The sequence below is a fragment of the Pseudocercospora fijiensis genome (genome assembly GCF_000340215.1).
Source record: "Pseudocercospora fijiensis CIRAD86 unplaced genomic scaffold MYCFIscaffold_2, whole genome shotgun sequence".
Classification (NCBI taxonomy): Eukaryota; Fungi; Ascomycota; class Dothideomycetes; order Mycosphaerellales; family Mycosphaerellaceae; genus Pseudocercospora; species Pseudocercospora fijiensis.
In genome coordinates, this window is record NW_006921533.1 from 4472010 (window position 1) to 4596827 (window position 124818).

At 44.6% G+C, this 124818-nt stretch overlaps 22 protein-coding genes across 22 annotated transcripts; 10 read left to right on the plus strand and 12 right to left on the minus strand.

The window, feature by feature from the left end:
• Window positions 1-23227: 23227 nt before the first annotated feature.
• MYCFIDRAFT_59450 (uncharacterized protein) lies at window positions 23228-25509 on the minus strand. The gene is made up of 3 exons (XM_007924443.1): window positions 25437-25509; window positions 23634-25368; window positions 23228-23579 (listed from the first exon to the last, which is right to left on the minus strand). Exons 1-3 carry the CDS (start codon window positions 25445-25447, stop codon window positions 23397-23399), a joined length of 1929 nt encoding a protein of 642 aa, XP_007922634.1. The 5' UTR covers window positions 25448-25509; the 3' UTR covers window positions 23228-23396.
• Window positions 25502-27075, minus strand: MYCFIDRAFT_210459 (uncharacterized protein). The gene is made up of 2 exons (XM_007925419.1): window positions 25922-27075; window positions 25502-25868 (listed from the first exon to the last, which is right to left on the minus strand). The coding sequence occupies exons 1-2, from the start codon at window positions 27002-27004 to the stop codon at window positions 25818-25820; spliced, it is 1134 nt and encodes a 377-aa protein (XP_007923610.1). The 5' UTR covers window positions 27005-27075; the 3' UTR covers window positions 25502-25817.
• A 24138-nt stretch (window positions 27076-51213) lies between these two features.
• On the plus strand, window positions 51214-51675 carry MYCFIDRAFT_172053 (uncharacterized protein; the record flags this gene model as incomplete). The annotated part of the gene is made up of 4 exons (XM_007925420.1): window positions 51214-51225; window positions 51297-51373; window positions 51429-51440; window positions 51558-51675. 4 exons carry the CDS (start codon window positions 51214-51216, stop codon window positions 51673-51675), a joined length of 219 nt encoding a protein of 72 aa, XP_007923611.1.
• Window positions 51676-51911: 236 nt separating this feature from the next.
• MYCFIDRAFT_39838 (uncharacterized protein) lies at window positions 51912-53196 on the minus strand (the record flags this gene model as incomplete). Its single annotated transcript, XM_007924227.1, has 2 exons — window positions 51912-53040; window positions 53099-53196. The coding sequence occupies 2 exons, from the start codon at window positions 53194-53196 to the stop codon at window positions 51912-51914; spliced, it is 1227 nt and encodes a 408-aa protein (XP_007922418.1).
• Window positions 53197-53400: 204 nt separating this feature from the next.
• On the plus strand, window positions 53401-53951 carry MYCFIDRAFT_82199 (uncharacterized protein; the record flags this gene model as incomplete). The annotated part of the gene is made up of 2 exons (XM_007924651.1): window positions 53401-53619; window positions 53673-53951. The coding sequence occupies 2 exons, from the start codon at window positions 53401-53403 to the stop codon at window positions 53949-53951; spliced, it is 498 nt and encodes a 165-aa protein (XP_007922842.1).
• A 343-nt stretch (window positions 53952-54294) lies between these two features.
• Window positions 54295-55675, minus strand: MYCFIDRAFT_124304 (uncharacterized protein; the record flags this gene model as incomplete). Its single annotated transcript, XM_007925421.1, has 4 exons — window positions 54295-54638; window positions 54711-54758; window positions 54926-55380; window positions 55440-55675. Coding segments are annotated over 4 exons (1083 nt in total), but the record flags the coding sequence as incomplete, so codon positions are not given.
• Window positions 55676-57902: 2227 nt separating this feature from the next.
• Window positions 57903-61278, plus strand: MYCFIDRAFT_59453 (uncharacterized protein). The gene is made up of 4 exons (XM_007924444.1): window positions 57903-58324; window positions 58385-59460; window positions 59543-60572; window positions 60673-61278. The coding sequence occupies exons 1-3, from the start codon at window positions 58092-58094 to the stop codon at window positions 59776-59778; spliced, it is 1545 nt and encodes a 514-aa protein (XP_007922635.1). The 5' UTR covers window positions 57903-58091; the 3' UTR covers window positions 59779-60572; window positions 60673-61278.
• MYCFIDRAFT_101426 (uncharacterized protein) lies at window positions 60238-60952 on the minus strand (the record flags this gene model as incomplete). The annotated part of the gene is made up of 2 exons (XM_007925422.2): window positions 60238-60572; window positions 60673-60952. Coding segments are annotated over 2 exons (615 nt in total), but the record flags the coding sequence as incomplete, so codon positions are not given.
• A 252-nt stretch (window positions 61279-61530) lies between the features above and the next one.
• LKH1 (serine/threonine protein kinase) lies at window positions 61531-64473 on the minus strand. The gene is made up of 4 exons (XM_007925974.1): window positions 63199-64473; window positions 62955-63143; window positions 62284-62898; window positions 61531-62230 (listed from the first exon to the last, which is right to left on the minus strand). The coding sequence occupies exons 1-4, from the start codon at window positions 64213-64215 to the stop codon at window positions 61844-61846; spliced, it is 2208 nt and encodes a 735-aa protein (XP_007924165.1). The 5' UTR covers window positions 64216-64473; the 3' UTR covers window positions 61531-61843.
• Window positions 64474-65658: 1185 nt separating this feature from the next.
• Window positions 65659-67550, minus strand: MYCFIDRAFT_40108 (uncharacterized protein; the record flags this gene model as incomplete). Its single annotated transcript, XM_007924238.1, has 3 exons — window positions 65659-65934; window positions 65977-67158; window positions 67389-67550. The coding sequence occupies 3 exons, from the start codon at window positions 67548-67550 to the stop codon at window positions 65659-65661; spliced, it is 1620 nt and encodes a 539-aa protein (XP_007922429.1).
• Window positions 67551-68834: 1284 nt separating this feature from the next.
• On the plus strand, window positions 68835-70367 carry MYCFIDRAFT_82205 (uncharacterized protein; the record flags this gene model as incomplete). The annotated part of the gene is made up of 1 exon (XM_007924652.1): window positions 68835-70367. One exon carries the CDS (start codon window positions 68835-68837, stop codon window positions 70365-70367), a length of 1533 nt encoding a protein of 510 aa, XP_007922843.1.
• Window positions 70368-70634: 267 nt separating this feature from the next.
• On the minus strand, window positions 70635-72261 carry MYCFIDRAFT_39509 (uncharacterized protein; the record flags this gene model as incomplete). Its single annotated transcript, XM_007924207.1, has 2 exons — window positions 70635-71789; window positions 71848-72261. 2 exons carry the CDS (start codon window positions 72259-72261, stop codon window positions 70635-70637), a joined length of 1569 nt encoding a protein of 522 aa, XP_007922398.1.
• Window positions 72262-88025: 15764 nt separating this feature from the next.
• Window positions 88026-89824, plus strand: MYCFIDRAFT_206767 (uncharacterized protein; the record flags this gene model as incomplete). Its single annotated transcript, XM_007925423.1, has 6 exons — window positions 88026-88091; window positions 88122-88332; window positions 88368-88740; window positions 88773-89124; window positions 89150-89171; window positions 89212-89824. 6 exons carry the CDS (start codon window positions 88026-88028, stop codon window positions 89253-89255), a joined length of 1068 nt encoding a protein of 355 aa, XP_007923614.1. The 3' UTR covers window positions 89256-89824.
• Window positions 89071-89824, minus strand: MYCFIDRAFT_202458 (uncharacterized protein). Its single transcript, XM_007925424.1, has one exon. The coding sequence runs from the start codon at window positions 89723-89725 to the stop codon at window positions 89252-89254; it is 474 nt and encodes a 157-aa protein (XP_007923615.1). The 5' UTR covers window positions 89726-89824; the 3' UTR covers window positions 89071-89251.
• A 129-nt stretch (window positions 89825-89953) lies between these two features.
• MYCFIDRAFT_161895 (uncharacterized protein) lies at window positions 89954-91187 on the minus strand (the record flags this gene model as incomplete). Its single annotated transcript, XM_007925425.1, has 3 exons — window positions 90699-91187; window positions 90547-90651; window positions 89954-90496 (listed from the first exon to the last, which is right to left on the minus strand). Coding segments are annotated over exons 1-3 (813 nt in total), but the record flags the coding sequence as incomplete, so codon positions are not given.
• Window positions 91188-92305: 1118 nt separating this feature from the next.
• On the plus strand, window positions 92306-92779 carry MYCFIDRAFT_23413 (uncharacterized protein; the record flags this gene model as incomplete). Its single annotated transcript, XM_007924135.1, has 1 exon — window positions 92306-92779. A coding segment is annotated over one exon (474 nt), but the record flags the coding sequence as incomplete, so codon positions are not given.
• A 975-nt stretch (window positions 92780-93754) lies between these two features.
• On the plus strand, window positions 93755-94880 carry MYCFIDRAFT_151318 (uncharacterized protein; the record flags this gene model as incomplete). Its single annotated transcript, XM_007925426.1, has 1 exon — window positions 93755-94880. One exon carries the CDS (start codon window positions 93755-93757, stop codon window positions 94754-94756), a length of 1002 nt encoding a protein of 333 aa, XP_007923617.1. The 3' UTR covers window positions 94757-94880.
• A 427-nt stretch (window positions 94881-95307) lies between these two features.
• Window positions 95308-97006, plus strand: MYCFIDRAFT_59463 (uncharacterized protein). The gene is made up of 3 exons (XM_007924445.1): window positions 95308-95863; window positions 95922-96298; window positions 96354-97006. The coding sequence occupies exons 1-3, from the start codon at window positions 95704-95706 to the stop codon at window positions 96738-96740; spliced, it is 924 nt and encodes a 307-aa protein (XP_007922636.1). The 5' UTR covers window positions 95308-95703; the 3' UTR covers window positions 96741-97006.
• MYCFIDRAFT_206770 (uncharacterized protein) lies at window positions 96625-97332 on the minus strand (the record flags this gene model as incomplete). The annotated part of the gene is made up of 5 exons (XM_007925427.1): window positions 96625-96969; window positions 96999-97031; window positions 97060-97182; window positions 97211-97268; window positions 97294-97332. The coding sequence occupies 5 exons, from the start codon at window positions 97330-97332 to the stop codon at window positions 96944-96946; spliced, it is 279 nt and encodes a 92-aa protein (XP_007923618.1). The 3' UTR covers window positions 96625-96943.
• A 25-nt stretch (window positions 97333-97357) lies between these two features.
• Window positions 97358-97840, minus strand: MYCFIDRAFT_132671 (uncharacterized protein; the record flags this gene model as incomplete). The annotated part of the gene is made up of 4 exons (XM_007925428.1): window positions 97358-97411; window positions 97467-97582; window positions 97713-97748; window positions 97804-97840. The coding sequence occupies 4 exons, from the start codon at window positions 97838-97840 to the stop codon at window positions 97358-97360; spliced, it is 243 nt and encodes an 80-aa protein (XP_007923619.1).
• Window positions 97841-98121: 281 nt separating this feature from the next.
• MYCFIDRAFT_88341 (uncharacterized protein) lies at window positions 98122-99542 on the plus strand. The gene is made up of 6 exons (XM_007925429.1): window positions 98122-98183; window positions 98373-98506; window positions 98571-98691; window positions 98755-98879; window positions 98934-99271; window positions 99334-99542. Exons 1-6 carry the CDS (start codon window positions 98128-98130, stop codon window positions 99340-99342), a joined length of 783 nt encoding a protein of 260 aa, XP_007923620.1. The 5' UTR covers window positions 98122-98127; the 3' UTR covers window positions 99343-99542.
• A 1896-nt stretch (window positions 99543-101438) lies between these two features.
• On the plus strand, window positions 101439-103162 carry MYCFIDRAFT_202462 (uncharacterized protein; the record flags this gene model as incomplete). The annotated part of the gene is made up of 2 exons (XM_007925430.1): window positions 101439-101523; window positions 101576-103162. 2 exons carry the CDS (start codon window positions 101439-101441, stop codon window positions 102943-102945), a joined length of 1455 nt encoding a protein of 484 aa, XP_007923621.1. The 3' UTR covers window positions 102946-103162.
• Between the last annotated feature and the right edge of the window lie 21656 nt (window positions 103163-124818).

The following is a 124818-nucleotide window of genomic DNA, read 5'->3' on the forward strand; positions in this document are numbered from 1 at the left end:
CTTTACCTATTTATAAAATAAGAAATAAGATCTTAGCCGCGCGATTAGTAAGTACCTTCTCGTAGTACGCGGTATAAGTATCCTACTAATAAGGGAAACTAAGACCTACCTCTAGATAAGCGCTTTACCGATCCCCTATTTACCGATCTCTTATAACTTAAAGATTTATTTAGAATAATAATCGACGATCCGATAAATAATATATATTCCCTTTACTAATAGCTCTAAATAGTAGCTATATAATATATATACTAAAGTCTTTTATTACGAGTCTACTTATAACTAGGATTAGTAGCCTTATTCTAGAGACTTCTACTCAGACGTATAGCTTCCTATAGGGATCTAGAAGGGCTTACTAGACGGCGTCGGACTATTACTCGACTTAGCCTACTTTTATCTAACTCTTTAGCGCTTTCTAGATATTCTCTTTCTAAAATATAAGGAGTTTTAGATTTTTAAAATATTTATCTCCTAGCTAGGGCCTATATCTAGAGATTTATATCTAGTTAGATAATAGATATATATAGGCTTATCTCCCTAGTATAGATATTATAAAACGGGTTAGTTAAGTAGGTAGATAGTATAGTTAAAAGCGTATAGTATTTAATAAGGTCTATAAAGAAGAGAGAGGAAGGTTAGGGAGTTAGGCTAATAGCCTAACGCTAAGCGCTAAGCCCTATCTAAGGCATTAAGACCCTAGCTTTACTTAGCCGGTTATATGCCTTTTATATACCCTCTAATAGATATCTAGCCGGCGAAGCTAAGCGCTAATAAGGCGTAATATAAGGAGTAATAACGAGGGGTAGACCCCGCAGTAGTTCGGGTTGGTTTGGTTTGGTTTGCTAAGCCGAAACTCTAGTTTAGTTTGGGTTAGTTTGCTAAGCAACTATATAAGTAGCTGGTTCGAACCATATAATTTATCGGTTTTTAAGAAGTGTACGAATGTATACGTAGCTTCAAGCAAGCCCTTTGTAAGACTTAGTAGTGTAGCCGGCAGCGTAGCCGGCATTTTTAGTCCTTAGTACTTATAGAATTTTCGAATCCTACTTAGGCTACGTAGTTGTATAAAGGTACTTATATGACCTTAAATCTATAGACAATCAGCTAAGGGCACTAACCAATTAAAAGCATATATATATATATACAAGGTATTATAGTTTAGTTCGGAAACTGCACTCCTTAGGTATGAATTTCATCCTTTCGTTTATAGTTTAATTCCCTAACTGCTTAGTAGAATGTCTTTATCTAGATCTAGGCAGAACTTATCGATTTCCCTAGAAGTCCTCCTCCTTAAGAAGTTTATGCACTTTCCTACCGAACTATTCGACAATATTAAGTACTAGGATAGCTCCTCCCTCGGTATCGGTATAGTATATAAAAGAGCTATAAGGCAGCTCTATAGAACGTTCTACCAGTTACTCGCTATACTAAGGCCGAATGCTAGTTCGTTCCTTAGAACTCTTAGTTATTTAGGAGATATAAAGGGTAGGGTAGGTAGTAACTTCGTATTATATAAGGAGGTAGAGGCTGCTATAGAAGAGGCCTTTAACCTATAGAAGATAGTGAAAGATATAGAGGCAGCTGCAGGTCTAGGTACCTAGTTAAATTTTCAGTAGGTAGAGTATAAGGATATTTAGAGGGAGTATTAGGTAGAGTTGCGAAGGCAGGTATATAATATGCTCTAGAAAACAGGGATAGTGCCTATAACTATAACTATTAGGCTCTTTAACCTTCCTTATTTTTCCCTGTTTTCTTTTTATAAAAATCTAAACTAATACAAATCAACCGGAATGTCTATCTTCTTTTAGTTCTTTAAAAAACCTAGCAGCGTAGCTAGTAGCGTAGCCGGCAGCGTAGCCGGCAGCGTAGCCGGCCTTTTTACTCCTTAGTACTAACGGGATTTTAGGAGACTTCCATTCCGTACGGCTAATAAAGCATACTATACTATATATATATGCTTAGAGAGTATTTAGAGCGCGGTATGCAGCGCCGTATAACAGCGGCTTATTTCGTATATAGAAAAGCTTATAGATAACACTACGAACATCCTTTCTACTAGAACATCTATCCTACCTAGCACCGTCTCGAATATAGACATTCTAGCCTTTTAGAATCTAATCGAGTGCTTTAAAATCCTTGTCTATAATCGTTATACGCTTCGCGTAGATAGCTATAAGGTTGACCGCTAAAATAGTATTAGTATAGTCCGAAAAGAGGTAGAAGAGAAACATATATTCGAAGATACGAACTAGGTAGGCTTCTATAGCCTCTTAAAGGGCGCCTATCGCGGAGGCTTAGAAGCGAAGGTCCGTTCTATAATCCTAGGCAATTTCGCGAATAAGTCGTTAGAAAGGAGCTTTGCGGATTAGGAGCTAAGAACTCTTCTAATACTACCGAATCTTACGGAGGGCTACGGCTAAAGAAGGATTAGTAAAAAGACAGTAAGAATGCCGGCTACGCTACCGGCTACGCTGCCGGCTACGCTACCGGCTATAAATAGGACTTACTTCCTAGGCGCTATCGACGCTTCGTACGATTACTACTAGCAGTAGAAGCGCTAGTTATCGTCTTACGTAGAGCCTTGCCCGCCGTTGTCTTACGCGGAGCCTTGCTCGCGACGCCCTTTCTAGTACCGGAGCTAGCGGCAGTAGTAGCAGCCCTCTTACGTTAATATACTATACTCGTTCTACTATTTCCGGTCTTGTTATAACCCGTAGAAGCACTAGGTCCCTTCTTACGAGGCGTCGTAACTTAGTTAAGTAGACTCGCTATTATAAAAGTCGTCGAATTAAGGAAAAAAGTACGTTGCGAAGGTATACGAAGGCGCGCGTAAAGCGAGGGTATTACGGAGGTAGTAGATATAGAGCGTAGAGGTATAGGTATCGATACGAAGGTTAAATATAGCGGTAGTATCGCGGTGTCGCTAGGCAATAGAGTAAGCTTCGCGTAAGCCTATATTATAGTAACGTTAGAGTAAGGAAAGAAGGCAGGCACGGCTAAAAAAGGCAGGCACGGCTAAAAAAGGCAGGTACGGGAGACTTTGAAATATAGCCGGCATATATAGCCGGTATAGTAATAGGCGAAAGCCTCCTTTTAATAAATAGCCGGCGTAATAATAGTATCTTACTATAGTATAGATATTCTTTAGTAATGCCTTTACTAGCTATAGTAATCTTATAAGTAACCTAGGCCTATTGCTAGTAAATATAAGAAATATCAGGTAGGCTATACTAAACAAGCTAGTTATTTAGCAGGAAAAGGCCTACTACCGTCTCTATATGCCGGCTACGAGTGCCGGCTATCGCTCTAAATTCAACTCCGCCCTATCTCGGAGGCTAAGATACTAAGCGGAAACCCTATAGCTTATATTTACTCGGTTATCGCGGAGCGCTTACAGGTAAGGTATTAGAAAAGAGTATAAAAAGTACGAGAAGAGTATCCTAGGATATAGGTCGTAAGTAAATAAGAGTAGTACGCCTAGTTATTTATATAGTACGTTACTCTATACGACTAAGAGCCTATATTATCTTATGCTTCGCTTATAAGACCTCGACTCTACTAGTATACTATCGATCTCTTCCTCGGTCGCTAATACGCTGTCTTAATTCTTCTTCGAGTTGCCGGACTTAGTACGTATCTGTAGCTATATAATAGCGCTACGTATTATAGAGAATTTCTCGTTAAAGTTTCTCTCTCGTAGGCTTGCTATCTGCCTCGTAGTATAGAGGATCAAAGTGCTAATACTAAAGAATCTCCTTATAGTTAGGATGCTAGGGCTCCTTAGGACCTTTATATTTTAGGTCTAAATAGAGACGTATTATAAACGTTCTATCGCCCTTTCGCTTACTACCCGCTAGGTCGCGATATGCGAAGAAACTAATCTAAATATAGCTCGTCTCTGTAATAGCCGGGTAAATATAGAGCGCTAGGTTTCTACTTCGTACCTTAGATTTAGGGACGGCGCAGAGATAAAATCAGAAATATAGCCGGTACCTATAGCCGGTAAAAGGATGCGAAAATAGGCCTCCTCCTAGGTTAATCTAACGACTAAATACAATTTCTAACTAATTCGCTATAAACCGACGCCGAATTTTAGCTAGAAGCTATATATCTTTATTTTGAAGAGTAACCCGCTTCGTATAGATAATAAGGAGGTTTAAAAGCTTAAGCTCGGTTACGAGAAATGCCTCCGTAGCTTCCTAAAGAGCACTAATCGCCTTAGCCGTAAATCGTATACTAGATCGAAAATCTAATATAATTTCTCGGACGAGTCGCTAGAAGGGAGTCTTAGGGATTAAAAGCTCGGTCCCTCTTTTGTTTTAGAAAAGCCGGATCTAGCGAAGGGTAATAGTACCTAGTTTAAAGCGCCGCTTCTTTATCGTCGAGTCCTACCTTATTCCCTTTCTTTTAATAGAAAGATAACTTTTCTTCGTAATAGTCTTCGTCCGCCTACTCTTTTTAGCCTTCTCCTATCTACCTATAGCCTTCTTGTTTTTCGGTACTGTTTTCCGAGGAACCCCCTTCCTTCGTATATACTACGGAGAGCCTTACTCTTCCGATATCTCGTTCTCGCTACGGTCTCCCTATGCTTAGCTTGCTTTACCCTTGCCCTTTAGCCTCTAAAGATATTTATCTACGCGTTTAGGCGACGAGGGCATATCGGTAGGACCTAGAAAATTAATAAGCATATAATCGTAAGGAGACATTAATGCTTCTTGCCTTCTAGAATAAATAGTCTTCTATTAAACCGCCTTATTAGGTTATCGTTAGATTCGAATAAAGGATAGTAGCTTAAGGAAGAGGAGGCAGCCGGCTTAGGAAGGCCCGAAGAGCCGAATCCTTAAGGCATGTTTGTCTTTAAGAATATAGGGAAAGGGAAGAAGGAGAGGAAGAGCGAATAGAGAATTAGAAATAGTCCGTAGGTAAGCAGGGTCGGTTGCTATAGCAACTAGTCTATTTGGATCCTAGGAATTCGAAACACATTTCGGATATATACCGGCTATATACGCTGGCTATTAAAGGACGGAAACCAATACTACTACTACTACTTGTAGCAATGGTATAGGCTACCGAGGGTAACATAACCTATAGCAATATAGGCAGCTATGTTTAGCAAGATAGGATAACGAGACTGTCGCTTAGGCTAATAACTAGAGCCCTACAATATAGGCATTATAGAAGTGTAACATAAACAATGTGCTATACGAGGTTAATGCTCTACCTACAATGTAGAAGGAGGCCTCTTATATAGGCTTAAAACTGGCCTATAGGTGTAGGGCCGGTTACTAGCTAATACTATATTACCTTATACGTAAACGCTTCGTCTCCTTAAAGCTACTCTAAGCCTATATACGTTTCCGCTTTTCGACCCGGTATCGCCTTCTACCTCCGCCCTCCTCCTCTTCGTTATCGCTAATTAGGGTTTCGCTTAGACTAAATTTCGTATTCTCTTCGTATTCCTAGGTTTCTTCGATCTTAAGGTTTTCTAATTCCTCGATTAACTCCTTTAGTATAATCTTTAGTAACCTGCCTTAGCGATTCTAGTAGAGGAGATAGTATCGGAATACTATAATAGATTCGAAGGTAGTAGGCGAGTATGTTCGATTAAAGCGGCCCTAGTAACGAGCGATACTAAAAGACCTCTTATAGCCTATACCTACGCTTAGGATAGCGAGGACGTCCCGAGCGACCGACGCTATCGTTAGAAACTTAGGCTCTAACCGCTGCTATATAGCGAGAATATCGTCTCCGAATTCGTCTAGAAGACCGGTAAGATCTAGAGATTATTAGCCCTCTTTCCGAGCCTACGGGTTTATACTTACTCGCGCGCCGATAGAGATCGAACTCTTCTTTATTTACTTTAGTAGTTGCTTCCTCTTCTGCCTCTACTTCCTACCTACGAAACAGGTATAATGTCGGAGCCTTCTAAACCTTCTTTTTCTTTATAGGAGCTATATTTAGACTAGTTTCTTTCCGACGCTTATAGAACATCTTTTCTAGAATAGTCTAGTAATGCTTCGGCTATACCTCGTCCGCCTTCTATTCCGGCCTCTACTAGTATATATCCTTTTCTACCGGGTTAAGCAAGTACGTAACGCTATAGATATCCCCGAACGAGTTAAAGGTAGTACTATAATATTTATGTAACTTAGTATAGGAGGTATCTATAGCTTTCGTTATAGCTACTTTCTAGGGAACGCTCTTCTTAGCTAGCTTAGCTACGGTTTCCTCGAGCTCGTTAAAGAGCTAGTTATAGTACGTAAAGATAAGGTAGATCGTCGGTCCTCGGGTTCTTCTAATCGTAGTAGTAACCTTCGCGTAATGCTTACTAATATCGACGAGATACTCTACTTAGCGCTATTCGGCGGCGGTAAGGCCGAGCTACTTAATACCCTCGGAACTCTAATAGATCTCGAGAGCGGTACGTAAAGTATATCCCCTCGTAACTATATAGAAAGTCGAATCGAACTGGGTCTTAACGTCTTAGGTAAAACGGAGTAGGCGCTAAGGAGGCCGCTTTTGCTATCGCTTATTCTATACGATATTCTAGGCATCGGTTTTAGGGCGCTCGATTAGGTTCTTTTAAATAGCCTCGAATCGGTTATATCTCTATAAGCTCGAGTTCGTATATATTGCTAGACGACGAAGCTAGAGAAAAAGAGTTAGAACTATACTAGGTTGCCGGCTATAGGTACCGGCTACGGACAAAAGTTATACCTTATATAAAATAAGAGCGAGGCTCTCTACCTTATCCCGTCTTATTACTATAATAAGTTTCTCGACTTTCGACTTTGCTTTATCCTTATCTAGGATCTTCTGTTAGTCGTCGTTTAATAGTGTAATTTTAAGCGTCTTAAAGAGGGCTCGGATCGCGATTTGAACTATATAAGCGAAGTAGGGAAACTTCTATAGGGATATAACTAGCAACGACGTCGGCTCCGATTCGTTAGGGCTAGGGCTATTAATAGGCTCCTCTTTATCGTTATTATCGTACGTATTATCGTGCGTATCCGGAATCGTAGCGAGCTTAATATTCGGAAGATTAAGCTAGATTGTAGACCTTATAATCTCCTCTACGCACTCGACCCTATCGATACAATTAGTAATTTCAAAGACATATACGAGTAAATTGTATATATAACGCCTTATACAATGTTCGATTATTACTAGCGTTGTCCGCAGTAATCGAGATCAGTTTCGTTATTACGCTAACCCTATCTATTGCCGTATAGACAAGCTTCGCTATATCCTTACTAGTATAGGAACCTAGAATTTTAGGGAATCCGATTATAAGTTCCTAGAGTTTCTAATCCGAATTAATAAAGTATAGTATAATCGAGAGGAAGGAGGCTCTTATAGTCCGGCTTAACTAGCTATCGATAGCAATAGCTACTCGGCGAGTATTACGGAGGATCTCCCGAATATCGTCTAATGTAGCCTCTTTATTCTTTTCGAACATAATACGCTAGGTTGTCGCGCCGAGAAATAGAGGAGGGTAGTTTATAAGATATAGGTATATCTTCTATATAGACTCCCTTTCGTAGAAGTCTTCCGGAAGACCGTTTATAGCTAGCATTTCGTTTGCTAGTTACTTAAAGTCTTCGGGAGAGAAATCGGTAGCCTTCAATCCTAGAGCTTTCTTAAGCGTAGCCTATAATAATTAGCTAGACCTCTACGGTTAATTTAAGTAGCCGGAATCTATAGCCGGAATCTATAGCCGGTAGCTATAGCCGGCAGCTGTAGCCGGCAGCTATAGCCGGCATTTTAGAAGACGTACCTCTTTCTAGAACGCTATATCTATATTAACTCTCCTCTCTCTTTAAGATTCCCGATACTGTTTAGAATAGAGATAGTTCGTAGGCGATAAGTTCCTATCCCCTAGTTTCGGGTATTTTAAGATTGAACCGTAGAAGTTATAGACAATTACTAGTTAACCTTTAAGTCGAGAAGTCGTATAACGGTGCAATGCCCCCTCTATAAAGAACTTCTAGAATATATCCGTTCGCTCCTTACTACCCTATCGTATCGAGTACTTCCGGAGTTTATACTCCTTCGAACGTAAGTATAAAGGGAACTATATCTTATAGACCTATTAATTAAACTGCTCTATATACTCGGGTTTCTAAAGATACGCCTAGCTAGCCTTTTCGAAGATTTCCGGGTTAATACTCGATGTTCTTATATCTCCGAATAACCTTCTACTTAGACTCCGTAAAGGTAAGGACTAGGTAGTAGTATCCTATAATAAATTCCTACTACTAGGATTCGGAGAGGATGAATCTAGCCCTAATCGTCGTCTAGGACTCGATAGGCTCGAAGGTAAGTATACGACCTCCTTTCGACGTTGTCGCAATCTCGCTCGTATACTAGACTGTTTCGACTATCGTCTCGTTATTACCCTTCCTAGTATAGCGCCTAGTATATATACAATATCGGTCGGTATGTTTTAAGGTTTCGTACGGTAAGGTAAGGACTTAGGAGTAGTAGATGTATACTAGTAGCTATAGGGAAACACCCTTTCTTTTATAGTATCGTATCGTTAGGAATAGCTAGGCAGTAAATAGCTAGCTACCTTTTTTTTTGTTTCCTAGCTACCTAACTACTAGATTTTTTTTCCTAGCTACCCTAGCTAGCCTAACTACTAGAATTTCTTTCCTAGCTACCCTAACTACCTAAATTTTGCCTTCTATACGGCGGCTCTCTCCTACTAACGGAACCGAGCTACTATATCTAACGAATCTAAGCTCGTTTTTAGTCTCAATCTATTCTCTTTCGGTATAAGACACTCGATAAGCAAATGCTTAGGCCGAGTCTAACTACGAAACCCAAGACTAACTAACAGCTCTATTAACTAATCCTAATCCTCGAACTCCTTCCGCTTCTTAGTAAAGACCTTAAAGAGCGCTCGAGCTTCTTCGGGTACCTACGGAGTAGTCGAGATAAAGCCGTATCGCTAAAATAGGTAATCCTTCGGAGGCTTATATAGAGATTTAGAGAATTCCAACGCTAACCTATCCTACTAGTAGCTTAGATTCCGGATACAAGCCCTCTCTACCTTAGTAAAGATTTTATATAGCAGTAGTACTCTGCCTTCGAGAAACGCTTTCTATTTAACTATTAGTATCTGCCGGCTACGAACGCCGGCTATATATACCGAGTATAGAATAATTACCTATACCCCTTCCTCCTATAGTAATACTTCTGCCGTCCCTAGATACCTAGCCCCGATCGTATTAATCGTAAGCTACTTTGCCTTTATAGACGCAAAGGCTTCGCTCTAATACTAATAAAGAAACTTCTACTCTATATCGAGGATATAAAGACGACTAGTCTCGATTCCAATCCTTGCTAGCTTTTCGTAGTAGCTTTAACTATAATTTTCTAGATTAATAGGACTTATACCTTAGCCCTTTACTAGTATCTCGTCTCTTTAACTGTACTCGATCTACTCCTAGCGCTTATCGTCTATAGCGTTAGGCCCTAAGACTGCACCTATTACTAGATCGACGTATAGTATCTCCTCGCTTTTTTTAGTTCCTTTATTCGTAGTATTAAGCTCTATCGCGGTATCCTAAACTCTAGTATTGTTGTTCTCGGCTATCTAAACATCTCCGTTACTATCGGTCGTATCGATAGAGGTAGCGGCTATAGGTCTAAATACTATTAGTTAACGTATTAAAAAAAAATATGCCGGCTATAGCTGCCGGCTACGGCTGCCGGCTATAGCTACTAGCTACGGCCGCTAGCTAGATTGACTTACGCTACTAGAACTTTACGCTCGAAAACTAGCCGTAATTCTTTCCTCCTCTTAGCCTTCTCTTAGGTTGTCTTCTTATTCTAACCTTCACTTTTTTCTATAGGCGCTAGCTATCGATAGAATGCCTTATTCCGCGCCTTTCTTCTCTTATCCTTAGCTCTTTTATCCTTATCTATCTTGTCCTTTCTCTCGCGGTCTCGTACGGAATTCTTCTTCGTAGAGTACTCCTCTTTAGTTTTGCGCTTTTTAGTTAGACGCTTAGGCAAAATAAACTCGCGGTCTTTAGTTCTATCTTCTATTTAGCGCGCGGCGCGCTTCTCTTTTACTATTATAAGGGAAAGGGGCGGGGGCGCAGTATATAGTAGTTATTATCGGTATAGGTATAGAGGAAGAAGTTGAAAGTATAAGAATATCGCGAAGCCCTAATTGTTGCCGCCTACGTAACGTTATATAGGTAAGCTTTCGCAACTACGGCAACTACGCCCCGGCAATAGTAACTACGCCCTAGCAACGGTAACTACGCCCTAGCAACGGCAACTACGCCCTAGCAACGGTAATAAAGCGTAGTAAATACAACCTATTAACTATTATAGCCGGCAATCGTAGCCGGCAGTCGAATAAGAGTATCCTTATAGCAAAACTACGCCCTAGTAACGGCAACTACGCCCTAGTAACGGCAACTACGCCCTAGTAACGGCAACTACGCCCTAGTAACGGCAAAAGAGCGTAGTAAATGTAACAGAGTTACTATTATAGCCGGCAATCGTAGCCGGCAGTCGAATAAGAGTGTCCTTATAGTAAAACTAATACAGTCTTTAGTTTAAACTAGGAATCTATATAGTTCGAAAAAACCAAACCGGAACTAGGGAGCTAGTTCGCCGCTAAGAAACTAAACTATATACGTTTAGTAGTTCGGAAACCGAACTACTGCGGGGTCTAACGAGGGGTTAACTTCTTTAATAAGCTACTAGTATATAAAGGCGTAACGCCTTTCTTACTAGACTATAGTGTTTATTAGTAAGTACTATATATAGCTAAATAAAAAACAGTCTAATTGCTCGAGAGATAAAATTTTACCTATACTATAGCTAGTAGCTATTTTAGTAAATAGCTCGATTTGCTTTAAGTAATTGCGAGCGAAGCTCGCCTTATACTAACAAGGGTACTATAGTAGCCAAAATGTACGAATAGCCACTACGTGACTCCCCGGATTTTAGAAAGCTAAAGCTCTAATTGGCTGCTTTCTATACGAACTAGTAGGACGGAGGAACCTAGCTTCTAGGCATATTACGTGCCTTCCTTTCACGTTACTTCCTTTAAAGCGCGATAATAACAATGCGCTAACACTACCGTTAACACGCACCCAAGGCTAGCACTACGCTACTAGCAGCACGCGCCTAAGGCTAGCATTCCGTCCGTTAAAAGGCTAGTATTGCGCCCGTAAAAAGACTAGTACTAGCACTAGCACTAGCAACGCATCGCAGAATAGCGTCCTATCTAAGACTAGTGCTATACTAACAAAAAGACGGAAGGAACAAGGCTAATAAGAAGGATAATAAGAAGCAATACATACCTGTACCTATAGTAGTAAACAAGACGAGCACCTAAGGCTAAAAAAAAGGACCCGGAGGCTAGAAACAAAAAACTATAGACGGGCAATACCCGGAGTTACTCTTACGGATACGATATAAACCTCGAGCTTTTAACCCTTTAAGACACGTTACGAATTAACTAAGTAAATATGCCTACTAGACTTCGACCTTATATACTTCCGAAGAAGTGCCGCTATAGAAAACTAGGCGGACTAATTTCTTTAGTTAGACAATAGGCAGTCACCTCTACTAGTTTATTAGGCTACTAGCTGCCTTAGAAAATACCATTAAATGGCCTAAATCCCTTAGGTTCCCTACGTAACTTAATAACTAGGCGTAAAGGATTACTATAACTCCTTACCTAGTTGCAGCTAGGCGACGCTTCGTCTTAGTCGATTATTATTAGTTAAAGGTCGTAAATTGCAGTATTATTGTATACCCTTATTGCTACTGCCTAGGTAATAGCTTAGATAGGTATAGCTTAGTTAGAAGGGGAAGGCAGGCTAAAGTAAGGTTTAAATAGCATACTAGTTAAGTGTTTAATCCCCTATCTAGAAGCTACATTATTAATATTAAGTTAGTGTCTATATTGCTACGCACTAGACTATTACCTAGACTAGCACCTAAACTAGTACCTAAATTAGCAAACTCGCCCCCTCCGTAGCCTACCGAGTTTAGTCGATTAAGCGTATTTCTAGCAAAACTACGCTAGCAAAAGTAATTAATACGATAACGACGGATGCCTTAGGCTCCGAGAAAACTATTAGGAGAACAGTATCGCAGCTTTTAGCCGCCTCCCTTCTTCCTCCGAATCTGTAAAGCTATTAGGCTTAATATATCCTTTACTAAACTAGGACCTACGTATCTGCTATACGTTAGACGAAGAGAAGGATATTAAAGTAGAGGGCAGTTTAGTCGAGCCTTAGCGAGTACTTAACACGTCCGGAACGGTTGCGTTAGGAATGGACAAGGGCACTAAAGCGGTAGGTATAGGGGGTTTAGGAGGAGCTTGCGACGACTATTCCTCCCTGCCCTAAGTAGCAACGTAAGCAAGTAATAAGGGTACTAAAGCGGTAGGTACGGGGGGTTTAGGAGAAGCTTGCGACGACTATTCCCCCCTACCCTAAGCAGTAACGTAAGCAAGTAATAAGGGTACTAAAGCGGTAGGCATAGGGGGTTTAGGAGGAGCTTGCGACGACTATTCCCCCCTGCCCTAAGCGGCAACGTAAGCAAGTAATAAGGGTACTAAAGCGGTAGGCACGGGGGGTTTAGAAGGAGCTTGCGACGACTATTCCCCCCTACTCTAAGCAGCAACGTCTATAAAGGGTGCTAACGATAGACTAGGCTTGAATCTAGGTATAGTTGTATACAAACGACGCACTGTCGGTTGCCGAGCGGTATCGTATATATGCAAACGAAATAGTGCTAGTACGAGTCGCCTTCTTTACTAGCATTAGGCACCTAAGGTAGGTGTTTTGCGTTACCTCGCCCCTTCTACTTGCGACGTGTTACTTCGTTTCTTAGACCGACTTCTAACTTCCTCCTTCTATATATATAGTAGCCGCACCTATACCTATACCTATACCTATACCTGCGCCTTAACCCTTCTATATCTAGATCCTCGTCGCTCCTATATAGTAGATTCCGCCTTCTTCGGTCTCTATACGTTACAACATTTAATACTAGATAGCTAATACTAAAGAGAGCGCCGACCCGAGTCCTACAATCTAGTATAATATAGCTAGCGATTAACGTACCGTCCCTATGTCGTATTAGCCCGCTATACCGATAGGCAGTACTACGCCGTAGCCTACGCCTTCTACCTAGCCGCCGTTCCCTCCTAATTAAGAATAGCTACCTACGAAGAAGTGCGATAGATATAGCGAGATTAAGGATATCTATTAATTCCTAAATTAGAAGAAGAAGGGCGGGCTACTAGTAATGCGATACGTAGCTTGTCGGGGGATAATTGTCTCGCAGAATAGGTTTAGCAACTAGGAGATTAGTAGGGGCAGCAAGCGCTCTATACCCGCGGCACTACCTATGTCTACTACTATCGCTCTACGATATCGTACCCTAGCATCTGCTTCTACTACGGCTCTTAGTACGATAGCTCTACCGCCTCCTATACGCCCTTACTATCTATTAAGTTAGCTAAGTCTAGATACCTAAGCTCGTTAGTAAGACTATGCTCGAGCTAGCCGTTAAGCACGCTATAAGGCTTATTAGTCGCGGTATAAAGGCGATATTAATAACTAACTACCGCCTTTATAATAGCCTTCCTTAGGCGCTTAGCTAGCACTTTCGTAAGTTTCTTAGGACTCTTAATAGGAAAGTCCCCCCGTTCCTATCTAGTCCTCGTTACACAACCCTGCTACGCTTTAAGGCACTTAGCCTTTCTTTATCTATATCGAGTGTAGGGAGCCTCGACCGTAAGAAGACTAGAGCGAGGTCTAGGATAACTATTACTTATACTGCGATCTTAGTACTGTAGGCGACGACGTTATTAATAAGAATAAGTAGTGCATTAAGGGCAAGTATAATAGCAACCGCTCTAGCTTTTAGCGCGATCCTTTGCCCGAGCTCCGCGACGCTTGCCTCTAGTACTTTCCCCGATAGTAATAAGGCTTAGTACCTCGTACGCCTCGCGGACCTATAAGAGACGATCGCGATAATATATCTAGCTATACCCCGTCGTCGATATACTAAAGCGACAACCTCTTCTCTTCTAGCTCGAATCCTTAGTCTTAGCTAACGCTAGGCTCTTAGCCGCCTATCCCTCGACGCAATCTTAGACATCGTAGGCATATATAGCAAGACCGGCGCGCTCGTTTCCTTAGCTATTAAGATCTACTATTAGTTAGTACCGAATAACAAGTATTTACGCTAGCTTTAGATCCTACTAACTAGCAAATTCTCTACGACTTCTGCTCCGCTATTAATAGTAATGTCCTAGAGACTTGCGAGCGATACGACGAGACTTGGTTTAGTATAAATATCTAGAAGAATAGAGGCATCTGTAGTCGGTGTGTTAATCGAGATATATAGAGCAAGACACAGCCTAGGGACCTATTCCTCTTCTCGGATAGCAATAATATAGATCCTAGCGCTATTCTAGATAAGTTAGCTAGCTTGTTAACTATAGAAGAGCTTATTATTGCTCGTGTTTATGTCTAAATGTCGGTCTTCTGCGTTCGTAGTTAGCAGTATTAGTACCGAGGCTATATTTGTAATTTCCTAAAGGACGTAGTAACAGTATACACTAAATTGCTACGAATTCCTCGAGAATTGGATCTTGTCGTTCTACGCCTACGCTAGAAGGAAGCTCGTTAGGCAGAACTAGACTAAGAAGATGAAGTAGAAAGTAAATAGTAGGATCGGGAGCGTAAGCGGCGCTAATTTCGCGAGGACTTCCGTATCCGCCGTACTAAGGTTATTAACGCCCTTAAGTAGCTAAAGCGTAACAATAAGTACTATCGCGATATCCTTATCGACTAAGAAGCCTTGTCGTAGCTCCCTAAGGATAACTCGATTAAGAAAGACCTAGAATCTACGGAATACGATAAAGGCGCGCGTCTATCTAATAAGCTACTAGGTTTACCGCAAACTCGTACTTTACATCCCGGACCTAAGCTATACGGTATTATTATCGCTAAGCCTAACGTAGTACCTAGCAAGTTCTTTTACTACTCTAGTTGCGGATTCCCTCGCAGTGTTTAGTAGCGTTTATTCCTTAATGCTAATCTTCCCGACGACATTCGGAAATAGCAAAAATGTGTATAGTGCGCCTATAGCATCGTCGACCTTAATTACTACGCTAAACTTAAGTAGTACGTAGCTAGTAATTATAAGACTACCTAAGACTAATTCTTATATACGATATTAGGCATTCTAGTCGATGTTAACTAGCACAATCTAGGTCTTTTAAACAAGGCGAATTGTCTAGCGCATATTGAGATGCTAGTACTTCCTATTACGCGTGCCGCACCGGTACTAATAGCGCTATCTTTCTAACCTCCTACGCCTGCCTTAGCTCGCTAGGTTAATACTATCGTTACTAGTCTATCGCGGATAGATCGAGGCCCTACCTAGGGTGCTAGTAAGCCGGATAAAGACGAAGATCTCGGTTATAATTATATAGCTATTCTAAATCTATACCCTTAACACCGTGCGCTAGATTAGTTACGTAATCGTCTTCGGCGCCGCCGACCTAGTCGGAACGTCGATAGATCTCCTAACTATACTCTTAGCCCTTAGCAACCGCTACAGCTATTACATATTATACAACTAGACTATAAGAAGATTCCTATTAATAAGCTTAATCGATCTTATCCCTTAATAGCTATAGCTTTTCCTACGCTATTGCCTTAGGGCAAGGGAGATCTAAATTAGGCACGTCCGCGTGCCGTTTCCTTCTAGTAGGCTATTAAGCACTATATAAGATACAAGGATAGTCGTTTCGCATCTCATAAGCGTTAGCTATATTTTGTATTTAATAAAGGTATACGCTACTATATACTAAATGCAGTAGCATTCTTTGCTAACAAGTATTAGAAAGATAGTATAGAGGTTACTATAGAGGCTATCGAAGCCGCCTTATTAGCCGACTAACGCGATCTTAAAGCCTAGCGACTTATTAATAGTGTTGTTCGAGTTAGCGGCTAGATCCGAGGTACCCGACTATACTAGAACGGACGTCGTATTAATCTCGAGATATACGTACGCGCACTAGGCAAGCTAGATCTGTTCTGTACGGTTAGTGCCGCGGATCTATAGTAGGACTCACTTGCTCGAGTAATGCTAGGATATAACTAGTAGAAGAAGCTGCTACTATACTAGCGGGTAAAGATAGCTCGGGAAAACCTCCGGAAGAACCCGCACGTCGCCGACTGCTATATTATACGTCGATTCTACGCCCTACTAGAGAAGGTACTAAAGCCTAAGTTTAATGTAATTGACTTTTAGTACCGATATAAATAGTAAAACCGTAGAAGCTGCTATATCTACTTCTTCCTATAGTATAACCTTCCTAAGCTAGGCGTCGATACGGTAGAGGCTCGTTCTGCTTTCGCTTAGTAGTAGGGGGTATATATTACCGCCTTGAATCCTAAGCTAGGTAGAGACCTTAGACAAGGAGCTACTATTCAATCTAGTACGGATGAGCTTAATAATACCTAGGAAGATCTCGCGGATATTATTAATCGGGTATAGCGATATATTCACAATAATTATTATTAAGCTAAGCGCAAAGATGATCCGGATAGCGATTTACATTGCCGTTTCTATTTCCCGAGAAACTATCGCGAGCAAGCAGAGGTTAACTATAAATATAACAATCGGTATCTCGGCTTTACCGCTACGTGTAACGACTCGTTCTTAAATCACTTCAATCGGCTAATGTCTATTGCTTAGCGGGCCAATTATAACATTACTCCCTACACAACTATCTATGCCGTTATATAGTACATTCTTAAATACTATAGCAAGACAGAAGTAAAGAGCCGGTCTTACGACGATATTATAAAGGGGCTATTGCCCTTAATTAGTTACGAAAAGCCTCTACTCTCGATAGTAGCTAAGTTATTAAACATCTTGATTACTAAGCGTAACTAGCCCGCTTAGGAGGTCGCTTATCTAAACTTGCATCTTCTATTATAGAAGGGAAGCCGTATAGTTGTTACCCTTAATTGCTAAGCACCCTGTAATTAGAGCGCTCCCCTCGATATACTAGTATAGGAAGAGGTCGATCCTAGCGATAGTAATAGCGATAGCGATAGTAGCTCTAAGTATCGAGCTCCTAGTAGGACCGTTATTTAGAAGTACCTTAATCGCTCCGATACTGCGGAAGAAGTAAGCCTGTTCGGCTACCTTACCGAGTAGAATCTATAGCGACGCAACGAGCCTATACGCCTCTAAAACCTAGATAAAGATCGGCGCCTAATTAACTACTTCCCTTAGTATCCTTCCGATCCTAATAAGCCGCGATATAAAGACTACCTCCGAATGAAGATATAGATACATTATCTATTCCGTAAGCTTCTAGAGTGTTCTATCGATACGCTATACTACTTTCTAGATAATGTCGATATCGAATTTACGTCCTAGAATAACGCTATACGACACTATTAATACTATTACCTCGACGAGAACGGGAATTGCTTATATCCTAATAATTACTTATAAGATCTTCTACGAGAAGATAGCGACCTATTTATTAATCCTAAAATTTAGGACCTAGGAGAACTAGCCAACTTCGATGCTTTATACGGACCCTTACTAAACCCTAGTATACGAGATAAAGACCTAAACAATCTCGGTAACCGCGAGGTTAATCGTGCTGCCTATTAGGAGCCTCGAGTCGGCAAGTACCTATCTAAGTACCCTAATATCTACAATACCGTAGAAGATTAGTAGTCTGTACGCAAGCAAGCGTACGGTATTGTTAATCTAGATATAGAGTCTTAGAGTACTATACAGTTCTAGAAGTTGAATCGTTACTAGCGTTAAGGCTTTAATTAGGTAGTCGAGCACTTTAGTTCTATCTTGAACTATCGCGGTAGTACTAGCAAGTATCGGCCTTCGTAACTTCTATTAAATATTAACAGTGTAGGAGGTATAGGCAAGTCGTTCCTTATCGAGATGCTTTGTATACGATTATAGAGTAACGTAAGGACAGCTAACTATCCTACCAATCCGATTATTCGCCTCGCGCCTACTAGCACCGTAGTAACAAATATCGACGGCTAAACGTTGCACTTAGCGTTCAAGTTACTAGTCCGAAAGACATTTACCGAGCTAGTAGGCGCGCGCTTAACGCTACTCGAGAACACTCTCCGGTATATATAGTATATTATTATCGATAAGAAGTCTATAGTTAGCTAGCCTCTTCTATATATGCTCGATTAGCGCCTTCGTTAGTATTACCTCGATCGCAATCTACTATTTAGTAGTATAAACCTTATTATCTTTAGAGACTTCTATTAGCTTACGCTAGTCTTCGAGAAACCGCTATTCTATACTACGCCGCGGACACTAGAAGAAATCTCTAGCTAGTCGATGTACTACTGCTTTACTAAGTCGCTTTCGCTTAAAGCTAATATACGCTAAGAGGGACAGAGTCTAGATTAGATCGCTTTCCGCGAGGCCCTCGAAGCGCTACGTACTAGTAATATATAGATGCCGCACTAGCAGACGTTAACGAAGCGGCATACCTTATATCTAGACGTAATAGTACGTCTTAGGGAGTTTAAGGATACTATTCGAATCTACTTTACTAACGCTAATATCGACGAGCTTAATTATTAACGTTTACGAGATATTAGCAATCTAGTACTCCCGATCTACGCAGACTATAATCGCGCTAAGACAGCTACTATCGATAGTAAGAGTGTCTACAACCTTAACGCTCTATTAAAGGTCTCTATTAGATACAAACTTATGCTATTAACTAACCTCTAGACTAAGTTTAGTTTAGTAAATAGCCGCTAGGGCATTTTGTACGACATTATCTAGCCGGAGTCCGTACGCGATAAGAACCTCCGCTAAGTACTACCTCTCTGCCTTTTTATCGCGTTTAAGGGTCTTAAGGATAAAGCACCTGCGCTATTCGAGGTAGATAGCCGCAAGATTATACTAATCTTCCGTATTCGGCGTAACGTAGATAGCTAAGACGATTAGAGGGAACAGTTTCCGCTAACTGTATCCTATGCTTTAACCGTCTATAAGGCACAAGGTATAACGCTCGACAAGGCTGTTATTAAGCTTAGCCTTAAGGATTTCTTAGCGGGGCTTACCTATATAGCCTTCTCCCGTATAAAGAGCTATATAGGTCTAATAATTGAGGGCGCCTTTAACTTCTAGAGAATCCGTAATCTCGGTAAGACTAGTATCGCGCGTATACGTATTGCGGATAAGTATTAGAGACGGGGGCATTTCTTTCTAGAGCCTCCTATATCTCTAGTACTATCCTCTCGTAGGTTCGACTTTAGCGGGCCTTTATCTTCCTTCTCTAACGGCCTTCTTAATACTCTAGGCTAGCGCATTTACTAGCGACAACTAGACGAGAATATAGACAACGATAATGAGATCTAGAGGGTTCTATCTAAGTTGCTATTACTAGGCGAAGAGCAGCCGCTTCTAGATTTACAGCCTAACGATCCTATACTAGTCGACTAAACACTACCAGATAAGGCAGAAGTAGAGAGTAGAGGCTTCCCTCTAGGTTTAGGATATGTATATCGCCTAATAACTTATCTCGAGCTAGCTCCTCGTTATTAGCGCTATTATCCTAAGCTAGGCGCGAATCCCGCAATCGAGCGTAGTCTCTTTATCCGTTAGATCTAGGAGGCTAAACGTCTATAATAGCAGTTTCTTCGAGATTAAGTTCGCGCTAAACTAGGCCCTATAGGCAAGCGTCCTCGTGCCTAGTCTCTTACCTCGATAGTATTATTGTTATCGCTATCTTTACGAGCCTACTATTAAGTAAGCGTACGGCCTACGGACGAGGAACTAGAGCGTACATTTATAGCCTATGTTCGTATCGAGCTAGGTATAGCTCTTGCTAGTAGGTTTAGTAGCCGGGAAGTTAGGCTAATCGACACTACTCGCCCTTTATAGTTGTCTTACTAGTCTCGCTTCTTAACCGATCCTAATAGCGAGGATATCTTCTAGGAGGTCTACCGTAAGAAGTACCTTAATTACTAACAACTCTAAGCAACTAAGGATCGCATTTAGTAGGTACGAAATCGAGTAGAGTACTAAGACCGGATTCCTCGGCCTAAGATAGTTCGCCTTACTAACCTAGCGTTTAAGTATACTCGTATTATATAAGGTTAGGGTCGGTATACCTTTAACAACCTAGCTCTTATTAGGTTGCCTACGACCGGCGGTAGCCGTTCCCTTGCTTTCTTCGATATAGTTGCTTACGTACCTAAAGATCCTTACGACCCTAATAATCTCGTTCGCGCTTAGTACAACGATAAAGTTATAACGGACCTGCTTAGGCTTTAGTAGCATATATTCGACTACGGCAACTTATAGCTTATTACGCCGAACAACGCATTCGGACTCCTATTCCTATCTAGTACGGACGAGCGACAAGCATACGATATAGTTAATATTGCTCGTAAGATTATTCGAGACTTTAGTTAGCTAACTACGACTATAGCCTAGCCTATTAACCTACATTAGTAGGCATCTGCTACTACTAAAGGTTGCTATTAGTACTAGACGAATATAATAGATATACTCTACGCCCTCCGGAGTCTTAAGTTTACGCCTAATCTTCGGCTAGTCTATATAATCTACTCTTCTAATAGCTATTTAGTTGTAGCTAAGATCGACCCTCGTACTACTATTATACAAACCTAGAACTCTTAGCCTAATGTTCGCGTAGATAGTACTCGTACGATCGGTAGCAACGGCGTCCGACTTATTCTCTCGTTTGCTAAACTTCTATCTATTTATTATAGCGCTTAGGAGGCCGGTTAGCCTCCTAAAGATACCTAGAAGCACGAGGAGGTCGAGGATGCTACGCGGCAGACTAATGCCTCCGCGTATAGTACTATTGCTATCTATAATCTCTATATTCTTATATCCGGCCGCCTTCCTACTCGTATCCTTAGCTCTTAGTCTAAGCTTATAGATTAGGCTAGCGTAACTCGCTCTAGCTATTTAGCTATATTAGCCGCTAACGTAGATTATAAGTACCGCCTAGTACTACCCGCTAACCTCGGTACGCTCCTATCTATACTAGTTTATACTATAGAGGACGTCGCGCGGCGTTATTAGGAGCGGATCGACGAGGAGCGTCGGAAGAAGCAAGTATAGGAGGAGGTAGATATAATCGCTTAGATAGAGGCGATACCTAATAACGAGGAGGCGGAGTCGGAGGCGGAGGTAGAGGTAGAGGTAGAGGCTCGGATCGAGGCAATGCTCTCTTCGGATTTTAATTATAGCGGTAGTAAGGACGTCGAGATATTAGATACTTAGTAGATAGTTTAGAGGTAGTAGAGCTATCTCGAATAAGGTCGAAGTCCGTATAGAGCGATAGCGATATAATAGACTTCGACCTTCGAGACTGCTCTAGTCTGCTCTAGTCTGTCCGTTACGTAATAATAAGCCTATTTAGTATAGTCCGGGTTACGAGTATACTAATTATCGTTAAATATACGATTTCGTTAAAAATGCGATTTCTATACTCTTTGCTATACCTCTTAAGTGTAATTAATACGATAACGATAGCGGCTTCTTATTAGCTAGCTATAAGGCGAAAGCTTCGCTCGCACTTCTAGGTACGCGTAGCCGCCTAGAAGCATATATTTACCTAGACTCTAGGGTATAATAGTAAGGCTCGAGTTTATTAAGATATATACAGGGTATCTGTTCCTAGACTAATACAATTATCCGGCCTAGAAACAATTATCCCCTAGAGACCTCGATTCTGTACGGCCTTGACAACTTTATAAGAAATTCTACACTTCCAGCCGTCCAGATTTGGCTCGGCCCCGAGATTCTTACCACAGAAGCATCACCATCGCCATGCGGAGCTCGTTCGATGACGTACCAAAACCAGGTTGATCTCCGGGATATCGAGCAGGCTGGACTCGCAAGAAGAACGTTCACCGACAAGTGCAAAGTAGGGCTTCACTCCGAGCCCTCGGTCGTGTGCTCTACTTGACTTGAGTCATTTTGCCTGTCGTTTGTTACCTTCATGTAGCCTTGCCCTTGAAAGGCTTTCGCGGCAGAATGCTTGCAGGCCAAGACTGGCGAGCCTGAGCATGAAGACTTTGCCGAGCAACGCGAAGTTTTCGACATTCGAACTTCAATATTGGTGCAGGAAAATGTGTTGTCGTGACCCAGACCGTCGACTTAGCCATACTGGCCCACCGTGAGGAGGCATCAACCTAAGTAAGTCATGATATCAGCAAGAGCGGCCGGCAGGACCACTCCGTGAAGTACACAATTGTACGGAGTCTTCGCATAATTTGATAGATCAAGTGCCGAGCCGAGATGTAGGTCCTGGCTCCTCACGAGCTGAGCGAATTCTTGCATCCATCATTAGGAACGTCGTTGCAAGACATATACATGCACTCAAGACATCCGTTTAATTTCCATGACGACGATTAACCTCATCGAGCACTTTATCATGTATAATTTCCTAACAGCAATGACACTGCGCAGAGTTCCTTCGCTCCAAGTCTCGTTGGAGAACAATCATTCTACCATTAGACAAACAGGAAGATTGAGCAGACTTCACTGCAACTCCTGAAATATCATCGTCAAGCTCGACTCTGTCTTGATAATCACAAAAGCTTCCTCCAAAGACACAGAAGCAGAGCATGATACCAGGAAAAAGGCCATCTAGCTCAGGTCTCTACGGTCATTGAAAACGCTCGAGGATTTAGCCTCACAGCAGAACTCGGAATCATCACAACGAATAAGGCGGTAGCATTTAAGATAGGACGGCAAGCAGTAAAGAGATCGCCATCAGAGGCTTTCAGGCCACAGCTCGAGGAATTGATCATTATGCATATCTTCTTGCTTGTGACCTGTGCCAGATTATCATCGAACGCTGCGCATGATTGATCGAGAAATTTCATCCCACGAAATACGAATCAGGAAGGAGAGTGAAGCTAAAAGCAGGAGATACACTGGATCAAAAGAAGCACAGATGCGTCCAGAAGGGAGCATGAATTCGCTTTGCTGCGCCATCTCAGGCCATACCTTGGTTCAGATGATGGCGTCTCGGGCACAGTGTGGATCTGGCCGTTGTGTGGTGGCATAGCATTATGGGTATAGGCATACCCTATATTGACGTGCAGTGTTGATAGGAATGATTTGAATCCTTCAACTGAGAGCCGTTCTGACGGTAGATAATGGAGAGCAAAGTATGGATATGGAGCGATCTTGCTTCCGTGAGAATGCAAATGCACTTCGGTTGCTCCAACAGGTATCTCAAACTTTTCCTGTCCGCTGACGAACGCCGATCTGATTACATGCTCCTCAATGCAATACATATTTCGAGATGGTCTTCAGCCTGCCATCGCCTAGCTGCCATTGACCTGGTTCTCCAGACCCGCAACAATCTTACTTGATGCATCAGGAGCACTTTCTGGCGCTCCATCCAACGCGCGTTGCTCCTGTTTGAGGTCAGGCCCAACCTCAAGGTGCTCCGTGTTCGATCGTTTGGGCTTGAATGTGACTGGCGTGCCGGGTCTCGATGCGAGGAACTGGACGATATTGTTAGCCGCTTCGCGCCGTAGTTCAGGTAACAGTGAGCTTACCGAAGATGCTGCACCCAGTAATGCTATCAAAGAGCTTTGCACCACGTCCTCATGAATTCCGACGCCCCAGACTTTCTGCGCAGCACCGGCGGCTGTACACTCTATGTAGGTTGCAGCCTGGGTGTCGACTCGCTTTCCAATCTGGCGCTCGATGGCATGCTCCTTGTAATCTACGACGTCCAGGTCAATACCCAGACCTTTCAAGGCATTGGCCAAAGCAGAGAGAGCACCGTTTCCGACACCCTGCACTCTGTGCTCGTGTCCATCGATCTCGATCACACCCATGAATTTCCTGCGGAGGTTGCGATTCGAGGCGGTCTTGCCCTTCTCAGGTGGAGCAGGAGAAGATGAACGATCTGTCGTGATATCGTAATCTACCAAGCCAAAGCGTGGATTTCTGTTGAGATGGTACGCTTCCGCAAACAGATCTTTAATCTCGTTCGCCAAAAGCTCGCGTCCAAGCATGTCTGTCTCTCGCTGAACGATCTTGGAAAAAGCGACCTGTAGACCGCGAGGCAAATCGAGCTCAAGTGTTCGCTTGATGATCCAGGCAACGCCGCCTTTCCCGGATTGGCTGTTGACTCGAATGACAGCCTCATAAGTTCTACCGATATCCTGTGGGTCCAGCGGGAGGTAAGGCATGACCCACGGGTCTTCATGACCAGCTTTTTGTTTGTCTCTAAGGTTGAAGCCCTTCTTGATAGCATCTTGATGCGAGCCGGAGAAAGCGCATGTGACCAGAGACCCACCGTATGGCGCACGCTGATGTACCGGTATCTTATTGCTCTTCTCCACAATGTCGATCACGCTATTGATGTCGGAGAAATCGATTCCAGGATGAATGCCCTGAGTGTATAGGTTCAAAGCCAAAGTCACAAGGTCGACATTTCCTGTTCGCTCGCCGTTGCCGAAGAGAGTGCCTTCAACTCTGTCTGCGCCAGCCATCTGTGCCAATTCTGCGGCAGCAACCGCGCAACCTCTGTCGTTGTGCGGGTGCAGAGATATGGCGACTTTTTCACGCTCGGAGATGTGGGTGTGGAAGTATTCGATTTGGTCGGCGTACACGTTCGGTGTGCTCATTTCGACTGTTGCAGGCAGATTGAAAATGATTGGATTTTCCTTCGAGGGCTCCCACGCCGCCTTGACAGCCTCGCAGATCTGGATCACGTATTCTGGATCAGAATCAGAGAAAGTCTCTGGCGAGAACTCATATGCCCATTCCGTGCCTGCAGTGCTCGGATCGTCCTTTGTAATAGATCGAGCATACTTAGTGCACTCCACAGCCAGCTCAATTTGCTGCTCATTGTTCATGCCAAACACGATCTGCTGGAAGCATGGGCTTGTGGCCACGTAAAGGTGCAGAATGGCCTTCTTTGCGCCCTTCAGACTGTCGATAGTCCGCCTGATCAACTCCTTTCGACACGGCGACAGAACCTGCAGCCACACATCATCGTCCACTGCGCCTGGGGTTGTCACGAGTTTCCGTGTAAAGTCGTAGTCTGTATCTCCCGACGAGGGATATGAGATCTCAATCTCCTTGTAGCCAAGCTTCTGCAGCATCTGAAAATATCGCCACTTCTGCTCGCCGTCCATCGGGTCAACCAGCGACTGGTTGCCATCGCGCAAATCTGTTGCCAGCCATCGCGGCACCTTGTCGAGGGTCTTGGTAGGCCATTGTCGGTTCTCGAGCTTCAATGGCTTGAATCGACGGTATTTCTTGGAAGGATCTTTCAGCCTAGACGTAGACATCTTTGGTCAGTACCTTGGTGGGGTGTGGGCATTGGAGCGCAGGTGTTCACGAACATGCCCTTCATTTTCCTGTTCTACAAGCACAAGGCGGCAGACAGTGGTAGTTCTAAGGGTTGGGATAGGGAAGAAGTTCACAGCGCCGTGTCTCGCTTTGTGCGGCGCAAGAGTCAACAGGCGCCGTATGAGTCGAATAAATTAATAAAATGGAGGGGTCTTACTACCGGCATAGACCCATGCCGGCGGACACTGTGGAGAAGCCCGCATTTCGGCTGCATGAGCCGCCACCAATGGTTCTGTACCTGAGAGATCCACCAGCTCTCACCACGCAGCACTCTGCCCTGCCGTCTATAATACTACGCCCTATGTCTAGACAGACGCTCGCTGAATGAACAATATATGACAGCAGCCCTCTCAGGAAATCTAGTCAACACCACACTATAGCTTCGAGCCTGGCGCGTTCTGCTCCTGCTTGAGCCTCACCACACCCTGTAAATGGTTAGCATAGATGCACATTTACACCAACACATCTTCCTGCTTACCTCTTGTACGCACGATGCCACCAGCCTGCCGTCTTTCGAGAATATTCTCTGCAAGACGAAGCCTCGTCCATCGCCCGCCCACGGAGTCTCTGCTTCTGCGCATAGCCAGTCGTCTGCGCGGAATCCCCTCGGATTATGGAAATATATGCTGTGGTCCAGAGAGACCATCATGCCCACCTCCGGTCTCTTTTCTTTCAAGCCAACTATTTTCCCATCCTTGATCTCCAAACTCTGGAGCTGATTGATCATGTCATCATCCATGCCTTCCACTCTCTTCAACGTCTCCAGATCCATCTTCTTCAGTCGCTCAAATATATCTTGCGTAATCAGTCCCTTCCCGCTATTGTCCTCGCCGTTCTTGATCTTTTCGTTACTCTTCAGCGCACTCGTGTATCGCCAAAGCTTGTGAACTCGAGCCACAGTTCCAATGAAGTACGAATCTGACATGTACGCCAGAGCACTTAAATGCGCCTGTGTCCCTCCTTCCTCGCTGATCTTCCCTCGACATTTGATCCATTGCCTTGTTCTCTTAAGATGTGGGTACGGTGAGTCATTATTGCTGATGTCCACTCTCTGTGTTACGAAAGGACTCTTTGCGCCTCTGAAATGATCGATCGGCTCAATGTCCATAGGTGGCGGAATGTCTGGCATGTCGGCCTGATGCTGCACAGTCTGCTTTCCTCCAGAGCCCTCCCTCATGAAGGATAAGGTGGTTGTGAAAATTGGCTGCCCGCGCTGTCGCGCCTGGACTGTTCTCGTTGCGAAACTCCGTCCTTCGCGCACATGCTCAACGTGATATATGATTGGAATCTCGCTGTTGCCGTTTAATACGAAGTAGCAGTGCATGCTATGCACCAAGAAGTTCTCGGGAACGGTCTTCTGAGCCGCTGCCAGGCATTGTGCGATTACAGCTCCACCGTAAATGCCGCGAGCTCCCGGGGGATGCCATAGTGGTCTAGTGTTGGTAAACATGTTGGCTTCGATGTCATTGAGATGTGTGAGTTCGAGTACGTCTTCGATAGGCGCCTTGTCTTCCGATGGAGGTGGTGGTTTAATCAACGTGGGATGCGTTCGCGAGGTCATGGTCAATTTCAGCGTTGAGAGGTAAGTGACGCGAGTCTCTAAGATTGCGAAAGAGTACGAAAGAGTAATGTAGCCTAGGTTTACATTAAATGCAATCCACACGCGTCTGCATGATCTTGTCTGCAGTTCATCCCATGTGAGCTCAGCCCGGGCCCCAAGATTGTAATAAGCCGAGGTTCGCGAAGAACCGCTTTACCGCTCGCTTTATTCTACCGCATCTTCTTCGGAATCGGATGCACAGTAGACAATTTGTGCTGATGTCCTACGGCCGAGAAAGGTCCTTCTCCTCAAGTCTGATTACCGTCATTGGCATGCTCGATACTATTGATGTCTTGGAGAGGCTTGCATGGAGCATGGCTATTCTACTTCAATAAGCAAACCGAGCCCCAGCCATCCGCCCAGACTGTGTTTCAGCAAAAGTCGCGATTTCTTGGCGGCCAAAACTTTTCGAGAACGGTAACCCGACGCTACGTAAGTTTTAAGAAATCTCAATCAAGCCCTGTATAGCTATTCTCTCTAAGAGCCTATTTGGTAACTAGGGCTTATGTAGCTCGAAGAGCCACACGAGAAGCCTAAGGCGACGAGTAGCTAAAGTCTTATCTAGACGCCTATAGTAGGCCTAATCTAAAACGCGTATAGTAAGTTATATCTAAAACGCTAATACTAAAAAGTAATATTAATCCGGAACGCATTATAGATATTAGAAAGCACTATTTAGAAACGCTTATAGCGAGCACTATTAGGAACGCTTATAGCAAGATAGTCTTAAATATCTATAGTAACTACTTCCGGAATATGCCTATAGTAATTACTATCCGGAATACCTATAGCGAGTACTATTCGAAATATCTATAGTAAGTAGTTCTTTCCGAGTTAGAACGCTTATAGTAAGTACTACCTATAAGGCGTATAGTAAGTACTACCTATAAGGCGGATACTAAGTCTAATCTAAAACGCCTATAGTAATTTTAATCTAAAACACTTATAGGGATTCTTATTTAGAACGCTTATAATACTAAGTACTATTCGGAACGCGTATAGTAAGTCTAATCCGGAGCGCTAACAGTTAGTACTACTGTCTATAACGCCTATACTAAGTTTTATTTAGAACGCGCTATATAGTAATTCTAATCCGAAACGCTTATACTAAGTCTTATCCGGAACGCGTATAGTAAGTACTATCCGGAACGCGTATAGTAGGTCTAATTCGGAACGGTAATAGTAAGTACTATTACGAACGCTTATAGTAAGTAGTACTTTCTAAAATACCTATAGTAAGTACTATTTAGAATACTTATAGCAAGTTATATCCGAAACGCTTATAGTAAATACTACTAAAAACGCCTATAGCGAGTAGTAATATTCGAAACGCCTATAGCGGTAACTATCTAAGATATCTATAGCGAGTAGTACTATCCGGAACGCGTAGAACAAGCCTTATTTTAAACGCTTAGTATAGTTAGTTCTATATAAACCGGAACGCGTATAGCAAGTCTAATCCGAAACGCTTATAGGTATTCGAACTGCTTATAGCGAGCGCTAAGTACCCTATATAACGCCTACTACGAGTACCTTATAAAACGCCTATAGCGAGTACTCTATAGAATACCTATAGCGAGTAGTACTATCCGGAACGCGTAGGATAAGCCTTATTTTAAACGCTTAGTATAGTTAGTCCTATATAGGCCGGAACGCGTATAGCAAGTCTAATTTAAAACGCTTATAGAAAGTCTTATCCGGAATATATATAGTAAGTCTAAGTCTAATCCGAAACTAAATACTTATATTAGGTACTACCCGGAAGGCCTAAAGCGAGTAGTACTATCCGGAACGCTTATAGCAAATACTATCTAAAACGCCTATAGCTAAATAGTATTCGAACTATTTATAGCAAGTACCCTATATAACGCCTACTACGAGTGCCCTAAAAAACGCCTATAGCGAGCCGGAATGCGCCTATAGTAATTGCTATCCGGAATACCTATAGCGAGTACTATTCGAAATGTCTGTAGTAAGCAGTTCTTTCCGAGTCGGAACACTTATAGCAAGTACTGCCTACAAGGCGTATAGTAAGTCTAATTCAAAACGCTTATAGCAACTTTAATCGAAAACAACTATAGGAATTCTAATTTGGAACGCTTATAATACTAAGTACTATTCGGAACGCGTATAGTAAGTCTAATCCGGAGCGCTAACAGTTAGCACCACTATCTATAACGCCTATACTAAGTTTTATTTAGAACGCGCTATATAGTAACTCTAATACGGATCGCCTATACTAAGTCTTATCCGGAACGCGTATAGTAAGTACTATCCGAAACGCGTATAGTAAGTCTAAAATAGAACGCTAATAGTAAGTACTACTAAGAACGCCTATAGCAAGTAGTACTTTCTAAAATACCTATAGTAAGTACTATTTAGAATACTTATAGCAAGTTATATCTAAAACGCCTATAGTAAATGCTACTAAAAACGCTTATAGCGAGTAGTATTATTCGAAACGCTTATAGCGGTAACTATCCGAGATATCTATAGCGAGTAGCACTATCCGGAACGCCTATAGCAAATACTATCTAAAACGCCTATAGGCTATAGTAAATAGCATTAGAACTACTTTTAGCGGACACCCTATATAACGCCTACTACGAGTACCTTATAAAACGCCTATAGCGAGCACTCTATAGAACACCTATAGCGAGTAGTACTATACGGAACGCGTAGGAGTCGGTAGGACAAGCCTTATTTTAAACGCTTAGTATAGTTAGTCCTATATAAACCGGAACGCGTATACTAAGTCTAATCTAAAACGCTTATAGAAAGTCTTATCCGGAATATATAAATTAAGTCTAAGTCTAATCCGAAACTAAATACTTATATTAAGCACTATCCGGAAGGCCTATAGGCTAAGACTATAGCGAGCAGCACTATCCGGAACGCTTATAGTAAGTACTATCTAAAACGCCTATAGTTAAACAGCATTCGAACTATCTATAGCGAGTACCCTATATAACGCCTACTCTAAGTACCCTATAGAACGCCTATAGCGAGTACTCTATAGAACATCTATAGCGAGCAGTACTATCCGGAACGCGTAGAATAAGCTAACTGTTACTAACAACGCCTATAGTAAGGCTAACTTAGAGCACTTATAATAGTAAGTACTATTTGGAACGCGTATAGTAAGTCTAATCCAGAGCGCTAACAGTTAGCACTACTATCTAAAACGCCTATACTAAGTTCTATTTAGAACGCGCTATATAGCAATTCTAATCCGAAACGCTTATACTAAGTCTTATCCGGAACGCGTAGAGTAAGTACTATCCGGAACGTATATAGCAAGTCTAATTCGGAACGCTAATAGTAAGTACTACTAAGAACGCTTAAAGCAAGTAGTACTATCTAAAATACCTATAGCAAGTGCTATTTAGAATACCTATAGTAAGTCTAATCCAAAACGCCCGAAACGCCTATAGCAAATACTGCTAAAAACGCTTATAGCGAGTAGTAATATTCGAAACGCTTATAGCGATAATTATCCGAGATATCTTTAGCGAGTAGTACTTTCCGGAACGCTTATAGTAGATACTATCTAAAACGCCTATAGTTACTAAATAGTATTCGAACTACTTATAGCGAGTACCTTATATAACGCCTACTGCGAGTACCTTATAAAGCGCCTATAGCGAGTACTCTATAGAATATCTATAGCGAGTAGTACTATCCGAAACGCGTAGGCTAAGCCTTTCGAGTATACCGCCTCGAGCAAATACCGCCGGATTAGGTATAAACGACCGATATAGCATCGGAAATAATACTATCGTAGCCTTACGATATATACTACGACTCCTACAATCTCCGAACCGCTTACGAACTATATACTACGACTCCTATAATCTCCGAACCGCTCGTAAACTAAGAAATTTTAAAGTTCCTCGGCTATAGCTAAGTAGAGTCGGCTTTTAGCTTATTTTAAGCCGTAGTAAGCCTAAAGGGGCCGTAAGTACCCTATAAAACGCCTATAGCGAGTACTCTATAGAATACCTATAGCGAGTAGTACTATCCGGAACGCGTAGGACAAGCTAACTACTATCTATAACGCCTATAGAAAGTCTAATTTAGAACGTTTATAATAGTAACTTAGTAAGTACTATTCGGAACGCGTATAGCAAGTCTAATCCGGAGCGCTAATAGTTAGTACTACTATCTATAACGCTTATACTAAGTTCTATTTAGAACGCGCTATATAGCAATTCTAATCCGAAACGCCTATACTAAGTCTTATCCGAAACGCGTAGAGTAGATACTATCCGGAACGCGTATAGTAAGTCTAATTCGGAACGCTAATAGCAGGTACTACTAAGAACGCCTATAGCAAGCAGGACTATCTAAAATACCTATAGTAAGTGCTATTTAGAATACCTATAGCAAGTTATATCCGAAACACCTATAGAAAATACTACTAAAGACGCCTATAGCGAGTACTCTATAGAATACCTATAGCGAGTAGTACTATATAGAACGCGTAGGACAAGCCTTATTTTAAACGCTTAGTATAGTTGGTCCGATATAAACCGGAAGGCGTATACTATACGCAAGTCTAATCCGAAACGCTTATAGAAAGTCTTATCCGGAATGTATAAAGTAAGACTAAGTCTAATCCGAAACTAAATACTTATACTAAGCACTATCCGGAAGGCCTATAGCGAGTAGTACTATCCGGAACGCTTATAGCAAATACTATCTAAAACGCCTATAGTTAAATAGCATTCGAACTATTTATAGCGAATACCCTATAGGGCCTATATAACGCCTACTACGAGTACTCTATAGAATATCTATAGCGAGTAGTACTATCCGGAACGCGTAGGATAAGCTAACTATCATCTATAACGCCTATAATAGGTCTAATTTAGAACGCTTACAATACTAAGTACTATTAAGAAGGCGTATAGTAAGTCTAATCCGGAGCGCTACCTGTTAGTACTACTATCTATAACGCCTATACTAAGTTTTATTTAGAACGCGCTATATAGTAATTCTAATCCGAAACGCTTATACTAAGTCTTATCCGGAACGCGTAGAGTAAGTACTATCCGGAACGCGTATAGTAGGTCTAATTTAGAACGGTAATAGTAAGTACTATTACGAACGCTTATAGTAAGTAGTACTTTCTAAAATACCTATAGTAAGTACTATTTATAATACTTAGAGCAAGTTATATCCGAAACGCTTATAGTAAATACTACTAAAAACGCCTATAGCGAGTAGTAATACTCGAAACGCCTATAGCGGTAACTATCTAAGATATCTATAGCGAGTAGTACTATCCGGAACGCGTAGGACAAGCCTTATTTTAAACGCTTAGTATAGTTCGTCCTATATAAACCGGAACGCGTATAGCAAGTCTAATAATCTAATCCGAAACGCCTACAGAAAGTCTTATCCGGAATATATAAAGTAAGTCTAAGTCCAATCTAAGACTAAGTACTTATACTAAGTACTACCCGGAAGGCCTATAGCGAGTAGTACTATCCGGAACGCTTATAGCAAATACTATCTAAAACGCCTATAGCAAACAGCATTCGAACTACTTAGAGCGAGTAGCCTATATAGCACCTACTACGAGTACCTTATAAAACGCCTATAGCGAGCACTCTATATAATACGGTATATCTATAGCAGTAGTACTATCCGGAACGCGCAGGACAGGCCTCATTTTAAACGCTTAGTATAGTTAGTTCTATATAAACCGGTACGCGTATAGCAAGTCTAATCCGAAACGCTTATAGAAAGTCTTATCTGAAATATATAGAGCAAGTCTAACTATCTAAGTCTAATCCGAAACTAAATACTTATATTAAGTACTATCCGGAAGGCTTATAGCGAGTAGTACTATCCGGATTGCGTATAGTAAGTCCAATCCGGAGCGCTAATAGCAAGTACTATTAAGAACGCTTATAGCAAGTAGTACTATTAAATTACCTATAGTAAGTACTATTTAGAATACTTATAGCAAGTTATATCCGAAACGCTTATAGTAAATACTACTAAACCCGATTATAGCGAGTAGTAATATTCGAAACGCTTATAGCGGCAACCGTCTAAGATATCTATAGCGAGTAGTACTATCCGGAATGCCTATAGCAAATACTATCTAAAACGCCTATAGTTTAATAGTATTCGAACTATTTATAGCGAGTACCCTATATAACGCCTACTACGAGTACCTTATAAAACGCCTATAGCGAGTACTCTATAGGATACCTATAGCGAGTAGTACTATCCGGAACGCGTAGGATAAGCCTTATTTTAAACGCTTAGTATATTTAGGCCTATATAAACCGGAACGCGTATAGCGGGTCTAATCTAAAATACCTATAGAAAGTCCTATCCGGAATATATAGAGTAAGTCTAAGTCTAATCCGAAACCAAATGCCTATATTAAGTACTACCCGGAAGGCCTATAGCGAGTAGTACTATAATACTGTCCGGAACGCTTATAGCAAACACTATCTGGAACGCCTATAGGCTGGCTATAGCTAAATAGTATTCGAACTATTTATAGCGAGTACCTTATATAACGCCTACTACGAGTACCCTACAAAACGCCTATAGCGAGTACTCTATAGAATATCTATAGCGAGTAGCACTATCCGGAACGCGTAGGATAAGCTAACTATTATCTATAACGCCTATAAAAAGTCTAATTTAGAACGCCTATAATACTAAGTACTATTTAGAATACGAAGGTCTATTTAAAACGCGCTATATAGCAATTCTAATCCGAAATGCCTATACTAAGTCTTATCCGAAACGCGTAGAGTAAGACTATCCGGAACGCTAATAGTAAGTACTACTAAGAACGCTTATAGCAAGTAGGACTATCTAAAGTACCTATAGCAAGTGCTATTTAGAATACGTATAGCAAGTCTAATCCGAAACGCCTATAGCAAATACTACTAAAAGCGCTTATAGCGAGTAGTAATATTCGAAACGCTTGTAGCGGTAACTATATCATCCGAGATATCTATAGCAAGTAGTACTATCCGGAACGCTTATAGCAAACACTATCTAAAACGCCTATAGCAAACAGTATTTTAACTACCTATAGCGAGTACCCTATATAACGCCTGCTACGAGTACCTTAGAGAACGCCTATAGCGAGCACTCTATAGAATACCTATAGCAAGTAGTACTGTCCGGAACGCGTAGGACAAGCCTTATTTTAAACGCTTAGTATAGTTAGTCCGATATAAACCGGAACGCGTATAGCAAGTCTAATCCGAAGTGCTGCTAAGAACGCTTATAGCAAGTAGTACGATCTAAAATACCTATAGTAAGTACTGTTTAGAATACTAATAGCAAGTTATATCGGAAGCGCTTATAGTAAATACTACTAAAAACGCTTATAGCGAGTAGTAACATTCGAAACGCTTATAGCGGTAACTATTTAAGATATCTATAGCGAGCAGTACTATCCGGATCGCCTATAGTAAAGACTATCTAAAACGCCTAAAGCTAAACAGTATTCGAACTACCTATAGCGAGTACCCTATATAACGCCTACTACGAGTACTCTATAAATATAGGAATTTCAATTTAGAACACTTATAATCCTAAGTACTATTTGGAACGTATATAGTAAGTCTAATCCGGAGCGCTAACAGTTAGTACTACTATCTATAGCGCCTATACTAAGTTTTATTTAAAACGCGCTATATAGTAATTCTAATCCGGAACGCTTCTACTAAGTCTAATCCGGAACGCGTAGCGTAAGCACTATCCGGAACGTATATAGCAAGTCTAATTCGCAACGCTAATAGCAAGTACTATTAAAATTTAAGTACGCTTATAGCAAGCGGTACTACCTAAAGTGCCTATAGTAAGTACTATTTAGAATACTTATAGCAAGAAGTACTATATTATATCCGAAACGCTTATAGTAAACACTATTTCAAACGCCTATAGGAAATAGTATTCGAACTACCTATAGTAAGTACCCTATATAACGCCTACTACGAGTATCCTATAGGGCGCCTATAGCGAGTGCTCTATAGAATATCTATAGCGAGCAGTACTATCCGGAACGCGTAGGACAAGCCTTATTTTACACGCTTAGTACAGTATAAACCGGAAGGCGTATAGCAAGTCTAATCCGAAACGCTTATAGAACGTCTTATCCGGAATATATAAAGTAAGTCTAAGTCTAATCCGAAACTAAATACTTATACGAAGCACTATCCGGAAGGCCTATAGCGAGTAGTACTATCCGGAACGCTTATAGCAAATACTATCTAAAACGCCTATAGTTAAATAGCATTCGAACTATCTATAGCGAGTACCCTATATAACGCCTATAGCGAGTACTCTATAGAATATCTATAGCGAGTAGTACTATCCGGAACGCGTAGGATAAGCTAACTATTATCTATAACGCCTATAATAGGTCTAATTCAGAACGCTTATAATACTAAGTACTATTTGGAACGCGTATAGTAAGTCTAATAACTCTAATCCGGAGCGCTAACAGTTAGTACTACTGTCTATAACGCCTATACTAAGTTTTATTTAGAACGCACTATATAGCAATTATAATCCGAAACGCTTATACTAAGTCTTATCCGGAACGCGTAGAGGAAGTCTATCCGGAACGCAAATAGCAAGTACTATTAGGAACGCTTATAGTAAGTAGGACTATCTAAAATACCTATAGTAAGTCCTATTTAGAATACTTATAGCAAGTCTAATCCGAAACGCTTATAGTAAATACTACTAAAAACGCTTATAGCGAGTAGCAATATTCGAAACGCTTATAGCGGTAACTGTCCGAGATAGCTATAGCGAGTAGTCCTATCCGAAACGCTTATAGCAAATACTATCTAAAACGCCTATAGTTAAATAGGATTCGAACTATTTATAGCGAGTACCTTATCTAACGCCTACTATAAGTACCCTATAAAACGCCTATAGCGAGTAGTACTATCCGGAACGCGTAGGATAAGCCTTTCGAGCCTACCGCTCCGAGCAAATACCGCCGGATTAGGCGCGAACGATACCGCCTCGAGCAAAAAACGCCGCCGGATTAGGCGTAAACGACGGAGACGGCCTCGGAAACACTGCTATCGCGGCGCCGGAGCGTTATAGTCGATCCTGCGACTCCTACGCCCTCCGGACCGCGCGAGAATCGAGAAATTTTAAAGTTCCTCGCCGCCGACTAATTAGAGTCGGCTTTTCGGTCGTTTTAAGCCGCACTAAGCCTAAAAGGGCCCTAACTTTTGTTAAGTTGTTATATTATAGACTTCTAAGCGGGTTGGCTTAACACAATCGATAGTATATAGATCTACTATAATACGTTAGATACGCCTATAATATTAGTAGTAGATACCTTATAGTATGCTTTGACTTCGGTTAACTTAGTATATCATATTTCGTCGTGTGTGTTATTTAGTAGATGCGATAAATCGTAAAGCTACTCGAAGGTGGATTACGGCTATTTCGGAAGGTAGGCTAAGCCCTACTCCGCTGCTTTCTACGAAGGGCGATTTTGTTAATAGCCTACAACTATAGTAACATAGCATAACAATGCGACGGTATACAAGTATTCGGACAATAGCGCCTCGAAAGTATGCATTAAGACCTCTTATTCTATCTAGAAATCACAAAATTCTATCTAGTAGAACGCGAGCAGCACTATTACTAAGACTATAGCTTTACAACCCCTCCTAGGCAGCTAGGACGATAACGCGTTGCTCGAGTCGCAGCAGTCTTAAGCCTTCGTAGACTCTTAAGCAGACGATCCCTTACTAAACGATACTTAATCCGCTTTAGACAACACTTAGTCCGTCTTCTAAGAGACTTAAGATACGAATAAGGCTACTACTTAGGCAGGTAGCAGGTTAAAGGATAGAAAGAAGCGAGAAGTATGCTAGACAGACGAGATAAAGGACATCCTTATAAATAGCTATAGGGACGAGGTTATTACTAACAACTACGTAGACCTTAACCTTAAGGATAAAGCGAAGACTCGCATTACGGACAAGCTAACTATTGCCAATAGCAACGAGCCTGTAGCTTAGTCTTACTGCAATACTCGACTTAGCTAGTATCGTAGTCTATTTGCTTAGTATTAGCTGCTTACAAGCCCTTCCTTCTAAGGCTCTGGATTTAGTATTAATCTAGTTACTAAGGCCATTACTGCACCGACAGAAGTATAGAATAACTATCTTACTAGAAAGGCTACTAAGCATGCTAGCAAGCTAAGATACGGCCTACCTAACTACCTAGAGATCTGCAAGGTTATCTTTGCTAGCAAGACTGCTACTAGTGTTTACGCACGCCGTAGACCGCTAACAACTAGTCCAATTGCTACACTAACACCTGCTGTAAATACAGCGCCCTTAGCTCTAATAGAGCCGGCTTAAGAGGGTAGCTCGGACAAAGACAATCTCCTTCTAACTACTGTCGACTCTTCTGCTATACTAGACGGTATACTAACTCCCGGCTCGAAGCGTAAAGGACAGCCAATTACGCCTGTAATACCTACAAAAGTTAGCCGCTAGCAGGGAGCTAGACTACTCGTAGATAGCTTTAAGGAAGCAATAATAGCTATTAAAGAGAGGGACTACTTCCGAGAGTCTCTAGTCCTTATAGCTGTTAAGGACATAACCTATAACAACGACATTCTACGCGCTATATAGCGCAAGCTAAAGGGCTCGGACCTTAACGCTATCCTCTTTGTTACAAGGGACAAGGCATACCGCCGCAAAGAGCTAGCGGAAGTAGCCGACGATATAGGTAAATGCACAGAGGGCATAGAGATTGCCGCCGGTAGTAGATCTATCGACTAATTAGCGGCTAGATTTGAGCCACTTTTGTCGTAGAGATTCGAGGTAGCTTCGAGCTAACCTGCTACTATTACTGCTTAACAACTACAACCCCGATTATTACTAAATTCGTATCGCTCCTTAGATATATATATATTACACTCCACTTCAAATTTGACATCGTTTAGTCTATTATGTGTCGAGTTCTACAGCTATATAGGTCTTTAGTAATCGTCGTCGTTCTCCGCTTACCTAGCTACCTCTTAACTATTACAACCCCGCTATTCGCCTCCGAGTAGGCTATTACAAGCTAGCATTTCGACTTCACCCTTTACCTGCCCCTATACTACAACTACAATACCGGAACTATACATTACCGGTACGGCGATTATAGAGCTAATTACTACGAACAACCGCATCTAGAAGTTATATTAATCGGACAAGAATTAAGCTTACTAGGTCGATAGAGAAGGAATATAAGAATGTTAGGAAATAGCGACTTATACAGCTTAGAAACAACTACTTCTACGCGGCATTCTATATTAATAGACTTAAACCGGCGGCTCTTGTCTACGCCGCACTAACTCTTCCTTATATTGCTTCTAATTAAAGGACGATATTATGTCCCTCTTCTATACTATAGCCTTGCTCTCCTTATTATAGTTAATCCTGTCCGGATTGCCTTAGTTATAAGCCCTCTTAGTAGTAGCACGGCGTTAACTCGCAAACCGACGCTCCTTGTCTTTAAATAGCGAGTCTAATAGATTATAGCACCTAATGAAGTTGTATAGGCAAACCAGCGCATATATAAGATTAACCTGCGTCTCAATACTATATAGTAGACCGCTTTCGAGTCTATAGATAGCCTACCGTACCTTGAATACGCTAAACGTCCGCTCGACGACGTTGCGAAGGCTCGAATGCCGGAGGTTAAACAGTTCCTTCGTATTAACTAGACGTTAGTTACCTTGTTGCTATTCCTTTAGATAGTAACGAGTAGAAGGATAAGGCACTATCGAGATACGGCTACTTAGATAGCTAGCATCGGCAAGGAAGTACCTGTCTTCTAGCAGTAAAGAGCTAAAGCCGTTTTTCTCGCGCATATATAATAATACGCCTAAGTCGTTTGTAGAGCCCTCCTATCTAGCGAGAACATACGTAAACCGCATATTAAAGTCTATAACTGCTAGTACGTTCTGCGAGATGCGGCCCTTCCGGTTACGCTAAGGTATCTGCTTAGCAACTAGTACACGCATATTTATATAAGTGCTATCTATAGCTACCTCCTCTTAGGCGCTCCGAGTGTTGTAGATTCTTCTACGTAATTCTGTATCCTTAGGCATCGACACTAACCACATTAGGTATAGAGAAAGCTATAGCGGAGCGCCTAAAGTCAAACCGTTCCTCCTCTATATAAGTCCCCGAATACGAAAGTAGTTACAAATCTATATAGCCTAACAACTACGCAAAATAGTAAAAAGTTGTTAGTAGTATAGTTATGCGTTATAAAATAATCTCTTAGATTGTCTATATAAAGTAGTCGCGAAAACGTTAATTAAGAGATTAATTTTTAGTCTTCTAAGACGACTTGCCCGAATACTCCGTTTGTATCTACCTACTATGTGTTACTTACCTACAAACAGTATATGCAACGCTAAGCGAAGCACGTACGGCCCGTCGCATTAACTACCTCTCCAATCTCCGCGCTTTAGAATGCCTCAAAACTACCGCCCTTGTCTTAATATTACTATCTAGGGCTAACAAGGCACCGTCTACCTTTAATACTAACGCGCTATTGTATCGACCTCTCTAGTACTTACGCGTATACGCATATATATCTAGCCGCCTCGCGTATATTTAAAGGTCGATCCTACTGTCGCCGCCGCCGCCGCCGCCGCCGCCGCCGCATCTACTACCGATAATAATGCTACTAAAATTAGGTAGTAGCGAGAAGTAGCGCCGCGCCTAGGTAAAGAAAGATAAGGCAGCTAAGACCGGATCTTAGAAGAAGAAGAAAGGCGACTAGCCTATCGGACCTAAACTACTAGGTCGTACTACTATTAGTCGAGAGTCGCTAGACTTTAGCTATCTACTACTAGTCGAGTAGCTAGCTAGAAAGAGTAACTATAAAGCCTAGTTCTAGTAGCGCTGCGATAAGATCTTTAATACTAATACATTACTCGAGCAAGTATAGCAGTTAGTCTACGATGCGATGCGTACCCTAGAAGCTATTAACGTACATCGCGACATTATTACCTAAGGACTACGAAAGATTCTCGATAAGATGCATCTAGGTAAGGGCTTTATACTAAAGGAATCCTAGATCTATAGTGTCTAGGCTCTCGTATTTGCCTGCTCTAATGTGATAATAGTAGCTAAGACTAGCGAAGGCAAGAGTTTGCCTTTTTAGGCCTTTAGCCTATTAACAGGCATAGTAGTTATTGAAATTACTCTATTAAATCGTCTTAGTAAGGAGCATATAGAGGATGTGCGCGAGACTGCCCGACAAGCCAACTATCTGATTAATGTAGTTAATATTACCGTAGAGAATAAGAGTATAGATCGTAACCTATTTTAGAAGATTATAGATAGCAAGGTCCACTATATTATCCTTAGTCTAGAAACTGCAGCTAGCGAGGATTTCCGAGCTATTATTCGAGACCTAAAGGCCCGGGCTCGGATTGGTTTAGTTGTAATCGACGAGATGTACCTAGTAGCGAAGTAGAAGGAGTTTCGTAAGGAATATGCCTAGATCTTCTCGCTGCGGAAGCTGCTACGTACCGATACGGTATAGTTAGGCTATTCTGCTACTAGTAAGTAGATCGAGCTAAGCTAAACTGAACCGAGCTAACTATCGCTAGTATCTAAGGAAACAGAGGACTTTATAGCTAAGAACGGTAGCTTCCGACCTCTTAGAAATAAACCGTATAAGACCAAGGTTCTCCGTAGTAGTATTAATCGACTAGATACTATATACATCTTGCGGACTATCGACAAAGACTAGCTTAGAGGGTATAACTACCTATACTTCGCAATCGATAGAGCCTTCGATCTAGAAAGCAAGGAAGCTATACCTTAAGGCATTAAGAAGGCTCTGCTATTTATTAATAGTCGGAAGTCTGTATAAGAGCTAGCTAGTGTTATTCTAATATAGCTAGTTGCTATAATATCTACCTATAGCGATCCAAAAAAGCGATATATATAGAGCAATGCTAGTGTAAATGTTTATACTACCGTCTCGTTCTATACTAGTAGCGTAGCTAAGCGCGACTAGACTCGTCGATACAAGCAATATAGTCGTACTATAGAGGGCCCCGATAGCCTATCGAACATTCGCATTATAATCGCTACGACTGCGTTTAGTATCGGTCTAAACATCCTAGATATCGAGATTGTCGCCTAGATTAAGTATCCGATAACTCGAGACATTAAAGATTTAATATAGCGACTTAGTTGTGTTAGTCGTACCCTTCTATAGTAGGGCAAGCGGAGTATAGCCTTAGTCTTCTTGCTATACCTAATTAATAACAGCAAGAAGCAGCCTCGTCCTAATTCTTATTATTTAGCGATAAGAGTCCGAAGATTATACTAGCATCGCTATACGCTAGGCCGTTCCTTAAGCCTATCGCAGTTACAAATTCCCGGAGAGGATGCTAAGGGAGACTACGGCGATACGAGTGCTACTAGCGATATAGATGCAGATACAGATACAGATGCTAGTACAGATCCGAAGTATTAGACTAAGGCAGAGATAGCTGCCCGCGAGAAGATTCTAAAGATCTAGATGCATTTCTAGAACGATCGATATCGAGACTATAGTATCTGCCCTCGTAAGGTAATCCTCTAGTACCTTAGCGAGGATAAGGTAATGTATCTATAAGACCTACTACCGAGCGAGCACTGCTATAATGCCTATAACTCTGCCCTCGATCTCCTTTACAATAGTAGGCTACCGGCAGAAGCTATAGGTCTAATCTTCCGTAAGCTAGGAAATAGGATACGTCCGGCTATTGCCTTCTAGAAGCTATAGGCCTAGTTGTCTTCTAAGAATAACAAGTACCTAGAATAGACTTATCGCTATATGTTCGACCTGCCGTTAAAGACTATACTAGAAGACCGTAGGCTGTAGAGTATCTGTAATGTGTTTACTACTGCGAGCTAGCTCGAGCAATAGGAGGATATTATCGTTAATTAGCGGCTATTTAAGTAGAAGTCGGTCGATTTTATCGACTAGTTTAAAGCTTAGGATATCGACTAGCGCCTATTTGCGTTATACGAGCTAATTAATAAGATTAAGCGAATCGGTATAAGTGTCTTTGCTAAGTGGAAGGCTAGTCTTAATGCGAAAGCTAAGAAGCGCGTAGATAAGCAACGCGTAGTAGAGGAAGAGAAGAAAGCTACTACTACTACTACTACTGCTAGACTCGCTTCTAGTTCTTAATCTACGGCCGGCCGACCCGTATTGCTAAATACTTCGACAGTGTCTCTAGTATAGCGCCTTACCGTATAGAACGCTACGCGAAATGCCGTCTAGGCCGGTATTATAGAGTCCTCTCGTAGCGAGGCAGCTAGGATAGGTCTTCGTACGAATTAGATCGAGAGAGCGACTACCGCTACTACTACTTCTAGTCCTAGTACTAGCCCTAGGCTACCTAGTCGGATAGTTACGCTTAATATAGTGCTTCTAGGCAATCTAGCCTCTACCTTTCTATCCGCTTCGGCTGTTGCTATAGGTACTACTATCGCTCGTAGTCCGGATAATCCGCGTAATAAGCGTCCTACCTCTATAAGCCTAGTAACAAGCTAGGTACCTCGATATAGAGCGCGCCGGATTAATTAAGTTGAATCGGAGCGAGCTAAGAGAGCCGAGCAGTTATTAAGTATAGTTACTCGCACTACTAAGGAGAGAGGTAGCCGTAAGCTACGTAGGAACCGTACGCTATTAGAAGCTAGTCTCCGTCTTATAGGCTAGTTACTAGGTAGCTCGCCGATAGGATTACTAAGCCGTCGCCGCTAACCCTGCCTAGTTTAGCTGCTTCTGCGAGAGCTAGCGCTAGAATTAGCGCTAGAATTAGCGCTAGAATTGGCACTAGAAATAGCGCTAGAAATGGCACTAGAAATGGCGCTAGAAATAGCGCTAGAAATGGCGCTAGAAATAGTACTAGAATTGGCGGTAAATTGGCGCTAGAAATAGCAGTAGAATAGCGCTAGAAATAGTAGTAGAATAGCGCTAGAAATAGCAGTAGAATAGCGCTAGAAATAGCAGTAGAATAGGCAGTAGAAATGGCGCTAGAAATAGCATTAATAACATCCGTTATAGCTACCCTTCTATTATGTCCTTATAAGCTCGCTAAGTCCTTGTCCTATCCCCGGAAAAGTGAGCCGTAATACTACGCTCGATCGCGTTGCTTCTGCGAGTGTAGGCCTAGTTAAGCTACTTCTACGAGAGTAGGCCTAGTTTAGCTACTTCTGCGAGAGCAGGCGTGTAATGCCTAGTTTAGCTGCTTCTACGAGAGCTAGCCTAGTTTAGCTACTTCTGCGAGAGCAGGCGTATAATGCCTAGTTAAGCTGCTCCTACGAGAGCCGGCGTGTAATATAGGATGCCTAGTTGAGTTGCTTCTGCGAGTGCTAGTTAAGCTGCTTCTACGAGAGCTAGCCTAGTTTAGCTGCTCCTACGAGAGCCGGCGTATAATATAGGATGCCTAGTTGAGTTGCTTCTGCGAGTGCTAGTTTAGCTGCTTCTGCGAGAGCAGGCGTGTAATACCTAGTTTAGCTACTTCTGCGAGAGCCGGCGTATAATATAGGATGCCTAGTTAAGTTGCTTCTACGAGAGCTAGCGCTAGAATTGGCGCTAGAATTGGTATTTAATAAGGTCCTTCCTTACTACCCTTCTATTATGTCCTTATAAGCTCGCTAAGCAGGCTCTTTTATTATGTCCTTATAGGCTCGCTAAATAGGTTCTTCTATTATATCCTTATAGGCTCGCTAAGCAGGCTCTTCTATTATGTCCTTATAGGCTCGCTAAGTAGGCTTTTCTATCGTAATCTTTACGATAAGGGTTTGTAGATAGTCGTAGGTATAGATAGTCGTAGGTATCGATAGTATATAAGAGCTAGGCGAGAAGCGTAAATTCGAGGAAGCGACAAGGATACCGAGTCCCGCTAAGACCCCGGATTTAGTATAGCAGAGCGCTTGATTAGTAGGATTAAACGTTATAGCTGCTTCCTTCCGCGTATTTACAATACCGACTTTACGACTTTTATAATAGTATTACTAATATAGCGAGATACGTCGATTTAGCGCGTTTCTAGCAAATGGCGCTAACAAAAGTGTCTAATACGATAACGACGGCCGCCTTAGGTACTAATACTAGCGAGAAGTTACTAGCGAGACTAGCGAGACTAGCGAGACTAGCGAGACTAGCGAGACTAGCGAGACTAGCACTATACTTATTGCACCGCAGCTATTAGCACTACAATATATACGGCAAGGATAGATACGTAGGGCGATAATATACATCGAGCGCTCGTAAAAGCACCCTTCGAGAAGCTACGATAGCCCTCTTACGTTAACGCCCTCTATTGCTTAGACTCTCCCTAGAACGATTATTCCGATAACTAGTTACTATACAAGGTAGAGAAAACGAATAGTAGCGTCCGGGGATCTAATTAACTAGCGGTACTAAGCGGCTATAGAAGCATACACTCCGAAGCATACTAGTATTATACATAGCCTATATACTACGCGTAATACGCAACAATTAACGCATTCTATTACTAACTATAGTACGCGAGGTATGTAGGAAGGGACTTATTAAGCGAAACAATAATAGCTCATTCGCTAAAGCGACACTTATTAGTACCTAGACAATAATAGAGTGTAACCGCGCCCTTAGTATTAGAGACACCGCGAAAAAAAAAGGTTGTCGAGCGCGTTATAGTCGTATAGCAATGTTAATACGCTTACTAGAAGAGGAGGCGCACTATAGTCGGATAATAGTCTTAATACGCTTTCGATCGGTTCGGTTCGGTACGTACTGCAGTCGAATAGCAGTCTTAATACGCAAAGGGCTACAGTCGTGTAGTAGTGCTGCAGTCGTATAGCAGTAAAGACTAAGACTAAGCGCCTTCGGGCTTAATAAGTATACTAGAGGCCCTTACGCAACGACTAAGGTTATTATAACTAACAGTCCTAACGAAGGCGTTACGCCGACTTAACTAGATGCGCGTATGTTATCCTATAAAGAATCCGAATGTAGGAAGCCTATAGCCGCTACTTAAGGTATACCTTACTAAAGAGTTTTTACCGAGTTAGACCTATAGCAATACTACGAACCTATTAACCTACTTAGTAGGAGAGTCGCTATCGAGCCGCTACTTAAGGTGTACCTTACTAAAGAGTTTTTACCGAGTTAGACCGTTAGCCGCATTATAGGTATACCTTACTAAAGAGTTTTTACCTCCGCTAATCTACCCGAGACCCGCAGTTTGTTGCACTAAGACAAGACTGCGATCTAATAATAACTATGCTCTTTCGGTTAAATGCGCAGTCGGCGCCCGCTAAAGCTATAGTATACCTACTCGCTAGGAGAGTCGCCTTCGCAACGTCTTACGTCGGCAAAGCCTATCGGAGACTAAACCTCGAAGAGAAAGGACTAAACAAACTCTACCTATCGAGGAACCTTAACTATTAGATAAGCGGCTCTATCGGTAGCAAGCCGTAGAACTAGTAAGGAATAGTGTTAATCGCTATAGAGCTACCTATATGCGACAAAGAGGTATCGATACTATTGCATACGCCGACAGCTAGTATATTGCTAGGGGTGTTAGTATATTAGTGTATATAGAAGAAGAAGAAGTTAAACTAGGAAGCGTAGGTCTATATTGGCGCTTCGTAGGTAAGGTTTGCCTCTACTAATAGGATTGCGCTATTCAGCTATAATAGCAAGGCAATAATAACGGCTATACATTATCGCACTTTTAACGCAACGTAATAGCCGCCGACTGCTGCTAGTTAAATGCCTAAGGCTAGAATTGCTAGCGACTAGAGGCATAGGCAAGGACTTCGTATTAGGCTATAGCTAGTTTAAAAAGCTCTTCGGCACGACGATAGAATGTGCTCTGCGCTCGTTAGCCGACGCAGCTCTCTAGTCTACCGCTACTACTTCGCCGCTAACCCCCTAGTCTACGGAGCTATTAGCTATCAAACTATTATTATACGCCTAGCTAAACCCTTCGTAGCTAGCTATTAAGCTATTATCGTACGCCTGGCCTAGCTAGCTATTAAGCTATTATCGTACGCCTAGCCTAGCTAGCTATTAAGCCATTATCGTACGCCTAGCCTAACTAGCTATTAAGCAATTATCGTACGCCTAGCCTAGCTAGCTATTAAGCAATCATCGTACGCCTAGCCTAGCTAGCTATTAAGCAATTATCGTACGCCTAGCCTAGCTAGCTATTAAGCAATTATCGTACGCCTAGCCTAGCTAGCTATTAAGCAATTATCGTACGCCTAGCCTAGCTAGCTATTAAGCTATTATCGTACGCCTAGCCTAGCTAGCTATTAAGCAATTATCTTACGCCTAGCCTAGCTAGCTATTAAGCTATCATCGTACGCCTAGCACTAGAAGATAAAGCACTAGAAGATAAAGCTATAGTAGCACTAGAAGCTAACAGCCTATATTAATTGGCATAGTAAGGAACGGTAGCTAAGCGATAGATACAGCAGGTTGGATTTCTATATACTAAATGTGTTACCCTCTTAGTTAAGCTCGTTAAGATAGGTAGTTGGTAGCGCCTCGTCTCCCTGCTCGTCTTCCTGCTCGTCTCCTAGCTATCTATTACGCCGATCGACCGCATTAGCCTATATAGAGTCGCTAGTATTAACAGTAGAGTCTTCGATAGCACTAAGATTACCGGTAGCTATACGACTAGCAATAGCAGTAGCCTCTATCTCCTCGTCTATCGATACGGTACTACGACCCTAATAATACTACGCATTGCCCTCGTTAAAGTCGGCTACCTTTTCTAAGATCTGCATGCCTCCGAGCTGCTAGATGTTATTAGAGACGTTGCTACTAGGGTTTCCGTATAGCTTTGTATATCTATTAGAGTATAGCTTCTCGGCTCTACTAAATACGTCGATAGAGGTGTCCTTATAGGTATAGTAGCTACTTAGCTTGATCCTAGTTATATTGGTTATTATAGTGCGTAAGACTCTAGATAGCTCCCAGTTTAATGCTACCTTCTTAAATGTGGCCTGTATATTATAGGTCGAATTGGCGTGTCGGTTAATGTCCTTAGAGTACTCGTAATTATAGAGCTTAAGACACTTATTAGCTGCGACAGCATGTCCCTTGTTACCGTTTATAGAGATCACACTTAATATTAGGATTGCCTTTTGTACTACTAGATTAGCACTAGGACCGAGCAGCTAGCGTAGGTAGGTTATTAGGCGGCTATAATTGCCCTAACGAGTACTAAAGAATAATAGGATTAGGAAGTCGACTAATCTACGAAGATAGCTAATATCTATATTACGGATAGACTTGCGCAACGTAAGGAATTGCTCAATCTCCTTTAGCATTCGAGACATTATCGTAAACTGCGGATCTGTTCTAGGTTAGCCGCGCTAGGCAGACGGAGACAACGTATCGTTATATATCTTATCGATAAGATAGATATACTAATCGCGAGTAAGTCGAGAGATAGCGGCCTCTACTATTTCTATGCGATTATCCTAGCTAGCGATAATGACTCGGCCTTTATCGATAAGCTACTAAATAACGAGACCGACAATGCGAGATCGGAAGCTCGTTTTTAATAGCTACTAAACCTCGAAGAACTTAGCCTTATCCTTACTAATCTTATTGTCTCTATACTAAAAGGCAGCATTAGCCTTTAACGTCTAGGATACTAGCAATAGCTCCCTATCTCTGTTATTGTCCTAATAGGTCCGCAGCAATATAAGGCCGCAGTTTATTATAGTATAGAACTAGGCAGGAGAGAACAAGAGATTGTCTCGCTTGTCGTACGCATCGTCGCTCTTAACACTCTTATTACGGACAGAAAGGCCGCGTAGAATAGTTATCTAGTCGCTATTACAGATAATCAGCGGTCTATTAGGTCCGTTTTTGAAGTCCTTATCTCGATCTAGGTTTGGCCAGGATCGCCAGGACAGCGAGGAATGCGTAAGTGACGCGCTTTCGGGTAATGCAGTGCATGTTTCATCTCCAGGTAAATGCGTGCGTGAGTTGCTTGAGGTTGTCTGCCAGCGTCTTTAGACGACTAACGGCATTACTATCGTTATCGTCGTTACTAGCCTCTACCGCCTCCTTCTTAAACATAGCTTTAACGGCTTTCGGGAAAGTGTATACGATAGCCTTATCGATATAGAACAAGGCAGTCTTCTTGCTAATCTCCGTAATCTTAATAGTCTTAGGCCCGCCGTTAGCAGTCTCGCTGTTAGTAGTCGGATCGGCTAGGTTCCTTAGGATCTATATATAGGCTTTATCCTCGTATATATTCTTAAAGATATCGTCTAGATCTAGAGGCTTATCGTAGTGGATTATGCCCTTCTTTAACCCGCCCTCTAGAATGTACTTGTTCTCTATAAGGTACGATGTTATAATACTAAGTATCTTGTTAGTTTCACTACTCCGCTAGACTATATAGGTCTATATACGATTGAAATTATCGATAGTCTTGCTGCTCTGCTTCTTCGGGTCGTTAGCTAACTCGCTAATCTTCTATATCTGGATTTCTGCATTCTTACCTATTAGGATCTATATAGTGCGGTACGAGGGGACAAGGCTAAGGCTATTTAGGCACTCGAGAACTCTCCGGCTTGCTCTATTACTAACGAGAAAGATGCTAAGGGCCTTCGGGAAGAAAGAGGCATTAATATAAGCTATTAAGAAAAGGATTTGCGATATAATTATCGTAGTACGCTTCCGGATAACATTGTACCTGTCCTAGAAGGTTTCCTAGTACTAGGCGGTGTTCTTTCGGACATTAGGGAGAAGGTCCTAGCTAAGAAGCTAATACTATGTCGGGGCATACTAATAAATAATACTGTCTATATCGGTAAGGTCGAATTCGGCATAGCTAAATTCTAGATAGTAGGTACTAAAGAGATCCTTACCGATAAGGGTCTTAAGCTCTGCACGTACAATACGAGCGCTAAATAGGCGTTCTTCTAGGAAGGCATCGAGGAGAGACTTAAGGTTTCTATTATACCGCTTAGATCGCCTCGTTAAGACGCGTAGTTAATCCTAGGTTACGTCCTACTAGGCCTTCTTACCTAGCTTGCCAACTAGGAACTTTATAAGGTACGGTATAGTAATCTTATGCTTATTTATAAGCTCCTTAATCTCTTTGTAGTGCTTATCGCGGTTCCTCTTCCCGCGAGCGGCCGCTATAAGGCGCTCTTCTTCGGTAAGAGGCTAGTCTGCCTCTTTACTATCTTCTTCGCTAGCTTTATTACTATCTTTATTACTATCTTCTTCGTTACTATCGCGAAGCTCGAGATCTTCCTCGTCGTCGGACATCTCTTTATCCTCCTCGCTAAGGTCTTTATCTGCGGATGCCTTATCCTAGAAGTTACTAATCTTATCTATCCCGGCTAGTCTAACTAATTGATCTAGAGGGTTAGAGAGAATGCCGCCGCTGCTTAGATAGATTAGTAGATCGGTCTGTGCGCCTATAAGAACAGTCTGTTCCTTAGGTCCTCTAGGCAAAGTAGCATCGTCGTCTAGGCCGGTTATATTCTTATTATAGTTATAGGCGACAGCACTACCGACTAGGTTATTATTAGATAGTAGAACCGAGGTTAAGGAGGATAGATCGTCGCTCGATATATTAGTAGCGGTAGCAGCTATAGTAGCAGCGGTAGTAGCAGCGGTGCTAGCAGCTATAGTAGCAGCGGTGCTAGTAGCTATAGTAGCAGCTATAGTAGCAGCTATGCTAGCAGCTATAGTAGCAGCGGTCTCTTAGCTATAGTAGTAGCGGTAGTAGTAGCGGTCTCCTAGCTATAGTAGTAGTACTAGCAGCGACTTTTAGGTGTTTTAACCTTAGCTTTAGAGTCGCGTCTGCTATATAGCAGCAACTTAATAACTATACCTCGGATAGACTTATGCTATATATAAAAGGTGTTTAGAAATAGTCTACGAAGGACCTCGAAGTATCGAGTCGGCTATAGGAAGGTTGTCGATTGCCCTTAAAGGTTATAGAGCGGTTAGTAGGCGTCGGACGGAATTTTCGCCTACCTAAACAATAATTACCGGCGTTAGGAGAAGGACCTCTAAGTATTAGCTAGGCGATGCGGTATATTATATATTAAGGTGTTTCTAGCAGTGTAGCTAGCCGCCTAGTAATCCGGATAGCTATAGTCGAGTCGGCTTAGCAGAATGGCGAAAACTTAACGCGCTAACGTCGTATAGACTTGTTTAGTAGGTAGAATAAAGCGCAATTAGTAGGGCTACAATCTCCGCTATTTAGATTGTTATATTTGCGTAGTCGCGAAAAAGTAGTACGTCGTAGGCTAGTTTAGCACGGCTTGTTCTTAGGCTTATAGGCGAAGAATTATTAGGTGTGTTTGTAATTAGCTAGTCGGAAAGTTCGGAAGCTAGCCCTAATTACTAATCTATTACGTACACTCGGTCGCAGTTTGATTCTTTATACCTACAAGCCTAATAGGAGGTAGATCTATAGCGCTAACACAGTCCTTAAAAGCGGCATATTTTAGCTCTCTTAATCGCTTAGGTACGTTATTGTAATCCGGCTCTTTTATATACTCTAGATATAGTAGTAGAACACAGCGAAGAACCTCGTAGAAGGACTAGCTTATTGTCTAGGTCGAGCGCTTCTATAGAGCGTGTGTCTCGTCGTATGTGGCTCTATAGCTATAGATATATAGGAAGTGTATTAACCTCTCGGCGGCGGTAAGATAACGCGTTAAACGAAGGCTATTCTCGAGCTTAATAAGGTGCCAAAGAAGCTTATTAAACGTCTCGATATTAACTCGATAGAGCTTGTATAACTCCTTGTCGTTGCTTAGCAATTCGGCGGTATAGCGAGTTCCTTCGTAAGTCTAATAAATAAAGGCATTGCGGTCTCCTTCGAAATCTAGATATTGTTTACTATAGTATTTAAGAGTCTGTAACAATGTAGCTAGAATAGCAAGAACGCGGTCTTCTAATAGTCTAGTAGACCGTGAAAGGACGTCTATAGCGACAGCGATAATATAGTAGTTAAATTCTACGAAGAACGCGACAACTATACCTCCGAGGCCTCCGTAATAGCTAAAACTACCGATAACGTACTAATACCGACGATGGGCTATGCTCAAGTAGGTACTGCTAGTACGGAAACACTAGTATTCCGCCTAATGTCGAAGGTGGTGGCATTACACTAGATATAGTAAAGAATTTGATGCCGGATTGCCTATTCCGGCAATCCACCAGCCTCGAGGCAGTATTCTCAGTATTGCGACGACGACAACATCATCACATGTATCACGACTATTCAGAAGATGGTATTCATATTTGGTAACCGCGACACGATATTATAATACAATGTGGCTGTTTGGTAACCGCAATATAGTGTTGTGATACAGTATCAAGCGATTACCAAATAGGCTCTAAACAACGCCTCGAAGGCTCGAAGGGTACTTCCTATCTATTTTAAAGGCAAGGAGCCGCTGTACGGGCGTTCGATGCTTGCCCTCCGAAGCGTCGCCCGCACTCGAGGCGGGCCTTCGTCTGTCTCCCTTCAGACGCTCCTTCCTCACATTGGCGAGGCTACGCTCCAGCAGAGCTCAGAGGGTCGGAATGGAGACAGGCCTTCGTAAAGGCAGATCCGAAGGATGAACCTGAGCGCCCTTCGAATAGCCAACTATACTATACTCAGGGGTTAATTAGAGATCGGTTTATGCTAGGGCTCTGGCGAGTAGCTGGGGCTCGGTTTAAGTAGCCAGGTGAAAGTCGGTGTCGGCTCTGGATTCTGCACGATCCTGCATTGATGCTGTAGGGTGCCGCTGAGAAAACGAATTTCCGAAGTTCGGGGATGCCGCGACTCGATCTGCTTTCACGTCTTTCTAGCTATCCAAAGCACAGGGCGATATACGTTCTGCAGCATGCTCGCAGGATCCTGAATGTAGCCTGTTGCTGGCGCGGTCTGCTGCTCAAGCATTTCGAAGCCCAGGCTCGACACAAGAGCAACAACTTCCTCATTCGACAGCTCAAACGATCCTGGCTCCCCAATACCTTGATTACCGTTTGTTTGCGAGTCAGAATGAGTTCGATTGCTGCCCTCACGTTCGCCCGGTAATGGTGCGGACTCAAAATGCCATAGTAATGGTCCAAGATTGATCCAAATACCCTTCGTCTTCAAGCAGGCTTTGATGGTCTCAATGTAGCTAATCACATTGGGAGCTGTGTCCAGAAAGAAGCAGGTGGTCACGGCATCGAAATGCTGTGTATATTCCGGCTTTTGATACACAACGCAAAAATCGCCCGAGGTCATGCTCATGCGCTCACTATGGTGCACCTCTGCTTGTGACTCTACCTGGGCTTGCTCGAGGACCAACGCTGGAACGATGTCAGGAATAGCAACACCCTGCAGCTGTGCGGAACGTGTGTGATGATTGCTGAAACTTAGTGCCCAGGGATATAGTGTATGCTGGCCCACTTTCCTGACTGAGTTTAAAATGTAATTAGACGCTATGAGTTGGTGGTAGGAGATCTCGTTGCCTTCCACCGTGTAACCAGCTGCACAGAGGTCGAAGACTAGTCTGCCCAGTCCAGCGCCTGGAACCAATATGCGCACAGCGGGACGCTTCTCTGTTGCACATGGAAAGCACTGCGAAAGTGCCCCCATGATAGGCGAGAAAGCAGCATGTCTTTCGGGTAGGCCCTCAGCAGACCAATCTCTGTAGAGTTGTCGAATAGTTGATCGAGCCTTGTCAAGATCGCTAGGCTTGGAGTGCGTTTTCCATGTGTCATCGGCCATTTCGAGACCAAATGATGGAAGAGCAAAGCCCAGTATGGCGTCGGCAATTGTGGCATTTGAGGCGATGGCTTGATCTATTCTATCGAAAACCTTAGGCAGACAGAAAGGTGGCGACGACAAAAGCTCGACTTGAGACGCAGGCAGAGCATAAAAGGACTGACGTCGAAGATGTGTGATGTTGTAATGTGCTGCGCGACGATATTGTCTGAAGAACAGTATCAGACACAAGGCACGTCTGTGGTCATCCTTACAGCGAGACGCACCTGTAGGAGTCTAGGGCAGCGAACACAGCCTGCCTCTCCTGGGGTTCAGCAAGTGGGTCAAACTCATTGTCTTGAAGCTCTCTATCTTCAGCAGCCATCGGAGAGGAATGTGTGGAATCAGTGGAGGAACGGAAGGAGAGGCCGACGTCGACTCGACATGGAAGGCGGCGCAAGCGCCACTTCCTTCCGGGCCTGTTTTGACTTTTGACTTTACTTTGAACACGACAACACAGCAAGCGCTATCATCTATCGCAGACTCCTTGCGTCTAAATCAACGTCACGCTCGACTTCATCTTGCCCGCATGGCCGGCGGTGCAAGTGGTGCGCCCGCCATGAATGGCACGAACAGCGACAACAAGATCGTTGAGCTCGCGATTGATTTGCCGCGCAGCCCCGGAATGCGGGTAAACATCCACTTGACGGTACTGGCAGCCTCGATCGTGCTCTTCTTGACCACTACGAGCGCTGAGCTGGGTTCTGCTCCATCAGCAATGGGCAGCTTTGTCTATGCAATGCCTGATGTGAGCAGATTCACAACGTCTATAATTTACCCGTGAACTAACTTGTGTGACAGCGATACAATCCTGCTCAACCGATGAGCACCACGCTCTATAGTGCTCCCGCGTCTTTGGATTTCACCGTGCGCATGGCAAAAGTGCTTGTTCGCAAGCTGAACAGGCCTTGCTACGTAGGCAACAGTGTCAATCTATCTGGAGCAGCTGGAGGAGGTTCAGTGGAAGAGGAAATGGAGGCTTTTCGCTACACAGTCGACACTGTGGTGAATCAGGTCTCTGCCCAACACTCATGGCAGTATTCGTGCAATCAGGTCATCGGAAACGGTAGGACAGTATGATCTTCGGCAATTAAGTATGAGCTGTATCCGCAGCCACGAGAAATCCGAAGACCACCGAGGCCCTTGATATCCAAGGCAGCAGATTTGGAGTTGGTTGGGACACGTCCTCGAAGCCACTGTCTGCTCCAGCGGAAGTGTCCAAAGGAAGCATTCTTCATTGCGAGAAACCCGCTGGAAAGCCTCCTGTTGTGTGACGGCCGAGACCGCCTCGCAAAGTCTCTGGGACTTTGAGCTCACTTCCGACACCAAGCCCTAGCGATGCTTCCAGTTGATGTCAATCTCTGGCTGGCACTGTTAATTTGGCTAGGCTCTTTGGTACTATGGCTCTTTGAAGTCACTTAAACTGCAGCTCAGCAAATAGTGGGACATGATCACTTGGTCCACGGTCTGCCGGCGTCTCATGCATATCCGCTTCGCTCAGATTTGATTCCAGCCCTCGTGAGAGTAATATCATATCCACTCTATCAGCACTGGCCCTGAAATCCTTGGAGCGCGGATAAAAGGTGTATCCTTTTTTGGTGGGATGAAGGTGACGAAAGCTGTCGATCATTTGCAGACTCGCATCTGATTGACAACCATCGGCTGATGTTCCTTCAACCTCAGACTTGCTCAAGAATCTATCTTCGAAGTCGGCACGATTCACACAGTGCTGTAACGGGAAAGTTCTTAGATTTGGGTGTCCGTCTACTAAAGTTCAATCATATGATCATCAGCAAGATGCCTCAGAGAAGGATGGAGTTTGCCATCAAGCATGCTTACAACTTGATCGAGCGACGTTCATATCGCCAGCGATGACAACCTTGAATCCTGCGCACGAATCAGCGTCTTCTTTGTTGCTGTATCCTAGCCCTTCGAAGGCTGCGGGAGCGAAGAATGATCAAGAGAGGGCTCATTGGCTGCGTAGACCATATGAGTCATTGCAGTCTCCCTGATCTGGTTGCAAGCATCGTGTATCCGGGAGCCAGTGGACTTACCTTTACCCTCGAGTGCTCGGACCTCACGCTGCAGCATCTCGTGCACCCTCAGCTTGCGATCGTGCCTCGTGCCAACTACCGCACCGGTCTCAGACTTGTAGGATCCATCGGTTCCGTTCACCAGATAACAATTGAGGATTGCCAGTCTCGGTACGGCATCATTGGCTTTGGTCTCACACACCAAAAATCGACCTTCTGCATCCCAGTCTACCTGTCGGACTTTTTCCACATAACGCTGCACAAAGTCTTGTCGGATCAAGCTGCAAACGCCATAAAGCTTTCGCCCAAAACCTCGCGCATTGTTTTTGTCCGACGGCAAATTGAAATAGGCCTTGTAAGATACGGCTCCGGTGCCCTCATCCGGCGCTGGCATGACGGCGCGCTGGACTCTTCTCTGGGTTGCTACATCGTCTGGGTTGATCTTCACTTCTTGGAGGAGCAGCATGGTGGGCCACCTGCGATATGCACATGCGATCAGCATTCTCAATGCCAGCAAGCTCTTACACTTACCTACCCGTACTTGTGCAGAACATCTCGCAAAGATGCTGAGGTGCTTGGCCGATCAGCAGGGAAGTTACCAGCCGTGCTTCGCGTAGCGTCGAAGAAGGCAGCAATCGTGGGCTGCAGAAATGGTGTGATGCCATTGACGTTCCAGGAGTAGATGGCTATGCGGGCTACGTTGGGTGCTGCAGCGCTTGCTCGATCCTCCTTCACCTCCTTACGTCTTCGCTTGGATGGTGGCGGAGATATGCTCATTTTCCGTGGCGGAGACGTGGATCGTAAATTACGTTTCTGCACGGAACAGCTGGAGACAACGCTCAGATGCAATTGACTATTCCTCGGATGAAGCTGTCGCCGGGCAGAGCTGGATCCGTGTGGGTCCAGTCAATGAAATATCCGAGACACGGGTAAAAGTGAATGCATTCCAAATTGCTCGGCTTGCCGACACACGGATTCGAGCAACGCCGATGATGCCGTACGGCCCGGCTGGCAAATGGCGCGGACAAGGAATGCACGAAGCGAGATGTCTGGAGCAATGGATCACTCTTCGATTTCATCAATGTGCGGCGCACATGCCGCAAGCCCTACCTCGTGCGACCGAGCGGAGCGCTTTCCGTGTTCGAAAGCCGAGCCCGACACCTACAAATGCACCCATCGTCATTGCTCGATGCTTCACAAGCCCACCTACTGGCCGTACGCGTTGGTTGCCAAGATGCCGGCTGGAGTCTTCAACCAAGATTCCCACACCACAGATACGACTCCAGGTACCATTGCGCAAAGGTTCCAAGCCCGCCCCTCTTTTCATTCCTGGTGACGCTATGGAGCCATGGTGACCAAGCGGGATCTCTTCGTTTGTTTCGTTTTACTGCTAATCGGAGCGGCCCACCGATGAAGCAATCCTGGTCGCCTGAGGCTGCCTTGCTAAGGAGGAAGAGTTGGGTTGCATCCATGCTGTACCACTTTGAAATGTTCCGTCAGTGGGTCTCGAAAAGGGTGTGAGGCTCGCAAAATATCATCGCGACGGATACTCAAGGACGTGCCGCATCAGAGCACACCGGTCAGGCAATGGCCACGTATTTTGGTTGGCTTGCTTGAGAGGATTGCACTGATCCTGGCAACCTCAGCATGGTCTACGAACGACGTGAAGTATTGATTGTGCCATCGATCAGCGGCCTGCTACCTCAAATGGGCCTGCATGTCAGTGATCGGCACATAGGACTGGAATCTACCTACGGGAGCACCGAACCGTGCAATGGACCGCACGTCAGCTGCCTGCTACTTCCCACGCACCTATCGATTGCCAGTACACGAAATGATCGCTATCATCCCGGCATCAACGCGCGAGTGCTTTGGGCAAATTCGCGAAGCCGTTGATGTGAGGCCTGCCACTAGAATCAGCTTGTAAGACTTGATATCTGTCTGCGACCGTGTCGTATTTTTCGAAATGGGAATGTTGATCCGCGCCGCACGCATCGAATCGACGACCCCGTTACGTGCACACATTCCAAATACGCTGAATGCACGTCAACAGTACAGTATTGGCAGACCGATCATTGACCGGCGCAAACCACACGGGAACGCGAGGCTCTCAATATCTTGTCGACGTATGATCGGCCGAGTGTTGATCTGAAAGCGAGCCGGCTGACAGCTTCCTCAAACCACGAATGTGGAGCACTGCACGAAGCGACACCTTTCGCGTAACAACATCCGAAGAGCTGGTTGGCCAAGACGACCCTGGAGAGAAGTCCGCTGCCCAGCCCGAACGTGGCTCAGCTTCGCCCATATTGCGCGCAGGTGATCTGGAACAGATCGACATTGTCTATGCAGCAGTGAAACTACACGAGGGTGCTTCCACAGCTTCTTCTACCTGTCATTCGACGGATTTGTTGCTAACACGCCCGCTGATGAAGCAGCGATTTTGCCGTCCAACAGGAAGTCATCCCCAACTCACTATACGGCGCCCCCAGATCCGACTCCGCACTCTGTACCTACGAGCGGCCATCTGTATCCAAGTCATCCATACTGAAAACCTGTGTCCACTCGACGATCGTGTCTTATCCTCCGAGGGGAAGGGCACCAAGAACCAGCGTAGATGCTGCCAGCCGAAGCCATCCGGTCGCCGGCCTGTACTACAACACTCACCGCCTCAAATGGTCCACCGGCAGCATTCACTTGTTCAGATGATCGCACATGGGCCTCAGATAGGGCTGTGAAGAGTCAGTCACATGTGCGCAGACATGGGTGTCCAGTGCAGTACGGTGCCTTTCTTCTCCACGGCTTCGGCGTTCGGGCCGTGTTCTTCACAACCCGATCAAAGACTTTCCGTAGTTAAAAGTTTAATACCCATTAGCTTCGAGCCATACCAAGCTTTGCTGCTCGCCGCCTGATGACCCATGAATGGGGCAATCGGGGGCATAATAAGACCTACAAACGAAACGCCCGGTGGCGGTTCTCTATGATCTCCCACTTTGGCATGCACATCCAAAGAGCCAACCAGTCATTCCCGGCGCCTTCCTTTGTCGTTTCAGGCCTGAAGTACTTTGCCTATATCTGTTCCCTGTCGCTCTCTCCCCTTAACACTCCTCAATGATGGTTATTCATCGGTCCTTTCCACTTTCACATTTCAGTACCTGAACAGCTTCCATTTCGATATTGACATTTCACCATGTCTCCTTCCGTCCTGAACGACGGTAATGTCGTCGACCAAGAAATCGACACGACCACAAACGGCATCGACGTCAAGGCCAGCAAATCCGCCGTTTTGCATCGATCGTTGCACCACGATCCGCTCCAAGTCGTCGGCGCTCAGGGTCACTATCTCTTCCTCAGCAACGGACAAGAAATCTTCGATGCGACTGGGGGTGCAGCTGTGGCCTGTCTCGGGCACGGTGACGTTCGGTATGCTTTACCAAATTATCGTAACCGAACAAGCTCCTAACCCATGTTCCTTGATCCCAGCGTCCAGGATGCTCTCATCAAGCAGATGCAAGAAGTATCATACTGCCACTCGCTTTTCTACGCGACTCGACCCGCAGAAGAACTGGCCAAGCTCCTTGTCGATAGCACCGATGGCGAAATGGCCCGAGCATTCTTCATCAGTTCTGGAAGTGAAGCCATGGAAGCAGCACTAAAGATGGCTCGGCAATACCATCTCGAGAAACCTTGTCCCGAGCCGACGCGAGCTCACTTCATCTCCCGACACCAGAGTTACCATGGAACCACGCTCGGCGCTCTGGCCGCTGGGGGTCACGTTGCGCGAAGGGCCATCTTTGAACCGATCTTGAGTGTCAACACTAGCCAGGTGAGCCCTTGCTATGCGTACAGGGGCGTCTCGTCTTGGACCAGCAATGGTCCGAACGACACGGATGCTGCATTCGTCAAGCGGCTAGAGGCGGAGCTCGATGCTGAATTCCAGCGCATTGGTCCCAAGAATGTAGCTGCCTTCATTGCTGAACCGGTCGTTGGAGCGGCACTTGGATGCGTTCCTCCTGTTCCCGGCTACTTCAAGACTATACGAAGAGTATGCGACAAGTATGGCGCGCTACTCATTTTCGACGAAGTCATGTCAGGCACTGGACGCTGCGGACCCGAAGCATCCGAACGATTCCCAAAGCCACTTCACGCATGGCAAGACCCGCTCATTGGCGTAGTGCCAGACATCATGACAATGGGAAAAAGCTTAGGAGGCGGGTACATGCCCATAGCTGCGATGATGGCCTCTAGAGACGTTGTCGGAGCTCTACAAGAAGGCACTGGATCTTTCAGCCACGGACAGACATACCAAGGCCATCCACTGGCTTGCAAAGCAGCGTTGACAGTGCAGAAAATTATCCAGAAAGACGATTTGGTCGCGAATGTGCGACGGCAGGGCGCTTTGCTCGGTCGTCTCTTAAGAGAAAGGCTTGCATCAAACCCTCTGGTGGGTGACATACGTGGCAAGGGCTTGTTCTGGGGAATCGAATTCGTCAGAAACAAGGCCAGCAAAGAGCCGTTCGATCCCTCGACCGGCGTCGCGATGGGAATCCACGAGCTAGGTCAGTCCGGTTTGCAGATGCACCCCACGCTCGCACCACTCAACAATAGATGCCCTTGCAAAAACTGACTGCGATCTGATAGGCATGCAAAAGCCGTACAATATTAGCCTGTATCCAGGCACGGGAAGCGCCGACGGCCGCCGGGGCGATCATATAATCGTGGCGCCGGCGTACAACATTACTGCAGAAGAGGTGCGGTTCGTCATCGATACGGTAGTAGCCGTCATCAACAGGTACTTCAAGCACCACCACTCGAGCGATTGGATTGGAAGCAAAGTGGGCGACCGAGAAACGGGTTTGCGTAAGCCGAGACGGTGAAAGCTTTTTCCCTGATGGGCTAGCGCGGCCTTCACCAGCTGCCATTCCTTCATGATTGCATTGCTGCATCGGCAACGGCGCTACGACTTTAGCTGAAGAATCTCGGCATTGTAGACGATTTTCATTCCATTCAAATTCTCGTTGGCCTGGGGTTGACGTCCCGAAAAAGCCGTCACGTGCTGCACTGTAGGTAGAAGAAGACTTCCATACTTATGCAAGCACATGCAAAGTGTATGCTGAGCTAGTCCGCGCGTTCGTTCTGCAGCCGGCCCCTTTCGTAGGTCACTTGAAGATAATGTGCCGGCTCCTGAGCAACGTGGCAAGTGCGATCGCGCTCCGGTGGTCAGATCGCGGGCGGCTAAATGCGGTGAATGAGCTCTTGTGGCAGTCAGGTGTGGCTTGGCGCTGCTGATATGCTGCTGTAGCTATACCACCCGCTTGGAAGGTTCCCTGCCGCGATCATTTCTTTTTCTTGTCTTTGACTTTCTTCTGCGGCTGTGCACCAGAGTCATTTCCCACACCCATTCCGGCCATACCAGCGGCCATGCCGGGAGGAAGCTGTCCGCCCATTTCTGCCATCATATCTTTTAAAAAGTTATCTGATACTCCGCCTCCCGTCAGCGCGGGAGAATGCAGAGGGAGGATCGTGCCGATCTTAGATCCCCTCGGGATTGCAGGAGGAGGGATCTTCTCTTTCGGCATCGGTATTCCTTGGATCTGCAAGCGTTTGGGAGTGTCTTCGGTAGTGGGGTGGGATTTGAGATAGTCTGCAATCAGCTTGTAGAGGTGTCGCTCTAAGAGCACATGATCAGTCCCGCCTTCCTTCGGCACTTATATCCAGTGCTAGAGTCTGTTGCATATGCAGAACATGCAACCCTTTCATAGTTCACTTACTGTTTGATACCTTGGAAGTGGAGGGCTTGCCGTCTCTCTTCAGCAGCGCTTTCACTCGCCCAGGATTCGCCCAGTCCTTGGGATGAGTTTTGGTTGGCTCGAGTACGATGCGAAGGTCCACACCATATGTGCTGGCAATGTAAGCCAGGGCGTCCGCTATCTCCCTCGCAAGCGGGTTCGGTACTGCGTCGTCTTTGCCGACACGGCGACCCTCCTCCCGCGACCTAGTGCTGTCGAAGTAGACTGGATAGATGCATTGGTAGTTCTTGCTGCGCTCTTGCTGTTCGCGCAGCAGCCTCTCGCGTTCCTTGTCGCTCATTTGCGGCATATTCGAGATACGCGGACCGCTCGAAGCCTGTGCCTGTCCTGGCCCTCGATCTTGCCCTTGTAGCAGCGTCTGCATTGCTTCTGGACTCATGTCCGCTAGCGCATCGCTCGCGGATGGCTGGCCGAGGGACATGCCTTGCGGTCGAGCGAAATCGAAAGCGTCCAGGTCCATCTCCTCAGGATCGTCGGCGATCTCGTCATCATCCACCTCCTCGATGCGAGGGTTGGCCATTGTGGTTGCAAATATGGCGTGGCAGAGGTGTTACGATTGCGACGGAGATAGTGTGGGTAGTTGAGATGGACAAGTAGTTGCGAACAGGATCTATGTATCATGAAGCTTGGGTTTTGGAGATGAAGTATAGAACTATGGCTGGGGCAGCTTTGCCGAGATTCTGAGTCCGGGCTGTGCGACACTGACTCGACAGCTCTCCAGCACATTCAGTAGCACTACAGACACACTCCAAAGCCATATAGGCCCTATTCTCTGCGTCGTGATTTCGCATGTCATCCAACGCATGCAGCAACGAAGTTGACAAAAGTCTCCTCGGAATTTCCATGTGCTATGCAAAACAGCCATTGCTCAGCCTTCGCTGTGAGAACGATGAGGTAGCTTCTAAGATGCCACAACCAGATCAAATGATTTGCTAACGCCTCACCTATGCCACTTGCCGCCTAGCATGCAATGCTTTCGCCTCATGTCTGTCTAAAGACAGACGTCAATTCAGAATAGGCTCAAAGCAAAGGATTTAGACCATTCCGGTCGTTCCAAGATGTCAACCCTCCACAAATGCCATCATCCCATCATTCAATCCAAGCTGCCTTACTGCATGCAGCGTCATATGTACTATCGAGAACGTCCTCCGCTGACTTCGCTCAGCCGATCTCGTTCGATACGGATTCGTGTCGCTTCCGTGCCATCATCCTCCACTAGTTCGTCGAACCAAGGGTGCTTCAAAGCCTCGCGAGCCGTGATACGCTTCTTCGGATCATACACGAAGATTCGCCTAAGCAGGTCCAAGAAGAGGCGATTGAAGTTGGTTGTCTGTGGGATGATCTCCTCAAGCCGTCTCATACCACGCACAAATTTCCTAGACTGGCGGGGCGTGTCCGGCATGGGGTACTGTAGATGTCCATTCTTGAAGAATCTCGCAGCCGAGTTGCGGTCGTTGCGCTTGGACAGTCGGTTCACTTCACGAATGAGATGGCGATCGATGCTATTTCCCGTGACAGCCTGGCCAATACGTCAGCATATTCCACACGTCCCACGAGCGGATGTAGACCTACCTCCATCATGCCCAGATGCTCGCAGCAGTCGTGGGTCTGGAACAGTGCATCGCCAGTCCAACACTCGACCAAAATGCATCCAAGCGACCACAGATCTATCGGGTGTGACCATCCGATCCCAAGTATGATTTCTGGAGCTCGGTAATGTCTGGTGCTGACCACCGAGCTATGATATTCATCATCAAACGTCGCACTTCCGAAGTCGATCAGGTTGATCTGTGGACTGAGTAGCACTCTTCGGAACTTGGCGGATCGCTGTGTCAGTGTGCTTGACGATGGGATGTTGCGGTTATATGTGAAGGTCTGATAAGTGTGGTTGAGTAGCAGGATGTTCTCCGGCTTCAGATCCGTGTGAATCAGGTTGAGATCATGCAGAAATGCAATGGACCCAAGAAGCTGTCGAGCAAATGCTTGAATGTGAGAGCCAGGGAAGGGCACAAAGCCGCCGCTTTTGAGAAAGTCGAAGACGGACAGACCAAGAAGTGGTGTGACGATGCAGATATGGCCTCTCCAGTCGAAGCAGTCTCGAAGTTGAATGCAACGGTTTCGATTGTGCTCGTCTGCAGCTCGCAGAGTTTGGAGAACCCGAAGCTCGATGCGACTAGCATCACGATACTGCGAATAATGGTGGTGAGCAAGTGCCATTCTGGACGGGTAGCTTCCAAACTCACCTTTGGGACAGCACGGATGATCTTTACCGCGACCTCTTTCCGCGACCGAATGTCGACTGCCCGGACGACCTTGCCGAATGTGCCTTGGCCAAGAAGTGAAATTAGATTGTATCGCTCGCCGAGTCGGCTGTTCTCGTGCACGATGTAGTGGCCGTCTTCATCGTCAACTTTCTCTTTGAACTTCTCACGCTGGAACACATGTTAGTCCAATCCATGCGCCTCCCATCTGTGGACACGATCTTACTTCGTGGATCGCCGGTACTACCACATCCTTCTGCTTCTTGAGATGTCGCGGAGGTGTCTGATATTCGCCATATTCGGCGAGATAGCCCCTAGGCGCCCCTGGGCGAGTAACCTCTTGTTTTTTGCGCTCCGAGTCGGTCGTCCTTGACTTAGTCTCTCGTTTCCGCTTCTGACCAGTCTGCGCAGTGGGCATGCTTGCGCCACTACTTGCTTGTGAACCCAGCGAAGTGGGCGCTGTTGTCGCTTGTAAGCTTTCTGTGGATGTGCCATTTGTATGTGAGTAGGGCGTGTTGGTCGTGCTGTACTGCGGGACGTCTCCACTCCCGCCGTTCACTCTTCGCCTCTTGTCGGCATGCTGAGATGTCGATGAGCCGTTCGTCTGCGGCGGCGCGCGATGGACCGTAGCAGAAGGGGCTGGGCTGTCGTCGTCATGAATTTCAATAATTTCGGCTGGAGGTTTGCCGCCAAAGAAAGCAACCCAGTCTACCGGCGGCTTTGCCCGTCGCTTTCTACCTCGCTCGGCAGAGCCTGATCGATATTGGGTGCTGTTGCTGTTGCTGTATGCAGCATTGGCTTGAGAGGGCATCTCGGCACCTGCAGCAGCCGATGCACGTGACGTCGAAGGAGCGTGCTGCGGTGGAAGCGGTGGAAGCGGTGGAGGCAGAGTCCTATGGTATTGCGTTGACTGGCTCTCCGTCCGCCTGAGCTCGTCGTAACTGACGTGTTGGGTTGTGCCGTTGCTGTGAGCGAACTCTGCTCCCCCTCGTGACTGGCCCTGTGGGTGAGAATATGCCGCAGCGCTGATGCCGCTTTCAGCGCGAGGTGGAGGTGGTAATTGGCGATTGGAAAGGTTGCTCGAGGGTCTGGTGGGAATATTCTGGTGATAGCCTCCGCTGACGTTGCTGGAGGGCCTCGGTGGGGGGAGGTAGCGGTCCTGAGGTGAGGGCAAATACCGCTGGCGGTGGTCCAGATGCTGGTGCGGTGGCAGCGTCTGCGTGAGCGTCTGCGGCGTGGACATGACGGTTCTGAAGGCTTAAGTGCTCATTGGAGGTGAGTTTGGAGCTGTACAGCTGAGGAAAAGGTGAGAACACACAGTGGAGCTTTTCTCCTGCCGGTGATGTCGTCGCCAGTTATCGCGCACAGGTTTCGATGCCAATCACACGTCCGCAGCAAAGCGATCCGCTCAGGCGATCTGCTGGGCAAATGTCTGCATTTCTGTTGCAATGCTGGCTGTAGCGTTGCTCTCGAGTGATGTCGGCGTCGGTGTCGGTGGGAGGGGAGAATGGAGCGGCGAGTGTGCGTTCAGAGTCGTGGGTGGAGTGGATGCAGATGACCTTGACTACTACGGCAAATCCCATGCTTGATTTTGAATCAACAGTACACAACACCGCCCCACTGAATAATAGAATCTTTCCTTCCGTCGACCATAACCTTCAACACATGCTCTGTTCACTTCAATACGAAAATCTTTATATTCTCACGTGCCATCCGTGGCAATGGCAGATATCTGAGTGAAGCCTCGCCTCAAAGCGGAGACACTCGAGGTCCGTCCGTAAGCAGCGCTAGCTCTAGTTCTAGAATACTGTACGTATCGCGGCCCTTCACTTTCTTTGCCGGCGGCAATGTTCGTTTCCTTGAAATGCCTCAAAAACCAGGACTCTCCGGCATGCCATTTCCCCTGGTCTATATCTGATGTCCGTACAAGACACGCTGATGACAAGCAGCGTTTCTGCTATCGAGTTGGCTATGGCGGTGCGCTGAAACCGGCTCAATTTACAGCGGGAATTTGTGTCTGCAGCGCAGAGACATTCTTGCGGCCGCCGAGGGACATTTGCTTCGTTCACACATGTCGCGCGAATATACGAATCCTCCAGGCCCAACGTTCTTCCTGTTGCTGCATTTGATACTGCCTTGGAAGCTCAACGCTGGTACCGATGTCGCGTTTCTCGGGCGACGCCACGGCCGTGCGCTCTCCTGCTGACCAGGAAGTGCTGTGGGAGCTCGTCACCACAAGAGTTCCGGACAGCTGGAGGGTCCTGAAGCTGCACCGAATTGCTCCAGGATGGTGGCAATTGTTACGAAAAAGGCATACAGAGCACGCGCGCGAGAGTTTGTGTCAGGGATCAGCGTGACAGGACCACGCGTGTACGGGAGATTATTGAAGCTCAGGTGACACGTGCAGGAGCAATCTGAATCATCCACGTGCTGTATCATATCATATATCTCCGTGCTGCACGACTTCTCAAGCTCATGGTTTCTCGCATTAATGATAGCTTCTATCCAAGCTTGGATACTGAATCCACGCGCTTGCTGCCCCTGCCCTCCAGCGTCTCTGGTAGTCAACTGGTCCATAGCGATGGTACACAGCATCTCTGAAATGGAGGTGCATGCAAATCTCTTGGTACTCGCGTGTCGGGAAAAGCTGCGATCTAGTCGAATAACCAGGCGTTACCCTGGGTTCCTACCGCCGTTGGGGATCAGCGTGCTTTGTGATCTCTGACCATGCAGCTTCAAATCCTCGCTTGACCTCTTTGTAGCTTACGATGAAGACACTTTGCTCATCGCGACTAATCAATTGGATTTTCTCATCAATACCAGCATCGAGTTTGTTGAGACATGTGATGATATGTCCAAGGTCCAAGACCGGTCTGCCCTCATGATCGACTTGGTGGAAAACAAAGTCGCGGAACAGCTTCAAGTAGTAGCGCTCTCCAGTTTCTGACCAAGCTGCTGAAGGCTGGTTCAAGAGCGCTGGATTCGTTGTCGATCCTGCTACGACGCTAGTGTCTGGTCTTTCCAAGATGACGTTGAGCTTCGTGAGCAGACGGACCAAGCGTCCATTTTCAAGCTCGCCCATTAGATTTGTTGTAACTGCATCTTCGTAATGCAATGCGCTGTCAAAGCATGATACCACCTTGTCGGCAATGTTGGTGAGTAAGGCCTCGACATTGTATTCTGCAGCTTTTGCAGACGGCTGTGTTTGGACATCTTGCGGCAGGGGTGGGGGAGCCACCAGCCATGCAAGGCAGATGCGTAGTCGTTCGCTATAAGATTTGCTGACCAGTTCTAGCGACTTATGCGTGTTCTGGTGTGCAGATGGACTGCGCGCGGCGATGCAGAGGATCAGCCGACCGAGATCCTGCAGATCTTTTCTCTGCGACTCTCGAACAGATTGCTGCTGATCGTACTTGATGATGTCGAACACGCCACATCCATTGAGCCGCACCCGGTTTTTCGATGTCAGAAGTACTTTCGATGCCATGACGCTCTGCGCAGCGAGATTGGCAGAATGGATGGTTTTCAGCGCACTCGCTAGCTGTATAATGTATCCCCACAAGTCATTCTCCGGCACAATCTGGGAACCGGCTCTACCAGCGTTCCTCCCTGGCATCAGATGCTTCTCAGCGAGTGTCTGAGAGTTGGGATGGAAATCGGTGACCACGACCAAAGAACTATCGCCAAACCAGCGTCCTGTGAAAGCGTCATGCACCGTGACCATACTGGAATTGCTCAGCCTCTTCCAGGAAGTTACGGTTCGGATGGATGCCTCACTTGTGAGACGGAAACCTTCTATGCGCCTGAGGACATATGTGTGCCCATCTTTGCTGGATGTGGCCTTGTAAGTCCAGCTAGGATACCCAAATGCAGACTGCCCCTTGGAATGGTTTGTGTCTAGGGCAACCAACGAATGAAAGTATTCAACGTGTTGTGGAAGCGTGCTGTTAGCAAACGTCTGCAGCGCTGCATCTGCCTTTCGTTGCAAGTCTTCTCGCAGGTTATCGGGTATAAAGAAATCGCTTGTACTGCGTTGGTATGCCATAAGATTTTCTCGCCGAGGGCCAATGGCAGAATACAGGTGGTAATTGAGTGGATGTTTGAAGCTGGACGCATCTTGGTAGTAAGGCTGAGCTGCCACCGAAGCTGATTGCTGCACATATGGATTTATGTGGTTCTGAGAAGCCTCCAGGCCTGGAATTCCTGGTTGCGATAAGAAAGTGTCCGGGAAGGCATTCATCTGTGGTTGTGCGTCCAATTCTGGTGATGACAAAAATGATTGTTGCCCTGGGACAAATTCTTGGTATTGATTTCCTTGCTGGAATGCATGTTGAGGATAGAATTCAAGCGAAGGCTCCTTCGAGTGCGAAGATGCAGCAGGGGTAGCAGCACCTGCGCGCTATAAGCTTTTCACACTAACGGCGAACAAGGCGACGACATACCTGATCCACGCGGAGTGAACGTCGGTGCACCCACTGCCTTTGGTGATATACCAATATTTTTGACGGGCACCGCGTTCGTTGTCTTTGGAGTGAAAGCTGGTGACTCGACGCTTAAGGACTTTTTCGAACTGCACATCATCAGCGCAGCACTGCTTATTTCCTAGAATGCTTACGCATTATGTAGTCCATTGGAAGTGCCAGAGCCAAAATCATGATTGTAATTACAAGTTCCTGCTGATGGTGAGCACTAGTCCACACTCCTAGCACGAGTAGCTCTTCAGACCTTCAAGGAGCTTCCTGCATTGTGGGCCATTGCGGCAGAGAACCTGACTCATTGGGGGCCTATTCTCATAGCGCGCTGGCCTTCTGGCATCATTCGATCGAAAAGTCCCGCTTGCCATATCATTACTTCCCGGTGATGGGTGGATAGACGCTGAACTGCTTTGCCTATCCGGTTCGTGGAAATGCACACAGTCCAGTGGACTCCGACCTGGGATCCGCAGCTGAGGTTCTTGCGATATCTTGCTATCCTCGGCTACAAAGCTATGCCGAGAACTTTTGCTCGAGGAGTTCGTAGACAGCGCGTTCCCAGTCCTAGTAGGACGCTCAAGCTGAAGCTCGCGATGTGCGCTCGTGCTTGCCGGGCTCGAGATAAAAGATGCGCTACTCTCCTGCGAAGAAAGACTGTCATTCAGACTCTGTCTTGTAAGGTCTTGGCCGTCATGAAGTTTCTGCAATTCTGCAGCGTTGGATGGTCGGTCCAGCTGCTCAGAGAAGGCACGACGCTCCGGATGTGGAATGAAAGCAGGTCCCGGCAAACAACTGCTGACAGATCTAACAGGTACTCTGCCGCTACTCGTTAGTCTTTCCTCAGTGTCCGATGTCTGGGTGTAGTCGAAGGGCATCCAGGTTCTTTTCCTTTGGGTACCCATGGCTGGCTGGTCGGTACCTCACAGTTGCTGGGCAAGCTGTCTGGCATGGCATTTGGTAGAATGTACATACCTGTGGTATCACTTGACGGCGGTCGCGTGCGACCAGGCCAGAAGTCACGAATCGAAGGGCATCAGCAGGCGTGTCTGAGGTCTTGCTGCTCCATTGTCAACACATACGAAGAAGCATGCGACGTTGCCACCGGTCCAAGCGTCAAATATGAGCTGTGGATGAGAAGACGCCGAGCAATAATGCCAATGGAAGGCCCAGCTCCCTGTGGTGTAGAGAAGGTATGTACCGGTATGTGATGTGGTCGAGACAGAAGCGCGTTGCAGGCGCTGTCGGCGAGCTTCAGCCTTTTCGGCAGGAGCCGAATGAGTCTTGACATCGCACAGCTCCCGCTCCCGATCGAGGGGTGGAGCCGCACTCTTTCACTTCGACATGCCATGCTGCCATTTTCGGCCGCTTCCTCGCTACTGCTGCTGCACACATGGCTGATTCGTCGGCTATAGATCTGTCGGCGCTGACGGAAGAGCAGCAGCTGGCCTTGCAACAGTTCACATCAGTGACGGATCAGAACCTCGAGGCCGCAGTGCCGCTGCTGCAGAAATGCCAGTGGAACGCACAAATAGCCATCACTCGCTTCTTCGATGGCGACGCAGAGACCGTTGATCCAGCCGCCGAAGCAGCACGTGCTCCGCCGCCGCCACAGAGCAATCGAAGGGCAGAGACACTGCTAGACACAATACCCGCCAGATCGTCGACACAAGCTGCAGCTTTTCACCCTGCGCCGCGAGTTGTGCCTACTCCAGAGAGCCAGCTGACACAGCCTCTGCCTTTCCCGCTCTCCTTCATATTTCTACCCTTCAGTCTAACGTATGCCCTCTTCCAGCGAGCTTTTGCTGTGGTAGGCTACGTCTTTCCTTTCCTCCCGCGCCTGCTGGCACGGTTCTGGTCACACCGGAGCTCGCGACCCTCGCGAGATGCTTCAAGAAGACCTCTGGCGCCGAGGGATACGGCTGCACGATTTATAAGGGAGTTTGGGGAGGAGCATGGGCTGACAGACGGCACCTTGCCTTTCTTTGAAGGAGGCTATGCGCAGGCTTTCGACATAGCAAAGCGTGATCTCAAATATCTCCTTGTAATCCTCCTGTCGCCTGAGCATGACGACAATGCTCTCTTCGCGCGAGAGACCCTCCTGGCGCCCGACTTCATCGAGTTTGTGAAGAACGGCGGCAACGACATTATTCTTTGGGCTGGTACCGTGCAGGATGCTGAAGCCTACCAAGTCAGCACTGCACTCAATGTGACTCGCTTTCCATCTGCGACACTGATAGTGCATACCCCGGAGGTATCATCGACGGCCATGTCCCAGGTGGCAAACTCGACGGGGCCCGTGTCGCCTCAAGATCTGATCTCAAAGCTTCAGACAGCCATCACAAGCCATAATACGAAGCTTGAAAGTGCGCGAAGGCAGAGGCGCGAACAAGAGGCAACACGAAATCTCAGACAAGAGCAAGAAAGTGCATACGAGCGATCGCTTGCAGCAGACCAGGAGAAGGCACGAAAACGGAAGGAAGAGGAAGCGGCAAAAGAGAAGGCAGAGCGAGAAGAGCGTGAGAGGGCAGAGCGTACTGCAGAAGAATCTCGAAAATTAGCTCAGTGGAGAGAATGGCGAGCACAGAGCATACCGGCAGAGCCGAGCACAGATGTGAAGGATGCTGTGCGGATGAGTCTCAGAATGCCTTCAGGCGAAAGAATCATTCGCAAGTTTAGGGCGGAGGCAGATCTGGAAGAGCTCTATGCTTTTGTTGAGTGTCATGACCAGTTGGCAGAACCGTCAGAGAAGGAGAGCCCCGAGCCGACTGACTACGAACATGCGTACAAGTTTCAATTAGTCTCGCCTATGCCGCGAGAGGTATTCGATTTAGAGAAAGGCGGTAGCATACGCGATAGAATTGGCAGGAGCGGAAACCTCATCGTTGAGAGGATAGTGGCAGAGGATGACGAAGATGAAGAGTAATACTACAATCCATAGAAATGACCTGCAGCTTCGCAGGTCATAAGTGAAAACATTGGCTCATGGAGCGTGATCATAGCACACTTTAGACAAACTCGTGAACTGCTCCCGAACATGTGATTAGAGAACTGGCGCTGGGTGGGGCTGCAGCTATGCGAGATTTTGTTGCTTCACGCTTTGGTACTGTCTACCACGTGTCTATGTATACACGATTCATACAAGCTGTGTGTCCAAAGTGTGTGCATTGACATATACATCAGCATAGTCTGCTCAACCGACAAGTGGACTGGATGCGCTCGGCAGCTGAACTTTGAAAAGCAAAGCCTGGTTGTCAAGATTGTATCCGCTAGAGTCAGCATAATTGAACTGGCCCATCTTAAGATGGCCATCCTGGGTGATGAAGTCGTTGTCGGAGAGCGAGAGCAAGTAATACTCATCATTCACAGCCTTGCCATTGGCACCCTTGTTGACAGGCACGAGAGCCATTGACTCCCACTTCTCGTTCAAGAGTCCAGCGTCTTCAGCCCCGCCATTGTGAACACCGTATCGGTTCAGCTGAGCATTGTTGTTGAAGTCCAGCCACTTGCAGTAGGTCGCGGCAGTGGTGTTTGGGTTCAGAACACCTCCAGGAGCAACGGAGCAGGTCTGGCAATCAGACTTGCCGGCAATGTTGGTTGCTGCGCTGATGTCGAACACATCAACGTCGCGGTATCGGCTCTGTGTGTTCGATGGACCTTGTCCACGTCCACGGCCGCTGTCACGAGCAAGGACGAGGAATTGAGTGTCAGAGATATAGTGGATCTCTGATTGCCTCGCAATGTTGCTGGTGGCCGAGCTCGTGACGCGATTCAATGGAACCACGTATTCTCCAACAAGACGTGTAGATAGCCCGGTGATATCGTACGAGAGCAGGCGAGCATAGCGAGATGTAGGATTCGAGGTACCGCCATCCTGAATTAATGCGGATTGGGTCAGAGCATAGAGTCTGGTCCCAGCTGGATTAACCGTCAAGCCCTCAAGACCTTGGTTGTTAGACCTTCCAGACGTTGGGTTGCCGGGAGTAGGAGCAAGCGCTGGGTTGTATCTTGGTGGGCTGTTCGCACTGAATGACTCGTTGCCATTGCGAATAGGGATAAATGCTGGCGGAGGGCGAATGGCACGAATCATTTGGCCGGTGGGGAGAAACTGGTATATGTAGTCCCCATACTCGTCAGACACGAAGTACGTTCCTCCTGGACCAAGCACGAGACCTTCTGAGTCGATCACGGCTCTGTTGCCGCCAGTCCCTGCACCGCCAAAACCATCACCAGTGTAGTTCGCAGATGGTACCTCTCCGATCAATGGATAATTCAAATAAGGTCCTGTAATGGCTCCATCAAGGCCAGAAGTTGGCTGAATGCGTGGATCTGTCAACAAGATCGTGTCCTTCTCGTTGGTTAGTATCGGTAACACGCGTGTCCCTATTCCAGACGGAAGAACTCACCAAGTATTTGAGTTGGAGGTTGGGCGGTGAAGGATTCGCCGCTGTGGCATTCTCATTTGGTGTAAATGTGAGCTGGAATTTGTGAATCCGGTTCTGGAAATTGAGTGCTCCTTCGGTGTTCCAGCCTCTGTCAGGCAGAGTATAGAGTAGTCCAGTGTAGCTATTTCCAATCTTCAGCCAAGAGGCGCCGTCGATGGCTATCGCCGAACCGTGTCCTCCGATGGTGTCCCCAAACTTGTCAGTCGCATTGGATGGAACAAAGCCGTAGCCCGCGAGTTCCCGATACACATAGGTCTTGCCATTGCATGTCGTTTTGCTTACAGCTGCAGCGCTGCTACCAGTAGGGCTGGCCTGAGGGAGAGCCGAAGCAAGGCTGAGGGGCACGATGGCCGGTAAGCTCTTCGAGAAATGCATGATAGAACTGTGCTAGAAAGGAATACTACCTAACGACCTGTTGTGCGCTCCGCCTCTTACATCGATCTCGACGCTAGATGGCCGTACCTGCATGAGTCTTTCCCAACTTGGCTTCCTTGCCATGCCACGAACGGTCCCCTCTCCACACGACTGTCTTTGGCACATCGCAATTGAAGGAGGAGGATTCAGAATGACGAGACTCTGCAGAAGCGTGGTCCAGATATGTCCGATTTGTTAAGAGTAACTCCCCACGCGGGAACGGCGTGGTGGAAGAAGGCAGTGGGCGAGCGAACAGTAGAGCTCAGGAAGGACCAGAGATTGGGCACGTGGAGTCCAAGATGGACAAGCAGCGTCACTCGAAAGCATTTCATGAGCAGTTCAGCCGAGGTCGGGCGAAAGTGCATCTTCACTCACTGACGGCCTGAGGCATCCCGCCACGTGAGCTGCGGAATGCGGACTTCAAACTTGGAAGCTTCGGCGAGCCCCCGGGCCGGGAGACCACATCACATCGCGATTCGCGATCCCCTTAACGAAGTCCGTGGTTAAGTCCGTCGAACACCCACCCTGGCAGTCCCCTTGTTAGGTTCCACTTTCTATGCTAAATCCGGTGTAGCTCTATACAAACCTGTATTACTACTCGAATAGCGATACTATCCGATTAGGTCTCGGATTTAGCCGTAGTAAAGCTTAGAGTTAAGAAGCCGATACCTTTACGAGTCGTCCTCTAGTAAAAGTTTTATAGCAAACCTTAGCAAGTAAAGAAGAAGGTATAGAAGAAGGCATAATAGAGGCGCTAAGCACGCTACCGAGATAGATATATAGACAAATAGACTATAGATTAAGACCTTCTAATACTAATTAGCTACTACTAATAACCGAGTCTTAGTTGTCTCGTATACGCCGTCGACTAAGGCGCTATAAGCTTAGTAAAGACACACTTTAAGCCCTTCTCGAGCCGCCGAGTCTACTTAAGAAGTAGTTTAATATTAGTCTACTTATAGCGAAGGTTAACTGTCTCGCGGAGGTAGTAAGGGACTTAAGGGTAGACGTAAACCTTCTATAGAAGGAGGTTAAGGAGTCGCTAATAGTAGCTAGCTCCGCCGAAGAAGGCTCTCGAAGTAAGGTAATAGTTATTAAAAGGGCGGAGTTTAAGGCACTTTAGCGCTAGGTAAACCGACTAGAAGAGACTATTACCGAGCTCGTAAAGTCGTAGCACGCCTTAAGTGTCGGCTATAAAGCTAATTTATAGGCAATAGCGACCATAGTTAATCGCTAGAGGTTAAAGCGCTAGTAGGTACTAAATCTAGCTTTAGGCTCTTAAAGAAGGTATAGAGATTAGGCTAGTTATACTATATTATATTATATACCTTATATAAGGCGATAGGTCTATAATATAAGTAGGCGTAAGTTATATAGTGCTTATCGTTCTTATTAGTAGGCTAGTATTTAAACCCCTAAGCGGTCCTTACGTACTTATATAGGTAGTAACGTTAGCGTCGTAGAACAGCCTTCTAGTTATATATAGCGTTACTACTACGAGCGAAGCGACGAGCTTCTTCGGCTATAGGAAGACTATTACCCTTCTTAATCTAATAGCGACGAGATCGAGAGCCGCTCGTATTATAGATATAACCTAAGACAAATTAGCTATAGCTTCGAGGCCGTAGCGGAGTTAGAGTACGCTATATCTTTAAAGCCGCCTCTATAGCCTATTTCTCGTTAATCTCTTACTAACCGAGTTAGACTATTTGCTACGCTAGTACTATACGGAAGTCGCGTTAGTAAGTAAACTGTTAGTCCTTTGTCTACTGCTTATTACCTTATAGAAGGATAAATAAGTTAATAACTAAAGCGTCGAGTAGGAAGTAGAATAAGGGATGCTAACCCTTCCGTAACTTATACTATATCGAGTAATAATAGCGTAACTAGTTATAAATATTAACGCTACCTATATAGTTATTATATAGGGCAGCAATCTCTAGTAGAAGCATCTCTTGTTTGCCGTCGGTTGTCTAATAAGGTCTTACGTACTTGTCGATATAGGCGTTGTTTCTAGCTCGAGGGTATACGCGAAGCCGTCGTATCTACTCGAAGGGTCGATAACCTATTATAAGGAACTAGACGAGGTTCCTATCCTACTAGATAAGCCTAGATTACCGCCGCTATACTATAAATTGCCTTGCAAAGTAGTATATCGTAGGGAAACCGGGTCGTCTTACGATTAAGACCTAGGTATATAGATTTCTACCTTATACTATCTTTTTTTAAAGTCCCTAGTTTCTCGAAGGTTTTGCCTCGCTATAGCTACGAGAGTAAGCTAGATCGTACCGTTCTAGTCGCCGCAATACCGAGATGTCGTAAGACTGCGAATAATAGTACGTTATTAAACAGATTGTCTATAAAAATATAGTAGAAGTATTATAGGAATAGAAGTTATAAGATTAGTCGAAGGATAGCCTACCGAAGCGAGCTTAGTTTAGCGCTTAGCGAGACGGTAGGCGATACGATTAGGCTTTCGGTTAGTTCGGAAGTGCGGTCCGCGCGGGCTGCGCTTATATAACTTTCCTTTCTTATATTCTAAACTAAATATAATCTAGTGTTCTTACTATAACTAACACCTCCTAGACCTCGTAACTCTCGCTCGCAGCGCTTCTTATTACTCTCTTTATAGCGCTCCTTCGCCTTAGCATCCGTAAGAACCTCTAGCGTTACTACTAGGTGCTTAGCGACCGCCGCGGCGATAGAATCCGGGTCTTTATTAATCTCCTAGTAGTTTCCTACTTATATGCCTTCCGTAGACTTAAGAATAGGAAGGAATACAGGTATCTATCCTTATATAGGTATAGGATATAGATAGATAGATATTTCATTTGCCTATTGTAGTGCCTTTCGGCCTATGTAGGTCTGTTTCTATGTATTGTTTTAGGTAGGAAACCAACTTAGTTAGTAAAAACCTCCCTCCTATCCTATTTATAAGTATTAATCTTCCTCGTTTCCTTGTTTTCCTTCCTCTAGGGTATACTAGTATTATAGTTGTTACCCTCTAACTACCTTGCCTACTACCCTACCCTTCTTTCCCTCTCTTCTTCCTTCCTTCTTATCTACTCCTTAGTTTCCCTTACTAGTGCGAATTGTTATACAAATCCCTATTTAATAATCTACTTTACTATCCTCTTTAGGTCTTCTTTGCTCTAGATTAGCTTATCGTATTCCCTTTCTATTGCTTTTAGTCTCTAATCACTTCTGCCTTCTAACTATTAAGGGTAGACTAGTAGTATATGCTTAGGGTTCTAAGATTAGTAGCTATATTAGCAAGCTCTGCTTTCAATTCCTAGGACGTTTCTTTTAAACAAGTAAGATCTAAGTCTAATATGTTTAGATCTGATTTGGATAGCTAGGCTTGCCTCGGCCCTGTTTAGGTCCTTATAGAGCTAGTAGTTATATTAACCAAATTTGGTTAGTGCCTTTAGGGTTCCTAGTCTGACTTGTGTTTTGTTCTATTCCTGCTCCTATAGGTATCTAGTAATTGATTCTGCTAGGCTTTGTTTCTCTCCCTTTAGCTTATCTTCCTTTAGCCTTATATTTGGTCCCTAAAGCTCTTTCTCTAGCATTTCTCTTGTTAAGACTCTATATTGCTCTAGGTCTTTGACTTTCTAGAGAGTCATTTATAGTCTATCTCGCCTCCTAGTCCTAATATACTAGGCTTTTATCTTGTCTAGTGCCTTTTAGATAGTCTATTAGGCTAGGTATTCTATTGTCTTTGCTATATATTAGTATCTTAGTCCCTTAAAGTATTGTTTAACTAGTAGGATCCCTAATTCTATTTCTACTACCTTTGTTAGTATAGTTTTGTATACTCCTAGGATTTTCTTTAGGCTTTAGGTTTAGGTCCTACTAACTAGTTGCTTAATCCTCTTTAGTATTTTCTCCTAGGCTGTCTATATCTATGCTCTATATAGCATTGCTAGCTTAATAATTGCTTTGTATATAACTTTAGCTTTCTCGAATGTAGCCCCCTATATAGAGGCTATAAGCCTATTAATAGATTGTATATTAGTATCTGCCCTCTACTTTGCCTTCTTTACTTATAGTCCCTAATTTAGTTTTGGATCTAGCTAGATCCTTAGTACCCTAAGCTCTGCTAATAGTTGGGTTTTAAAGCCTTAGATAGTGATTGATTGCTTTATATTATAGGTTAATTTAGCCTTGCTAAAGTGGATAAGCTAGTACTTTTCTAGGGCGAATTTTGCTCTATACCTCCTTGCCTATTTCTTATACTCCTAGTGCTTCTCTTCTAGGATCTTGCAGTTGGTTTCTATTGTCTTAGACTAGGCTAGGATGTTTGTATTATCTACAAACCCTAATGCTAATATGTTTTTTGATTCTAGGAGTAGGAGTAGGTCTGCTATAAAGATAAGGAAGAGGATTAGGGAGAGTATTAATCCTTAGGGGATTCCCTTTTTAGTTAGCATTAGGTCTAATTTGAATTTGCCTAGAATAAGCTGTATTGATCTTTCCTATAGGAAGGACTAGATAAATTGGACTATCTAGCTTAGTATAGCTTTCTGTTTAAGTATATATAGGAGCCTTTTATAGGAGACATTGTTAAAGGCTCCTAAGATGTTAAGGGAGAGGAGGGTTGCTATCTAGTTTTAACTATAGTACTAGATATGCTTAATCTGTTCTATAATTAGTTCTATAGCTATTAGTGTTAACCTCTTCTTTCTTCCTCCTATCTAGCCTTTAGGAAGGATATTCCTTTCCTCGGTAAAGGTTGTTAGCCTTTTAGCGACAATTTTTTCTAGCACCTTGCCTATTATATTAAGTAGGGCTATTAGTCTATAGGCCTTAAGCTATATATAGTCTTCCTTCTAGGGCTTCCTTAGCACTACTGTTAGGGACTTCCTAAATAGTCTTAGGTAGTGTCCTAGTGCTAGGCTTTGTAAAAAGATATTAGCTAGTGCTAGGGCTAGCCCCTTCCTATATACTTTTAGAAGTTTATTGTAGATCTTGTCTTCTCCTAGTGCCTTATTGCCTAGAATTTTCTTTAGGATCCTTTTAATAGTTTCGGGTTTAACCCAGGTATCTCTTAGTATACCTAGTAGTAGAGTCTCTTGTTCTTTCTCCTTTATATCTAATAGGTCTGCTTATACTTCTCTATAGAAGAAGTGTTGGCCTAGGGCTCTTACTTTCCCTTCTATTATAGTCTACGTTTGTCCTTGTTAGTCTGTAATGTCCGGGAATTGTAGTAGTATGTCCTTATCCTGTTTAGGTCTTCTTGCCTATTTAGCTATCCTCTACATCTCCTCTAGTTTCTTTATAATTATTCCTATTATAGATCTCTATTCTTGTATCTTGTCTTTCTTAATCTAGATCTTCTTTTCCTAGTAGGCTTTGTTATAGTTGTCTTGTGCTTCCTGGGTATAGGTTTATATCTACTGCTTCCTAGCCTTCCTTGCTACTTTAACCTTCCTTATATATTTACTAGTCTAGTATAGTTGCTAGTATAGTAAATGTTTCTTTACTAGGGTATGCTTTCTAGCTACCTGTTTTAGGATTCCTATTAGTTCTTCTACTGCCCTGTTAATGTCCTCTAGCCTTAGTAGGTGCTTTGTTAAGAGTTCCTCTAGTTTTAGGTCCCTTTCTAGTTCCTCCCTAATCCTACCCTATTAGGTACCTTTCTAGTTAAGCTTCTCCTCTAGTTCCCTTTCCTAATTAGCTTAGACATTTAGCTTAATCTGCACCGGGAAGTAGTCTAATAATTCTTCTAGTTCCTAGTTAACCCTGTATCTTGTAATCCTATTCCTAATCTAATATAATACAAAGTATAGGTCTAGTATGCTGCTGCTTCCTCTTGCCTCCTAAGTAATTAGTCCCTTTAGGGTAATAATTTCTATTCCTTCCCTCTCTAATATATTAATTAGTCTTCCTGCTAGGAAGTAGTAAGCTAGGGTAAAGTCTAAGCCCTAGAGGGGGTAGTAGAGTGTTACGGATCTGATTGGTTAGAGTCCTTATATAATCTTAGAGCGACGCCAAGACTAGTAGGCTAAGCTGTCGCTCTATCTTACTAAGAGCGATAGGAGCGGTCGAGAGCGACAGCGTCGCTTACGTCGCTTACGACTACAGACAAGATATCTCCTTTGTATTTAGGAACGCCGGAATGCCCTTATAGCTCGAGGCGTTCAACTTATATTACCTACTTACTAATTGGAATTACCTTTGTACCAATTATTCTATCTCTGCCTCCCGCTTGTATTAGCCTCTCTAAAGAAGCCTCGGCTTATATGTAATAAGAAGTTACCTAACGATCTATCGCGAGTAACCGTAACACTTTGAACGCCCTTAGGATAAGTGCCTTATTATAAGTCGGAAGGGGAACTCCCGCCCCTAGCGAGACAGGCAGTACTCGACGTACTACCTCTAGTACTAGCAATATACTCGGAACCTATACCGGAAACGATTCTCTTAAGATCGGAAAGCTAGACTTTTATTACGGCGACCGAGACAAGTTCGATACCTAGGTTAGCTAGATAGATATGTATTTTATGTTTAACTAGGTTTAAGATAACTTAAAGCTAGTCTTCGTAACGACGTTTATGCGAGGTAGGGCTTAGCATTAGGTTAAACTATTTCTTAGGACCTATCTAGATAGCAACGGGACCGACAATTCGGATAGAATCTTCGCAAGCTACGAAAATCTTAAGCGTGCGATAAAAAAGGTCTTTAGATCTTCTAACGAAGTTGCTACCGCAGTTAGGGTTATCTAATATTTGACTTAGAAGGGGTTATATGCCGATTACGCCGCCAAATTTTAGGAATACGCCTAACTTACGGATTAGGACGACGAAGCTCTTATAACAATATATCGGCGAGGTCTTAAGGATAACGTTAAAGACGAGCTTATACGCGACGGTAGAAAAATGGATAATATAGGAACATTAGTTAAGGTTACGATCGATCTCGACGATAGGCTCTACGAACGAGCTTTAGAACGACGTTACGATTCTAAGACTTCTAGAAAAGCTAGTTATACTCCTAGATACGATAATAGACGAAACTATAGTACCTACGATAAACCAAAGGGGAACAACTACTACGGTACGCAACTAATAGAGCTAGACGCTACCTAGAAGGGTCGAGCAATTAAAGGAAGAAAAGGCAAGAGTTCGCCTAAGAAAGCAGGAAGATTAACTTGCTATACGTATAGCAAGGAAGGCTATATAGCACGGAACTGCCGCGGTAAGAATATAGTGCGACGCGAACAGTTTAATATAATACAACGAAAGGACTCGGGCAGAGAAGGCTACCGAATAGTAGTAGAGCTATACTCTATTAATAACGCGCCGAGGACCTACGTAGAGGTCGTAAAGAAGGAGCTACGACAAATCTATATAATAGCACGACGACAAGAATCCGTATATAGAGCCCTTTACTAGAGATTCTATTACGACGACTAATACCAAATTCATTATTCTGCTAAAGTAGAAGCAGGATTCTTCCCTTAGATTAGGCGACTCGTACGAAAAGATGCGAAATCCTAGTTAGAAGAAGAAACGATTAATAAATCTTGCTTAGATACCGACGATAAAGAAAACTAAGATCCGGAAGCTTTATTCCCTCCCGGAGAGGAGTTAGGAGCTATCCTAGAAGTACCGGAATCCTCTTAGCAAGAGGAGGAATAGTAAGAAGATTTAGAAGGAAGTCTAGATACCGAGGAAGAAACTACGAATAAAGAAAGTAAAGACGAATTCGGGATTAACGACGATACGATCCTTACGTTTATAATAGATATACCTATAGCAGCGCGAACAATCGCCTTATATCTAGTACGCAAATACGAGGAAATGTTTCTAAAGGTTAACGGATAACAGAAGGTCGACCCTATCTAATTTAATTATTTCTAGATAAGCTTACGGGCAAAATTCTAGAATTACCCCCGAATACCTATAGACTATGCGTACTATAACTTCATTACAGAGCGAGTACCGATAGGAAGTACAATTACGCCCTACGGATACGTCCTACCCGACGAAAGGACGATTATTACTTAAGATATACGTTAGACAGTCTAGCGATTAAATTAGCAATACCGAAAGGCTATAGCAGCGTAGGGACGGGATATATATAACGATACCCTCGAGGAAAAATTATATACCGAAGAAGCACGAACGGCAGGACTACGGATCCGTAACTAGTTAGAATAACGTTAGGCTACTAATTAGTCGGGAAACGGACTAACTCTCTAGATTAGAGCCTTCTAAGAGAGTTCCTTAATACCGAAAGCGCTTAAGCATTAACAGCAGTCTTCCGTACGAAAGTTATCGTTAACGGGCACCCGACGAGTGTATTAATAGATTCCGGAGCGAGCGGGAACTTTACCTCCGAATTATTCGTTAAAAGCCGAGGGATCGTAACCCGAAGCAGAAGAGAAGGAGCGTATAAACTTATAGCAGTAGATAGGTTACCGCTACCTAGTATAGAACGAGAAACGATACCGTTACTACTAGCTATCTAACAGCACTACGAGGAGATTGTCTTAGATGTTACTAATATAGCTAATTATAATATTGTATTAGGCATACCTTAGTTAAGAAAGTATAACCTAGTTATAGACTAGAGAAAAGGAGTACTTATATTTAAGGAATACGACTATATAATCGGCATTCAACCTATATAGCGGCAGCGTTCGTAGGCAGATGAGATTAACAAACGTAGGGTAATTCGTAAGACGTTTACGTCGATAGGAATTACGGAGAACCGTATTCAACCCGGATCGACACTACCGTTAGGTTAGGAGGGTTATAATAATGATTACGGGAAGGATAGAAGTTATACGCTATCGAAGAATAAAACTAGAATCTCGGACCTAGACATTCCTAAAGAGTATACTAAGTAGAAGCGACTCTTTAAAGAGAAGAGAGGCAAGGCAGCCTTATCTAAACACTAACTATAGGATTATAAGATATACTTACAGCCTAGGAAAGAGCCTCTATAGGGACCCTTATACGCAATGTCTAAGAAAGAGCTTAAAACCCTAGACAAGTAGCTAAAAGAGAAATTAGAAAAAGGCTAGATACGGAAGTCGACATCCTCGGCAGCCTTACTAGTAATATTCGTTCCGAAAGCCGGATTAGACGAAGGACGGCTAGTAGTCGATTTTAGACGACTTAACGACATTACAATTAAGAATCGGTACCTACTACCGAACATCGAAGAAATGTAAGACCGATTAACTAAATTAGACTAGTATACGAAGATTAACCTACGCGATGCGTTTTACGCAATACGTATAGTAGCTGGATACGAATAGATAACAGCATTCCGAACAAGATATAGGCTTTACGAATTCTTAGTTATACCTATAGGACTTACAAATGCCCTAGCGTTATATTAAGACCTTGTAAACGAAGTCCTCCGAGACCTTCTAGATATATACGTTATCGCATATATAGACGATATCTTAGTCTATACTAAAGGAGCTCTCGCGGACTATATACGAATAGTATAGGACGTCTTTGAACGATTTACTTAAGTAGGATTTAAGACTGCACCTAAGAAATGCGAATTCTATAAGAAGGAAGTCAAATTCCTAGGATTTATTATTAGCACTATAGGAATTAGGATCGATCTAGAAAAAACTAAGTTAATATAGGAATAGCTAACGCCTATATGCGTTAAAGACGTACAATCATTCCTAGGATTAGCTAACTATAATAGAAAATTTATCGAGGGCTACTCTAAGATAGCGGCACCCCTTACGGAGCTTATAAAGAAAGATAAGTAATAGAACTAGAGTACGAAGGAAGACGAAGCGTTTAGGCAGCTAAAGAAGCAATGCGTTTCTGCGCTAACGCTACGATTATTCGATAGGAGTAAGGCGGTCTAGATAGAAACAGACGCGTCGGATAGGGCTATAGGAGCATGCCTTATATAGGAGCATAACGGGAAACGACACCCGGTAGCCTATTACTCGAGAAAGATATTACCCGCGGAATAGAACTACGACATCTATAATAAGGAGCTACTTGCAATAGTTGTATTACTATAACACTAGCGAGTATACGCGGAAAGAGCACTAAGTCTTACGATTCTTTCTAATTATAAGAATCTAACTTACTTTACTACGACTAAAGTACTAACCCGAAGATAGGCCCGCTAGTCGGAGCTACTAGGACAGTACAAGTTCGAAATCCGCTATACCCTAGGACGCGAGAACGGACGAGCCGACGTACTAAGCCGCCGTAGCGACTATATAGAGGGTTACGAACCAGTATAGCAGCAGATATTAAAAGCAAACTAAGACGGAAGCCTTAGTGCTAATATAAAAGAATTTAACTACATTATACGAGTTCTTTAGGATACAGAAGAACAGTTCCTAATCGAATATAGGAAATACTAAGTACCTAAGGAACGAGTTACGGAGTATATACGACAATACTACGACGGACTAGAAAATGGACACCCTAGAGTTTCAAAAACAATAGAACTAGTTAAGCGAAGCTTCGGATTCCTATATATGCGACAACGAGTCCTAGAATATATTAAGAAATGTCTACAATGCTAGCGTAACAAGGCTAATAGATACGCTAGATATAGATATATCCAATTTAGGACGCTACTAGATAGACTATAGGACGAAGTTATAATAGACTTTATTACGAAACTACCGAAGTCTAAGGATCCGGTTATAGGACATAGCTACGATATAATACTTATTATAGTCGATAGGCTTACGAAATATACACACTTCATTCCTACTAACGAAGCAAGTACGGCAGAGCAACTCGGATACCTCGTACTAGATAGACTTATACGATACTACGGATTTCTAAAGACCTACATTACGGATAGAGACAAGCTCTTTATATTAAACTACTAGAAGACGCTTATAGCGACACTTGGAATTAAGCACAAGCTATTAACGGCATACTATCTATAGACAGACGGCCAAACGGAAGTTAAGAATTAGGCCTTAGAGGTATACTTACGGCACTACGTTAATTACGTACAAAACAATTGGGTATCGCTATTGCCTATAGCATAACTTGCACTAAATAACTAACAATCTAAGACTACGAAAGAGACACTATTCTTCGCTAATTTTAGGAAACATCCGCAGCTGTTCGGGGAACAGTATTTATAGTATCTATACGCGGATAAAGCGATAGTCGCTTTAGAGGACTTGAAGCAGGTATATAAGGAATTGCAAAGGGCAATTGCCGAGTCTTAAGAAAAGATTACGGGGCTATATAATGCTAAACGAAAAATGGCACCTTAGCTAAAAAAGGGGGATAAGGTCTACCTCCTAACAAAGAATCTAAAAACCCGGAGATCGACTAAGAAACTAGACTACGTTAAAGTCGGGCTATTTCTAATTAATAAGCCTAAAGGACTAGTTAATTACCGACTTAAATTACCGGACGACGCGAAAATCCACCTAGTATTCTATATCTCTATACTAGAACCTACAGACGCCGAAACACCGTATTAAGAAACATTTTACTTCTAACCTAAGGAAGAAAATGAGTTTGAAGTCGAAAAGATCCTAGATTAGTAAGGTTAGAAATACCTTATCAAATAGAAAGGATACCTACATTCAGAAAACACTTAGGAACCAAAAGAAAACCTACAGAACTGTTAGTAGATAATCAAAAAATATCAAAACCGGACAAAAAAGAAATAACTAGTATAGGAATTAAACCTACGACCTCTTAGACCCTATCGATTATAGCGCCTTAGAGTTCTTAACGACCTAGGGTAGTATAGCTCGAGGAGCGGGGACTCTAATAGCATACCTAGCAACTATATCTTTTGTAGCTAAGAATCATACTACTAGACTAACTAGCTAGAAGATAAAATAGACAAGAAACATTAAAAATATATACCTTTAGGACACTAGACTCTCGGCACTCCTACTAGGAATTTTAGAGGTAGGCTAGGACGTCCTATCTAGACGACTCTAGTTATAAGGCGACATCTATAATCGGCTATCTAGGGGAAACGGCTCGTTAGCAGGCAACGAGAATATTATCGGCTCTATAGGCGAAGAGCCTAGCTCTCTTTCGAGCTCCTCCGCCTGTTAAATAGAGGCTTCCTCTACCTTAAGAGCTTATACCTCCCGATCTTCCTTTATACGTAGCGACTTACGTAAGCGACGGACCTTTGCGCGATACTCGAAAAGCTTCCGCGTAAGGAGGTCTTCCTCCTCTTCGGCCGCTTCGAGATCTTTAGCTATCTTTAGGCGCGCCTTCCGGATTTTTTTATACTCTATACGAGTAACTTGTATATTATAGGACTAGCCGTATAGGGCGCACTCGGAGTAGCGGCCGGAACGGAGATCGACTTTATAGGATTTATCGGCCTGTTCGTAATAAAAGCAGCGGATCGGCATTTCGAGGCAGTCGGTAAGGATATTATTTGCGATATTTTCCTTACGCTAACGAGAAGACAAGTCCTTTAATAACTTTAGTATAGTAAAGAAGTTGGAATTAGAAAGTTCCGGAATAAGGGACTATCCCGCTTAAGGAGGGGGATAGTATTACAGATCTGATTAGTTAGAGTCCTTATATAATCTTAGAGCGACGCTAAGACTAGTAGGCTAAGCTATCGCTCTATCTTACTAGGAGCGATAGGAGCGGTCGAGAGCGACAGCGTCGCTTACGTCGCTTACGACTACAGACAAGATATCTCCTTTGTATTTAGGAACGCCGGAATGCCCTTATAGCTCGAGGCGTTTAACTTATGTTACCTACTTACTAATTGGAATTACCTTTATACCAATTATTCTATCTCTGCCTCCCGCTTATATTAGCCTCTCTAAAGAAGCCTCGGCTTGTACGTAATAAGAAGTTACCTAACGATCTGTCGCGAGTAACCGTAATATAGAGGTTAAAATCCCTAAGTAGGACTTAGTAGGTGTTCCCCTAGATAACTCTAGGTAGTCTTTCTAGGGTTTTTAGTTAGGTACTGCTTCTTAAGTCTAGTAGTAGGTTGTATATATAGTAGACTTAGAGTATACCTTAGGATGTCTCTACTTAAACTAATGTTAGGTCCCTATCCTCCTATAGTATAGCCTACTAGGTTCCTATATCTATCTCCTTACTAATATAGATATATGTCCTTAGGGCTCCCTAGTTGTAGATAATTAGGTAGTATCTTAGGTCTTTAACTATTGCTAGTCTCTTTATATATAGGTTAAGCTAGGGCTCTTAGATTGCAATAATATAATATTCTTTTAAGTTTAGTACTTAAAGGAAGCTCCTCTGTACCTTATCTTTACTCTTGTTGACATTGTACTATATAATGTTTAGTAATGTTATAATGTTTATTAGGTTTCATCTATATTATTTCCCTATAAGCTTTCCTTTAGTCTTCCCTTACTTTAGACTAATATTTAACTAAGCTTTGTCTGCCCTGCTTCCTTTCCTATAATGTTAAGGTATCTTAGTCTCCCTAGTTGTTAGTAACTCTTTTGTACTAGTAAGGCCCTGAATGTGAACCTATTATCTTGTCTAGACCTCTTTTATAGTACTTAGCTAGGTTGCTTCTATACCTAGCTGCCCTAGCTTGTTGTATATCTTTTTAGTATATTGATTCTAGCTTCCTTTACCTTCCTAGCTGCTTATATTCTTACTAGGCATTCCTTCGCCTAAGAGGGGTGTCTTTTAGTATAGTATGTATATCTTACTTCTCCCTTATATGCTTTACATTCTTTAACCTAGTAATCCCCTATATAATAGGAGCAGGTGTTAGTTGTCTTTATACACTTAGCTACTAAGTGTCTATAGTGTTAACATTTGAAGCACTGCATTATTCTATAGTTGCTTCTATATATCTCTGTTTCTAATCTTTTAAAGTCCTAGAATAACCCCTAGTCTAGCACTATATTGGCTTACTCTGCACTCCCTACCTAGATAATTAGGGAAGACTACTTCTTAGTCTCTTCGATTTTCCTTTTAATCTATGCTACTTTTGTGATCTTTAGGCCTAGGCATATAGCTTAGTTTTGTCTCTATAGGCTCCTAATATCCTGTTCTTCCTTAAAGCTTCTTATTATACTATAGGCTATAATTATAAATTGCTGTTAGGAGACCTTTGCTGTTTTCCCTATCTTAGTTGTCTATTCTTTTTATGTTTCTAGCTTCTTTTTGTCCTGCTCTTATACTATAAATAGCTTAATTACCCCTTTCCCTTCGTTCCTAGCCCTAATTACCTCTTTAACTGCAATTCTTTCTATAATCTCTTTCCCTATAAGTCCTTAGATTTCCTTTTACTCCTATAGGTCCGTAATATAGACTCTAACTACTGTCCTCGGGGGTTTTAGCGCCTCCTAACTAGCTACTGCTGCCTAGGTGCGGTAGTTTAGGCTTGTCTCTTATTGTTTCTTCGTAATCTTTGCTACGACTGTATTAGCTACCTTTGTAATTACGTAGCTTGCCTAGTTATAGATTGCTTTCAGTTCTCTAAGGAGTTCTAAGATTATTATCCTATATGCCCTCTTAGGGGTTCTTCTATCTTCCGCCTTTAGCACCTCCTCTGCCTTAGTATATAGTGCTTTCTATTCGTCCTCCCTTCCTTCTTAACTGTCTTCCCTTCGTCTCTAATTGTTCGCTACTATTTTAGGTATAGGATATAGTATCCGATTAGTGTTAGCTTCCCTTGCATTATAATTACATACCTAGATTTACTAGTAAAACGGATTATACTCTCGTTAATAGATACATTAGTACTAGGTACGACTACCTCGCGGAATTTGCTATATAAAATATTAGTAAGAGGTAGGATCTACGTCTAGCTAGGTAGGCCTCTTCTACTTAACAAGAGCGCGTTACTCTAGTACTATAAAGCAGCCTTAATCTATTTAAACCGCTATTTACTTATATAACCGATAATAGGATATAATAGCTAGTATCTATCGTCGCGCTAATAATCGGACTTGTCGGCTATTTAGATTACGGATATATAAATAATAATACCTACGAAGATCCGCATTATTAGCTTATCTACCGGCTTCTATAGATAGCTAGAAACGACGATCTTATTACCCTTCTTAAAGTCCGGCTTATTAATAGTATACTCGTTAGTATAGTTAATAAGTCGGTCTATAATCTTATCGGTCTAGAAGAGTAAGAAGAAGCGATACTAGACGTTGTCTAGTAACGATAGGTTACTACTTAGGTCTGTAGGCAAATTAACCTACCGCCGGTAAGGGATACTAGTTAGTAGCTCGTAGCGACCTTCTATTATCTCTCTATCCTTCGGATAATATAGTCCGCCTACCCTACTATCTACCTCTATATCTTCGATCTCTTTATCTCCTTCTACGACTTCCGTAGGCTTACTCTCTACGCCGCTTAGTATAGGCTCTCCTACCTTCTTAAATACCGGCTCCCTTCCTTTAGTTAGCTAATTAGTATTTAACTTATCCTCGTCTATTAATCTAGTAAATATATCTAGCTAATTATTATTACTATCGTCGTTATAACCCTCTTCTATAAAGGCCTAGAAGCTCGCTATATTGTTATATGCTTCTTAGCAGGATTGAGTTTAGAAATACGAAGGCAATTAAGTCGTATATATAGGCCGATAGCGGCAACAAGGGCTAAGCGCTTAAAGAGGCTTAACGCACCTATAAACGAGGCCAATTAAGGCCTGTTTATTCACCTACAGTCTACCTTCCGAAAGCTAACTATATAGACACTATAGGGGTTGATCCCTGTTTAACCGACGAACGCCGCTTAGCAACGAGTTATTACAGGGGATCTATGCCTTGCCCTTTGAGCACAGTCGCTTTCAAGCGACGCCTTTCCCACCCGTTCACCGCGAGCAAGGTGTACCTCGTCTAAATTGACAGTCCCCAGGCTCTGCTTATCTTTTCGAACCGCTCTACGCGCCCATCGCCCACCCGCAGACCTCCATGTAGACCAGGCAAGACCCAGGACCATGGCATACATACCAGCAAGCTGCAGGTGGTCTTTGTTCGGAGGACAGGTCCGAATCGATGCCCAGCCGGCCTTCATAATTACTACTTCGAGCTCGAGTCCGGACCGATCTCAAGGTTGATCGACTATTGTCAGTCGGGTCTGGCTTGTGCTTCCGAAACTGAGGTACGACGATACATGTTTCGAAAGAAGCATTTATATGCGGAGTTTTACAACGAGCCCCTGGCGAGTCTGGTATCATGGGATGGCTTCTCCGTACAGGAAATCAGAACCAGGCGCCTGTGGTTGTGTCCGAACCGGAAGCTCTTCGGTCAAACCCCTCTGGAATTCTATTGAACGGGAATAAGCAAGAAAACCTCGCTCATCACTCCTGTTACGATATACGTGAAATCTCTATCAAAACCGTTCTTTCCCCGCCCAGGATGCACAGCATGCCAGTGGCTACGTATCGCCCCAACGAAATCAAGCCAGGTCTCACCAACAAAAATGCTTCTTTGGGCAATTACTTCTCCGGGTGGCAACATATTCAAGGTATTCTGTAGGAAGAGTCTGCTGTCCCTATTTCCAAAGTCAATCTGAATACAAGCGACGGGTTGCCCCTGGCTTTCATGGGAGCGGAACCTTATTAGCTGTGGATCAACCCACGTCACGGCAGACAATATGCACTAGCTATGGCCTGTGGTACCAGTATAGCAGCGATCACAACTTTGTGTTGGGCCTGCCAGGTTATATGCATCTCACATGGCTATCGAAGCCCGTCGAGCTCCGTGCGATGCCGCGTGCCATAGTGACTCGGATGCTCGGCCTTCAGCTATCACATGAAAGTCCGATCCTTGCCTTTAATTGGGTGACGTATCGAAACCATCGACTTTCATCATTGCTGCATTTATTATTCTATAGTACACTTTTTGTCCATGCCAATGTGGTAACGGTCAACAAAATGCAAGCGTAAAAACACCTCTGCCATGCGTGTTCGTTTTAGGTAGCGCATATGCATAAAATCATGAAGCCGTCTGCGTTGTATCAAGATCCCATTATACTCCTTACACTTAGAAAGGTCGTGGAGAAGGCGTATCATCGTAGAATGTCCTCATGCCACCTGGCTGCCTGTGTGATCTCGTCTTGCTTCCTGTCCCTGTCCAATCAGGCGACCGCCGTCTTCTCGAGTCCACTGACATCAAAGGTAAATTGACATCTGTATTGGACGATGGCCTATTCTTTGGAGGAATGCCCGATGAAACTTGGCTCACAATGTGGGGCAATGGACGAGAAATACCCTTGTCCCGAACGCTCTCTTGTCGAACAATCTGCGGTTCCTTTCGCGGCCTATTGCTTCGGCTCATCTTTGTCTTTGCCTTTTGACTCTTTTGTCGCACAATCTCGCGGACACTTGGCTTAGGTGACTTCGGAGGAACAGGAGGAGGAATCTTCGGTGGTAGAGGCACTGAAGCTCGCGGTGGTGGGGAGGGAGAGAGGTGCGCTCGCTCCTCGACAGTCTCGCGGTGGACACCCAGCTTGCTCATGACCCTCGAATTCTTGATGACCGGCGCGATGCTCCATGCACTGAAGTGGCTACGTGCGCTTCGAGCGCTCCTTTGGCTCTGCGATTCTAGATCGGGAAGCTCCATCATCAGAGGGGGTCCTTCGCTGATATGCTGAGACATTCTGGTGTTGTTAGAAGTCTCTGGAGACCTCTTCGGACGACTTGCACTCCTGTTTGAGACGGTTAATCGAGTTCGCTCAAGAAGTCCTCGGAAAAGAGGCCGTAAGGTAGCCACAGATGCTGCAGAAATACCGAGACCACATTCGGTGATTGACCAAATGCATAGACCAAGGGCTGTATTGAAGAAGTTCGGTCCCGGCGCGAGGCCCTCGATGTATTGTATTCGGACCAGCGATACTATGCTTCCGCAACAACCGAGAAGTAAGACAAATCCCGCGCTGATCTTAGCAGGCAATGGCATGGTGGCTTTTGTAAGGACAAATATTGGGAGAATCGCGAAGGTCCAGTCCGTAATCGCGTTGATAATGCACCCAGCGAGCTGGATGCTATAGATTGAATCCTTGCCTAAGCAGACCTGAGCAATCTCGTTTTCGAGATACCGAGATGGATCGCCGCAGTTGAAAAGAGCGATAAAAAACATGAAGGTTCCGTATACTGTGTTTAAGATGACCGCTGTATAGACGGCGTATCGTTGCCAGCTTCTGATCACAATTCGTAGGTAGAAGATGCCCAACGATATCTTGAAGAATATCATCGCTGAGATGTATAAATCAAAACTCGCGACGACCATCTAATAACATTTAGCGTCGTCCAAATATCAAGCTTCGCAAGTTCGCATACCCCTACAAGCCTGCTGAGCTCGTCAAGATCGAGTTCATTTATACGCTGGGCTCCTCCAACGGTTTCAATCATAAAGACCACTGTGCAGTAGCCCGTGAAGATGAGCTATTGAAGCGTGAGCGATACATCAAGATCTGCAAACAGAAACTTACCGCCGCAAACAATAGGAAAGCATCGTCCCATCCGAACGACCTGATCAACGCAATGCGAACCCAAAGTCGTAACGAGAGAGTGACCCAGACACTGAGCAGGAAGATGGATGCGACGCCAAATACGCTGGCACGCTTGCTCTCGGCGGATGGAACGAAAAGTGCCATTAGGGTCTTCTCAGCAACACATTCTCAATGTGCTGCTTGATGGCCACAAAGAGCCGCGGAATTCGCAATAACACAATTGAGATCGCAAGATGCCTGAGAGAATCGTCCTCCGAAGTTGATCAAAAAGCATCGCAATGCAAGTTTGAGAAGTACCCAGTGGGCCAGATCTTCGTCTTTCCGGCGACTATAGCATACTTGCCGGCATAGACACTTGTGTCCGTCTGTACAATCGAAGCCTATCGCACGGCCCAGCCGTAATCCCGGATATAGAGCGCTTTCCTGGCGGTGCGTTGCCTGACCTATAGGCGGTCCAAGCAAGCATCCCTAGAGCTTTCGCGTGTCGTCTTAGGAGAATGGGGAACGGCTCAGCAGAGTGCTGACGAGAACGTTGTCGGGAGTATTGATTGCTGAGTCAGTTGTGGTTGTTTAGGGGGCAAAGTCGAATGAGAAGGAAGACGATATGCTAGGAATTATACATACACCACATAGGAGTGCGCCACTTGTTTGTGCTCCAGTGCGGGACTCCGGGGAGAATGCCACGAGGTGCAGCATAATGATCGTGGCGCCCACTGTAATATCGGCCGAATGACTCCTGGAGGTTGGCCACGCTCCACATTTGTTAGGACCAAAAGGTGTAGCATGTGCAATGAGGGCGGTGAGAGCCCGCTCAGAGATAGGTGATCCTTCCAGAAAGCCAATGATTGTTAGCCATGCTGTCTACCAGCGAGTGCGATCCGAGTGCTCAAATGGTCCGTACCGCAAGGCATATCATGCTTGAGAGGCCACGATTTCCTAAAGACGATGTCCTGACTCTGGAGGCGTGCACTGGCAGGCGGGGAGACCAAGCCTCGGTGTCACGCGCGGCAAACCATGTCGATAGTTGCACACACCCATTAGGCCGCTGCAGATCAGGATAGCGACGCGAATCGTGCAGGTCGATGAGACGCAGAACGAGTCAAGTCGAGGAACTTCAAAGTTTGAATTGAACTTGAATGCAGTGCACGGGCCAGAAACGCACGGACTCCCGCCACATGGCGCTTGCCGACGCCGACTCCGACTCCGACTCCGACAGACTGACATTGCCATTGCCACCAAAACATTGCGCAGAACATGTGCGAGGCGACAGTTGATATCAGCGCAGCAGGGCGCAGATCATCTTGCATCCTCTGAGACTTCGCAATATGGTCAAATATGCCGGCCGCTACAAGACGCTCAGCGCAGTCGCGTAACTCGAGCGAGAACACGACTGCTCGAGAGGTTGTTGCGAGCGATGGTCTTCCCGAAGAGGAGGCTGGCGAGAGTGGAGAATCCGTTGAAGACGTCGAAGACGAGGATGACGATGCGCAAGGTAAATGAAGGTGCTACCCAGCCTTCCAGCAATGTCAGTGCTGAATCTCAAGCCTCCAGATCTCGAGCCTGAGGATGAAATTTTCCCGCCGCCGGGGCTGAAGGAAATCTCATCACTCGCCTCTTGGACCGTAAGCACTGCAAAGCCAGGAAACGGCGTCGCGGCACTTCGATCGCCTGACACAACCACATTCTGGCAATCCGATGGCCCTCAGCCACATCTCCTGAGCATCCATTTCTTCAAATTGGTTTCAATAGTACATATGAGAATCTATCTCGACTTCATCAGTGACGAATCATACACACCCACCAAGATCCAGTTCTTGGCGGGCATGGGCGTGCACGATATACAAGAATTCGCCGAGATGAGCTTCGAGCAGCCAACTGGTTGGATTGATGTCGACTTCAGCAACGTTGGCCCCATTCAAGAGGACGATGATGATGACGACGGGTCTCGAGACATCGATTGGTCAAAGCGCCCCGTGCTGCGAGCGTTTTTGGTCCAAGTAAGGATACTCGAGAATCACCAGAACGGTAAAGATACGCACCTTCGCGCCGTTCAACTTTTCGCTCGAGACGACACTTACCAGCCACGAACGTTCATGCCGCCATCCGAAAGGAAGCCCAAAATGCGGATGCCAGCAGCGTCTGCCAAGAAAGCCCTCCGTACCCAGCCGAACAACATCACGCTCGCCTCGTGGATGCTGGAGCCTGACTTGAGGTGACGGGAATGGTGGATAGCAGATTAAAGAAAGTGTGAGGCAGCTCCGCGTTCACAAGCAGCGAGCGTCTTCTCTGGCACGTCTGAGATTGGAATGGAAGCATGTCCTTCTAAGCTTTCCAATCGAGAACAGAACCCACTCACCATGAGAATCGGACTGAACCGAAGCGCGATCTTAAGCTGTATTTCCCAAATCAGTCGTGCTTCAAGTAGGCTCGCACCCGTTGAGAAGATGGACATCACCTGAAACACCACGAAAGGGATTGAAACTAGAGGAGGCACGTCAGGGCGGGAACGTCCAGCTACTCACGTCGACCGAGATCAGCGATCGAAACAGTTTATTTTCGCCATAGTGGCAGAAGTGGTCTGGCTTTGAACTTTGATCGTGCTTCTACAGTTAATTTCAAGGCGATCAGCATTGCAAGCTTGGAGGAAGCGTTCGTCGAAGACTCGTGCAATATGCGAGAAAATCAACAACTCAGAACGGCGAGCAAAATGGCAGTGACATCAGGGTAGGCACAGTAGTGAGCTTGTCCAAGCAACGTTGAGAGCACGGCCGGCGTCAAGTCACGGATGGTGCCCCAAAACAATTGAGAATATAGCCACGGCATTGAGAAATGCGATCATGTAGCAATTACCTCTTATCGCTGCAATCCAGTCGCCTCAGACCTTTGCCCTAAGCATGTCATTCATTGAATGTTTGTCAGAGCACGGACCATATTTTTAGTCAGCCGGCTGCGCATCGATTCTCCGGCTTCCACGCGCGACGTAGCTCTCGTGGTCCAACTTGCAATGTCAACGGAACACAACGATGGACGACGCTATGGAGGAGTTTGACGCAGGCAAAGAGGAGTCGGGGGAAGACTACGACGAGAATGCCGATGAAGACTTCAATCCAGAAGATGAAGCCGCTAAGGGCAGCGACAATTCATCCTCATCAGAGGACGAGCCAGACGCAGAAGTCAAGCCAACCAAACGAGCTGCGAAACGCAAATCTCAGACAGCACAAGATGACTTAGACTCCGGCGACGAGGCAACGATAAAGGAGCGCAAATCAAAGAAGCGAAGAAAAAATGCTGCAGATGACGAGGAGAGCGGAGGCGAGGGAGGATTCATAAGAACAAGAGCGCAAAGACTTGTCGAAAAAGAAGAACGCCGGAACCGCAAAAGAGGGGCCAGGGAAGGCGCCGTTACCATCGATGTGGACAAAATATGGGCAGACCTCAGCAGCATTCCTGTCAATCGAACCGTTGTTGCTCCTCCCCAAGACGATGCAGAGCATATGGAGGTGGATGCGGAACATGAAAAGGAGAATGCGCATTCCACGAACGCGAACGACGTAATCACCATCAAACGAAAGGTCAAGTTTGCAGGAGAATTGAGAGAGATCGAAGAGCAGGTCTCCCGAAGCTCAAAGGAGGCCAGGAAATACTTGGCCGATCATCCAGAGGCAGATCCAGATCACCAAGCTCACGGGGTTGACTTAAACGGCCTGCAAAGGCCCCTCAAAAGGCCGTCGATGTTTGAGCCAAATCCTTCAGGTCTTGTCAAGGGCGTTCCACCAGAGAAGTTACGGCCTCGCGCGCCGACTAGACTGGATGTTCTAATGGCACAGAAGAGAGCAGAGGCAAAGGCAAGCGGCAAAATGAGTACTGTGCAGATGAGTCAACATGACTGGAAAGCATATGTTGCACAAAGCGGATATCAGGAAGAACTGGAGAAGTATGAGAAAAGCGACGCGCGATTCCTGGCCAAGGAGGCTTTCTTGGATCGCGCGGCAGGTGCAAGAGAGCAAGCTGCCAGAGATGCTAGAATGCGGTTGTAGCGTTCTACCGGAGCACAAGAAGGGCGCATGGGAACTCCCTTTCCAGATTCAGCGCATGAATATTCATGATACCCGGCCGTACGGCCACAGCAGCAGCATTGATTTTATAAAAGAAGATATTTCTATCATTCCATGTGGTCGATTTTTGAATCAATCTTGAATGGCACCGAGTGGCCATACGCTGGCAGTCAGTCTCACTCGTGCTCGAGAATTGGCCTCTTGTCAGAACATTCTCATCTTCTAGACCTCTTTTATTGCGCGAGGGCGTCAAGGATGCCGTCAGGTCATGCATTAAGAGTGCCATGCTAGTTTCCTATCCATGCTCTAGCTTTGCGATGACGCGCATCTCGTATCAGACGCGGCTCTTGAACTCTTTTGCAGCACTCTGTCCACGTTGGAAGCCCAAAGTCACCGAGTCGCGTACATCGGCAACTCTTGTAGTTTGCAGAGGCGTGGTGCAGTAGAGCGTGCAGTACTAGCGCGATTCTGCGAGCGGAGGTCGCGGAACGTGGAAGTCCCTTAGACGCAGATCCTACCTTTCGAAAGATCCCAAGTCAACACACGACTTGTCAGCAACACTCTTTTACGATCGACCATTTCTTGACCTTCCATCAAAAGCATCACACCGAGTTTGCGACCAGCTTTGGCGCCTTTAATCCTCCATCCGCCAGTGGCCGAGCAAGCGATACGTCTTTGCGATAAGGAGCTGATAAACTCCGGAACTTCATCTGGATCACGTATCTTACACCTTGTTGTACAAAATAGCACGTGAACTGGAGAAGCTACGAGCCATCGTCCGACAAGAAGATCAGTCTATCGACATACACTCACCAAGTTCTTCGCGAAACCACAAGCGGACAATCACATATCGTTTACCACTCTAGCCATCCACAAGCACGGGTTGCAGCTGAACAGGATACTCGTAAGCTCTGGCCCCGATTATCATCATGGTCCAAGACGTGGTGGACGAGAAAGAGCTTGCTCAGGCGAATGGTAATGGTCACGCGAATGGGAAGCCTGTGAACGGGGCACCTCGAGGTCGTGTACAAGATGAGGAGGACGAACAGACCGACGAGAATATATTCGTGTTCGTACCCAACTTGATTGGTAAGCACACTCCTGATACCTCTATGCGCAACCTCGATGTGAGCTTACAATCAAACAGGTTATGGGCGAATTGTGCTCTGCCTCGCGTCCCTATACTTCATGCCGTTGCACCCGAGACGATGCAGCTTTTTATACTCGATCTCCTGCCTGCTCGATGCAGCCGACGGCATTGCTGCGCGCAAGTATGAACAGAGCACAAGATTTGGCGCGGTACTTGACATGGTCACGGATCGATGCACAACTACCTGCTTGCTGGTATTCTTAGCTACTGCAAAGCCGGCTTACAGCATGATCTTTCAAGGGTTGATCTCCTTAGATCTCGCTAGCCACTACATGCACATGTATGCGACGTTGGTCATGGGCGGCCAAACACAGAGCCATAAAAATGTGGATGCGAAGAGGAGCTACATCATGAATCTCTACTATACCAACAAGGTGAGATGTCGCTTCGGCTGCATTTGCTGAAGAATGAAACGCTAACTTGGTCCAGGCCGTTCTCTTCCTCACCTGTGCTTTGAATGAGCTTTTCTTCATTGCGCTGTACTTGCTTTGCTTCAGCTCACCCATCATCACTCCGGCGCTTAAGTGGCCGACGGAGACGACGCCGACAGTACCACTCCAGCCAACGCCATCTCTACTTTTCCCTAGTCCATTCAGCGCCGCCGCCATGGAGATGGCTCGTGCGAACAAGATGGACTCGACAGTACCCTGGATTTTGACCATTGCGAGCGCTCCAGTGATGCTGTTCAAGCAGTGGGTGAACATCATCCAGCTGGTCAAGGCAAGCAAATGGCTTGCGGAGGGTGATCGCAAGGATAGGAAGAAGCTAGGTTTGCCAAGGAAGCGAGGTGCAAAGACGGCCAAGAAGGACTTGTAATGATATTCGATGGTAGCGGAGCAGTGGAATCTGATTTCTTCGGTGTATAGGTGGCATAAATTGTGCTTGTCTTTAGCGTGGTGTTTGGGTCTAGGCCGTACCAGGCAGACAGGTCAGCTCCCACGGGAGAGCGCTATTTCGGCCAGTGTAACAAATGATCTGCCATGGAATTCCCTAAGGCTCGTACCCCACGGCATAGTTGTCTAATGAATGAATGTTGCAACGAGGCCTCAGGCTAGCTCAGTGCCGATATGTGACTTGCAGAGGCATGCATCATGCGCAAGCCAAGGGCTGTCGGAAGATTTAGCATGCGTTTCACGCTCCGTCCCAAGTGGTGCATTTCTCGCTCCCTCGAAGGAGCTGTGTGCTGGAAGGAGAGCTTCGGCCGTCGTGGTAACTTTGCGAATATCTGGCGCTCTCATCAGCTCGTCCAAATCACGATCTTCAAAGCCCCGATTTTTTCTCGTAACTGCCGCAATGGAGAAAGAAAAGATTCATGTCGTCCTTGTATATACAAGCCGGGCTCAGCTTCAATCCCGTGAAGTCTCAGCACGGTTTCCATCCGTTGCGCCGGTGTATCTGCTCGCAACATCGTCCCGCCTTCGTTCTGAGTGCCCCTAAAATTCCGCAATGGTATCGCCCTTAAGCTTTCCTCGCATGTCCCATTTGCCCTGTGTGTTCATCAGCTCGCCATCTCGATTCTCTAAGCCCATTTCTGAAACTCACATCTGTTGTCCATGCGAGATATAATGCGCCAGCTGGAATCGCGATAACGTAGGTGAAGGTCAACCAGGCGGTGCGCGGTGTCCAGCGGAAGTACTCGTGTCGCTTCACATACATGTCTACGTCCTCCGTCAGTCTCCCCAATGCTCGCCGAAGTTGTCTTCCTTCTTGCAAAATCTCCCATAACGTCTCAAAGATCTTTCCAAGCTCTTTCAATCCTTCATCGGGATGAATGTATGGTGTACTCACTGGCATATTTGACCAGCGCCGGGTCCATGTGGATACCTGCAAGACTGTGTCAGCAATAGTACTAGCTATTTTGCGCTGCGCGGATTCATACTGTTGTGACCCGCCATACGGCGGAATGAAGGGCGCATGTTTGCTGTGTTCGTCTGGGTCTGCAGTGGTTATCCTCAATAATGTCGGTTGTGAGGTCGTTACTTCATGATCCCGGGCCGGGACTTCCCAGCGCGGGCTCACCCGCCTGCTTGTCACATGATAGCTCGAAAGAAAGAAAGCCTCGGCCTCGGAACGGATGCTGCGCATACCAAACGACCAGGACCGTTGTTAGAGGAGTCGAATGCTACCTTGCGATCGATACATAATTTCCACTTCTGCCTGTTTCTCTCTCTCTCTCTTGTGTTGACATCAAATTGTTGTGAAAATGGCAGAAACGACAGCAGCAGCAGCCATTGAGAAACCCAAGATTACACTGTACTGGTGAGTCCATCAAACATTAATTGAGCTACATGTATCATTGAAGGTTTCGCGATCTTCGCGTCATCTGCACCTAATTCGGAAGCTTCGAGGCATCCATGATGCATTAGAATACATGTATTTAGAAGCTCGAGCATGAGCACTCACTCCACGCAGCTGGAAACGGAACACTCCCATCTGACACGCTGATAGGCTAGAAAAGTCTCGGTCGCAGCGCATAGTATGGCTTCTCCAGGAGGCCAAGGGTGTCGATCTGGAGATCCAGATTTTCAAACGTGGAAAAGACATGCTTGCACCGCCTGAATTGAAGAAAATCCATCCGCTGGGTAAGGCCTATGATGGTCCAAAGGCAGCAGAATGAAGAAATGACAGTGCTAACTCTTGCTCCAGGGAAGTCTCCAGTGATCTCAATCAAATCACAGAACACGCCGAATGGTTTGGTGCTCAGCGAGTCGGGCGCACTCACCGAATACGTAGTGGACCACTTTGCTCAGCATCTTGCGCCCAAGAGGTAACACTAGCACTCCTGATATCGGTTGGAGACATGATGGCTGACATGTGACCTCCATTCAAGGTATCAAGAAGGTAAAGATGGCCAGATTGGCGGTGAAACCGAGGAATGGCTTCGATATCGCTTGTACATGCATTACGCCGAGGGTTCATTGATGACTCTCCTCCTCATCGGCCTCTTCGTTGACCGTAAGTCATGGCTGGACAAAGTTGAAAGTGCAATGTCTAATGAACTTCTCTCAGAAATCAAGAATGCTCCCGTGCCGTTCTTCATCAAGCCGATAACAAGAACGATTGGGTCTCGTGTCGAAGGACAGTTCTTGAACCAGAACTACGCAACGCACTTTGCATTCCTCGACTCGCAGCTTGCATCATCGCCTGGTGGAGGACCATATATTTGTGGCACTCAGTTGACTGCGGCCGACATCATGCTTTCATTCCCGCTCATAGCTGGGAAGAGCAAAATTGACAAGTCAAAGTACCCGAAGCTTGGGGCGTACATGGAGTTGTTGGAGAAACATGAAGGCTACCTCAATAGCATCAAGAAGATTGAAGAGGTGACGGGGGAGAAATTTGCTCCAGTAAGTAAATTGTAAATATCTTTACATATTGATTCGCTGACATTCAGACTCTTCGTGAATAGATGCTGTAGAGTGGTGACAGCAATTTGAATCCTCATCACTATACAAGCCGCGTATTTCAACGGAATCGCCATGTCTTAAATAATGCAGTGCATCGTGTTCGCCTCCAAGTCTTCGCTGGGATCCGTGTTCGACGATGTTGATTATGATCCATGAAGCACGTCTCGAAATGCCGAGATTATCTCTATATAAAAATAATCTGTTCGATTGGACCCAAATGTTACTTCGTAGATAAGGTTTGTTTCCACATCGTGATTTGAAAGTGCACTTGCATTCTGCCTACGCAGACTCCCAGATTCTATGCATGAGGCTGGCAGAGGCTGGTTTTTCTCAAGTCCGTGGTTAGCGTTCTGCGATCAAAAAGCCAAAAAGTCTCGCTCAGTCACCGTAGCTAGGGAAGAATCACTTCAGCAGGATCGATGGTGCGCGTTTGTGGCCACTCATCATTCAGCTGGCAGTCCTTCATTCGGCCCTACAAGTCGCTTTCGTCCAGTCGAGCACCGCAATGGACTGAAGCTCAGCTCAGCTGAAATCCGAGTCGCCGTCATGCTACCCGCCGACAAGATCGACCCAGTGCTGACAATTCAGGACAAGTCAGGAACTCAGCGGCATCGCGCAACCTGACCTGATGAGAGCCTGACCGTCCTGCGTCCAGACTTCCGAGCCATGTGGCGCGGGTTGTGTCTGCGGTTAAGTTTCAGACAACCCCAGCGTTGAGTGCTTCCAGTCGTTGCAACACGATCTCCTCCTGGACTGCGAGAGCGCAATTACAACAAGGTCACTCCTGAGGCACCTGCACCGACTTCTCGCCCGGCTAGCAGTGTCGACCGCAATTACGCATCAACAAGATTGCTTTCCGCTTCATACGCCCGAAAACTCGAGCCGATCGGATGCAAAAGGTATTGCTACACCCGAGTTCTTGCTTTTGTTGTGTCTGGCGCTTGGAGAATCTCGCCGTTCCTGAGCGGAAGCGAGAATGAGGTCATAGAACTCGGCGCATAGCTGTTTGTTCGCTCAGCAGTTGGACTGCGTTGTCAGCAAGCCGCGAGTGCGGCCCTCAATCGCCCGGATTCGCGGGCTAAATTGCTTACTGCAGCATGCAAGACATTGTGGCTTACATCACACATCATACTCCACGTACAGCAGAGCACAAGCTAATGGATTCTAGGCGCTGCGTGTATTGCATTGCTTACAGGAAGATTAGAGCACTGTGCAATCGAGAAACCGCAGCCTTGCCTAAAGAGCATATCTGAAGCGTAACCTGACGCTCATGCCCAGAAATTTCCCTAAAGAATTCGTAGCTGACACAAAATTGTCAAATTTTGGACCAGAGCTTGATCACGATGGTTCTGGTGATGGTACAAGCTCGGTCGGCATTACAAACGAGACCGTCGGCAAAGGCTCGCAGATGGACGCTTCAAGTAGGACTCCATCGATTGCATGTACCCAAGACAACGAACACGACTTAGACTCAACCAAAAGAGAGACAGCTGGAACTCGACGATCCAACCCAACCCAAGACGCATCACGACTGCAGGTGCCTGACAGTGGCAAGGACGTCAACGACAGGCGACCTGTAGAAGCTTCCATCTGGGCCTGGGACACTCCTTTACCTTCCAATACTCATTCAGATCCAGATTCATATTCGTTCGAGCCCCAAGGTGAACTCTTGCAGGAGAAAGTGACTCGTCGGTTTCCTGCCGAAGCCAGCATCCCAACTGCTGTGGTAGATTCGAGTAGCAGCTGGAGTATTTCTAAGCTGGACGGAGGTGCCGACAGCGAAGGGTTTGCTTTACCCCGTCGGCCGTCAGGCAACGCCTCGAGTACTGCAGGTACTAAGAGAAAATCAGCATCGGACCAACCGTCCCTCATGTCCAAGCGTGCATCGCGTACGATGTCTGAGTCGGGGGACGATGCAGGCTCTCCAGCGGATAATTTGCCTCCTTTACAAAGCTCACATGCTCAGATTGGACCTACAACTCGTGCTAGAACTGGTACTGATCGCCCTCCAGTTGGAACTCGTCATCAAAGCATCGATTCAATACGACCTTCATTATCCATAACTGGCGGTGGCCCGCAACGTGGCTTCTCTGATCCTGGCGCACCAATGGTCCTTCCGGCTCGTAAGGTCTTTCCCATCCAGATAGGGGACAGACTGTTCCGACTGTCAGGTGCCTCAATATCCTCTGACGGTAAGCGGATCTTAGCTCTCACTCGTCATTGCACTCACTGATTGAACCTTAGCTCCGTCTTACTTTTCGCAATTCTTTGAAGAACAACTCCAGAACGGTGACGGGGCTGACAGTGTTAGGACCTTGTACATCGACAGAGATCCGGCAACATTCGAAGATATCTCGCTACATCTACAAGGCTATCACATCGAACCGAAAGACACACAATCATTTTGCAGACTCTTTGCAGACGCTCAGTTTTTCAGCTTACCTCGTCTGACCGCCCAGCTCTTCTCGTCCACGATATACATCCGCATCGGCGATTCAGAGTTCCAGATACCGCGAGACCTCTTCAGTAATCCAGGAGATTCGCCAAATTACTTCTCACTCGGCTTCTCAATCTTCTTCACATCGCCAACGGAGGTCTTCCCTGGGCTCTCACAGCGCACACTGATAAGGCCGCCGTCCATACTGCCTCCAAGTGTGCCGAATAGGTCTGCCAAGACATTTGCCGATCTTCTGCACGTGCTCAAAGGTTATCCGGTCGAGGTCCGCAATGAACAACATCGTCAGGAACTATTACGCGATGCGCGCTATTACCACTTGAAGGGTCTAGAGCAGCGCCTTATCCCACACAATATCACATTTAACCTGGGTAGACAAAAGTCAGAGATCCTCATCCGGCTGGAAGACATTAGGACCTCTGGTGTCTCATTTGTGGCTGATAGAGACAGTGAGGGCGGTTCAGCGGCGGCATCACCCACGAGCAGTACGGCATACAGCATAGCGAACGGGCCTGGATGGATTCATTACCAGCGTCCGTATGTGGATTCGGAGGCGTACAGTCTGATAGTGGAGATTGGAGGTGAAGAGAACACCATCTTGACGGTAGAACCACGTTCGCCCTCATCTCTCGCTCGTATGGCTCGTGCAACATTTCACAGACAGACTTTGTCGAGAATTACGAGGTTATTCTCGGTCATCGCAGACAAGATGAACCTGCCGATCACTCAGCCTCTAGGGTTGATGATGCTTGAGCGCGGCGCAGGGGTTGCAAGCTTGCCAGTCAGTCCTCGAAACACGGGCATGAGCGAAGAGAAGGTCAAAGTCCGAATTGGGCGTGACGCGGATGTGGTTGTCGATGGAAACGAATGGACAGTCAGCGGTGAGGCAGAGGAGGTAACAGAGTCTCCGATGGAGCTGGATACCGGCCACGAAGCTGCAGCTACTAGGAGATCTAAAAGGCGGAGAAAAGCAGCAGAAGAGCGTCAAGAGGTGGAGGAATGGATAGTGAGCAAAGCGCAATGGCGTTTGAGAGTGCAGCCAAGGAGTGGCGGCGCACAGAGTGGCAAAAGTGGCGCGGAAGTCATTCTTGCAGCGGTCAAGATTCAAGGATATTCCATTGAAAAAAGCAGGAACGCGGAGAGGGCGTTTCTCACGTAGGGTCTGCTTCTCAGCGATGTGTAGTAGTATTTCTTGGGAACCAGGGAAATGATAGATTCGGGTGGCAAGAGCGTCGAGCGATAGAGATGGTACTCTTGTCCCGACTCAGAGCGGAGCGAAGGAGGAGGCCGGAAGAGCAAAGACTGTAATGAGCAAGCCTGAAGGGTGCACTGCACCTTCTGCCGAGAAATTGGCAAGCTCTTTGAGCCTCTTTGCTAGCGTGCGCATCCCGGAACTACCGAAGCAAAGCGAGTTGTTCTATATAATGTTAGAATAACCCGAAAACAAGTGCTGGGACTGACCGAATCGGGCGAAACGAGAACGAGGAGAACGCGGGGAAATTACGTGCGGGAACTTCAAAATTCGCGGCTACTCCCGGGCCTCGCGGCCGCCTCGCGAACGGGTATAGATCGTCTTCCTTACGGGGAAATTACGTACGGGAACTTCAAAATTCGCGGCTACTCCCGGGCCTCGCGGCCGCCTCGCGAACGGGTATAGATCGTCTTCCTTACGTAAGCGTAATATATTTATATAGCTCGAAGAGCTATAAGTAAAGGCCGAAGAGCTATAAGTAAAGGCTAAGGCGACGAGCCTAATCTAAAACGCCTAAAGTAATTTTAATCTAAAATACTTATAGGAATTCTAATTTAGAATACTTATAATACTAAGTACTATTTAGAACGCGTATAGTAACTCTAATCGGGAGCGCTAATAGTTAGTACTACTATCTATAACGCTTATACTAAGTTTTATTTAGAACACGCTATATAGTAATTCTAATCCGAAACGTATATACTAAGTCCTATCCGGAACGCGTATAGTAAGTACTATCCGGAACGCGTATAGTAAGTACTATCCGGAACGCGTATAGAAAGTCTAATTCGGAACGCTAATAGTAAGTACTATTAAGAACGCTTATAGTAAGTAGTAGTATCTAAAATACCTATAGTAAGTACTATTTAGAATACTTATAGCAAGTTATATCCGAAACGGTTATAGTAAATACTACTAAAAACGTTTATAGCAAGTACCCTATATAACGCCTACTACGAGTACCCTATAAAATGCCTATAGCGAGTACTCTATAGAATATCTATAGCGAGTAGTACTATCCGGAACGCGTAGAATAAGCCTTATTTTAAACGCTTAGTATAGTTAGTTCTATATAGACCGGAACGTTTCGAACTGTTTATAGTAAGTACCTTATATAACGCCTACTACGAGTACCTTATAAAACGCCTATAGTAAGCACTCTATAGAATATCTATAGCGAGTAGTACTATCCGGAACGCGTAGGATAAGCCTTATTTTAAACGCTTAGTATAGTTAGTCCTATATAAACCGGAACGTATATAGCAAGTCTAATCCGAAACGCTTATAGAAAGTCTTATCCGGAATATAAAAAGTAAGTCTAAGTCTAATTCGAAACGAAATGCTTTTATTAAGTACTATCCGGAAGGCCTATAGCGACGCAACGCTTATAGCAAATACTATCTAAAACGCCTATAGTTAAACTATCCTAAATAGCATTCGAACTGTTTATAGCGAGTACCCTATATAACGCCTACTACGAGTACTCTATAAAACGCCTATAGCGAGTCCTCTATAGTATACCTATAGCGAGCAGTACTATCCGGAACGCGTAGGATAAGCCTTATTTTAAACGCTTAGTATAGTTAGTCCTATATAAACCGGAACGCGTATACTAAGTCTAATCCAAAACGCTTATAGAAAATCTTATCCGGAATATATAAAGTAAGTCTAAGTCTAATCTAAAACTAAATACTTATATTAACTACTACGAACTATTTATAGCGAGTACCCTATATAGCGCCTACTACGAGTACCCTATAAAACGCCTATAGCGAGTACTCTATAGAATATCTATAGCGTACTGCTATCTACAACGCCTATACTAAGTTTTATTTAGAACGCGCTATATAGTAATTCTAATCTAAAACGCTTATAGAAACTCTTATCCGGAATATATAAAGTAAGTCTAAGTCTAATCCGAAACTAAATGCTTTTATTAAGTACTATCCGGAAGGCTTATAGCGAGTAGTACTATACGGAACGCTTATAGTAAATACTATCTAAAACGCCTATAGTTAAATAGTATTCGCACTATTTATAGCAAGTACCTTATATAACGCCTCCTACGAGTACCCTATTAAACGCCTATAGCGAGTACCCTATAGAATATCTATAGCGAGTACCCTATAGAATATCTATAGCGAGTAGTACTATCCGGAACGCTTATAGTAAATACTATCGAAAACGCCTATATTCGAACTACCTATAGCGAGTAACCTATATAACCTCTACTACGAGTATCTTATAAAACGCCTATAGTAAGCACTCTATAGAATATCTATAGCGAGTAGTACTATCCGGAACGTATAGGACCCTATAAAACGCCTATAGCGTACTACTATTTATAGCCTATACTAATTTTTATTTAGAACGCGCTATATAGTAATTCTAATCCGAAACGCTTGTACTAAGTCTTATCCGAAACGCGTATAGTAAGTCTAATTCGGAACGCTAATAGTAAGTACTATTAAGAACGCTTATAGCAAGTATGTACTAAGTCTTATCCGGAACGCGTATAGTAAGTCTAACTCGGAACGCTAATAGTAAGTACTATTAAGAACGCTTATAGCAAGTAGTACTATCTAGAATACTAATAGTAAGCACTATTTAGAATACTTACAGCAAGTTATATCCGAAACGCTTATAGTAAATACTACTAAAAACGCTTATAGCGAGTAGCAATATTTGAAACGCTTATAGCGGTAACTATCCGAGGTATCTATAGCAAATAGTACTATCCGGAACGCTTATAGTAAATACTATCTAAAACGCCTATATTCGAACTACTTATAGCGAGTACCCTATATAACGCCTACTACAAGTACCTTATAAAACGCCTATAGCGAGTACTCTATAGAATACCTATAGCGAGCAGTACTACCCGGAACGCGTAGGATAAGCCTTATTTTAAACGCTTAGTATAGTTAGTCCTATATAAACCGGAACGTATATAGCAAGTCTTATCCGAAACTAAATACCTATATTAAGTACTATCCGGAAGGCTTATAGCGAGTAGTACTATCCGGAACGCTTATAGTAAATACTATCTAAAACGCCTATAGTAAATAGTATTCGAACTACCTATAGCGAGTACCCTATATAACGCCTACTACGAGTATCCTATAGGACGCCTATAGCGAGTACTTTATAGAATATCTATAATACTAAGAATAAGTCTAATTTAGAACGCTTATAATACTAAGTACTATTCGGAACGTATATAGTAAGTCTAATCCGGAGCGCTAATAGTTAGTACTACTATCTATAACGCTTATACTAAGTTTACACGCCCGGATTTGATAGTAATAGCCGCGGCGCCTAGAAGTTATAATATTGTAAGGCCCGCCGTCCGCGTCTGCGACGCGGACTAGGGACTAGTTAGCAATATTATTATTAATAATCTCCGGGCTTTAGCTAAGCTTGCTAAGATCGCGCCTTCTATATGTTAGGAAATAGCTAAGACCGTTTAGGGTAGGGACTAGGGGGAGCCCCTGCTATAATAGCATAATAATAATCCCTACGGAAATCGCCTAGTATTACTTAACTGTAGTGTTATAGGTTTATAGCCCCTAAGAAATAGAGGTTGTGTATATAGTATATTATACTAGTGTACACCTATAGATACATATCGGGTATACCCGAATACTAGGATATCCGAGCAATATTAAGCAGCTTAGCGGGTTGTAGGCGGGATATTAGTGTATCCGATAACTCCGCCTTATATATATATAACGAGCTCGCCTAAAAGGGTCGTATACATAGTGTATTACAGAGCGTGTACACTATCTACAGGTTTGTAGACCCTATTACTACTCGACTGTACGGCCTGTGCTAGCCCCTCGCCTCGACGTTACTACTTCCGACTGTAAGGAAGTGTCTGCGCGCTACTATCGAACAGACCGTTAGTGCGCGCAGGCTGCAGCAATATATCTTGCACTGCCTAACCCTACCTCCTATTAGGCTTGTAGGCATAAAGAATCAAACTGCGACCGAGTGCACGTAATAGATAGATTAGTAATTAGGGCTAGCTTCCGAACCTTCCGACTAGCTAATTACAAACACACCTAATAATTCTTCGCCTACAAGCCTAAGAACAAGCTATAGCAAACTAGCCTACGATATACTACTTTTTCGCGACTATACAAATATAACAATCTAAATAGCGGAGATTGTAGCCCTACTAATTACGCTTTATTCTACCTACTAAAAAAGTCTATGCGACGTTAGCGCGTTAAGTTTTCGCTATTCTGCTAAGCCGACTCGACTATAGCTATCCGGATTGCTAGGCGGCTAGCTATACTGCTAGAAACACCTTAATATAAAACACACCGCATCGCCTAGCTAACACTTAGAGGTCCTTCTCCTGATCCCGGCTATTATTATTTAGGTAGGCGAAAATTCCGTCCGACGTCTACTAACCGCTTTATAGCCTTCGAGGGCAATCGACAACCTTCCTATAGCCGACTCGATACTTCGAGGTCCTTCGTAGACTATTTCTGAACACCTTTTATATACAGTATAAGTCTACCCGAGGTATAGTTGTTAAGTTACTGCTATATAGCAGACGCGACTCTAAAGCCAAGCTTAAAACACCTAAAAGTCGCTACTAGTACCGCTACTACTACCGCTGCTACTACCGCTACTACTATAGCTGCTACTATAGCTGCTACTATAGCTGCTACCGCTACTAATATATCGAGCGACGATCTATCCTCCTTAACCTCGGTTCTACTATCTAATAATAACCTAGTCGGTAGTGCTGTCGCCTATAACTATAATAAGAATATAACCGGCCTAGACGACGACGATACTGCTTTGCCTAGAGGACCTAAGGAACAGACTGTTCTTATAGGCGTACAGACCGATCTACTAATCTATCTAAGCAGCGGCGGCATTCTCTCTAACCCTCTAGATGAATTAGTTAGACTAGCCGGGATAGATAAGATTAGTAACTTTTAGGATAAGATATCCGTAGATAAAGACCTTAGCGAGGACGACGAGGAGATGTCTAACGATAAAGAGGACCTCGAGGCTCGCGATAGTAGTAAAGAGGAATTAGACGAAGAGGCTGCTATAGAACAGCGCCGAGCAGCGACTAACGAATAGACTAGGACAACCCTTAATAAGCGGTGCGAGGAGATTAAAGCCTTAATAAAGAAGAGCCGTGTCTCTATGCTATATCTTGTTAAGTATCTAGTCGGCAAGCTAGATATAGCAAAATCTACAGTAGAAGACGGCTAGTTACAGCCTTATCGGTCGACTAAGCGCTTAAAGCAGTACGAGAGAAATCTCTAGTCGCTTCTAGACGTCTTTCTAGAAGAGCGTCTATTTAGCGGTCGTATTGTCCGCAAAGAACTAAAGAGCCTTATTAGCCGAGACTACTTTAGTATATATAATCTAGACTTTAGTTATACTAAGTTTAACCTTAGTAGTATAAGCACTACTATTAAAGAGATCGTACTAACCTAGTATCGACTTCTTAGCGAGGAACTGTTGCCTAACCTACGGCGAGATCAAAAGCAATACTAGGAGACCTTTATCGACAAGTATAACTAGATCTAGAAGCGGATTATAATAATTACCTCGTAGGTCCTGTTTTCGATAGCATACGTGAACGCCTCGTATTTCCCGAAGGCGCTTAGCATCTTTCTAGTTAGCAATAGTGCTAGCCGGCGAATACTCGAGTGTCTTAGTAACCTAGGGCTTGTTCCTTCGTATCGCACCGTATAGATTCTTATAGGCAAGAATGCAGAGGTCTAGATATAGAAGATTAGCGAGCTAGCGAACGATCCTAATAAGTAGTATAGTAAGACTATCGACAACTTCAATCGTATAAAGACCTATACTGTCTAGCGCGGTAGCGAGACTAACGAAATGTTGAGTATTACTATATCGTACCTTGTAGAGAATAAGAGCATCCCAGAGGGCGGTTTAAAGAAGGTTATAATCTATTACGATAAGCCTCTCGATCCAGATAATATCTTTAAGAATATATACGAAGACAAGGCCTAGGCATAGGTTCTAAAGGATGTAGCTAATCTAACTACTAGTACCGAGACAGTTAAGATTACTAAGATTAGCAAGAAGACCGCCCTATTCTATATTAACGAGGCTATCGTATATACTTTCCCGAAGGCCGTTAAAGCTGTATTTAAGAAGGAGGCGGCAGAGGCTAGTAACGACGATAACGATAATAGTAATACTATTAGTCGTCCGAAGTGGCTAGTTATCGATAAGATGCCGGCTACCTAGACTAAGGTGCTTTCTATGCTACTATCCTTCAACGACGAGGCTACGATTGCAGGTATATACGTAGTCTAGGATGATATCCTTCTCAACTTTATAGACCTAGATCAAGATAAGGACTTTAAGAATAGACCTAATAGACCGCTAATTATCTACAATAGCGACTAGATAACTGTTCTACGCGGCCTATCTATCCGTAATAAGAGTGTCGAGAGTAAGGATGCGTACGACAAGCGAGACAATCTCTTGTTCTCTCCTGCCTAGTTCTATACTATAATAAACTGCGGCCTTATATTGTTGCGGACCTATTAGGACAACAATAGAGATAGGGAGCTATTACTAGTATCCTAGACGTTGAAGGCTAATACTGCCTTTTAGTATAGAGACAATAAGATTAGCAAGGACAAGGCTAAGTTCTTCGAGGTTTAGCAGCTATTAAAGACGAGCTTCCGATCTCGCATTATCGGTCTCGTTATTTAGTGGCTTATCGATAAAGGCCGAGTAATCATCGCTAGCGAGGATAGTCGTATAGAAATAGTAGAGGCCGCTATCTCTCGACTTACTCGTAATTAGTATGTCTATCTTGTTAATAAGATTATTAAGATATATAACGATACGTTATCTCTAGCTACCTAGCGCGGCTAACCGGGTACAGATCCGCAGTTTACGACTATAGCTCGAATACTAAAGGAGATCGAGCAATTCCTTACGTTACGTAAGTCTATTCGGAATATAGACATCGGCTATCTTCGTAGATTAGTCGACTTCCTAATCCCCTTATTCTTTAGTGCTCGTTAAGGCAACTATAGCTGTCTAATGACCTACCTACGCTAGTTGCTTAGTCCTAGTGCTAATCCAGTAGCTTAAAAAGCAATCCTAACGTCGAGTGTAGTCTCTATAAACGGCAATAAGGGACATGCCGTCGCAGCTAATAAGTGTCTCGAGCTCTATAATTACGAGTATTCCGAGGACATTAACCGACACGCCAATTCGACCTATAATATGCAGGCTACATTCAAGAAGGTGGCCTTAAATCGGGAGCCGTCTAGGGTCTTGCGTGCTATAATAACCAATCTAACTAGGATTAAGCTAAGCAGCTATTATACCTATAAGGATACATCTATCGACGTATTTAGCAGAGCCGAGAAGTTGTACTCTAATAGGTATACAAAGCTATACGGAAACCCTAGCGGCAACGTCTCTAATAATATCTAGCAGCTCAGAGGTATACAGATCTTAGAGAAGGTAGCCGACTTTAACGAGGGTAATGCGTAGTACTATTAGGGTCGTAGTACTATATCGATAGACGAGGAGATAGAGGCTACTACTATTGCTAAGCGGGTAGCTACTAGCGACCTTAGCGCTATCGAGGATTCTACCGTCGATAGTAGTAACTCTACGTAGGCTAGTGCCGTCGACCGTCGTACTAGGTAGTTAGGAGAGGAGTAAGGAGATAAGGGGGCACAAGAGGCATAAGAGCCGCAAACAACTACCTATCTTAACGAGCTTAACTAAGAGGATAATACATTCGGTATATAGAAATCCAACCTGCTATATCTATCGCTTAGCTACCGTTCCTTGCTATGCTAATTAACATAGGCTGTTAGCTTCTAGTGCTTTATCTTCTAGTGCTTTATCTTCTAGTGCTAGGCGTACGATAATTGCTTAATAGCTAGCTAGACTAGGCGTACGATAATTGCTTAATAGCTAGCTAGGCTAGGCGTACGATAATTGCTTAATAGCTAGCTAGGCTAGGCGTACGATAATAGCTTAATAGCTAGCCAGGCTAGGCGTACGATAATAGCTTAATAGCTAGCCAGGCTAGGCGTACGATAATGGCTTAATAGCTGGCTAGGCTAGGCGTACGATAATTGCTTAATAGCTAATAGCTCCGTAGACTAGAGTGCGTGCCTAGTAGCGAAGTAGTAGCGGTAAACTAGAGTGCGTGCCTAGTAAACCAGAGTGCGTGCCTAGTAGCGAAGTAGTAGCGGTAAACTAGAGTGCGTGCCTAGTAAACTAGAGTGCGTGCCTAGTAAACCAGAGTGCGTGCCTCGTCGTAGTACTTGTAAAGTCGAAGGGTTTAGCTAGGCGTATAATAATAGCTTAATAGCTAGCTAGGCTAGGCTAGGCGTACGATAATGGCTTAACAACTAGCGTTACTCTAACTAGGGGCAGTCGGAGTCTTAGTTGGAGTAGAGGTCTCTGCTATTAGCTTCGCTATAGACTTAGTTCCTATATGAATTTAGAGCGCCTAATGCTAAAGGAGGCCTCCGGTAATTTCGATAACTGCTAGCAATTCTAGCCTTAGGCATTCGACTAGTAGTAGTCGGCGGCTATTGCGTTAAAAGTGCGATAATGTATAGCCGTTATTGTTGCCTTGCTATTATAGCTGAATAGCGCAATCCTATTAGTAGAGGCAAACCTTACCTGCGATACGCTAATATAGACCTACGCTTCCTAGTTCAACTTCTTCTTCTTCTTCTTCTTCTTCTTCTTCTATATATACTAATACACTAATACACTAATACCCCTAGCAACATACTAGCTGTCGGCGTATACAACAGTGTCGATACCTCCTTGTCGTATATAGGTAGCTCTATAGCGATTAACACTATTCCTTACTAGTTCTGCGGCTTGCTACCGACAGAGCCGCTTATCTAATAGTTAAGGTTCCTCGGTAGGTGGTTTGTTTAGTCCTTTTTTCAAGGTCTCCGATAGGCTTTGCCGAGCAAGACGTTGCGAAGGCGACTCTCCTAGCGAGTAGGTTGTTTTCTATAGCTTTAGCGGGCGTCGACTGCGTATTTAACCGAAAGAGTATAGTTTTTGTTAGAACATCGCAGTCTTGTCTTAGTGCAACAAACTACGGGTCTCGGGTAGATTAGCGGAGGTAAAAACTCTTTAGTAAGGTATATCTATAATGCGGCTAACGGTCTAACTCGGTAAAAACTCTTTAGTAAGGTATACCTTAAGTAGCGGCTCGATAGCGACTCTCCTACTAAGTAGGTTAATAGACTAAGTAGGTTAATAGACAGAGTGGGTTAATAGGTTCGTAGCATTGCTATAGGTCTAACTCGGTAAAAACTCTTTAGTAAGGTACACCTTAAGTAGCGGCTATAGGCTTCCTACGTTTGGATTCTTTATAGGATAATATATACGCATCTAGTTAAGTCGGCGTAACGCCTTCGTTAGGACTGTTAGTTATAATAACCTTAGTCGTTGCGTAAGGGCCTCTAGTATACTTAAGCCCGAAGGCGCTTAGTCTTTACTACTGCTATACGACTGTAGCCCTTTACGTATTAAGACTGCTATTCGACTGTAGTGCGCCTCCTCTTCTAGCAAGCGCATTAAGACTGTTATCCGACTGCAGTGCGCCTCTTCTAGCAAGCGCATCAATATTGCTATACGACTGCAACGCGCTCGACAACCCTTTTCTACGGTGTCTCTAATACTAAGGGCGCGGCTACACTCTATTGTTGTCTAGGTACTAATAAGTGTCGCTTTAGCGAATAAGCTGTTATTGTTTCGCTTAATAAGTCCCTTCCTATATACCTCGCGTGCTATAGTTAGTAATAGAATGCGTTAATTGTTGCGCATTACGCGTAGCATATAGGCTATATATAATTCTAGTATACTTCGGAGTATGTGCTTCTATAGCCGCTTAGTACCGCTAGTTAATTAGATCCCCGGACGCTACTATTCGTTTTCTCTGCCTTATATAGTAACTAGTTATCGGAATAATCGTTCTAGGGAGAGTCTAAGCAATAGAGGGCGTTAACGTAAGAGGGCTATCGTAGCTTCTCGAAGGGTGCTTTTACGAGCACTCGATATATATTATCGCCCTACGTATCTATCCTTACCGTATATATTGTAGTGTCTGCAAGAGTATGCGGTGCAATAAGTATAGTACTAGTCTCGCTAGTCTAGCTAGTAACTTCTCGCTAGTAACTTCTCGGGTTTCGGAGGCGGTTCTTAGTGCCTAAGGCGGCCGTCGTTATCGTGTTAGACACTTTTGTTAGCGCTATTTGCTAGAAATGCGCGTAATCGGCGTATCTCGCTATATTAGTAATATACTGTTATGAAAGTCGTAAAAGTCGTAAAGTCGGTATTGTAAATACGCGGAAGGAAGCAGCTATAACGTTTAATCCTACTAATCAAGCGCTCTACTATACTAAATCCGGGGTCTTAGCGGGACTCGGTATCCTTGTCGCTTCCTCGAATTCACGCTTCTCGCCTCTAGCTCTTATATACTATCGATACCTACGACTATCTACAAACCCTCGTCGCAAAGAATACAATAGAAAAGCCTACTTAGCGAGCTTATAAGGACACGATGGAAGAGCCTACTTAGCGAGCTTATAAGGACATAATAGAAGAGCCTGCTTAGCGAGCTTATAAGGATATAATAGAAGAGCCTACTTAGCGAGCTTATAAGGACATAAGGAAGGACCTTATTAAATGCCAATTCTAGCGCTAATTCTAGCGCTAGTACCAATTCCAGTATAGGCTATAGCTGGTTTATTATACGCTAGCTCTCGCAGAAGCAACTCAACTAGGCATTACACGCTAGCTCTCGTAGGAGTAGCTTAACTAGGCATCCTACATTACACGCCGGCTCTCGCAGGAGTAGCTTAACTAGGCATCCTATATCACACGCCAGTTCTCGCAGAAGCAGCTAAACTAGGCACTATACGCTAGCTCCACTATACGCTAGCTCTCGTAGAAGCAGCTAAACTAGGCATTACACGCTAGCTCTCGCAGAAGTAGCTTAATACTGCTACCGATATCTAATCTAGAAGATAGTATAGTATACAACCTGCGATCGAGCGTAGTATTACGGCTCACTTTTCCGGGGATAGGACAAGGACTTAGCGAGCTTATAAGGACATAATAGAAGGGTAGTAAGGAAGGACCTTATCAAATACTAACTCTACTGCTATCCTAGTGCCATTTCTAGTAGACCCCGTAGTGGTTCGGGTTGGTTTAGTTTGGTTTGCTAAGCCGAAACTCTAGTTTGGTTTGGGTTGGTTTGCCAAGCAACCATATAAGTAGCTAGTTCGAACTATATAATTTATCGGTTTTTAAGAAGTGTACGAATGTATACGTAGCTTTAAGCAAGCCCTTTGTAAGACTTAGCAGTGTGGCCGGCAGCGTAGCCGGCATTTTTAGTCCTTAGTACTTATAGAATTTTCGAATCCTACTCAGGCTACGTAGTTGTATAAAGGTACTTATATAACCTCAAATCTATAGACAATCAGCTAAGGGCACTAACCAATCAAAAGCATATATATATATATACAAGGCATTATAGTTCAGTTCGGAAACTGCACTCCTTAGGTATGAATTTCATCCTTTCGTTTACGGTTCAATTCCCTAACTGCTTAGCAGAATGTCTTTATCCAGATCTAGGTAGAACTCATCGATTTCCCTAGAAGTCCTCCTCCTTAAGAAGTTTATACACTTTCCTACCGAACTATTCGACAATATTAAGTACTAGGATGGCTCCTCCCTCGGTATCGGCATAGTATATGAAAGAGCTATAAGGCAGCTCTATAGAACGTTCTACTAGTCACTCGCTATACTAAGGCCGAATACTAGTTCGTTCCTTAGAACTCTTAGTTATTTAGGAGATATAAAGGGTGGGGCAGGTAGTGACTTCGTATTGCATAAGGAGGTAGAGGCTGCTATAGAAGAGGCCTTTAACCTATAGAAGATAGTAAAAGATATAGAGGCAGCTATAGGTCTAGGTACCTAGTTGAATTTTTAGTAGGTAGAGTATAAGGATATTTAGAGGGAGTATTAGGTAGAGTTACGAAGGCAGGTGTATAATATGCTCTAGAAAACAGGGATAGTGCCTATAACTATAACTATTAGGCTCTTCAACCTTCCTTATTTTTCCCTATTTTCTTTTTATAAAAATCTAAACTAATACAAATCAACCGGAATGTCTATCTTCTTTTAGTTCTTTAAAAAACCTAGCAGCGTAGCTAGTAGCGTAGCCGGCAGCGTAGCCGGCAGCGTAGCCGGCCTTTTTACTCCTTAGTACTAACGGGATTTTGGGAGACTTCCATTCCGTACGGCTAATAAAGCATACTATACTATGTATATATGCTTAGAGAGTATTTAGAGCGCGGTATATAGCGCCGTATAATAGCGGCTCATTTCGTATATAGAAAAGCTTGCAGATAACACTACGAACATCCTTTCTACTAGAACATCTATCCTACCTAGCACCGTCTCGAATATAGACATTCTAGCCTTTTAGAATCTAATCGAGTGCTTTGAAATCCTTGTCTATAATCGTTATACGCTTCGCGTAGATAGCTATAAGGTTAACCGCTAAAATAGTATTAGCATAGTCCGAAAAGAGGTAGAAGAGAAACATACATTCGAAGATACGAACTAGGTAGGCTTCTACAGCCTCTTAAAGGGCGCCTATCGCGGAGGCTTAGAAGCGAAGGTCCGTTCTATAATCCTAGGCAATTTCGCGGATAAGTCGTTAGAAAGGAGTTTTGCGGATTAGGAGCTAAGAACTCTTCTAATACTGCCGAATCTTACGGAGGGCTACGGCTAAAGAAGGATTAGTAAAAAGATAGTAAGAATGCCGGCTACGCTGCCGGCCACGCTACCGGCTACGCTGCCGGCTACAAATAGGACTTACTTCCTAGGCGCTATCGACGCTTCGCACGATTGCTACTAGCAGTAGAAGCGCTAGTTGTCGTCTTACGTAGAGCCTTGCCCGCCGTTGTCTTACGCGGAGCCTTGCCCGCCGTTATCTTGCGCGGAGCCTTACTCGCGACGCCCTTTCTAGCACCGGAGCTAGCGGCAGTAGTAGCAGCTATCTTACGTTAATATACTATGCTCGTTCTACTATTTCCGATCTTGTTACGACCCGTAGAAGCAGTAGGTCCCTTCTTACGAGGCGTCGTAACTTAGTTAAGTAGACTCGCTATTATAAAAGTCGTCGAATTGAGGAAAAAAGTGCGTTACGAAGGTATGCGAAGGCGCGCGCGGAGCGAGGGTATTGCGGAGGTAGTAGATATAGAGCGTAGAGGTATAGGTATCGATGCGAAGGTTGAATATAGCGGTAGTATCGCGGTATCGCTAGGCAATAGAGTGAGCTTCGCGCAAGCCTATATTATAGTAACGTTAGAGCAAGGAAAGAAGGCAGGCACGGCTAAAAAAGGCAGGCACGGCTAAAAAAGGCAGGTACGGCAGACTTTGAAATATAGCCGGCATATATAGCCGGCATAGTAATAGGCGAAAGCCTCCTTTTAATAAATAGCCGGCGTAATAATAGTATCCTACTATAGTATAGATATTCTTTAGTAATGCCTTTACTAGCTATAGTAATCTTATAAGTAACCTAGGCCTATTGCTAGTAAATATAAGAAATATCAGGTAGGCTATACTAAACAAGCTAGTTATTTAGCAGGAAAAGGCCTACTACCGTCTCTATATGCCGGCTACGAGTGCCGGCTACGAGTGCCGGCTATCGCTCTAAATTCAACTCCGCCCTATCTCGGAGGCTAAGGTACCGAGCGGAAACCCTACAGCTTATATTCACTCGGTTGTCGCGGAGCGCTTATAGGTAAGGTATTAGAAAAGAGTATAAAAAGTACGAGAAGAGTATCCTAGGATATAGGTCGTAAGTGAATAAGAGTAGCACGCCTAGTTATTTATATAGTACGTTACTCTATACGACTAAGAGCCTATATTATCTCGTGCTTCGCTTATAAGACCTCGACTCTACTAATATACTATTATTCTCCTGCTCGGTCGCTGTCTTAAATCTTCTTCGAGTTGCCGGACTTAGTGCGCATCTATAGCTATGTAATAGCGCTACGTATTATAGAGAATCAACTCCGCCGTATCTCGAAGGCTAAGGTACCGAGCGGAAATCCTATAGCTTATATTCACTCGGTTGTCGCGGAGCGATTACAGGTGAGGTATTAGAAAAGAGTATAAAAAGTACGACAAGAGCATCCTAGGATATAGGTCGTAAGTGAATAAGAGTAGTACGCCTAGTTATTTATATAGTACGTTACTCTATACGACTAAGAGCCTATATTATCTTGTGCTTCGCTTATAAGACCTCGACTCTACTAGTATACTATCGATCTCCTCCTCGGTCGCTAATACGCTGTCTTAATTCTTCTTCGAGTTGCCGGACTTAGTGCGTATCTATAGCTATATAATAGCGCTACGCATTATAGAGAATTTCTCGTTGAAGTTTCTCTCTCGTAGGCTTGCTATCTGCCTCGCAGTATAGAGGATCAAAGTGCTAATGCTAAAGAATCTCCTTATAGTTAGGATGCTAGGGCTCCTTAGGACCTTTGTATTTTAGGTCTAAATAGAGACGTATTATAAACGTTCTATCGCCCTTTCGCTTACTACCTACTAGGTCGCGATATGCGAAGAAACTAATCTGAATGTAGCTCGTCTCTGTAAGAGCCGGGTGAATATAGAGCGCTAGGTTTCTACTTCGTACCTTAGATTTAGGGACGGCGCGGAGATAAAATTAGAAATATGGCCGGCACCTGTAGCCGGTAAAAGGATGCGAAAATAGGCCTCCTCCTAGGTTAATCTAACGACTAAATACAATTTCCAACTAATCCGCTATAAACCGACGCCGAATTTTAGCTAGAAGCTATATATCTTTATTTTGAAGAGTAACCCGCTTCGTATAGATAGTAAGGAGGTTTAAAAGCTCAAGCTCGGTTACGAGAAATGCCTCCGTAGCTTCCTAAAGAGCACTAATCGCCTTAGCCGTAAATCGCATACTAGACCGAAAATCTAATGTAATTTCTCGGACGAGTCGCTAGAAGGGAGTCTTAGGGATTAAAAGCTCGGTCCCTCTTTTGTTTTAGAAAAGCCGGATCTAGCGAAGGGCAATAGTACCTAGTTTAAAGCGCCGCTTCTTTGTCGTCGAGTCCTGCCTTATTCCCTTTCTTTTAATAGAAAGATAACTTTTCTTCGCGACAGTCTTCGTCCGCCTACTCTTTTTAGCCTTCTCCTGTCTACTTATAGCCTTCTTGTTTTTCGGTACTGTTTTCCGAGGAACCCCCTTCCTTCGTATATACTACGGAGAGCCTTGCTCTTCCGATATCTCGTTCTCGCTGCGGTCTCTCTATACTTAGCTTGCTTTACCCTTGCCCTTTAGCCTCTAAAGATATTTATCTGCGCGTTTAGGCGACGAGGGCATATCGGTAGGACCTAGAAAATTAATAAGCATATAATCGTAGGGAGACATTAATGCTTCTTGCCTTCTAGAACAAATAGTCTTCTATTAAACCGCCTTATTAGGTCATCGTTAGATTCGAATAAAGGATAGTAGCTTAAGGAAGGGGAGGCAGCCGGCTTAGGAAGGCCCGAAGAGCCGAATCCTTAAGGCATGTTTATCTTTAAGAATATAGGGAAAGGGAAGAAGGAGAGGAAGAGCGAATAGAGAATTAGAAATAGTCCGCAGGTAAGCGGGGTCGGTTGCTATAGCAACTAGTCTGTTTAGGTCCTAGGAATTCGAAATACATTTCGGATATATACCGGCTATATACGCCGGCTATATTACCTTATACGTAAACGCTTCGTCTCCTTAAAGCTACTCTAAGCCTATATACGTTTCCGCTTCTCGACCCGGTATCGCCTTCTGCCTCCGCCCTCCTCCTCTTCGTTATCGCTAATTAGGGTTTCGCTTAGACTAAATTTCGTATTCTCTTCGCGCTCCTAGGTTTCTTCGATCTTAAGGTTTTCTAATTCCTCGATCAACTCCTTTAGTATAATCTTTAGTAACCTGCCTTAGCGATTCTAGTAGAGGAGATAGTATCGGAATACTATAATAGATTCGAAGGTAGTAGGCGAGTATATTCGATTAAAGCGGCCCTAGTAACGAGCGATACTAAAAGACCTCTTATAGCCTATACCTGCGCTCGGGATAGCGAGGACGTCCCGAGCGACCGACGCTATCGTTAGAAACTTAGGCTCTAACCGCTGCTATATAGCGAGAATATCGTCTCCGAATTCGTCTAGAAGACCGGTAAGATCTAGAGATTATTAGCCCTCTTTCCGAGCCTACGGGTTTGTACTTACTCGCGCGCCGATAGAGATCGAACTCTTCCTTATTCACTTTAGTAGTTGCTTCCTCTTCTGCCTCTACTTCCTGCCTACGAAACAGGTATAATGTCGGAGCCTTCTAAACCTTCTTTTTCTTTGTAGGAGCTGCATTTAGACTAGTTTCTTTCCGACGCTCGTAGAACATCTTTTCTAGAATAGTCTAGTAATGCTTCGGCTATACCTCGTCCGCCTTCTATTCCGGCCTCTGCTAGTATGTATCCTTTTCTACCGGGTTAAGTAAGTACGCAACGCTATAGATATCCCCGAACGAGTTAAAGGTAGCACTGTAGTATTTATACAACTTAGTATAGGAGGTGTCTATAGCTTTCGTTATAGCTACTTTCTAGGGAACGCTCTTCTTAGCTAGCTTAGCTACGGTTTCCTCGAGCTCGTTAAAGAGCTAGTTGTAGTACGTAAAGACAAGGTAGATCGTCGGTCCTCGGGTTCTTCTAATCGTAGTAGTAACCTTCGCGTAATGCTTACTAATATCGACGAGATACTCTGCTTAGCGCTATTCGGCGGCGGTAAGGCCGAGCTACTTAATACCCTCGGAACTCTAATAGATCTCGAGAGCGGTACGTAAAGTACATCCCCTCGTAACTATATAGAAAGTCGAATCGAACCGGGTCTTAACGTCTTAGGTAAAACGGAGTGGGCGCTAAGGAGGCCGCTTTTACTATCGCTTATTCTATGCGATATTCTAGGCATCGGTTTTAGGGCGCTCGATTAGGTTCTTTTAAATAGCCTCGAATCGGTTATATCTCTATAAGCTCGAGTTCGTATATATTGCTAGACGACGAAGCTAGAGAAAAAGAGTTAGAACTATACTAGGTTGCCGGCTACAGGTGCCGGCTACGGACAAAAGTTATACCTTATACAAAACGAGAGCGAGGCTCTCTGCCTTATCCCGTCTTATTGCTGCAATAAGTTTCTCGACTTTCGACTTTGCTTTATCCTTATCTAGGATCTTCTATTAGTCGTCGTTTAATAGTGCAATTTTAAGCGTCTTAAAGAGGGCTCGGATCGCGATTTGAACTATATAAGCGAGGTAGGGAAACTTCTATAGGGATGCAACTAGCAACGACGTCGGCTCCGATTCAATAGGGCTAGGGCTATTAATAGGCTCCTCTTTATCGTTATTATCGTACGTATTATCGTACGTATCCGGAATCGTAGCGAGCTTAATATTCGGAAGATTAAGCTAGATTGTAGACCTTATAATCTCCTCTACGCACTCGACCCTATCGATACAATTAGTGATTTCAAAGACATATGCGAGTGAATTGTATATACAACGCCTTATACAATGTTCGATTATTACTAGCGTTGTCCGCAGTAATCGAGATCAGTTTCGTTGTTACGCTAACCCTATCTATTACCGTATAGACAAGCTTCGCTATGTCCTTACTAGTATAGGAACCTAGAATTTTAGGGAATCCGATTATAAGTTCCTAGAGTTTCTAATCCGAATTAATAAAGTATAGCATAATCGAGAGGAAGGAGGCTCTTATAGTCCGGCTTAACTAGCTATCGACAGCAATAGCTACTCGGCGAGTATTACGGAGGATCTCCCGAATATCGTCTAACGCAGCCTCTTTGTTCTTTTCGAATATGATACGCTAGGTTGTCGCGCCGAGAAATAGGGGAGGGTAGTTTATAAGATATAGGTATGTCTTCTATATAGACTCCCTTTCGTAGAAGTCTTCCGGAAGACCGTTTATAGCTAGCATTTCGTTTGCTAGTTGCTTAAAGTCTTCGGGGGAGAAATCGGTAGCCTTCAATCCTAGAGCTTCCTTAAGCGTAGCCTATAATAATTAGCTAGATCTCTACGGTTGATTTAGATAGCCGGAATCTGTAGCCGGCAGCTGTAGCCGGCAGCTGTAGCCGGTATTTTAGAAGATATACCTCTTTCTAGAACGCTATATCTACATTAACTCTCCTCTCTCCTTAAGATTCCCGATACTGTTTAGAATAGAGATAGTTCGTAGGCGATAAGTTCCTATCCCCTAGTTTCGGGTGTTTCAAGATTGAACCGTAGAAGTTATAGACAATTACTAGTTAGCCTTTAAGTCGAGAAGTCGTATAACGGTACAATGCCCCCTCTATAAAGAACTTCTAGAATGTGTCCGTTCGCTCCTTACTCCCCTATTGCATCGAGTACTTCCGGAGTTTACACTCCTTCGAACGTAAGTATAAAGGGAACTATATCTTATAGACCTATTAATTAAACTGCTCTATATACTCGGGTTTCTAAAGATACGCCTAGCTAGCCTTTTCGAAGATTTCCGGGTTAATACTCGATATTCTTATATCTCCGAACAACCTTCTGCTTAGACTCCGTAAAGGTAAGGACTAGGTAGTAGTACCCTATAATGAATTCCTACTACTAGGATTCGGAGAGGATAAATCTAGCCCTAATCGTCGTCTAGGACTCGATAGGCTCGAAGGTAAGTATACGACCTCCTCTCGACGTTGTCGCAATCTCGCTCGTATACTAGACTGTTTCGACTATCGTCTCGTTGTTACCCTTCCTAGTATAGCGCCTAGTATATAGACAATGTCGGTCGGCATGTTTTAAGGTTTCGTACGGTAAGGTAAGGACTTAGGAGTAGTAGATGTGTACTAGTAGCTATAGAGAAACACCCTTTCTTTTATAGCATCGTATCGTTAGGAACAGCTAGGCAGTAAATAGCTAGCTACCTTTTTTTTTTGTTTCCTAGCTACCTAACTACTAGATTTTTTTTCCTAGCTACCCTAGCTAGCCTAACCACTAGAATTTCTTTCCTAGCTACCCTAACTACCTGAATTTTGCCTTCTATACGGCGGCTCTCTTCTACTAACGGAACCGAGCTACTATACCTAACGAATCTAAGCTCGTTTTTAGTCTCAATCTATCCTCTTTCGGTATAAGACACTCGATAAGCAAATGCTTAGGCCGAGTCTAACTACGAAACCTAAGACTAACTAATAGCTCTATTAACCAATCCTAATCCTCGAACTCCTTCCGCTTCTTAGTAAAGACCTTGAAGAGCGCTCGAGCTTCTTCGGGTGCCTACGGAGTAGTCGAGATAAAGCCGTATCGCTGAAATAGGTAATCCTTTAGAGGCTTATATAGAGATTTAGAGAATTCCAACGCTAACCTATCCTACTAGCAGCTTAGATTCCGGATACAAGCCCTCTCTGCCTTAGTAAAGATTTCATATAGCAGTAGCACTCTACCTTCGAGAAACGCTTTCTGTTTAACTGTTAGTATCTGCCGGCTACGAACGCCGGCTATATATACCGAGCATAGAATAATTACCTGTACCCCTTCCTCCTATAGTAACACTTCTACCGTCCCTAGATACCTAGCCCCGATCGCATTAATCGCAAGCTACTTTGCCTTTATAGACGCAAAGGCTTCGCTCTAATACTGATAAAGAAACTTCTACTCTATATCGAGGATATAAAGACGACTAGTCTCGATTCCAATCCTTGCTAGCTTTTCGTAGTAGCTTTAACTATAATTTTCTAGATTGATAGGACTTATACCTTAGCCCTTTACTAGTATCTCGTCTCTTTAACTGTACTCGATCTACTCCTAGCGCTTATCGTCTATAGCGTTAGGCCCTAAGACTGCACCTATTACTAGATCGACGTATAGTATCTCCTCGCTTTTTTTAGTTCCTTCATTCGTAGTATTAAGCTCTGTCGCGGCATCCTAAACTCTAGCATTATTATTCTCGGCTATCTGAATATCTCCGTTACTATCGGTCGTATCGATAGAGGTAGCGACTATAGGTCTAAATGCTATTAGTTAACGTGTTAAAGAAAAATATGCCGGCTATAGCTGCCGGCTACGGCTGCCGGCTACGGCTGCCGGCTACAGCTGCTAGCTACGGCCGCTAGCTAGATTGACTTACGCTACTAGAACTTCACGCTCGAAAACTGGCCGCAATTCTTTCCTCCTCTTAGCCTTCTCTTAGGTTGTCTTCTTATTCTAACCTTCACTTTTTTCTATAGGCGCTAGCTATCGATAGAATGCCTTATTCCGCGCCTTTCTTCTCTTATCCTTAGCTCTTTTATCCTTATCTATCTTATCCTTTCTCTCGCGGTCTCGTACGGAATTCTTCTTCGTAGAGTACTCCTCTTTAGTCTTACGCTTTTTAGTTAGACGCTTAGGCAAAACAAACTCGCGGTCTTTAGTTCTATCTTCTGTTTAGCGCGCGGCGCGCTTCTCTCTTGCTATTGTAAGGGAAAGGGGCGGGGGCGCAGCGTATAGTAGTTATTGTCGGTATAGGTATAGAGGAAGAAGTTGAAAGTATAAGAATATCGCGAAGCCCTAATTGTTGCTGCCTACGTAACGTTATATAGGTAAGCTTTCGCAACTACGGCAACTACGCCCCGGCAACAGCAACTACGCCCTAGCAACGGTAACTACGCCCTAGCAACGGCAACTACGCCCTAGCAACGGTAATAAAGCGTAGTAAATACAACCTAGTAACTATTATAGCCGGCAATCGTAGCCGGCAGTCGAATAAGAGTGTCCTTATAGCAAAACTACGCCCTAGCAACGGCAACTACGCCCTAGCAACGGCAAAAGAGCGTAGTAAATGTAACAGAGTTACTATTATAGCCGGCAATCGTGGCCGGCAGTCGAATAAGAGTGTCCTTATAGTAAAACCAATACAGTCTCTAGTTTAAACTAGGAATCTATATAGTTCGAAAAAACCAAACCGGAACTAGGGAGCTGGTTCGCCGCTAAGAAACCAAACTATATACGTTTAGTGGTTCGGAAACCGAACTACTGCGGGGTCTAATTTCTAGCGCTAATTCTAGTGCTATTTCTAGCGCCAATTCTAGCGCCATTTTACCGCTAGCTCTCGTAGAAGCAGCTCAACTAGGTAGAGTTAGCGGCGACGGCTTAGTAATCCTATCGGCGAGCTACCTAGTAACTAGCCTATAAGACGGAGACTAGCTTCTAATAGCGTACGATTCCTACGTAGCTTACGGCTACCTCTCTCCTTAGTAGTACGAGTAACTATACTTAATAACTACTCGGCTCTCTTAGCTCGCTCCGATTCAACTTAATTAATCTAGCGCGCTCTATATCGAGGTACCTAGCTTGTTACTAGGCTTATAGAGGCAGGACGCTTATTACGCGGATCGTCTAGACTACGAGTAGTGCTAGTAGCAACGGCAGAAGCGGGTAGAAATGCGGAGGCTAGATTGCCTAGAAGTACTACCCTTAGCTTAACTATACGACTAGGTAGGCGAGGGCCGGCACTAGGACCGGAAGTAGCAGCAGTCGCTCTCTCGATCTAATTTATACGAAGACCTATTCTCGCTGCTTCGCTACGTAAGGACTCTATAATACCGGCCTAGACGGCATTTCGCGCGGCGTTCTATATAGCAAGGCGCTACGCTAGAGATACTATCGGAGGATTT

Bases quoted from the DNA above. Each gene is read 5' to 3' on its own strand.
- MYCFIDRAFT_202458 (XM_007925424.1), bottom strand. From the start codon at position 89,725: ATGAGCAAGCTGGGTGTCCACCGCGAGACTGTCGAGGAGCGAGCGCAC.
- MYCFIDRAFT_59463 (XM_007924445.1), top strand. From the start codon at position 95,704: ATGGTCCAAGACGTGGTGGACGAGAAAGAGCTTGCTCAGGCGAATGGT. The intron at 95,864-95,921 runs GTAAGCACACTC...ACAATCAAACAG, and splicing joins GTTCGTACCCAACTTGATTG to GTTATGGGCGAATTGTGCTC. The intron at 96,299-96,353 runs GTGAGATGTCGC...AACTTGGTCCAG, and splicing joins ATCTCTACTATACCAACAAG to GCCGTTCTCTTCCTCACCTG.
- LKH1 (XM_007925974.1), bottom strand. From the start codon at position 64,215: ATGTCCACGCCGCAGACGCTCACGCAGACGCTGCCACCGCACCAGCAT. The intron at 63,144-63,198 runs GTAAGATCGTGT...CATGTGTTCCAG, and splicing joins TAGTACCGGCGATCCACGAA to CGTGAGAAGTTCAAAGAGAA. The intron at 62,231-62,283 runs GTAGGTCTACAT...CGTATTGGCCAG, and splicing joins AGCATCTGGGCATGATGGAG to GCTGTCACGGGAAATAGCAT.
- MYCFIDRAFT_210459 (XM_007925419.1), bottom strand. From the start codon at position 27,004: ATGACCTCGCGAACGCATCCCACGTTGATTAAACCACCACCTCCATCG. The intron at 25,869-25,921 runs GTAAGCAGGAAG...AACCATTTACAG, and splicing joins TGGCATCGTGCGTACAAGAG to GGTGTGGTGAGGCTCAAGCA.
- MYCFIDRAFT_59450 (XM_007924443.1), bottom strand. The intron at 23,580-23,633 runs GTAAGCTCACTG...AATATCGTCCAG, and splicing joins TACTGGGTGCAGCATCTTCG to TTCCTCGCATCGAGACCCGG.
- MYCFIDRAFT_59453 (XM_007924444.1), top strand. From the start codon at position 58,092: ATGTCTCCTTCCGTCCTGAACGACGGTAATGTCGTCGACCAAGAAATC. The intron at 58,325-58,384 runs GTATGCTTTACC...CCTTGATCCCAG, and splicing joins CTCGGGCACGGTGACGTTCG to CGTCCAGGATGCTCTCATCA. The intron at 59,461-59,542 runs GTCAGTCCGGTT...GCGATCTGATAG, and splicing joins GATGGGAATCCACGAGCTAG to GCATGCAAAAGCCGTACAAT.
- MYCFIDRAFT_88341 (XM_007925429.1), top strand. From the start codon at position 98,128: ATGGCAGAAACGACAGCAGCAGCAGCCATTGAGAAACCCAAGATTACA. The intron at 98,184-98,372 runs GTGAGTCCATCA...ACACGCTGATAG, and splicing joins CCCAAGATTACACTGTACTG to GCTAGAAAAGTCTCGGTCGC. The intron at 98,880-98,933 runs GTAAGTCATGGC...AACTTCTCTCAG, and splicing joins CATCGGCCTCTTCGTTGACC to AAATCAAGAATGCTCCCGTG.